At 38.6% G+C, this 144,179-nt stretch overlaps 2 pseudogenes; both read right to left on the bottom strand.

Moving 5' to 3' along the window:
* Nucleotides 1-40,735: 40,735 nt before the first annotated feature.
* Nucleotides 40,736-44,673, bottom strand: LOC149144583 (uncharacterized; annotated as a pseudogene).
* A 509-nt stretch (nucleotides 44,674-45,182) lies between these two features.
* Nucleotides 45,183-130,857, bottom strand: LOC149144582 (uncharacterized; annotated as a pseudogene).
* Nucleotides 130,858-144,179: the final 13,322 nt, after the last annotated feature.

Below are 144,179 nucleotides of genomic sequence, written 5' to 3'. Positions count from 1 at the left end.
AGGTGGAATCCATACTAGCATATATCTATGAGGTAAGGTAAGGGTATGGAATCCATACTAACATATATCTATGAGCTAAGTAATTTCTTCTTGTTAAAATGGACAAATTATTTTGATGAAATATCATACACATGATTAAGGAGGATTGATTATGTGTAATTAAATTTAAATGGATAGAGGTTCGTAACATGAATTTGCTTGATATTTAAATCAATTATTTTCTTTTTATTACAAATGAAGATACTAAGATTGGTATAATCAACACCATTAGGTGGTTTAGAATGTTGGGAATAACTGATTTTGATATATGGAGTCAAGTGTGAACTAGGTATCTATCCTTTAGTATTGTAACTCTCTTTTATGTGTTGGATTTAAGTAGAATTAAATTGATTTTCAAAATTTTGAAATGTAGAAAAAAATTATTATGATAAGTTGACGAAATATCTTTTCTATTGGCTTAAGACAAATTAGGTCTAGGAAATCCATAATAGTCTCCTTAATAATTTTATCAATTGCATATTGGTTGAATTCTATTAAACTAAATTAATTAGAGAAATTATGAGGATTGAACTCATGAACTACTCTAAACTATTGTTAGTTAGGTGATCGAGTCAAAATTCATATTGTTTATGAACTTGATGAATTGCTTTCTTGAAATTTGATTAACTTGTAAATTGTTAAGAGAATAACATGTTTAGAAGATAAACATGTTTTGTGGTGAGAAATTTGTTTTATTTGAACTTAAAGGAAAAGGGCATGTGATTAATGAAAAGCTTATTTGAGTTCTTGTTTTACAAGAATATGTGCTTGTGCATTTTTGAGGGAGAAATTGAAGAAGAGTGAGATCACATTTTGATGCATTGGAATTGTTGCATGATTTAGAAACCTAAGATGATTGTATTGTATGTGGAATGGAAGAGATTGTTGGATTTAGTAATTTGTGCTTGGATGTATAGTTGTATGAGTAGTTATTAGTCCTACAAAAGGTTGTAATCTTTTGAGAGGGTGGTAATTCTCTTAAAAAAAGGGGGGCTTAGCTTTAGGCTATAAATTCTCTTGTGATAGTTTAAATATGATTTAAATTCAACAAGATTCTTCATATTTTGACAAATGTATGGTTTTCATATCTTGTTTTTGCATATGTATTAATAGTAAGGAATAAGACCTGAAACCAAATGAATTGATTAATTACTGAATCGAAATCATGAGAGATTTTTATAGTTGGAAAAAAAATTGACTTACAACTATCAAGGTAGATTCAATACTATAGATATCGTATTTACATACTTATAAGAGTTGCTCTTGATTACAAGCTGCTTTCGAAAAGATATAATTAATTTGTTTTCAGAATGAAGATTTTCTAACAGAGTCATGCATAATTGATTCTCAAGTAAGAGATGTGAATAATAATGAAGATTATAGGAACTAAAGGAATGATCTATAATACAAAAGTGGGTCAATGAGGACTGTATGGAACCTTAGCTTGTTATTTTTAAAAAAATGGTGTCTTGAACCTCAAATAGTGATTTTTCCTAAAGAGTGAACATTTAATAAAAACTGTAGGTAGATCCTAAATATTTTAATTGTAGGGATTTATTATGAAATGAAAAGGGGGAAACTTGGATTGAGAAGACATAAATCAAGTGGGATGTAAGAATGGGTTATATATATGACATGTTTTATTACATAGTTACAATGGCAATTGTATGTGGATGATTTGATGATTCTTGTATGCAAACTTGAATGTGAGATGGGATGGACCATCATTGTTGTTTATACAACTAATATGGGAGTTGTTTGTGAGTTGGCTAGATCAATTTTTCTATAGAAACCTAAGATAATCACACAGGAAAAATTATTGAATTCTTAATGCATTAGATAGGGAAAAGTAAATCATGTGTAATGTGAGATCATTGTCATTTATATGAATATATGTTTTAAATGTTATATCATTGATTAGATGATTGTTTTTATATAGTATGCATTGTGGTGTATGTTGAAATCTATCTAGTATGGCAATACTATACATGGTACTTGATTAATAATGGAACATTTGTCTTCATGGAAACCTTGATTGGATTTTGTGTGTGTTTATATGTATATATATATAAGAAAACGTTGGGCCAAGTTTAATTCAAGAGGGGGAGTATGCAGTGTCCCACCTTGGCAAGGTTAATTGTGTTACACTTGGAGAGGGTCATTTTTATGAAATGATATAATATTATGCATGTCACACTTATGTATATGCTTGTATGCTATAGACCTAGTTTGGGTCACCTGGTTTCTATGTTCTTATGATAATATTTAAGGTTGTGTGTATAAGACTGATTTTGGTTAAGTACATATTATCAATGTTTTCTCTTTTGGTGTCCCACTTTTGAAATAGGTGTATGACATGGATGGTGATTCAGGATTGAGACACATAGATCCATGGGTGATCATGGTTATGTGAAACATATGGTTAATTATGATTTATGGATGATACATGATTTGTATGATTATATATGCTTGATCTTGTCAGGATATGTCAGGGGACTTGGTCATTGTCAACAAAGATGCTTGAGTTATAAATGACTACAAAAGTAATTTCTCCAAAACCAAAATTATTGTGGAAGTCATGCACTGTCCTTGGTAAAATTGAATAAGTTAGTTATGAAATTCAATTGATTCCTTTGATCTATGAAATTGTGATGAGTTCTGGTCTTGGAACAAGACCTTACCAACGAACCATCCGATGAGTATGAGCTCACAATCAATACCTTAAGTGAAGCACAAAGTTTCAAAGCAGAGTAGATGAGAAGCCATGGAAATTAGGGCGCGAAGTCCTAAATCGATGAAAGATAAAGACGTAGAGTCTTGGATCTATAATAAAAGGATTAGGGCACGGAGTCTTAAATCCATGAAAGATAAAGACATGGATTCTTGGATCTATAATAAAAGGTTTGGGATGCAGAGTCCTAAATATTTAAAATATCAAGGTGTGGAATCTTGGATCCTTGGAGTAGATCAGGGTGTGAAGTCCTCAATCTACTAAGGCATGATGATGCATGTAATAGCGATGCAAAATCCCTATTCTCCGAAAGAAAAATACCACTCATGGGCAACTCAGGGATAAATTTCCTTAATAAAATATCATTTTTGACAATTCTGAAGTGACTTCCTAAAAATAGAAAGTCATGTCTAACATCTCAAGTATGACTTTCCAAAAATAGTAAATCACCTTGCATAGATTGGTAATCAAGCGTAGTTGAAGGAAACTCACTTAAATTATCATTAATCAATCCTAATAGTTCAATCTCGACTTAATACTCAATATTATTAATATTATTACTATCTTTTATGAGACTATGATATTATTATTAAAAGGGAATTATAAGTCACCTTCATCTCCTCAATTAATTCACACCTCTCTCCTTGATGGTTCTCATGGCTCTATGTAACTCTCTCTCTTTTAATAATACATTACACTCTCTTTTATGCACTCATCAAAGAATGGCATATTTCTCTTACAGTCATTAAAGATATGTCATAAAATATTTCTCTTACACTCATTAAAGATATGTCATAAAATATTCCTCTTACGCTCTCTTTAATACATATGTTAAACTCTCCTTAACTAAGACATGCATATATCTCCTTAATGGCATGGGTTACACTCCTCTAAATAGAATACAAGGCATGAAAATTACTCATTTTTGACAAAAAAATGGTTGCTCCTCCTATATATGTGTCTCATGTCTTATGACTTGGAGGGGAGTGAGCATTGTGATGCCAAGAGTGGGAGAGACTTGAGAAATATTGTGAGAGGGAGAGATCTGGAGAGTAACCAAATGTTGTCGAAATGAATTTGAAATTCTTATTAAACTACTAAGTAGCTCTAGCTAGTGGAGTTGAACATGAGTGTTATTGTGAGGAAGTGAAATTTATCTTCCTTAGTTGCCTCATATATCTCTCTACTGTTGTATTTTAGGTACTTCTTGCGAGCTTTTATAGCTCGAGTGTTCCAGGGGGAGAAGTTCTTCCTAGATATGGTTGGGTGAAAAAATGGGCGGTTCACAATGACGTGGCAAGTAGATTGGACCTGTAGCATACTCTCATCTTTAGAGTTATATATATATGGATTGTCAGGTATATTCATAAACATTCTTGAAATTTTAGTTCATTATTAGTTTAAAGTGTTATAGAAATTTCAATTTATGGGAAATTGCTACTTGTGAATGTTTATGTTATGAGCTAACCAATAATGAATGGAAACTATAGTTGAGAATGTACATGCAAGGGATTAAAACAAGAATGTGTTGCCAAAGTTTTCAAGTTCAGTTTATAATGAATCTTTGTCCATAGTAGGTCATATCTATTATCCAAATTCAATATTCTATGTTTGATAGCATGGTTTTTGCTTACTCTGAATTGGGTTGTTAGCTGAAACTTAGATGTATATAAAATGTTGCACACTAAATGTTTGAAAAAATTCTACAATAGTTGTAGTTCATTTTATTTCCATTATCATTTTCATAATCACTACTACACATGAGGCGTGTTTAAGACAACGTTTGAGACAATTTTTGGGTAAATAGTCTTAAATTGAGACGAAAAAAACTTGTGTGTTGTCTTAAATATTGTCTTTAAGCGAGTGTCTTAAATTATTGTCTTAAAAAATTGTTTCTATAAAGGCAATATATAACACAAGCATTATTGTCTCTTAAGAGATAATTTCATTTTTGTCTCTCTAGAGACAATTGTTGGGATTAAAGACATATTGTCTTTATAGACACAATAAACCTTTGATCCTAGCTATGGTCTCTCTAAAGACAATAAAAAATATATTTAAAAATAATACAATATGACTTTTGTCTCTTTAGATACAATATAAAACAGTGAATCTAGAAAACTGTTTCATCATCAAAATAAATCAATATAAAAAGTATTAAAATTAAAATAAAATATCATTCATTAATGCATATTAGGGCACAGTGGAATCGAACCACCAACCTCCTGCTTATAAGGAATGTTCTCTTCCATTGAGCTATCACCATTTAAAGAATTATGTGAGGAGTTATGGAAATCCTTGAAATTGCATACATAGGCATTGATTTTGAAAAAAATGCTCGATATGTACATAATCTTTATAAAATATATAATCATGCATCCCCTATTTTTAAATTAATAAAAAATAACTCAATGGAGTTAGTTCAATGTCACACCTCTGTAGCATGACCCACATAAAAAGCTAATAATACACAATAATCTACAAACAAATTAATCTAATCCTACAAAGAAAAGTAACTAGAATTAGCACAAATTGTTAATATCTTGCCACAATTGTTAACTTTCACATTTCTTTCTGCATCAGAATTTGTTAATAAAGAAATACATAAAAAGATCCCAAAAATGCTTCACATGGTTTCATTGACACCATTACCACTTTATCTCTTTTAGCCCATTTTAACTCATTCAAGTCTGTGTGAAAATCTCATTTAGCAAGTTGAATAACTCCTTTAGCCCGACCTATGCTCCTCCCTGCCATGTCTGTATGAAAACCTCGATTATGCGTATCTTTCAACCAATTTTAATATAACTAGTAATTGCATTAGATGTTGTAAAGGAAACATCGTAAGGCATAAATTCGAGAAGAATCATGACATATAGAAGATCACTTAATATAAAAATTAATGAACAAAATGCCATTCAAAGCTAAAAGATAAAGAGAAATCACTTACATTGCCAAATTTACAGATTCCATAATATTTCCAACATAGATTGTCTTACAATCTTCAAAGATGCTCTTTCAAGTTCCAATAGAAAATATTTGATCAAGAAGATGCTCTTTTCAATATTGAACTATCTCACTTGATCAAAAGCTTACGATCTTTTACCACTTGCTCTTAAGGTAATTGGATTTGCCTTTGCTTGTCCTTGTTGAGGAGGTAAATCCTCTCTGCAGACAGAGACGATCCCTACTAGCCCAGACCGGGTCTAGCAACAATCACACAATGCTACCACGCAAGTTCCTAATTGCAAATAAAAAGTAGATGGTGAGAACCTACTTGGATTCCAACGCTAGTGTTCGTCGAAGAGATATCGCCCTCGTTCCTTTGCCTTGGCCGGTCACGATCCCCACGATCTCCGTGATTGGACACCTGCACATGCAAAGAACAACACGAAAACAAGCATAAAATCTAGTAGATGCAATTATATATCAGTCAGAAAAGATATAAATCAACATCAAACATAAGACAATGAGAGTGGAACCATAATGATAGTCATCTATTATTAATAAATAACAAAGAAGAATACAACCATTGTTCTGACGTCAAATCCTCCTTTGGCTGGGTAGTCAGCTACACAAGTCTTGCAAAGCTTGTTGGGATGAGGAACAAGCCTCTCTCTCTTTGGGTGACAAGAATCTCCTTACTTAGATTTGGCCTTATGGGTGCAAAGAAGGCTCTTGCAGCTTCAAACTCTTGAACTCCTGGAACTACTGACTATTGTGACTATAACTAGCTTGCTCAAGGCATAGAGACAAGCTTTTATAGATAGAGAGGGAAGAGATAAGATCAACCACATTATTCATGGGATTGGCTTTATCACTTGGAAACTTCCATGAAAGGTGGCAAACCACTTTCCCTTCTATGGAGATTCGAAGCCAAACCATCCTAGCTCAACATAGATTCAGTTGGTGAATGGGTTGAAGAGAACCTTCGGGAGTTTGGTGGTTGAAAACTTTACTCAATTTGGTTGGCGCGAGTGCGACTCTGAGACAGAGCGCCAATGGCGCGCCCTTTTTAGAGGATTTCCCTCATTGGCGCGGGCAGTGAACTGTGGACCCGCGCTAATGCAAAAAGAGCTATTTTCATGAGTATTTTGCAGGAGATGTCTTCAGGGCATATGAAACTCATACTTAGAGGAATATGATGCAAGTGGTTTCAGGTCATGTCACTTCTCACAGGTCCCGGAATGAGTCCTCCAGTGTGCGGGTGAGGGGTAACAGGGACGGTGACAAACGGTGACAAATTGTTGTGTAACAGATGCCCCCTAAAGCATGAGGCCCGAGAGAGAGAGGGGTGAAATGCTTTACAAGAACATGCGTGACTGAAAACACGGCTGCTGGAGAACCTGCGTAAAGAAGTACAACTGATATCTCAAGTACATGATGTATGTGGTATGGGCGCAGCCATCCATAATAGAGTACATAAGAATCTAGATCCAAGGCATGGACACAGCCATCCAGAGAGGATCGAAAAGTAGACTCAGGCATGGTCGCAGCCATCCAGTGAATGAGTCATGTAATAATCATAATAAGCCACAAATCGCAGCCTGGATTCCAATAGACAAAATCCAGGGTCTTGCGCTCCATCTCGACCCGAACATAGTACAAGTTCAAGCATGTGAATGCATGAGTTGAAGTCGAACATGCATGAAAATCGTCTGATTACCAGTCAATGATGAAAACTGTTAACAGACGCGATAGGTACCACCAATAATGACAATGGCCCTCAAGGTACTATAGGTACAATCTACGGTGTGTGAATCAATGAGCTGGCGTCAAACACCCGTAGAATCATTCGATCGGAGGCCAATGATGAAAACCTCTCGTCGAACACGAAGAACTTGCCATTGAGTTATGCAGGCTCCAAGGCACCGAAGGGAGTCTCTAGATCAGCTTCCTGGATAATGAGCTGAAGTCGACAGGAAGTGATCTTGATCAAAGGTGGGCCATGGTGTTTCCCACATCATTGACACGAGACAGAGGAAAGATGTTGTGGTGATGCAAAATTATGTGAGGTATCAGAGGAGGTTGTATTGCTGCAGAGGTCAACTTCTCTTGAACATATCGGCGGCACGACAGTGGATTTGGCAGTATTTGACATCAAATGAGCAGAGGTCATGGTGACAAGGTAGTGAGCAGATGAGAGGTCAAGTAGGATAACCCAAACCCACGGAGGCTAGTGTAAAACAAGATGAGATGTCCCCACCCCGACACGAATGCAGACTAGTGCCATGTTCAAGAGCGACATACTGCCGACACGACGACAATTATGGATCCATTTTCCCCACCATTTCTGGCGAGTACCCCAGTTATTTTTAGCAAGCTTGACGGGGATAGCATATGCTTGTGAGCGTCATTATGACGGAATCCGATGTCATTAAGTTTTAACGAGCCTGACAAAGGAAGAACTCGGCGTCTTTTCCTATTTAGAGAGTCTGAAAAGACAGCAAAAAAGAAAACTCCAGGGGGGTCCTTTTTCGTAAAGTTGTGTCTCCCGAGCCCGAAAAAGTATAAAACAATGCTCGAAAGAACCGCCCAACCATTACGATCGAGGAGTACTTTTCATTTATAGTGACATCGATCCGAAAAAGTAGAAAAGCGATCAACATCACGTCGTTTCGTAACCATTCACGAACCGGAAACGACAAGGGTCCGACGATCTTTTCGTTTTTACACGGTCGGAAAAGGGTTTAAAGACGACTGCCTCTTATTTACTTTTAACGAGTCAAGAGGGGTAACTCGGCGATCTTTTCATTTTTAACGAGTCAGAAAAGAGCTGAAAGATGACTCCATAGTGACTTTTTCGTGTATTTACCGAGTCCGAAAAAGTATAAAATACAACTCGTTTCACCATCGAAGTTGCAAAAAGGACCTGTCATAGCACCAGAAGCAAGCGTAAAATCCATTTTCGACCAAAAGTATATTAAAATATTCAAAAAACAACTTTTTAAACCCTATTACAAGTCAAAAAGTCTATAAATATGGTGAAAATGTAAAAAATAAAATTACTTTTACTTTTTACCTCTTGCATAGTAGTGGTGGTCCATTTGGGGAGTAAACTTCGAGCAGTGATTACCGCCAATCCGTGCAACCATTTGAGGTTCCGCCAGTTCCAGGTAAGAGGCGCTTCCCTTAGCTCCATTTTCATACTTTTTTAATGCATTTTGTTCCCTGATTGAGCCTCCGCAAGGAGGATTTTAAAATTTAGGGTTGCGCCCCATTGGCGCGGGTATACGGCACGGGTCCGCGCCAATGGGGTGATTTACCCAAAGGTGCCGCTCTATTGAACAGTTGCGCCAACCGCGCGACCTAACTTTTTACTTGAATTTTTTCATCATTTTTGAAATTTGTCCGGTGTGTAAGCCTACCAGGGTTTCATTAATGATTTATTCATCCTTGTGGGTGCAGGAAACAAGCAAAAATGGTGGTGGAATGGAAAGAACGGGAGCATGATGCTGTAGATGCCTTGGCCATAGCGGATGAGGGATGCATGAATGCTTTGAGAGACTGTGGTCTCAAGAAGTTCTTCCTCACCTCTTATCTGCGAGCTCAACCGGAGCTATTACAGTTCATAGTGGATGCTTGGGATGTTGATGACCAAGTATTTCGATTACGGGATCAGACCTTAGAGCTGGATGTATCTGATGTGTACTTCATTACTGGGCTGTCATGGAGAGGGGCGAGCCCCATTTTGACCGGAAGCAGGCCTTCCGGAGAGAAAATAGGTGAAGTGAAGGCTCGAGTGTGTCCAGAGGCACAATTTGGGAAAAACAGCGCCAAGGTGGATATCGCCACCATCCATGATTTGGTTCTTAAGGTGATACTGTTCACCATCACACGTGCAGCTGGGGTACAGGCGCCCCATGAGGCAAGCAAGAATCATCTGTTACTGGCGACAGAATGTCTCAGCCCCACCATTTTTGACTGGGCTACAGCGGTGACTACAAATATCAAAAGGCAGCTTACAAAGTGTAAGCGCGGGGGAGTGAAACAGTTCGGGTATGGCTCGATTGTGGTGTCGTTCTTCTTGGAACGATTACCCTTATTCCAGTACCAGGGAGCTGTAGTAGCGGATCCATTACCACGAGAGCCTAGGATGGCTCGCTGGGCAGCATTGATGCCCAGAGGAGGAGGGGGCCAATAGATGTCTTGGTGGCCCGAGTTCTTCATATGGCTTCGCCGCCAGCTGATCGTGGTAGAGGACTGGCCATACTCGGGAACCAACTTCATGGGGGATCCAGACCTCCCACTGCCAGAGGGAGAGGAATGGGAAGAGGAGTTAGGTATGATCTTCTCTTTTTGATGTTTCTATGTATTTTTTTTTTTTTTTTGTCAATACATGCATGTTCTGATGACAGTTGTATATATATGCAGATGTGGGCCCAGAGCGACCAGCCGGCTTGTCTCCTATAGCGCGGAGGGATCAACCTGCAGCTGACCCTCAGGCAAGGGGTGTCGTGGGGGAAGAGCTGGTGGAGAATCTTGAGGGACTTACCCAAGGGATTCCAGGCTACGCTAGATTGGCAGACGTGCCATTTGCATACCAGAGGCACACAGTGGGGGTGCCGACCCGCATCCATCGTCTGTTGAGACGCTTGGTGCACGCGGTGGCGTGCTATCATGAGCACCACCACGAATAAACTCCTAGGCTTCTTTCATGCATATTTTTAAAGGGACATGTTGTCCGAGGATGTATCAGGATGAACATGTATTATTTTTGGGTTTTGTAACGCACGCGGTGCAAACATTATGACACACACATATATATATATACATATGCCTATGGTTTATTGTTGTGCTTTTATGTGCTTGCTTGTATGATGTTTTGATTATAAATTACGCAAATGTCTATATAATACATGATTAGCCAATGCATCAGATAATGTGTTTAATCGTCGTGGAATAGGTTGATATGTTATAAAGTCAAAATTCCTTTCTAACAATTTAACACGTAAGTATAACCTTAAAATGTGACGGTCTCTGACGGAATATCGCCCATTCAGTTGATGGACGACAAGCTGAGAGTCTAGGTTAACAAGCAATGTACGAATACCGAGATTAATTGCCTCGGCTAATAATTCAATAACAGCGCTATATTCAGCAACATTGTTTGTAGTACAGCCTAAACAGACACCTTGAAGGTCTATCAACTCACCGTGAGGATCGTAGATCACCCACGCCGCAGAGGACAAATTACGAGTGCTGCGGCAGGCACCATCAGCGAAACCAATGTAAGGTGCACCCGACATCTGCACAAGAAGCAAAAAGACACAATAAGGGGCAATCACACTTTCACACCAAACCGAAAACATGAAAACTCACACACACACACACGCATGTACAAATCGAAGCGCATGAATCATGCATAGTACTTTTTCAAGTACAGCCCATTGCGGGGCTTATCAAGAGGATTACCTTCGTAGTCAATTAGCTCGTACGCCCCTTTTTGCAATACTCTCTTTACAATGTAAGGGCCTAGCCACATGGGCTCGAGTTTGCCTGCCCCCAGCTTGTCATTGGCTTGGTCGTATAGCAGGACAAGGTCTCCCTCAACAAAGGAACGAGGATGAATGGTATGGTCAAAATGAGTTTTGACTCTCTTCTTTTGAGCTTCGATAGCTAGAGAGGCTAAACGACGGGTCTCGTCTAACCGTTCTAGATAAAGAAGCCGTTCCTCTACCGGAGTGGTGTTGGGAAGCAACTCGACGGCTATTTTCAACGAAGGAATTTCACATTCTATAGGAAGGGTAGCCTCCAGTCCATAAACTAGTTGAAATGGAGTGAAACCGGTGGCGTCCTTCACAGAGGTTCGGTAGGCCCACAAGGCGGGAAACAACATCAGATGCCAATTAGAGTCGCCAAATTGTTGTGGAGGTAAAAGGAATATCGTCCTCTTCAGGCTCCCAGATGGGGTTCCAATGAATTTCGTAACCTTCGTCGTCCGGAGCGCGAGAGTTGATCGGTTGGATACTCGGGATAACAGGAAGAGTATCGCTTACAACCGGTACCTCAGGAGCAACAGAAGAGGGAGACCCTTGATCACTTGGAACGAGAGTCGACGGTTCAACCAGGATGACAAACTTCAAACAAAACCTAAGGGAATCTAACGATAAAGGACCCTACTCAAACTAATGCACACAAGATCTAACCAGGTAATGTTTATCGCGGCCAAATAAATTTTAAGACGCAAGGACACAACTTGACCTTTTCATGTTTTAAGAGTCGAGAAAAGGACAAAAAGGTGACTCTAGTCGCCTTCGAATGTTTTGTGAGCCCGAAGTGACAAACTGCTCAAGTGAGCCTTTTCTTTTAAGGAGTCTGAAAAGGATCAAAAGTGACTACTCTGGAGAACTAGGCAAAAAGGGTTTACCAAACAAATCCGTAAAACTGCATATACACCTTGGCAGTCATATGAAAACCAAGGACTTTCCATACGGCAGTCAATCTTCCTGAATGCTGTGTTCGGTGCGTTATGGATTGTAAGGCGGCAGACACGGCTTCCTGTGGATAAAGGATGATAACCTAGTGGGGTCTCCCCTATATACGCGACGGTACGTGGGAGCTCAAGTCCGTGCTAGACCACTATCGAGTCACAAAAGGAGGAATCACCCAACCGTAGTGTGAAACAACAGTGACTAGGTTTAACGACGCTGGAGCACGTCTCTAGCCTAGACCTCTTATTAGTGAGCGTTATGTTCCAATGCGTTTTTAAGTTCATTCAGTTCATTTTATGGTTGATCTTTAGTTAAGTTTCAATTTCCAGGTCCTACCATATGTAATCTCTCACAATTCCCTAAATGCAAACTATATGCCAAAGAATATCATTTCGTTCGATGAATACTAACTACGAGAGAGTTAAGGATTTTTCAAACAAAATGACCAAAAACAAGCAAGAACCACTCTAATGCAGCTAATGACAAATAAACGAAACTTTTCTTTGTTTTAAATCACTTAATCAATGAAAAGCTTCTAATTTCAATTAACTAATGCAACGCAAAAGAGATTATTCGTTTTTCTTTTCAATGGCAAAGTGCACTAAAGAAATTTTGAGAGACAGTAACACCGAGCAAAAGATCAATTTCACTCAATGAGAACACAATCGAATCCCCAAAACACCAAAACAGTCCTTCAAACCAAGAAGAAAGCACAAAGACCTCTATGAGCTGTGTGATCTAAGCCCAAACAAAGCCAAGTGAAACCCAAGCGAAAAAGAAGAAAATCACTTGAATAACAAGAAAAAACTTTGACAACTACTGAGCAAATGCAAAAGGATAATCACAATGTTGACCAGATGATCAAAGAACACAAAACACCTACGAGAGGCTCGACGCACAAAGCCACTAGATGCCCTAGGGCTAAAATGTGAAATTGATAGAAAAAGGCAGACACTCGAATGATGAAGGTCTAAAACCAGTCAAACCAGGATCAAACACACTCCAGTAATTGAAAAAGACACAGCAAGATACAAATCCAAGCTCAGAGGGCTTAAGGACAAGCGAACTGAAAAGTTGACAGGCCTGGCGCGACTGTCAGGCTGCAACTCGCGCTTTTATAGGATTGACGCGGGTTGTCTTTGAGCAACTTGCACCAATAGCGCGACTGTAAGGCTAAAAAGTGCGCTAATCAAGTTTGCTAAATCAAAAACAAAAGCAAGCAACCCAGGGCTTGAGAACAGTATCTAGGCAAACCAGGAAGCAAGAAACAGCAAGAAGTCCAACCCAGAAAGCTATCTAAGCAATCAAAGTAAGAAAAACCAAAGAGACAAGACAAACTCCAAGTTGTTTAGTCCGTAAACCAAACCGGAGATTGACTGAAGTGGCGTTGATCTACTTCGCTAATGCAAAGCAATAGTGTTTCGAAGGCTAGCTGGCCGTACTTCAGGCTCCGTCTAAAGTTTACAAATCAAACAACAAGATCTCCCTAGCGGAGTCGCCAAATTGTTGAGGAGGTAAATCCTCTCTGCGGACAGAGACGATCCCTACTAGCCCAGACCGGGTCTAGCAACAATCACACAATGCTACCACGCAAGTTCCTAATTGCAAATAAAAAGTAGATGGTGAGAACCTACTTGGATTCCAACGCTAGTGTTCGTCGAAGAGATATCGCCCTCGTTCCTTTGCCTTGGCCGGTCACAATCCCCACAATCTCCATGATTGGACACCTACACATGCAAAGAAAAACATGAAAACAAGCATAAAATCTAGTAGATGCAAATATATATCAGTCAGAAAAGATATAACTCAACATCAAACATAAGACAATGAGAGTGGAACCATAATGATAGTCATCTATTATTAATAAATAACAAAGAAGAATACAACCATTGTTCTGACGTCAAATCCTCCTTTGGCTGGGTAGTCAGCTACACAAGTCTTGCAAAGCTTGTTGGGATGAGGAACAAGCCTCTCTCTCTTTGGGTGACAAGAATCTCCTTACTTAGATTTGGCCTTATGGGTGCAAAGAAGGCTCTTGCAGCTTTAAACTCTTGAACTCCTGGAACTACTGACTATTGTGACTATAACTAGCTTGCTCAAGGCATAGAGACAAGCTTTTATAGATAGAGAGGGAAGAGATAAGATCAACCAAATTATTCATGGGATTGGCTTTATCACTTGGAAACTTCCATGAAAGGTGGCAAACCACTTTCCCTTCTATCGAGATTCGAAGCCAAACCATGCTAGCTCAACATAGATTCAGTTGGTGAATGGGTTGAAGAGAACCGTCGGGAGTTTGGTGGTTGAAAACTTTACTCAATTCGGTTGGCGCGAGTGCGACTCTGAGACAGAGCGCCAATGGCGCGCCCTTTTTAGAGGATTTCCCTCATTGGCGCGGGCAGTGAACTGTGGACCCGCGCTAATGCAAAAAGAGCTGTTTTCATGAGCATTTTGCAGGAGATGTCTTCAGGGCATATGAAACTCATACTTAGAGGAATATGATGCAAGTGGTTTCAGGTCATGTCACTTCTCACAGGTCCCGGAATGAGTCCTCCAGTGTGCAGGTGAGGGGTAACAGGGACGGTGACAAACGGTGACAAATTGTTGTGTAACAGTCCTTGCATGGCTTCTTTTGGGTATTTGGACTAGTTTGTGACATAAGAGGTTTATTCAAAGCTTTTTTCCAAAATGAAAAATTCAAAATTTACCATTGGATTAACTAGTTTAAAGCAGAGTTACAAAATAGATATATCAATAAAGCTAGTCACTGACAGAACAACTTTACACCGTTTGATAGTCTTAAACTTGTTACTTCTCTAGATATATCTGGAAGCTTCTCTAGACTATGGAAGGCTTACATATTAAGATTTTATATAAAGGAGAGGTTACAAAAACCATCGGGTAGTTATTTTAAACCTGTAAGACTAAAGGACATTGAGGAGCCCAACAAATTCAACTGTGGAATGCTGTCAGGAATACTACTTAATTTAGTACAACAAACTAAACAAAGTTTAATAAGAGATGTTAACTTTCCCAAGCCATAAGGGAGATCTTTTAAGATTTCACAGCTGGATAAGTCCAATAACCTTAAAGATGAAAGTTTCTCCATCATGTTAGGAAGTGCTTCTAGACTTGTACACCTGCCCAGATGGCATTCTTGCAATTATGTAAGATTTTCCAGACTGCTAGGAAGTGAAATTAGACTTTCATAAGAGCCCAAATGTTCGGAAAAATGTCCAAACAAATTCAATATACTCTTATATGGATTCATTCATTGAAGGACCATCCCTCTTGACATTAGTTTTGCATTAGCCTGTAACGGGATGTCATTACCTTAGTTTTATATGTATTTGTCTCATATTTGTTGTTGTAAATGTCTTTGAAAATTTGATTTAGTCCATCAATTCTTATAAACACTATTGATTCATTTAAAAACGATTTTATTCTTAAACAACAAGAATTTCATGCCATTGCTGACAACTCGACTACTACTTCTGTTAAGAGGATTGAGAACCATTTCCATTGTTAAGAACATAAAGAGTTTCTTGCAACTTAAATTATTGATCCACAAAGATTCATGTTCTTGTTTCTTACCTACGGTAATAAGCAAAGAAGAACGAACACCTGTAAGGGTGAAAAAGTATAAAGTGTTGGATAGTTGGCATTGTATGGATGGCTAATGGCCTAGTGAAGGCATCTACAGGTGTGTTCACATTGATTTCAATAGTCACACTGGGAAGACGTGTTGGGAAGTTGTCATTGCCTAACTATTGGCAGAAGAAATGCCTAACTATTGGCAGGATTTTTGGCATTGATATCAACCATACTAACTTGGATGCTTGTTGTAGTAGATGTTGGTAGTGATGGCTCAGAAGGATTCCAATGATATCTGCAAGATTTAAGTAGAAAATCACCATAGAAGAAGGCTTAGTGGAAAATCCAGAAAATGATGATTATAGTGATGGAGCAGAAGGAAGCCCATTGTAGGTGCAGGCTTCATGCAGAGGATCACCTTGGTGGTTGTGATTCTAGCTGTCCAGAGAGTCAAGGAGCAGAATAATGTCAGAGAAGTTGGAGCCATCATAGAGTTATAAGATGGGCACAAAGACTACATCAAACCCTCTCCATTATAAATTTCTTTGGAAGAGCTTTCCAAAGATATGTGGAAGTCAAGAAATGGATTCCTGGTTCAAAATTTATGGCCTGCTAAAGTTCAAGGATTGAAGCCTTGGGAAGGAATGTCAGAGGTCCAATTTATCGGAGATCACATATCTAAGGTCAACATATCAAGCATATAAGTGATCGGAGGATATTAGAATATTGACAATTGGAGGAGATTGACACATTGGTGTATCAACGCATCACATTATCGGTGATTGTAACCTCAAAGATCACCCATATCAGTGATCGCATATCAGAGGTTAGACATACCAATGCATCACATTACCAGCGATCGCAAAGATGAAGGTCCAATACATCAGAGTAGGTAGTGTCGGAGCTTGGAGGAGATTGGAACATCAACGATCAAAACATCAGAACTTCTTTAGAGGTGAACCTTTACAATGTTGCGATATCGATAAGCGACGATAGTGTTAAAAGAGCCGAGGAATGCCAAAGAAAATTTAAAAAAGGATTTCAGTGTAAAACCAAAGGGGTGTGATGAGCCCCATAAATGGCTAATTATATGGGCTCATTTGGCCTCCTAACTTAGCTTAATCCACCATTCTCATTAGTTTATTGCATGTTTTTAATTATATTTATGCTAATAGAGTGAATTGGGCTAGTCATTATGCCAAGAAGTCTAATGTGTGTTTTATGCAGACTTTTGGTCAATTTTGAGACAAAATCAAAGGTTTAATGAGCATTTGGCAGCTAATATTCGAGGAAACAAGGGAGAGGATTTGTAGGAGGGTGTTCCCCTCATTTACGACTCCCTACTTCGAATCCTCCTTCAGAAGGCTCGAGGCACAAGCAACCACATCAATGCATTAAAGGGGCAGCTGAGCAAGTGAAGAGGAACTGCTGTCGATCTCAAGTCTTGGGAGCCAAGCCTCATTGATTTTAGGAGAGATGTTGGGGGCTCCAGCGGTATAAATAGAGAGGCTTAGGACCTCATTTGGTTGTTGGATGTTAGTCAAATTTTCACACTTTTGTTGCAGCTCTTGCTTAGCTCATTTCGAGCTTACTTTTGTGAACAATTTTATGTAATGTGACTATTATTTTGATAATGGAGATGAAATATTTTATGAGCCAGCACTGAGTTCTTTCAGAGGGCTGAAGCTCTTTGGTTAAGGCCCAACCCAAGCTGCCCAACACCTCTTGTTTTGTATTTATATGTTTTGTTTCAGTTCATGAATTAGTTGTTGTTAGATAGATTTCTTCCTTGGTTAGAATAGGTTGTTTTTGGTGATTTACATAGCTGTTTCCATTTCAGTTTGCTGAAGTAGGTTAAATAGTGATAGGAGAAAGATACAAAAAGGCCATCAACAAAGCCTTTACCTCCTCTCCTCCCTTTGGGACCATGAGCTAAGGTCAAGACACTCTGGCTGCCATAAAAACACAGTTTTGCTTCCTCCATGCAATTTCTAGTGTTACAATTTGATTTAGAGGTTAATGCTTTGCTTCAGATCCATTTTTCCATACTCATTTTTGTTTCTACAATAAATCTCTTTCCATGCTTTCCTTTCCATATAACACTGTTCAACATTTTATTTTCCTAGATCAGAATTTAGGTTAACATGAGATATAGTTCTGTTTTTTTGTGCAACTAGTTCTTTTCTCGCTCAGTTTCAGGATTTGATTTGCAGCTCTCTTGCAGTACATCTCTGCTCATAATAAGTCAATAAAGCAGCCATCACCATCTCTTTTGCTACATGTTTCACAGGTCATTCACAGCTCTTCGCAAATCTGCCCTAATTTTCTACACTTTTCTCATAAACTTTCCTCTCGACTCTTAAACAAATCCAACCATCATTTTCTTTCCTAATCCTCCTTGATGAACCTCAGACACCTTAACACATCCCTCTGGTCTTCAGCTACCCTTTCCCACCATTTTTTTCACCTTTAAAACCTCTAAAAGACCCTCGACACCCTCTTGTAGATCCCCTGCAACCGCCTGTAGAATTTCCTGTAAGTGACTTTTTGAAGTCCGATTGTAGGGAAAGCATCTAGAAGGTTGCGAGAGGCCTCTTAGGACCCCTCCACGCCTTCCTACACCTCTACAAATCCCAAAGTCGCCTTCCATCGCCACCTAATCGCTGCCACATCCACAAACAAATAAATTACATGCACAACAATTTCACATAAAATACATAAAAATCTAAAAAAGACGATTTTTCCTCATTTCCCTCTAGAAATTGCTTGAATAGGTGTATTTTAATTCCTCAGTAGGTAATGACATTCATTTCATAGGTTTTCATCTCTCCTTTTGCAAAAGTAGGGTTAGTTGGTAAATTAGGGTTTGCTAGGTTTTGCTTTACATTCCAGTCTTCTTTCTCTTTCTGCAAGTAGAATAGCCTCTATAGAGTAAGCTTTCCTTTCTTTCATCACATTTAAAGCTTATTCTAGAATTCATAGAAGTTGGCTTGAGCTCCTAGTGATCTTGCGCTAGCTGACCAAGTGACAGCCCACAGTAAGAACTAGTAATTGTGCATACAACACCGTCGCTTTCAAGTTTGTTACAAACAACCAGGTTGATAAAAGTAAAGTAGGAAGCCCCAAGAGTTGCAGCATTATTGATGCAATACTGGTGCTCACCACTGTTTGGCACTGTTGCCGGGGAAGCGTTAGAGTATTTTGTGATTACTGCTTTTCTTCTATTTTTTACTGCAACATTCTACTAAGTAGTTCATTTTAGCAAAAGTAGAGTAGTTGTTTCTTTCAATTTTTGCATTTCCTTGCTTTCATTTCAATTCTGCAATTTCCATTTCAGCAAAAGTAGATTAGCCCTTTCAATTCTGCAATTTCCATTTCAGCAAAAGTAGATTAGCCCTTTCAATTCTGCAATTTCCATTTCAGCAAAAGTAGATTAGTCCTTTAAATTCTACAATTTCCATTCCAGATTAGTCATTTCCTCGCTTTCATTTCAATTCTGCAATTTCTTTTCAGCAAGTTCATTTCAGTAGTTGCAATTTGTTTGTTCAATCAATTTCAGTTTTGTAGGTACAAGCAGACAAACAAAAATCACCCAAAAAAGAGATTTCCTTTCATGCCTCGTAGGAATAGAGATAATTCAGGAAAATTCTTACCCAACACTCCCACCACATCACAAAGCCACCCTTCTCTCTTCTTTGGTGGCAATGATCCAGAGGAACCTTTAGGTGAACAACCTAAGATATTTGAAGAACCTATAGGAGAAGAAGGGGAAGAAAACATCCCTCCTGAGACAATGGCTGAAAACATAAATGCTAGGGGGAATGGAGAAAGAGTAGAGGGTACCTTTCCCATCCGAGAGACCAATGGGGACACTAAAATGAAGAAAATAAGCCCTTCATCCCTACCTCACTTCCATGGATTGACTACAGAAGATCCTGACACCTTCCTGTTTGAGTTTGTTGTTATCTGTTGAACCTATGACTATGCAGAAGATGAGCAGAAGTTGAAATTGTTTCCTTCTACCCTCAAGGATGCAACATTACGCTGGTTCATGGGGTTACCTGGCAACAACATCACAACTTGGGCTCAGATGCAACAAGCCTTTAATAAATAATATCGAGACTGTTGTAGGTCAAAAGATACCAAGGAAGAAATCTTCTGAATGACCATGGGAAGTGATAAATCCTTGGCAGATTATGAAGAAAGGTTCCAGCTTAGTTATAAAAGGGCCAGGTGCACAATTGACCCTGAATTTCTGAAGTTGGTCATGTTCAAAGGAATTTCGGAAGACCTTCCAGACACCCTCCATTTACTGGCTGGGGGAGACATCTATCAACTATCTTATGAAGACATAAAGACTATTTTTAGAAACCATTCTAGGGCAGCCAGAAAGAGAGGTAGGGGGAGTCAACCCATAGCCAGTACCTCCTCATCCAGTTCATCCCTTAAAGGTGAACTTGGAAACATGCTGGAAGACTTCAAGAGTGAGATGCTGCAGACTCTTGCCATGCAAATGGATACCTTGCATATCAAAAGGAAACAAGAGGAAGCGGAGAGGGCTTTTGCCATTTTTTGTCCTAGGTGCACCAGAAGGCATCTTAGGAACGAATGTCCATTGAACTCTATAGAGGTTTGTTCAGTCTGTGAAGAAGATCATTCTACAGATAAGTGCCCTTCCTTGCCCAGACTTAAAGCTGTATACCAAGGGGCCGAAGGAGCCAATGAACCACTCTATTTCATGAACCAAAGGACACCGCATGGACCTAGACCATACCAGCAGGGAATGCAAGGGACATCTCACACATACTACAACCTCAATCAAGCCACTTCCATACCTTCTTGGGCTCCCCCTGCTCATCCTTCCTGGTCCACACCTCCTCCTTGGTCCCATCCATCTCAATATCATGCCCAACTAGTTGCTCATTCATTCCACTCCTATACTCAACCACAATCTCAGTGGAATGCATCCCATCAGGGGTGGAGGCCCCAATACAACTCTCCTCCTACTCTTTTGCCTCCACCACCTGCTCAACCGTAACCATTGCCTCCTGCTCCACTAAGGCAACCCCAAATGTCTGCTCAACCGAACTCGAACCTGAACAACAGATAGGCTCAGCAAGTATACAGTGGGGAACCATCATGCCCAACCTATGTTGTGGAGATTTAGGAGATTAACCTACGATCTGGGAAGGTCCTCCCAGATAGCCAGCCTCCCCCTCAGGAGGTTGAGGAAGATAAAGAGGAAAGTGAACCAAAAGCAAATCCACCCTTTCCTGAGAGACTATTCGGGACAACACAGCCCACCCCAGAAGAAACTGAACTTCTGGGAGAATTGAAACAATTATGTGTAAAGATACCACTTCTCCAAGCCATAAAGGATGTGCTTATATACAACAAGATGATCAAAGAGAAGTTCTTCAGGCATCCGGGCAGGCGCAAGAGAGATGCCCCAACCATCAATGTCATAGGACAACTATCTGACCTAATGTTGGGGCAGGTAATTTGTCCGAAATATTTAGACCCTGGAAGCCCAGTAGTTGATGTCCACATCAATGGCACCATGATCCCACATACCTTGATTAATCTGGGAGCTTCCATTAATGTGATGACAAAGGACACCATGCTCAAGTTCAAAGTCCAGGGCTCCCTAAGAAAGACCACAACAGTACTGCAATTAGTAGACTGCTCCACCGTGACCCGTGAAGGGATTGTGGAATATGTGATGGTCTCCATTGATTCTTGGGAGTACCCTGCTGACTTCCTAGTTCTCCAGCCGAATGCAAAGCTCACTGGGTATCCTCTCATCCTGGGAAGACCCTGGTTGGCTACTGCAGATGCCTACATTAGCTGTCGAGCTGGGAACATGACAATCAAGAACGAGCATATGTCAAAGCAGCTAATCCTATACCCTCCTACCCAACCCTTGCTAGAACATGATATACCTCTCTGGTTGGAGGAGGAGGATGAGGATGAAGTCTATTCTGCACCACTGTGTGCAGTAGAAACTGTTATGAGGGGGCAACTGCAAAATGAGGATGATATCATTGAAAATCTAATTCAGAATCCACCCCCAGTATTTTTCCATTAGAAGATCTAGTGAAAGACACCCAAGATAATCCCTTAACTGATCTCTGTGTGGCTGATCCAACCTCTCTCTGCATTAAGAATATAGAGTTCGACCCAGAAAGAACCTTGAAAATCAACTCATCCCTATCCACTTCCCAGGAAAAGGAACTGTGTAGCTTACTGAGAAAACATTTAGATGCCTTCGCCTGGAGCTATAAGGAGATGAAGGGAGTGCACCCTTCAGTTTGTACTCATCACATTTACATTAAGGAAGATTGCAAACTAGTCAGGCAACCTCAAAGGAGGATGAATCCAGCCCTTAAAGACATTGTCAAGGAAGAATTGCAAAAGTTACTGGATGCAGGATTCATCTACCCCATCTCCGACAATGAATGGGTCTCTCCTTTGGTGCTAGTGCCAAAAAAAATGGTAAGTGGAGAATCAATGTCGATTATCGGGAATTGAACAAGGCCACCAAAAAGGACCATTTTCCTTCGCCTTTCATAGATCAAGTGTTAGATGGTATGGCAGGAAAAAAGTTTTTTTCCTTCCTCGATGGGTTCAGCGGATACAATTAGATCCAAATCAGCCCGGAAGACCAAGATAATACCACTTTCACTTGTCCTTGGGGTACCTTTGCATATCGGGTCCTTCCTTTTGGTTTGTGCAATGCTCCCGCCACTTTCTAGAGAGTAGTATTGAGTATATTTTCTGAACTAGTTCATGATGTAGTGGAAATATATATGGATGATTTTACTCCTTATGGTTCTAACTTCTAGGAAGCTTTATCTAACCTAGGAAAAGTTTTGGAGAAGTGTATTGAAATGAACCTGTCCCTCAGTCCAGAAAAATGTGAATTCTTGATGACTGAAGGGATCGTGCCAGGTCATGCGATATCTCAAGAAGGATTGCAAGTGGACCCCAACAAAATTGCCATCCTCCAAAGGGTCCCACCTCCTCAAAAGGTGAGAGATGTCTGAAGTTTCCTAGGTTTAGCGGGATATTACAGAAGATTCATTAAAGATTTCAGTAAGTTAGCCTCTCCATTGTTTGGTCTTTTGGGAAAAGATGTCGAGTTTATATGGACTGACAACTGTCAAGAAGCCCTAGACACCTTGAAAAGTAAACTTGTGACTACCGCAATTTTGAGAGGCCCAAACTGAGCCCTACCTTTCCACATTCACACAGATGCCTCGAACAAAGCAATAGGAGCAACCTTAGGGCAAGTTGATGAAAAGTTATCTTATGACATATACTTTATAAGTAAAAAATTTGTCAAAGGCAGAGTTAAACTACACGGTAACCGAGAAAGAACTCCTAGCTGTAGTACATTCCTTAAATAAATTCAGACATTACATCACAAGCTATCAAACCTTTGTACACATCGATCATGCTGCAATTAGGTATTTAATGAACAAACCATATGTAAATGCTCGCATTATTAGGTGGTTGCTTTTATTGCAGCAGTCTGATTTAACCATTGTTGATAAGCCTGGTAAAGAGAATGTTCTTGCTGACTTCTTGTCTAGAGTAAATTTGCCTGCATGTGAGGAAGGAATGGTGGATGATCAAATGCCAGATGAACATATATTTGCTATCTCAGTACTCTCCCCATGGTTTTTTGATATAGCAAATTACTTGGTTTCATCACAATTCCCACCACACCCGTTCTCCAAAGAGAAGAGCAAGATCGTGAGAAAAAGTGCCCCTTTCACCTAGATTGGGGGAAATCTCTTCAAAATTGGCCCAGATCAGATTTTGAGAAGATGTGTCAGGGAGGAGGAAGTTTTTGACATTCTCTTAACCTGTCATGATGGGCCTTGTGGAGGCCATTTTGCAGCAAAGAGGACTGCCTTCAAAATTCTGCAAGTAGGTTACTATTGGCCCACTCTTCATCAAGATGTGAAGAGATATATCAGCTAATGTGATCGGTGCCAAAGGATGGGGAAACCTACTCGAAAGGATGATATTCCCATGCAACCTCAAGTGACTTTTGAGCCATTTGAGAAGTGGGGCATGGACTTTTTGGTTCCTATCAACCCTCCTTCAAAACAGAAAAAATACATCATTGTGTGCACCGATTATCTGACAAAATGGCCAGAGACAAAGGCAATCAAGGCAGCAATAGAAGAAAAAGTAGTTGAGTTTTTAAGAGAGAACATATTCTATAAGTTCGGGTATCCAAGAGAACTGGTTACAGATCAAGGCAGTTAGTTCACTTCCAATTTGATTGAAGACCTACTCACACATCATAAAATCAAGCACAGGACTTCCACCCCTTACCATCCACAAGCCAATGGGTAGGTGGAAGTCACTAACAGAGCTTTGGAAGGAATTTTGACCAAGGTAGTGAGCAGTAGTAGAAAAGATTGGGCAGATAGATTGGTTGAGGCCACCTGGGCCTACAACACCACATGGAAGACCACCACTGGGTTCACACCCTATGAACTGGTCTATGGGAAGAAAGCTTTGTTGTGAATAGAATTTGAATACAATACACTAAGGATGGCAGCTCAGCTGGACCTAGACCTCAACCATGCACAAAGGGAAAGGTTACTCCAACTCAATGGATTGGATGAACAAAGATTGCAGGCCCTTCTCCACACAGAGGTAGTCCAGCTTCAAAGGAAGATATGGCACGACAAAAATATCAAGGAGAAGCAATTCCAAGAAGGAGATTGGGCACTGCTCTATGACTCAATGTATAAATGTTTCAAAGGCAAGCTGAGGACAAGAGGGCTAGGACCCTACACTATAGAAAAATGCAATGATAATGGTTCAGTTCTGATCAGGATCATTGATGAGGAAGCCATCCCCATGCTTGTCAATGGGCATAGGTTGAAAATTTACAAGAAGCCCCTCTCCAAGCGAGAGTTCATTGAAGATATGAATAAGACAGTGTTGGTAGTGGAGCAAGTCTCAACCTCCACTCCACCCACTCACTAAAAAAAAATAAAAAAAAATAATAAGGACTTAAGTGAAAACCTCTATGAGGCACTTGAGTCCCATCATTGGGTTGAAAACCTCTTTTGAGGCGGCCCAGTGATGAAAAAAACAAAAGAGAGAGAGAGAGAATAAGATCCCTGGGTGAAAACCTCCCTTGGAGGCGCCCAGGGTAGGCAAGTAGGGTGAAAACCTCCTGGAGGCGCCCTAGTTGTCTTTAAAAAAAAAACAGAGAAAAAAGGAAGAGGAAATTGACTTTTAAAATGCATTGCAGGTTACAGATGGACCATAGGAAGTGAGGGGACATGCCACAAATCCTATTACACATCCTCTATAATCTTCTCCATCATTTCTGATTTTTTTTCTCCACCTCTCTGTGTTTTTTTCTGAAGACTGTGCATCCTACAGGAGGCCCTGTGTGTTCTACAGGAGGCTCCTGTAAAAATCACAGAGGGCTCGAAATGGAGTTTAACAACAATTTGAGGAGCTGTGGATTTTCATAGAGAGCATGTAGGCCATCCTACAACTATTCACCATCCTAACCATCCACCCCACACCTGCACCACCTCATTTCCATTGATTTCCTTCCTCCTGCAACAAAAACACAGAAACCAGTTTTAAAAAAATATAAGGAAATAAAAATAACAACACCTCCTCAACTCACCTGCAGCTTACCAAATACCTCTCCATTGCCATCAGTATCTTTAGTAGCATCCTCACATCTCCCAGCACAAGAATTAGCTAAAATTTTTAGAGGGAGAAGCAGCTACAAGAGCTCATGTAGGATTTCCTGTAGTAGCTAATCCCCTTAAAATCAAGCTCCAACAACAAAATAGGTGCAACCACAGGAATGCGGGGGATGTCAGAAGCAAGATTCAGTTAAAGGGCACCTGTACAAAGCAACCAAGCACATATCAAGAAGCAAAAAGCATATAGTAGAAGGGATACATGCATGCAACACTGAAATCTGAGCATGCAACAACAACAAAACCTAGCAGCACCATAGCATGAGCATTTGACCTGCAGGTAAGTGTCTAACCCTCTCCTCTATTGCATCTATATAATTCGAAAACTGCATGAACAAATGAAATGGTTGGGATTAAACTAGAAAGGTGGCCAGTTAACTGACCACCCTCATCCAGTTCAACTGTGCTCATCCGGAGAGCCCACCACACCTGTGTGTAGTCAACTCACGGAAAATCCAAAAAGACAGGTAGTGGCAGATGTTTAAACTCCAAAGAAAATGATGGGAAATGATTGTGGGTAGAAGGCATGAAGACTCATGATGACACAGCAGTGGGGATCAATGGTGCGAATAATGGCAACGTACCCTTTTTGCCACCTCACATCATCGCCGGAAATATCTCCAGTAAGCATAAGTACTCTCTCTCGAACTTATTCACCACCTTTGTTTCCATTTTATCATCGTCCCCACGACTGCAGCAAGCTCCATACCACCTCCATAGCCTCGAAACCATCGCTCTCTGTCATTTTCAGAACTCCTCCTCTTATCAGGTTCTACAGGAGAATTATCGGGTTCTACAGGAGTAGTAACAGGTTCTACAGGAGAACCTCCAGCCATTTCTACAGGAGGGCCAGTAAGCAGTTTTACAGGAGAAAACACAGGATTTTCGCTCAAATTCGGGCCTGAAGAGGTAGGCTCTGTACAAACCCACCTTGGATATTCATATATACAAGGAGTGATGCAATTTTAGGGAAGAATTAAGCCTGAAAAAGAAGAGGGATTGCATTAAAAAAGTCTGCCTGTTTCTTAAAGAAAAACACAGTTTTTTTCTCTGTTTCCTGTTTTTGCAAAAAATTGTTGTCTCCTTCTCCACCTGAGGTATTCCAAAAGATTATAAACATAATGATAGGGGGATTCATGAGGAAGGAACCCCTAAATTCAGTCAGGCTCCATGAACATCCCGAGGTAGTAGCCATTTTTACCAGAGCCAATTGGATGCCATTTTTCGAAAAACTTCGAGGGTATGATGAAGAAGTGACTCAGGAGTTTGCCCTTTCCTTGGTACCCCACTCAAAGACTCATGCCACTGTTACTTTCAGAGGTCTCACCATGGAAATCACCCCAGAGTTTATCAGTATGGTTACCAGTCTTCCACTTGGACTACCCTGGAGCAAAGAAGAAAAGCCATTGGGTCAAGTTGCCAAGAAAACCCTCTTCCAACCAAATGAGCATCCTATAGAGGACAAAAATGGCATCAGAAGAACAAGCATACCTTACCCTTGGGATGAGGTCAATTACCAAATTATCATGTACATTTCCTGTGAAGGGAGGTATAGAAAAGTTTATGGTTACCATGTAAGACTTCTGCATGAACTGAGATATGGCATGGATATTCCCACACCCCAAAAACTCAACATTCCCTATTTTCTCCTACAGTCCCTTATAGACTCCAGCACTAAAATGAAGGCAGGAGGTCCATATCAATTGGCTCACCATGGACTAATTAAACTGCTGGTGGAAGAAGACCTCCACACCTTCACAATCCCCATAGCCTGGGATATCTTCAGAAATATGACAGGAGAAGATGATATAAAAGCCCTCACATATGACCTCAGTCCTTCTAAAAGTGAGGGGGAAGAAAAAAAAGGGGCAGATGAGGAGGAAACCAAAACAAAATATGAGAAGGAAGAACCTAAAACAGAGGAGAAAAATACCAAAGAAGAGAAGAAGGAACCTAAAACAGAGGAGAAAAAGACCAAAGAAGAGAAGAAGGAACCTAGGACAGAAGAGAAAAAGACTAAAATAGAAAAGAAAAAGACTAAAATAGAGAAGAAACAGAATAAAGCAGAGAAGGCAGAAACTAAACAAGATGAGAAGGAAACCAAAACAGAGCTAGAAGAAACAAAGCTAGCAGAGGAAGAAAAGACAAAAGAAGAGGACAAAGGGGAAAAGAAGATAGAACTATCTCCTGAGACACTAGAAAGGGAAGCAACAACTGTTCTTGCTGCCCTCAGCACCCCAGTTAAACCCAAACAAAAGAGGAAAAGGCAACCATCAATGTATTTCAGGGCTTGAAAAAGTAGAAGAATAAAAATAGGGAAGCCACAACCATCCTCAAAAGAGCCTATCATAATTGAAGATTCCCCTACTGACAAAAGGGAAGAATATCCATCCAAAACCCCCATTACTTATGAAAGAGGAAGTCTTAGATCTTCCACTTGGAAGGAAAGAATAAAACTACAGGACTCAAAAACAGTCCTACAGGAGGCACAGACTGCTCTACAGGAGACCCTAACAAAGCTACAGGAGACTGAGAAACTTGAGAAAAGAGCAGAAGAGTAGACCAAGGGGAAGGATGAAACAACAGAGACACAAGAACCTAACCCCCAACCTAGTTTAGGCTCTTATTACAACCTTCTTGAAGGGGGAAAATTATTCCACAGAAATTTGCAGTCCCACTTTTCTTTGAACTGGAAAAAGAAAGGGTAAGGAGCCATAGATGGATGCAGATCACCAAGTCCAAAGTGGTGGAGGACATTGGCCACATGGAGAGCAAGCTTAGAGAAATGGGTCAGGAGTTGAGCACTGTAAGACATACAGAAGAAATCAAAAGATCTCACTTGGAAGCAGAAAATGAAATGTTAAGGAAACAGTTGCAAGAGAAGGATACACAATTGGCATGCATGGCCAGCTGGTCTATGGAGGCACTACAGTATAGGCAACTAGCAAAATCATATGGAGTATACCTTAAAGACCAGTGGCTACAGTCTCAGATCAAGACCTTGGCACAGAGAGGCACCATGCCTTTTCAGGATTATAAACAGTTTACAAACCTATGTGACCAAAGTTCAACAGAAGACAAGGCAAAGATAGCAAAGTTTTATTTTCATAACTTGGCCCTCACTAATATGAACCTATGGGACCCCAATGCTAGGCTAGGGGACTTGCAACTGATGGCCATGGCATCATGGATGAATCATGAGGAGAAACAGGGCAACAGAAATCAAAACGTTGATGGCAAAAGAGAAAAATGAATCCTTAATGATCTGAGCTGAGTCAGCAGACCCCATGGCTCTCATCAGTGTCCACCAGCTACTTGCAAATAATCCTCAAAGTGCCCCAAAGTATATTTATGAGCAGGCCTAGGCCATTGCACATTTTGAAGACATGGAAATATTACTTGGGGAAGACTGTATTCATGCTTGTATGAGGAGGTGGAACACTCTCCCACATGGTTTGCAAATCAGGGAGTATCACTCCCCAACAAGGATGAAAGAAGCATTAAGGAGAGTGACATTGTACAAGCGCTCTATGCAGAGTTTGAAGGCCAATTGGATTGGCCTCAAATTGAGTCCTCCACTGCTGCTAGGCCTACTGGAAGGTGTAAAAGAGGAAGAAGAACAACAACAGTGGGAAGAGGTGGACAGAAAGACAAGATTACATGATAAGGAAGAGGATCTCATAGCAGAAGCATGGAATTTCAGGGAGACCATCAGGGCCACCAAAGATGAGGAGATAGGCTAGTTGCTCAGAGGATGAGCAACACATTCAGTAGGGGGGTGTTGATGAGCCCCATAAATGGGTAATTATATGGGCTCATTTGGCCTCCTAACTTATCTTAATCCACCATTCTCATTAGTTTATTGCATTTTTTTGATTATATTTATGCTAATAGAGTGAATTGGGTTAGTCATTATGCCAAGAAGTCTAATGTGTGCTTTATGCAGATTTTTGGTCAATTTTGACACAAAATCAAAGGTTTAATGAGCATTTGGCAGCCAATATTCAAGGAAAACAAGGGAGAGGATTTGTAGGAGGGTGTCCCCCTCATTTATGACTCCCTAATTCGAATCCTCCTTCAGAAGGTTCGGAGCACCAGCAACCACATCAATGCATCAAAGCGGCAACCGAGCAAGTGAAGAGGAACTGTTGTCTATCTCAAGTCTTGGGAGCCAAACCTCCTTGATTTTAGGAGAGATGTTTGGGGCTCCAGCTGTATAAATAGAGAGGCTTAGGGCCTCATTAGGTTGTTGGATGTTAGTCAAATTTTCACACTTTTGTTGCAGCTCTTGCTCAGCTCATTTGAAGCTACTTTTGTGAAATTTTTTATGTAATGTGACTATTATTTTGATAATGGAGATGAAATATTTTCTGAGCCAGCACTGAGTTCTTTCAGAGGGCTGAAGCTCTTGGGTTCGAGCCCAACACAAGCTGCCCAACACCTCTTGTTTTTTATTGATATGTTTTGTTTCAATTCATGAATTAGTTGTTGTTAAATAGATTTCTTCCTTGGTTAGAATAGGTTGCTTTTGGTGATTTACATAGCTATTTCCATTTCAGTTTGCTGAAGTAGGTTAAATAGTGATAGGAGAAAGATACAAAAAGGCCATCAACAGAGCCTTGACCTCCTCTCCTCCCTTTGGGACCATGCGCCGAGGTCAAGACACTTTGGTCACCATAAAAACACAGTTTTGCTTCCTCCATGCAATTTCTAGTGTTACAATTTGATTTAGAGGTTAATGCTTTGCTTTAGATCCATTTTGCCATACTCATTTCCATTTCTGTAATAAATATCTTTCCATGCTTTCCTTTCCATATAACACTGTTCAGCTTTTTATTTTCCTAGATCAGAATTTAGGTTAACATGAGATATAGTTCTGTTTTTTGGTGCAGCTAGTTCTTTTCTCGCTCAGTTTCAGGATTTGATTTGCAGCTCTCTTGCAGTACATATCTGCTCATAATAAGTCAATAAAGCATCCATCACCATCTCTTTTGCTACATGTTTCACAGGTCATTCACAGCTCTTCGCAAATCTGCCCTAATTTTTGCACTTTTCTCATAAACTTTCCTCTCGACTCTTGAACAAATCCAACCATCATTTTCTTTCCTAATCCTCCTTGATGAACCTCAGACACCTTAACACATCCCTCTAGTCTTCAGCTACCCTTTCCCACCATATTTTTTTCACCTTTAAAACCTCTAAAATAGCCCTCGGCACCCTCCTGTAGATCCTCCTGTAGATCTTCTTGTAAATCCCCTGCAGCCTCCTGTAGAATTTCCTGTAAGTGACTTTTTGAAGTGCGATTACAGGGAAAGCCTCCAGAAGGTTTCCAGAGGCCTCTTAGGACCCCTCCACACCTTCCTACACCTCTGCAAATTCCAAAGTCACCCTCCATTGCCATCTAATCGCTGCCACATCCACAAACGAATAAATTACATGCGCAACAATTTCACATAAAATACATAAAAATCCAAAAAAGACAATTTTTGCTCATTTCCTTCTAGAAATAGCTTGAATAGGTGTAGTTTACTTCCTTAGTAGGTAAGCATTAATTTCATAGGTTTTCATCTCTCCTTCTGCAAAAGTAGGGTTAGTTGGTAAATTAGGGTTTGCTAGGTTTTGCTTTACATTCTAGTCTTCTTTCTCTTTCTGCAAGTAGAATAGCCTTTGTAGAGTAAGCTTTCCTTTCTTTCATGACATTTAAAGCTTCTTCTGAAATTCAAAGAAGTTGGCTTGAGCTCTTAGTGATCTTGCGCTAGCTGACTAAGTGACAGCCTGCAGTAAGAACTAGTACTTGTGCATACAACACAGTTGCTTCCAAGTTTGTTACGAACTACCGGGTTGATAAAAGTAAAGTAGGAAGCCCCAGTAGTTGCAGCATTATTGCTGCAATACTGGTGCTCACCAGTGTGCAGACCCATTTTCTCTTTCCTCTAGCAGGACACGTGGTCGCATCTTGGAGGTCAGAATTTCAGACATATCGATGATCGGAGGATATCATAACATCGACAATCGAAGGATATCAAAACTTTCTAAGTGAGAACCTTTGAAAAGTTGCGATATGGGTTAAAACATCGATAGCTTTAAAACCCGCTGGGAATGCCAAAAGAGAATTAACAAATGATTCATTGCAAAACCAAATGTGGGTGAGTCCTTTTCTCTCTCCTCTAGCAGGACACATGGCAACACATGATTGGCTTCGATAAGGTACAATGGCAGTTGACATCATCATGATGTGGCGGTATGATAGGACAGGTAGCATGTTATTTTGGCGTTTTGAGGGGGTCTAATGGGCCATATCTAGGTGACACATGTCACCACTCAAGAGTCGAGACATGGCAGTGATGACATCATATCGAAAGTCTGCGATAAGAGGATTGAGGATGTCGACACTTTATAACAGTTGGAAATTGAAAAAGGCCAATAAGGGGGCTTCCGATGTGTTAGCGCATGGTCAAGAGGAAACTAATAGAAACAAGGGTGTAGAGAAATAACAAAGGAAAAAAGGCCCCCGACATAATGCTAAATAACTTAGCGCCTTAAGGATAAGCCTCTAGTCACCGCACTCGATCCTATGGTGAAAGATGTGATAAGGAGCTAAATACAAAAAGGGCCAAGGACATTAGAACCCACTGTTTTTGTAATGTCTTTTAAGAATAAAGTTCCGATAAGGCAGAGCTCCGATATAGCAACAAAGAGCAGTATTAAAGGCATATGGGTCAATATTTGAAGAGTAAATGAGGCAGGGGAGTTGGTTGGTGGAATAAATGGTGACTGTCAAATATCTCTGAGATAAGGTAATAAGGAAAATGCTCCATAAAGAAGCCATGTCGAAGTACTGTGAAACCATGAATAAGCATGGAGAGCCTCAGTGATGGAAGAGTTGCTAACAGAGAGTACTATGCCTGGTTGGAGTGTGCAGGTGGACTGAGAATTCATTCTCAGTATGGAGAAACATTCAAAGTGACCATTCTCATGGTTAATGCATAGGCAGAGACCAAGACAGACACAACAACAACATGGAAGATCCATGCTAAGGTACAGTGCACATTATGAACACAGGACAGTGTGGCAACATCGTTTGGGTGGACAACATAGGAACAAAACCCATGAGCGCATATGAACAATGGGGGGGGGGGGAACATAGTTTCCAGTGAGAGCAAAGTGGAAAAATCTTTGTGTGTGTAATGTTTTGTGAGGCTAAGTGAGCTAGTTATGCAGAAAAAGGATGAGAGTGCAAATGCAGAGGTAGAGACCCCGAGATTTGCGCTTTGTAAGTAAAGGACAGTAGTTTCCTGTGTTATGTGTGTAAGGTAGAAGAGATGCACTGTTGTGTGAAAGGTTGAAATGCCTGTGTGCTGTGAGAAAGGCCAAAGGTTCCTTTGTTGTGTGAGTAAGGCCGAAGGTGCCTTTACAGAGAAAGAAGGCTGAGAGTTGGGTCTGTGTTGTGGAAGAGCAAAAGGGGCGAGAGCTACATGTCGATGAAGAGAAGAGAACAAAGAGATGCATGGATAGTGATGAGTGACTGCTATTGAGTAGATCAGTGGGCTATTGAAGAGTGCTGCAGAGTAAGCAGAGTGAACAAAGAACAAAGCTGAGATCAGGTAGAATGGATGCCATTTACAGAGAACATAATGTTCCTATTTGAATGTGGGTTGGTGCTTGCATACATGAAGTTGGTGCTTCCATTCTCTAGTGGGTGTTTGAGAAATCTTGGGGGTTGGTGCCTCCTATAAGTTAGTTCTTGCATAAATATAAGGAGTTGTAAGTTGGTTCTTGCAGCAAATCCATGAGGTAGGTTCCTCACATGGTGCTTCTGGTAAGCTAGACATGTGTCTACAACAAGAGGGAGTTGGTGCTAGCAAACAATCAAAGGGAATTAGTGCTTCCTGTGAGTGGGTGCTCACAAAAAATATTGATGTAATAGAGTAGGAGCTCTTATTTAACATCAATAAAAACAACAAGCTTGGTGGTTTTTTCCCTAAAGAGTTTCCATGTGAAAAACGTTGTGTCTCATGTGTATGATGCTCATGTTGTGTATGCTTGCTTGTTGATTTCATGTTGCTTCCATATTACATATTGCTGTTGAGTATATGGATGATTTCCAAGTTTAAATAAGAAAAGTAAATTGGCATAAAGAAGTTAAAATTAGCCTTAATACCGATTCACCCCCCTCTTAGTATTATCATTTGTTTGCAACAATTGGTATCAGAGCCACGTTCCTTCAGGAATAACTTAACTGTTAGAAGGTAGATAAAAAGGGAAATAGTGGCTAATCTAGCTTGGCTAATAGCAGAAGGAGTTCCATTTTTAAATGGATTAGACCATGAGCTCGACTATGAAGTCTAGGTGTTCATAATGATGGAATATTTAATAGCCTTGGATATTGATATGTGGCACTCCATGTTGAATGGAGAAAAGAATGAACAAGATGAAAAATCCAAGGAGGTCATCATGAAAGGGAAGTGTAAGCTAGATACTGATAAAGTGAGGCATTGTGAGTCAACAATGAAAGTTCTACACAGACTACAATGTCTGCATGGTGGAGATAGCCATGTGGCTCTAAGAATAGGCTGGGGAGCCTAGCTTCCCTAGCAACGAACCAGAACTTGGAGAAGTTTCTGCTCATCACACTCCTATTGATGATGAAGATGTCTCAAAGGAGAGACCATGTTGCTCAAAAGGTACACTATTTATTTGTGATAAATGTAAATAAATAGGTCATTCATTATCTAGATGTTCATGTGATTCACTTGAAGATAGATAGAGGCATGCATCTAGTAGATTTAATGAAGATATACCCATTTTAGTAGCAATAGAAAATAAGGGATCCTTTGAAGAAGAAGAGAGTGTATCCCATGGAGAGAATAGGAGTATCACTAAAAGTGATGAAGAAGGTATAACCCTTAGACCTGTGGAAGACTCCATGGACACAAAGATAGTCTTTGATCTTTGTGATAACTTAGATAACACCTCTGATAGTGAGGAGAAAGATCTAGATGAAAGGATATTTTTTAGAAAGAAGTTGATCTCTGATCGAAAGGATATCAGAGGAGAAACTAAAAATTTATGATCTTGAGAATGAAAGGTTGAGAATAACATTAGTCGATCTACATTCTCAACAATAAGAGGCTAGTAGACTGAATGGGATGTTAACCAGTTAGTTGAGTGAAAAGGAAGCTTGTTGTGTTAGACTACAAAATGAGGTAGTCTCATTAAGACATGACTTAGAAAAGTCAGATAAAGAGTCGTCTCATTATCAGAAGCTTGAGGGGAGAAAGAAAGTCTTAGATGAGATGCTTCGCAAGAAAATATCCCCTCATCAAGACTGGTTTGGGTTTCAAGCCTAAAACCTAGCTCCAATAAGGCAAAGGCTGAAGGGTCAACTTCCCATGTAAAGGGAGTACAAGGTTCCAACAAAAAAAATAAAAATAAAGGTTGTTGGAAAGTAACAACAACATGTAAAGCAATAGAAACAAGAGAAGAAAAGGCAGTAGTAGAAGAATAAGATGCAACAACAACCAAAGAAGCAAAAGAGAGCTAGGCAGCTAAAAGAAAAAGTGAAAGGCAGTAATGCAAATTGTCATCGAAGCACATGAAGAGCCAACAAAGGTCCTTTCCTACTCAAGGACAAAGCCATAAAGAAAAGGTAACCTCTGTCATCAAAATCCTTTTCATGGATATTGTTTTTCTTGCAATAATTTTGGAAATAAAGCCATCGACTGTAGATGACAAGCAAGGAAACAAAATGTGCTGGGTAGAAGAAACCTAAGAATGAACAAAAATTCTAGAAGAAGGCATGCTAGCCATTTATAAGAGTTTTGACAAAAACATTGTCAAAAAGAGTAACATCTATGCCCCATTCTTAATCCATGTTAAATACTACAATTGTGGCAATATCGGGCACAAGAGAGATGGCTACAAAAATGAGAAGAAATGGAATGTTTCTCAGCATATGCAACAACTCAGGTTTTGAAGACAAGCACAAACAATGGAGTCAAAAAATACAGACTTGTCTTTAGTGCTCTGTGTCAAAAGAGAAAGTTGAAAATAGGAGGAAGAAATAAGGAAAATGATCCTCTTACCCATGTGATGGATCTCTCTGTAAGGCAGAAAGGCATCAAAAGAATTTGGGTGAAGAAAGAGGAGGTAAAAGAGAAGGTTCCTCTACCCATGTGCAGTCGAGAAGAAGCCCAAATAGGGGCAAAGAAGAAGTTGGAGAGCAATGCTTCTGTCAGGACTCGACCATTGAAGGTTTGGAGGAAGAAGGAGGATGATCTGCTCAAGGGGAGTAGATCCTCTATTTCTCTTCAGTGAAGGAAGAGAATGGCCTCAAGGGAGGCCGAATAAGTCAGATGCAGGAAGCCAAAAAGAATGAATAGAAAGGTGCATCTGATTGATGAAGGTATGGATGTTTTTTCTTGCTAATTACAAGAATGAATTGGTTTATTTTACATATATCAACATTGAAAAGGAGGAGTGTAACAAAAATGAGGAATACACAACAATATCTCATGTTGTGGGAAGAAGATGGGTTGTAGTGGAAGTGTGGAATGATAGGAAGCTCACGGTCAAGTAGGGTCCACAGGATCAATCCCCACGAAAAGACAAGAAAGTTGTTGCAAGAGATCAAGGAGCGTTGGTTGAGGGGGAGATGACTTGATAAGCAATAGCAGGCAACAATGGGTAGCCTCAGAAAGGGAGATTACTGAGCAGATGAAAGGTTTGCATCTTTGGTGAAATACCCTTATTTCAAATAATTTGTAAGTTTGATTATGCATAGTAGTCTTGTGTTCATGAAACACAATTGGTGCAAGATTTTTCATGTCCCTTAACCCTCAATTGGTATTTCTATGTCAATTGGTTGTGTTGGGCTCATTTTGAGTAACCTTGTGTGCAAATGGACATTAATTTTTGAGAAAAGAAATATTAGAGTTTGTTTGGTACATTGTTCCATTTGCATCATTTTGTTTGATGCAATTGATACTAGATGTGAAGCAGTCCCCATTGTAAAGATATGATCTCAAGGGGAGAAGTGGAGACGTTGAAATAAAGTAAGAACAATATCGGAAGCAGCAACAACAGTGAAGTCTAAGAAGAAATGGATCATCATTAATTGGTATTTGTAGGAGCAACAATAGCATGGGCAATTTAATGGGTATCAATCTTTTTGATACAAAAGATGAATTACTGGAGAGAGTTCTCAAGAAGCAGCCATAAGGTGTCAAAAACTGAAGGAAAAAGAAGAGGCAATATATGTTCAAGGGGAGCATATCAAATATGCCCAATTTTTGGAGCAGCAACAGTGATAGTCTCGGAAGAGATGTCTGTGAGGCAGAATGAACATCTTAGTAGCTAGAATCTGGTCTACACAACCGATGATTGCATGGGGAGAGAAAGACAACTTGTAGCACCTTTCCATTGATGTTAAAGGGGGAGAAAATCATGGTGAAGTTATGGTGGCCTGTGTAGAAGAAAGAAGGCCATTGGTGTCTCTTGAAATGAGATGTGTGGAAGCAGCATGATGTTTAGCCATCAGATGAAAAGAAGGATAGAGTGTTGCCATCAATGCCAAAGGGGGAGATTGCTAGACAATTGGCATTGTCTGGATGGCTAGTGGCCTATTGAAGGGATATGAAAACGTGTTGGAATTGATGTCAACAGTCATGCTGGGAAGATGTGTTGGGCAGTTAACATTTCCTAACTGTTGGCAGGAACAATGCCTAACTGTTGGCAGGAGTGTTGGCATTGATTTCAACCAAACTAGCTTGGATGCTTAATGCAACAGATGTTGGAAGTGATGGCTCAGGAGGATTCCTATGATAGCTACAAGATTTAAGTAGAGAATAATCATAACAACAGGCTTAGTGGAAAATCCATAAAATGATGATTACAGTGATGGACCAAGAGGAATTCCATGGTAGCTGCAGGCTTCATGCAAAGGATCCCCTTGGTGGTTGTGATTCCAGCTATCCAGGGAGTCAAGGAGTAGAATAATGTCAGAGAGTTTGAAGCCATATTATAGGTAGTATATGGGCACAAAGACTACATCAAACCCTCTCCATCTGAAAGTTCTTTGGAAGATATTTCCAACAATGTGCGAAAGTCTAGAAATGGATTCCTGGTTCAAAAGTTATGGTCTGCTGAAGTTCAAGGATTGAAGCCTTAGGAAGGAATACCGAAGATCGCATATTTGAGGTCATCATATCAGGAATATCGACAATCGGAGGATATTGGAACATTGACAATCAGAGAAGATCAACACAATGGTGTATTGGCGCATTGCATTATCGGCGATCACATATCAAAGGCTGGGCATACTAGCACATCGCATTATCGGCGGTCACAATGTCAGAGGTCCAATACATTGGAGCAAGCAACATGGGAGGCCAGAGGAGATTGGAACATTGACAATTACAACATCAAAAATTCTTCAGTGGTGAACCTTTAAAATGTTGCGATATCGATAAGCGTCGATAGCATTAAAAGCGCCGAGGAATGCTAAATAAAAATTAACAAAGGATTTCAGTGTAAAACCAAAGGTGTGTAGACCCTTTTTCTCTCTCCTATAGCAGGACACGTGGTCGCATATTAGAGGTCAGCATATCAAGAATATCGACAATCGAAGGAGATCAGAACATCGACAATTAGAGGATATCAAAACTTTCCAAGTGAGAACCTTTTAAAAGTTGCAATATGGGTTAAAATGTCGATAACGTTAGAACCCGCCGGGAATGCCAAAACATAATTAATAAATATTTCATTGCAAAACCAAAGGTGGGTGAGTCCTTTTCTCTCTCCTCTAGCAGGACACGTGACATCATCTAATTGGCTCTGATAAGGTATAGTGGCAGCTGATGTCAACATAATGTGGCAGTACGTCAAAACACGTGACAAGTTGTTTTGGCATTTTGAGGGGGCCTAATGGGCCATATCTGGGTGACATGTGTCACCACTCAGGAGTCCACATGTGGCAGTGATGACATCATTTAGAAGTTGATGATCATAGGATTGAAGATGTCGACACTTTATAACAGTTGGCAATTGAAAAAGGCCGATAAGGGGGCTTCCTATGTGTTAGCACATGGTCAAGATGAAACTAATAGAAACAAGGGCACATAGCAATAACAAAGGAATAAAGGTCCTCGACAGAATGCTAAAGGACTTAGCGCCTTAAGGCTAAGCCTCTAGTCACCACACCTGGTCCTATGGTGAAATATGCGATAAGGATCTAAACACAAAAAAGGCCAAGGACATCGGAACTCGTTTTTTTTGTAATGTCTTTTAAGAATAAAGTTCCGATAAGGAAGAGCTCCGATATAGCAGCAAAGAGGAGAATTAAAGGCGTATGGGTCAGCAACTGAATATTAAATGAGGTAGAGTAGTTGGTCGCTGGAATAAATGGAGAATGTCAAAGATCTCTGAGACAAAGAAACAAGGACAATGGTCCATTAAGAAGCCATGCCGAAGTACTGTGAAACCATGAATAAGCATGGAGAGCCTCAGTGATGGGAGAGTTGTGCACAGAGAGGATTGTGCCTAGTTGGAGTCTGCAGGTGGACAAATTCATTCTTAGTATGGAGAAACAGTCAAAGTGCCCATTCTCATGGTTAAGGCAGAGGCAAAGACCAAGAAAGACACAACAACAACATGGAAGAGCCATGCCAAGGTACAATGCATAGTATGGACACATGATAATGTGGAAGTATCTATTGGGGGGACAACAGAGGAACAAAATCCAAGAGCTCAAATGAGCAATGGGGGGGAAGCAACATAGTTTCCAGTGAGAACTAAGTGGAAAAAGATCTGTGTGTACACTACTATGAGAGGGTAAGTGAGCCAGTTATCCAGAAAAAGGCTGAGAGTGCCTATGCAGAGGCAGAGACACCGAGAGTTGCGCTTTGTAAGTAAAGGCCGATAGTTGCATGTGCTGTCTGTGTAAGGCGGAAGAGTTGCACTGATGTGTGAAAGGTGAAGTTGCCTATGTCCTATGTGAAAGGTTGAAATGCTTGTGTTCTGTGAGAAAGGCCAAAGGTGCCTGCGCTGTGTGAGTAAGGCCGAAGGTTCCTTTACAGAGAAAGAAGGTCGAGAGCTACATTTGTGCTATGGAAGAGCAAAAGGGGTGAGAGATGCATGTTGATGAAGAGAAAAGAACAGAGAGTTGCATGGATGGTGATGAGTGATTGTTTTTGAGTAGATTAGTGGGCTACTACAGAGTGTTGTAGAGTGAGAAGAGTGAGAAAAGAACAAAGTTGAGATCAGGAAGAATGGCTGCCATTTATAGAGAACATATAGTTCCTATTTGATGTGGGTTGGTGCCTACATACAGTAAGTTGGTGCTTCCATTCTCTAGTGGGTGCTTGAAAAAGCTTGGGGGTTGGTGCCTCCTACAAGTTAATGCTTGCATAAATCCATGGAGATGCAAGTTGGTTCTTGCAAAAAATCTGCGATGTCGGTGCCTCACATGGTGCTTCTGGTAAGCTAGACACATGTCTACAATAAGAGGGAGTTGGTGCTTCCTACTAGTTAGTGCTATTAAACATTCAAAGGGAGTTGGCGCTTCCCATGAGTGGGTGCTCATGAAACAGATTGATGTAATAGAGTAGGTGCTCTTATTTTACATCAGTGACAACAACAAGCTTCGTGGTTTTTTCCCGAAAGGGTTTCCATGTGAAAAATCTTGTGTCTCATGTGTATGATGCTCATGGTGTGTATGCTTGCTTGTTGATTTCATGTTGCTTCCATATTACGTATTGATGTTGAGTATATGGATGATTTCCAAGTTTAAATAAGAAAAGTAAATTGACGTAAAGAAGTTAAAATTAGCCTTAATACTGATTCACCCCCCTCTCAATATTATCATTTGTTTCCAACATAAACGGATGGATCTGAATCTTTTTTCCCTAACAGAAGCTTCTAATTTTATAATTATAAAACAAATTTTATTTGGACATACTTTATTACACTGTTGACAACTAATTTAAAAGGGAAAAAATATTTACATACTTCTTTGGTACTGAAAAGAAAGACTACTTAAAAACTATTTAAATACTTATTTGGTACTGAAAAGGAAGACTACTTAGTTATCATGTTTTTTTGACTCAATTTCAATAAATAAAACAAGTGTTTGAAGGCACTTTATTTCTTCTTAGTAGATAGTGAAAGGATAGGCACAAACATAATCAAGAATCAAGGTTAACTCTCTGTTCGACTGGGTCAATTACCTTTAAGAGCTTGACCACATGTACCATTGTGGGGTGCTTCCTTGGATCTCCCGATGTGCACAATTCTACTAAATGTAGCACTTGCAGCATTTGAGACTTCCTGGGCCCACGAGAGATGAAGAGATATAGGGTCTCTTCTACTTGGTCCATCTTGATCATATGCCTCACCCAACCCATGATATTTCCACCTTCCCCTTCTTTGAATTCCATACCTGTAGGCTCCTTACCAGTTAACAATTCCAACAAAATCACTCCATAGCTATAAACATCACCCCTAGTTGTTGCCTTATAGCTTTTCCGATATTCAGGAGGAATATAACTGAAGGGTCCTACAAGATTTGTGCTTACATGACTGTCATATGCACTTATGAGATGGGAACAACCAAAATCAACAACCTTGGGTTCAAATGACCCATCTAAAAGGATATTTCTCAATTTCATATCCCTGTGAATAATGTGGGGAACAAAATCATGCTGCAAAAATGCCAGACCTTGTGCAGAACCCATGGCAATATTGAAACACTTTTTCCAGTCAAGGACCTCAATAACATCTACACAATTATGGAGCCAAAGATCAAGACTGCCATTCTCCACATACTTGTAAATTAGAAACTTGCCCCCGCCCCCCGCCCCGCCCCCCAAAAAATGCAGTAACCAAGTAAAGATACCAGATTCCTATGCTTCACCTTTCCAATAGTTTCCATCTCCGCTAGGAACTCACGGTTACCTTGTCCAAGCCCATGGCTTAGCCTTTTGACAACTACAATCCTGCCTTCTGGAAGAACAACTTTATAGATAGTGCCAAACCCGCCAACTCCAATGATATTGGTTTTGTTGAGGTTATGATTTGTTGTTAGAATATCAGTTGGGCTAAGGTGCAATAGAGGCCTTTCAAACATCCCCACATTGATACTAAAAGGCTTCTTCATATTTTTCGAGAATTGATAGTCATTGGGTTCAAGAGGAGCTATGAGGATAATTTTTTCTATATTTTTCACCAATGCCTCCTATCTCAACATACTCCACCTAATAACGACCAAGATCAATAAAAACAATGAAAATGTACCCCCTATTGCTATGCCCCATACAACACCTTTTCTCAAGAAACACACAATACTAGTTGGTCGTCCACATAGTCCCAGTTTGGCAAGGAATGACAAATTAAAATTCTCACAACCGTCGGGAATCTCTCACACTAATGCATTTTCTGAGAAGTTTATGAATTCAAGGGCAAATATTTTACACAAGTTTGGAGGAATTATACCTTCAAGAATATTGGAGGACAGGTCAAAGACTCCAAGTAGATCAGTGAGGCTAGGTTAGCCATCTCTGCAGGAATGCTTCCAGTAAGACTATTATTATGAACGACAAAAAACACTAGTGAAGATAGATTTCCTATAACATCTGGAATGGTCCCTGTAAATATGTTATTGCTCAAATCCAAAAACAATAAAGGATTGCCCAGATTTGGAAAAGATGATGGTAAGATACTGGCGGTGAGATTGTTGTTGCACAAATATAAATGAGTGAGCCTTTTTGGATTTCCAAGAGCTGCAGGAAGGGTGCTCGTCAGTTTATTGTTTGTTAAATTAAGCTTCACAAGGCCTGAAATCATTCCTAACCCCATAGGAATACTACCAGAAAACCGGTTATGTGACAAAATCATACCTTGAAGGTTTTGGAGTATCTCAAAATCAGGTAAAATGGGCCCACTAACAAAATTGAAGGACAAATCCAGCAAACTCAGATTTGCTAGCCAAGAAAGTTGTCAAGGAACATGACTAGTACGTAGGTTTCCCTGTAAATTTAATTCAACTATCACACTACAATTCCCAATCTACTCAGGAATTTTACCAGTCAAATAGTTCCATGAAAGGTCCAATAGTCCATGGTGCTATGTAAACTCAGAATCAGGTAATGGGAATATTTCCTTGTATCCCACACAAATTTCACTTGGAATGGAACCAAAAAGCTTGTTATGAGAAAGGACAAGGTTATCCAACATTTCTAGCTGCCCAATATTTCTTGGAATTGTGCTAGACAAATCATTACTTCCTAAATCAACAGCCACAAGATTGACAGAGTCAAAACGTTTAGGAGGATTTTTTCCTCTGAGCCTGTTGCCATGAAGTGATAAATTTGTTAAATTCTTCATTTTCCAACCTCTTCAGGAATAAATCCTTGTAAATAATTATTATCAAGGTGCAACCTCTAGAGGTTGTTGGCAGTAGACATGGACGGAGACAACCCACCCACAAGGAAGTTATTGCTGAGTGATATTCCAAGCAAATTCTGTGAACTCCAAAGATCATATGGTAATTTTCCAGAGAAGTTATTGTGTGCCATGTCTAAGGTGACCAAAGGGAGACTTGAAAGATAGCTAGGGATTCCACTATACAAATTGTTCATATCCAATAACAAGTTTGTCAAATTCATGCACTCTCGGAAAGTGTCCTCTATGCTACCTGTAAACTGATTTACTGACAAAGAGAGAGATTCTAGGCTCTTGGCATGGAAAAGCTATGATGTTATTGATCCATAAAGCTTGTTAGCATCAATTCCAAATGTTATGAGAAATGAACAATTTCCCAGTTCTTGAGGTAAGTGACCTACAAATTGGTTTTTGGATAACCTTATAGGAGTTTCTCTTCTCCATCCACCAAGCCAGGGTGGAAGGGGTCCTGTCAGAAGATTTGCCTGAACAATAAAAATCTGAATTGACTCCAGATTTCGGAAATCCTCAGGGTGTAGCCCATTCAGCGCATTGAATGACAAATCTAGTACCTGCAATTCCTACAATTTGAAATTGTGCTTGGAATCCACCCATTAGTCCATTAATCGTAGTCATTATATACAGAAGGTTGTGCAAACTGCCAATGTTGTCTGGTAATGATCCTTCAAGGTTATTCTCTGAGAGGTCAAGTTTCGTCAGAGATTTAAGGTTTCCAATTTCTAAGGGAATGTGCCCACTGAACTTACAACCCATAAAATATAATATATTAAGCTTAATAAGTTTTCCAATTTTAGTTGGTATTTCATCACTGAATGAGTTTGATCCTATCCATAGACAGACCAAATTTGCCATGCCCCCACTTTCCTTTGGCAACAATTTGGATAGTGCATTATAACTGAGATCCAAAGTGACTAAATTAGTAAGATGGCCGAATTCAGTAGGGAAAACTCCAGAGAAGGAATTTTCACTGGCATCCAGATATAACAATTTTGACAAATTCCCCATCTGGGGGGGAATGCTACCATAAAATATATTGGAATTGAGATCAAGATACTTCAAAATCTTAATATTTCCAAGCTTGGTATGAAGGCTACTGGAATTCTTGCCGGCTGAGTTTTTTTAATCCTTAGCCCCACAGGGGTAGGCAAGTTGGTAATCACAATGCAGTGAAGTTCGTTAGAAAGGTGGGCTCGGTACTGAAGGTCACGAGTTCAAATCCCTCAGACTAGCCTAGAGCTGTGGAGAGGGGCGGGCGCATTTTCCCAGGGGTTATAGTGGTAGTGGTCAGAATTGACCCCGTGTAACGTGAGTTGCGAGGCTGCTCCAGTTGCCGTTTCCTCTGTAATAAAAAAAAAGGCTATCGGAGAATGAATTAAAATTTAAAATAGCTGACAAGATTAGCAATCTCAAAGGGCAGCACACCATATAGATCATTGCTGCTTAAGTCTAGATATTCTAGTTTTGGAAGACCCCAGAGCTGTGAAGGTGGTTTCCCTATCAGTGCAATATTTCTCAAATTCAGTCTTTGTAAAAAATTTGGGTTTCCTATGGTAGGGGATATGGTCCCCTACATAGCTATGAAGGATAAATACATGGAGAAAACCCTTCCATGTATACACTGTATATCTGTCCATGCAAAAGGAGAGAATATGTTTACAACCATTCAGTGTGGACAATTTCGTTTGTGAAGCATTTAAAGAAAAAACTTCCTAAAGAGGTTGGAAAAATGAAGAATTTAACAAATCAAAACCTTCGTGTTAAGCCATCAAGAAACCATAATTTTCCATCAAGAAGTAGTCATTTTATTACTTATTGAACGTGCCCATTATGCACTCTAAATATTAGTTTTCTATTAATTATTAATCCGATGGTCTAAAAATATTCAATCGTCTAACATTTCATCCGATGGTGCAGAATTGTACACAGTGGGAGTAGGGGGCGTTGTTCTCAAAGGAGAACGCCTTACGACGTAAAAATGAAAATAGTGAAAAGTCCCGTAGATGATCTTAGATCAAAATTAATTTAATTAAATGCTTTAGACAAAATATTAATTTCGTCTTAATTAATTTTCTTGAACAACCCCCTATGTAGTAGCATATAAATCTTACATATTTGTGTCTCCTGCTACTACTACTGTTACAATTGGAACTACTAAGTACGTGGTGAGGATGATCATGTGCCTGGAGATTTTTCAGCCTTGGGCCTAACTTTTACTGGAAGTCCTTGTTTGGGAACAGGGATGGGGCCATATTGAATTCTACTCTTGGTGCCCACAACGTCCCACCTGCATGAAGTCAAAAAAAAAAGTCTTGATAAATCACCATTAACGATAAACAAACAAGAAATCCACCACCATGGCTCCGCCTGACAATATTTTCTTATATGCTTCTCCTTACAGTCAAGTATTTTCATGAGTATATATTCATCTGTTGATAACCTTGTACTTCTAGGAAAATTTCCATTATATTTGTGAAAGGCCTCCCAAATCTAGGCAAATATTTACAAAATATAATGCCTAAAATATTGTCAACATATTCCTTGCTACTTTAGCCACCTTTATATCCATGATGTAGCGAGGTATGTGTGCAGTGAACTGATGGGGATGGGTGCAACAAAAAGTTAGAAGTTTTATGCATGTTTGTTAGCCGAAGCTCATATCTATTCTGCATCTTGAAAGCTTCAGGATTGAAATGATCTAGAAATCTGATTTCATAGCTTTTATGTTTTTCAATAGATTTAGGGAATCAAATACTAGTAGAAATGGTACCTATACTTGGTTGTGGGATTGTGGATCAGGATAAGCATGTCTAACTTTGCGAGTTCATTCCTAGGGCATGAATGGAATCCACTGCCAAGGGGAAAAAATGTGTTCATTTTTGGAGGTATCTGCAGTAACAAAGACGTAACCTTAATACATTTGAATTAAATAATATATATCCATAGATCTTGAAAAGAAGACAGTGAAAATCACAAATTTTCATTAATGTCCATTGCAAACCCTGGACAGTTAAAAATAAATAAAAAATCATTAATGTCCACTGTAAACCCTGGTGTATATATATATATATATATATATATATATATATATATATATATATATATATATATATATAGATATAATCCTCTTTAAAATCCAAACAGTTTGGAATCATCACGTTCACTAACCTCAAATATTGAAGGATTGAATGTATGAGGATTTGGAAAGAATTATGGATTATGATGAATGTTTATGAAAAGTAGATTAAAATCCAAACATTTTGGAATCATCACATTCACTAACCTCAAATATGGAAGGATCGAATGTATGAGGATTTGGAAAGAATTATGGATTATGATGAATGTTTCTGAAAAGTAGCATGACCTTCTAGCCCTTGGGAATGAGGTAGTCTGCACAATATATGTTATATTGGTATAAAGGAATTTTAAACTTGCAAGTGTAATGATTTTTTTTGGATAAGGACCATTTTTATCTTGTTGTAGATTTTAAAACATTTTGGAAATTTCATGGACATGAGTGAAGTCAAACCATTGACTTCGCTTATTTCTATAGATTTTTCTATATATTCCAAAATCTGAAATCTAATTACACACAAGTTTTAGGTAACAAAACCCACTCTAAGAAGCTCAACAACTTTCCTCACATTCAATTATAACTCTATACTCAACAAAATTCGAGCCTACGTACACTAGATCTATACTAGGTTAGACTCCAGAGCATGAGTGATGCAGGAGCATTTGACACTCTTCATTAAAGAAGGAATCCAAAGCGGAGCAAGGAGGACGTGGACCATCGGAGCTAAACAGGGGACATTTCTGCTAAAATAGAGCTAGTTTGATGGAAGTGATAAGTCTCTAGAAGACTTGATTAATGTAATGTAATCTACCATATGTATATGAATAGAGAGATTTAGGGATTGTTGAGGAAATCAAGGAGAGGATTGATTGGATCCTTTCAGTGATCCGATCCAATATTCCTGTAACAATGAACCTGCGTGTTCTATATATAGAGATATAGAGGAGAGAGACAGACAGTAATAGATAGAGAGTTGTAAGCCGAGTGAGAAAAATGTAATCGATTGGGAGCTTGTTCTAAGGCTAAAATGCCTTAGCATGTAATTGTTCTGTATAATATAAAAGTGTGTTCAGTGTTGAATTTGTGCGTCTGTGTAGTGTGTTGTGTTGAGTTTGTGCGTCTGTGTGTTATTTCATAGATAATCCGAATATTCTGTGTTGTAGGTTTGATCGACCATCGATCACTGTAAGGATCGATGGCGATCCAATGATATCGAATTAACTATTGTGTCGCGTGTTTAAACGAATGTGGCAGATCCGTGTTTTTAACGCAGAAATCCATCGAAGGAGAGCGAGATTAGGTTAAGAGGATTAGACGATAATGCACAGGATCCGTTGGATCTGGAAGATCAATGGTCCAGATCTAATCGTGATAAGCGATCGCACTTTATCGCATTAGCGGAAACCATTGGAATGATATCGGAATCGGCCTTGATACATAGCGGTAGCGATCACGTGATCAAACGTCAACCGTCAGATCGAGTCCAGATCGACGGTCAAGATTTGATCAACGATCGCATGTTGGCAAAGTAAATGACAACGACAAAGTTAAGAGGTGCGCCGACGTTGCAATACGCTGATTACTAATGGGCCGATCCACCGATGACCGATAGCGATGAAGCCGAGTGTCGATTGGAGATCGGAGATAATGAAAATTAGAGGAGCGCTGTGGAATGGCTGGAATGAGCGGAATCGACGATTATAGAGTGGGTGTATATGTATTTGAAGTCTGAACTTATGTGTTCGGGCAAGATTTTCCTGTGTTTCTCGTGTTATTCCGATATGTTATGGTCCCAGGTTTTGAGGCTTAATCGAAAGATAAAACACTTCTGATAGTTAAGTGGGCCATAACCCACAGGCCTCAGGATCGAAATTTGTAAATGAAAGGGATTTTTCCTTACCCCAAGTTCTCCTTTCATCATTTGGTATCAGAGTAGGGAAAGGGAAGAAGATTTCCTGCGAGAAGGAGGAAGAGTTTGCAAGCAGAAGGAGAATAGTTACAGTTGTTGAAGTATGGTGAGTTTATGGTCTTTATTGTCATGCAGATAGCGGTAGCTGAAGGTGAGAAGATTGCAGCAACCTAGAGCAAGGAGTGCTCAATTGGTTCCAGAGGAGAGAACCAGAAGGATGCCGAAAGACTAAGCTCAGAGGAGAAAGCTTGGTGAGGTATCATGTAACACAGGAAGACTGTAACTGCAGAGGTTGGTTGCAGCTCATAGAAGATCATGAAGGCAGTTCCACTGAGAAGTGGGTAGAATTGCTAAGGACAAAGAGAATCATATTACCAGGAGGTCATAAATTTTTGTGCCTCGGGAGTCTAATGCAGGAGCATCCGACACTCTTCATTAAATAAGGAATCCAAAGCGGAGCAAGGAGGACGTGGACCATCGGAGCTAAATAGGGGACATTTCTGTTAAAATAGAGCTAGTTTGATGGAAGCGATAAGTCTCTAGAAGACTTGATTAATGTAATGTAATATGCCATATGTATACAAATAGAGAGATTTAGGGGTTGTTGAGGAAATCAAGGAGAAGATTGATCAGATCCTTTTAATGATCTGATCCAATATTCCTATAATGATGAACCTGTGTGTTCTATATATATATCGTGAGACAGAGAGGAGAGAGACAGACAGTAATAGATAGAGAGTTGTAAGCCGAGTGAGCAAAATGTAATCGATTGGGAGCTTGAAATGCCTTAGCATGTAATTGTTCTATATAATATAAAAGTGTGTTCAATGTTGAATTTGTGCGTCTGTGTAGTGTGTTGTTTTGAGTTTTTGCATCTGTGTGTTGCTTCATAGATAGTCCGAATATTCTGTGTTGTAGGTTTGATCGACCATCGATCACTGTAAGGATCGATGGTGATCCAATGATATCGAATTAACTGTTTTGTCGCGTGTTTAAATGTATGTGGCAGATCCTTGCTTTTAATGCATAAATCCATCGAAGGCGAGAGAGATCAGGTTAAGAGGATTAGATGATAATGCACAGGATCCGTTGGATCTGGAAGATCAACGGTCCATATCCAATCGCGATGAGCGATCGCACTTTATCGCATCGCGGCGGAAACCATTGGAACAATATAGGAATCAGCCTTGATACATATCGGTAGCAATCATGTGATCAAATTTCAACCGTTAGATCGAGTCTAGATGGATGGTCAAGATTTGATTGGTGATTGCATGTTGGCAAAGTCAAATGACAGTGACAGAGTTAAGAGGTGTGCCGACGTTGCAATATGCCAATTACCGATGGGCCGGTCCACCGATGAACGATAGCGATGAAGCTGAGCGCCGATCAAAGATCGGAGATAATGAAAATCGGAGGAGCGTTGTGGAATGGCTGGAATGAGCGAACCCGACAATTATAAAGCGAGTGTATATGTATTTGAAGTCCGGCCTTATGTGTTCGGGCACGATGTTCCTATGTTTCCCGTGTTATTCCGATATGTTATGGTCCTGGGTTTTGAGGCTTAAGAGAAAGATAAAACGCTTCCGATTGTTAAGTGGGCCATAACCCACAGGCCTCAAGATCAAAATTTGTAAATGAAAGGGATTTTTCCTTACCCCAAGATCTCTTTTCAATAATGAGCATAGACAGAAGGTCATTGTTTCTCCTAAACAAAGGAATATGTAAAAGGAATATAGACCCTACTACATATAATTTAAAGTTGTATGAGAAGGTTAAGTAACCATATTAAACATTGAAACTCAACTATCCGACATGGTATCACATTCACACAATTAGAGGCTAATATAAAAATTATAAGAAAAAATTATGCAACTCTGGAATACTAGCCCAAAAGCATAACAATTAGAAAGTTGGTATCAGATATATAATAGAATGCAAGGTTTTATAACTAGCTTAATTTGCAATATAAGATTTCATGGTAAAGGATAAACTAGATGGTAATGTGCTTTATGCATTTTTCATGTTTTATATCACACATTTGATTCAACATTGATTGCTCCATAACAAAACATACGAGTGGGAGTTTAAGATCCCATATAGGAGCAAGAAATTATGTTCTCATTCAAAAACAACACTAAGTGGTATCAGGTACAATGGAATCTTCCTGCATATTCTGCTTTGTATAATTGTTTCTAACACCGTACAACTAATTACCTTCAAATCTAGAACTATATGCATGCCACAATTGAGATTTTTTTGACTGTAGATGGTCTTTGTCAACCAGACCAGACTGCAATGGGGCCTCATTTCACTAGTGGGGTCGAAATCCACCACGGTTAAGGCACTAATTGGTAGGCATTAAGGTGTAAATACAACATGAATATCTAAGACAAACTATATCTGTGGGATTTACAACCAAAATTATTTTCTTACAATGGTTCACAAATTGGAGCACTCGATGTCCTGCTTTATCTCTCCATTATACATGAAGTGAATGTTTTATGTTGGGAGAATTCAAAGGTCAATAAATGATAGGAGAATTATAAGAAGCATGTATAAAGATAATATTAAAAATGAAACATTAAAAGGCGGATTATGAATGTACAAGATGCTACAACATGAAATGCTCGATAAATTACATACAAACATAACTACGTGAGATTATTGATTAATGACCTTAAAGGTGAATTATGAATGTACAATATGCTACAACATGAAATGCTTGGTAAATTATGTGCATATAGATGTCATGCTTTGTTTTGGCCTAACAAATATCTTTAAGTTCCCTATCCTTTACTGAAACAAATCCTATAAACAGTTCTTAATAGCACATGAACACAACAGAGGATTTAACAATACATATTGGGAGCAATATACCCATAGGATCCAACCACATTTGTTGAAGATTTGGTGTAATTGTTAGAGGAATTGACAAGATTGGAAAGGCTTAAATATGCAAGGTCATGCTTGAAATGACAACCCAACGATATATTGTTAGCTTTGATGTCATAGTGAATGATCGCTGGGATGAAGTGGTGATGTAGATACTCAATCCCTTGTGCTTCTCCCAAAATGATGTTGTATCTGTGTTCTTAGTCCAGGGATCCTCTCATCTTGTGCAGCAAACAACCCAAGCTTCCGTTGGGCATGTAATTATACATGAGAATCTTGGTTGTGTTGTTGGAATAAAAACCAAGAAGTCTCACAAGGTTTTTATGCCTGATAGAGCCTAGTGTCTTCACTTCTGCACCAAATGAGTGTTTGATCTGTTGTCCTTCCTTATTTGAAGGCTGAAGCTTCTTGACTGTAAAGACATCTCTGTTAGAAATTTCATCCCTATAAATAACACTTGAACAACCTTTTCCTATGATATTGCTGTCAACCAGATAATCAACAACATCTTCTAAAGAGAAATTTGAGTTTCTGGAACAGTGTCATCTGCCATGGCCACCCATTTCTGAATCTTCAAACTCTTGTTGAGGCATTTTCTTAGCTTTTATCAACACACATATCTCCAGAAAGAAAATCATTCCTATAACACTAAACAAAATGCCTATGATTATCTTAACATTAAAAAATCTAGAATGCCCTTTAGGGGACTTAGCCCCTAGTTATTCAAAACAATTATCAGTCCATGAAGTACAAAGACCTGCATTTCCATATAAACTACTTGTAGGAAATTCTCTGATAGATGAAGAAATTATTGTATGAAACATTCAAAGACACTTGATTTTGGTTGTTGGAAAAGAATACTCAAATTCCTAACGAGCATACTGTGAGATATATCCAAGGCTACCCATTTTGTGAGTCTAGAAAAATTCAATGGAATGGTCCCCAAGAGATAATTCCAACTGAGATTCATTGCAATGTCTAACCCTTCTATGTTTCTGTTGTAGCAGCTACAACCACCCTCAAAATTTTTTCCTTAGCTTCGTTTTGGAGCCTCCCTACTAACCTTCATAGCAGCATGTCTTGCTTCGTCAGGTACACAATCTCTAGTCATTTTCTTGCAGAAAGACATCATGTCGATCAAACCTTGATGCATTCCCCTCACTGGTTGTTCATCCGGACTTGTTCCAGCAGCAGGCTGAGAAGCTCCTTCAAGAATTTGCACAAATCTGGAGGGAAACCAACCTTCCCTCCAGAAATTGTGCAATCCTGATTGGCAGCCAGTTGGGCCACATAATTGTGCAATTTTGCTGAGAAAGCTTCACCCAAAAAATTGTGCAATCCTTCCTAGCTGGGCTGCTCATCCCACAATTTGCGCAAATATGGGCAGTAGTCAACTGCTCTGCCCAGAAATTGCATAAATCTTCTGAGCAGCCATCCTAGCTCCCAGCCAGAAATGAATATTTTCTACCAGCAATTGAGCAGCCTCTTCCATGTGCAACTGAGTTGACCGGTTCCCTTCGGGACTGAGGAAAACAAACTTGCATGTATGGACTGCTTCTCCCAAGGCAACATGCAAAGGAATCCCTTGTTTCAGGGTTCTATTTTTGGCAATTAGAGGTTACATGCAAGGATCATTTCAGAAACCTCCCACCAAGTGTCGCTTTCCCTAGATTTGTGGCATGCGCATCACAACCTCAATTTTATAAAAAATCACCGACCAAACGCTGCAAAGATCATTCCTCAAATCAACCTTGTAGCTCTGACATCCCACATCGCATCTAGGAGCTGTCAACACTTTCAACTTAGTTGTTTTGGGGTAAGCTTGCTTTCCATGTCTTGTGTTGCATTTCTGGTGCTTTTTGTGTTTCGCTTCGTATGAACGATTTCTGCTTGATTTCAGTGAGCTCTTGCTATCGTTTTGATACATAATAGCTTGTACAAGAACCATTTCAGTTTTCATTAACATCTCACTGCTGTCACATGCATGAAACTATTTTTCATGAACGATTGCCGATTCGGTGACTCGCCTCACTCTCATGCATGTTACTCTGTTTTTTGAATCTGTCATTCAACGTTTGCATGCACGATCATTCACTTATGATTATACTTAGCATCACCATGCATTCACATTCACTTTCACTTTCAATTGTCAGTGGGCGAGTCTAGGCAGCCTTGGCCTGGACTCTGCCTCATCAAGGCAACATTGCGCAATCCTGAGAGGGAAGGCTTTGTCTTCCTCTCAGGAAATGCTCATTTCTTCCCAACAACTGTCCTTCAGTCTTGCATTGCGCAATTCTGAGGGATAGTGACTGTTGGCCCAGAAAATTGTGCAATGCAGTCACTGAGCCTGCAATCATTGCCAGCTGAGATTGCGCAATCCCAACAGTCATCAGCCAGACTGGACTATGCATTGTACAGTTCCAACAATTATTCAACCTCCCGGCAGTCCATACTGTGCCTTGCGTAGTCTTGGCAGTCAATCTCCCGACCTCCCAACAGAGATTGCGCAACCTTCATGATCAGTCACACAGGTATGTTGCAAGTCAGTTCTCAAGTTAATTTTGGTTTTTGACTGACAGATTTCTTTCCATGAGTGTTGGCTTGTCTCCAGGTATCATAAGTGTTCATCTACCTCTCAGCAGCACAGGTAAAATGGTGTCTAGGAGAGCAGAGTCAAAGACACCATTCATAGCACACTTGGGGATGCAGTTGATCAAGTGTCTATGAGCTTGCTTACTCACGAAGATATAAAGTTCTTCATAGAAAAGGACATCAAGATATGATGGAAACAACATCAAAATGAGCAGCATCATGAACATCAGCTGAAGGCAGCATACCGGATGCAACGAATGCAAGGGGAAGGTTGTTGACAACATGGAGGCCGAACAAAGTTGCAAGCTCAAGCAGATCCACTCATGATGAAAGAAACTTTGGAGACTCAAGCTATGAGGTGACGACGCGATCGTGCGAAGACAGAGAATGGAAAAAATAAGGAGTTGCATGTGCTGAAGCAACAACTCAAGGAAGAACATGAGCTGCACAAACAAGCGAATGAGTTGCAACAGGAACATGAATAACAGGGGGCGCAACATACACTCATGGATGAAACTGTGCCCATACAAGTTATATATCCATCCCAACAGCTGGCATGGAGCAGACATGGTGAGAAATGTTGTTGATCGCATGCAATGGATTCAACAACATGCATGTCCTCTTGTGCACACATGCGATCCAATCCATTCAACACACTCACCAAGGCGAAGACAAGAAGAAACCCTGACTGGAGCTGAGCATGTAGTTGACAGTTGATGCGCATGACCACCAACACACACTGGAAGATCAACACGGACACTAAGCACCTGTGTGTTGCCAGTTCCGTTGCACCAAGAAGACCATGCACGTGCTAGCAGATGATTTGGATGAAGGAGCTACACCAATGCATTTGGATGCAACGGAGGAAAGAGTTTTCTTCAGCAAGATGTCACCATGGGGTGCATGCACACCATCATGGATGACCAAGCTTGGCATCATCTCACCACCTTCACCATCACAAGCATGTCAAAGGATTGGTCTCACCACAACAGACCGAGTGTCAGTGATTTCTTGCATGGCTTGCTCAAGCCATTTTGTCTCACATGAGCACATGTGCATTTTAATGTGACATCGTGTCAAGTGGAATTTCAAGTGTCAATAGTTGGATGTAACAGTCATAGATCAGATGAAGAGTCATGAGGGTAGATGAACTGTCGCAAGGGGGGATGTCAAGGGTCACCCCACCCTTTGCTATAAATAGAACCTCATAACTCATTGTAAAGGCTTTTGGTCAGTCAAGTTTCGATAGGAGTATCTTAGAGAAAGCTTGGAAAGTATTGTAATGAGCCTTGGCTTCTCCACTGTGCAAAGCTAGTACATCTCTTTGGAGGAGAAGACGGTTGTGGTTGTAACGTTCCACTATTGGAATTAGGTATTGTATGCCTAGAACTTACACTTCTTAATATAACAGAGCCAACACGTTTCATGCATACATTGTACTGTATTCTATGCTACCTGGTTTACTCTAAATGATATATTTGTTTGCTTACGCATGCATGTATGGACTATTATGTATAAGTATGTATGAATCTTTCTGAAATGTGCTGTTGGTTTAACCATCACTTTGGATTGCTCGCTAACTTTCTCTCCAGCTTGTGATGCATCTTCGCTCATGTGTTCCCTTCCAAGCCGAGTACTATTACAGGTTTCCAAGGGGCACACTCATTTCAACCCCCATGTTTTAGAACCTCTTGTGCACCTTCCTTGGCTCACTACAACTGTCATACCCTTTCTACCAACAGATTTATATTACTTTCCTCTATGCGAAATCGCGGTCAAGGCATTACCGTACGACCCACTGCTAGGACTCCTACACCAAATGATTTGAGGTCTAATTGGGACTTCTTACCCGGGAGATCTCCTGACATGTTGGCAGGTCTAACACCATCAACAACTTCCAATCTCAGAAAAGAATGCCACCAGTAAATTTGTTGTTGCTCAAATATAGAACTGTAATTTAATTCACAAAAAAATCTCTCTTGGTATCACTCCAGACAAATCATTTCCATTCACTGCCAGTTTTTCCAGTGAAATGAGATTTCTCAATCTAGAGGGTATGGAACCCACAAACATATTCACTCATAAATCCAATACATGAATATTTTTCATAGAAATAAGCATCCTTGGTAGATTACCTGTAAGTATGTTTCCATGGAGATCCAACATCTAAAGTGCAGTGCATCTTCCTATCTCTAGAAAAAGGGTTCCTGTAAATTGATTATCTGCAATTTCAAGTATTTTTTCTAGTATCCCAACCTCCTTTAGGGTTCCCCACTAAGATTATTGCCACCCATCCGAAGCCTAATCAAAGCTTTGAAACTATCAATATTTGGAGAAATATATCCAGTGATATCTTTTGACAGAACAATTAACCTTGTGGCGTTTTGCAATTGGAATATGCTTGAAGAAATACTTCGAGTTAGTCTATCGTCAGTAAGATCTAAAGCCTAAAGTGCTTTGCAGTTACCTATCTTGGTAGGAATTATTCCTTTCGATCTATTCTTCCAAGTAAACAAAAACATCAGATTCTTCAGTTGTCCTATTGTATCAGATATTTCTCTAGATATCTGGTTTCTATCAAGTTGGAGGTGAGAAAAACTATTAACAAGGGAAGAAGGTATTGAACTAGAAACATTATTAACACTGAGTTGAAGCTCAGCTAGATTATTCAAGTAGCCTATTGTGTTAGGAATGCTTCTAGAAAAAGTGTTCAGTGATAGGTCTATCACCTCCATGCTTTTGCAGTTTCCAAGCTCTGATGGTATACTTCCTACCAAATTTTTTTCCATAGAAGAATATTTTCCAACTTTTGCAGCCTACCAAGCTCCTTGGGTAGAAAACCCGATAGACTATTTCCATAGAGATATAGATATACAAGTTCAGAACAATTGCTCAACCTAGCTAGGATTGATCCTAATAACAAAGTTGTGTAAAGTGCAAGTGATTGCAGTTTTCTCAATGATCCAAAAGATGGAAGAATTGTTCCAGAAATCCTTGTTTCTGCAAGCTACAAAATAGTAAGATTCTTATAGTTTTCAAGTTCAGGAGGTAGTTCACCTTCAATGTTTGGATTCCCACCTCCATGAATAACTTTCAAGTTCGATAACTTGCCAAGATTTGGTGTTATCTTGCCACTCGGTTATCAAATATAAGTAAATCAAGCAGAATGGAGAGATTGCCAATATTTGGAGGGAGGTTTCCTTCAAGTTCATTGGGGTTGAGAATAAGGGTCTAGAGATTCTTGAGCTTACTAATCTTAGAGGGTATACTTCCTTTTAGTTTGTTTCCATAGAGATATAACAACACTGAGTTGTTGTAATCTCCAATCTCTCTTGGAAGTGTACCAGTGAGATTAGTTGTAGACATTACAAGTGATTGAATATATTTAAGAGTTACAAACTGTGGAGGAACTTTACCTAAGAGTTCTATGGAATCCATAAATATACCAATAGACAAATTTTGGGAAAAGCATGATATGCCACTCCATTTAAGGGGATTTTGGTCTCCAGGATTTAGGATTCCATGAACTTAGTGATGATCCTCTATTTCCATTCAATGTCTGCATCCATGAAAAGATTACTTGTCCTTCTAGATTCAGACCCATTGTTTTCCATTCTAAAAGTAGAATTACACAACTAGCCCAACAAACCTCCACTATGAATCTTGAAATTACCACATCTGTAGAAGCATAATAGATAGACCTGCAACTCCCATCCCAATTCTATCCAGGTCTTAAGACTGAAGATCTAGAGCAGTGATGAAAGTGATAACCCAATATTCATTTCCCAGTGTACCAAAGTCCTACAAAAGCACTGATGAATGCAATAACACACAGTATCTACTAGCCAATGCGTACATGTTTGAAATTAAAATGACCGATTAAGAGTTCATTTGTCAATGGATTTTTGACCATGTCTCCTGAATGTAAAGCCTTCATTTATGTCCCATACAAATGTGAGTGTATAGCCTACACAGTTTGTTCCCCTATTCTACAAATTATTCCAAGTTGTGGGATTTCTTATATTCAAGAATTTTACTAAGAGAGCCAGGGCATGTATGAAAACCTGTCATAAGTAGTCATACTTTGTCAAATTTTTGGGATCCAATGGATCCCATGGAACTCTCATTACCCAGATGAAAAAAACTTCACTACATGTTATCTTTAGCTCATGGATATGGGCTACTCGCTGCATACCCAATCCTTAACAAAAATATCTTGGGTTTAACTTGGAGAAATTGCCTTGGTTGTTTCATTCAAGAATTAATAAATAATGTACAATACATACATGCACAAGGTAAAGCTGGTGAAGTTGAAGCTACTAGAGAGGAAGGGGATGAGCTCACATCCAAAGACAGGGAATGACAGTATGCATTAGGATTAGAAATGTTTTTCATCAAAGTCGAATCTTGTTCCTCTGTAAAAATCATATATTAATAAAAAACACCCACTTACATCAAAATAATTTAGGGCTTGAATTTCTTAAATTTTCATTCTAAATTACTTCCTTGAAGGTAATGGAGCTTCAAGTTTTAAAGAGAGGGTATTGAGGGTAATGAAGCATCAAGGCTATTCCAAATATTGATAACATGCACATTTTTCAAGAGAAGGGTAAAGAGCGGCTATTTGAAAATAGCGATAGATTTGATAATTCATTTCCAAGGGAAAACTATGAGATTATACAAGTCAATAGGTTAGGATATGTTGGGGAAGAAATTATGGAAAAACATTTTTCAACCTGTATTCCCAACCTGTAGCAGCCTATGTTTGTTTCCAACCATATGATAGAATTCACATTCACTAGAGCTCATGAATGTGACAGTTCGAATTTTGATCATCATTGTGATAAATATGAGAATGACCTGAATGCCAAATTGTTGTGCGTCGGTGGAAGAAAAATGTGTGCCTTTAAATTTGCAAGTGATGAAACCCTTAGTCTATCATTGGAATAGGAGAAGCATAGACATTATTTATGAATTTTGAATACCCTCCAGTGTATGACACTGAAGGATAGGATGAATATGGTGATGATAGTGTTGTTGACATGTGTTTCAAAGAGAAAAATGCAAGGAATGAGGATTGCAATGCAGAAGAAGAGCAATATAGAAATGAATCACTCATTTTTAAGCCCAAGAATGATCAAATTACAAGTAAATGTTCTAAAGACACATATTATGAGCTACTAGTAGCCCTACAGAAGTGAAATATTCTTGGTCTACTTGAAGGTAACAAAGGAGAAATAATAATAGAGAATCCTAAAATTACAAACACAATTTCTATAAAGGAGAATGATGCACCTGAAAGCTAAGGATCCAAGGATAATGAATTAACAGGCATAGAAGGTCAAATACATTGTATGCATGTAAAAGTAGGCCTTGATGAGAAGTAAATCCAAAATTTGTGTTAGACTAATATTGAAGCTGATCATCATATGAATGAAAATAGAATTGCTTTCAGTGAAGCTGATGAAATTTTGGAGGTTAATGTTACACACTGTGATCGTTATACTGGGACTGATAATAAGCGGCAATAAATTATTGACATATGTAGAACTAGCTTGATGCAACCCGAGAGTATTCTTAACAAAGAAGGAATCCATATTCTACCAATTCTTTATGGATAAAAAATGGGCATGATGGAATTGTGGGTGTTCAAGAGCTCCACTATGAATATGATAAAAAATTTAAAGAAGTTAATGTTGCCTGCCCCACAAATTATAACATTGATGCTTCAAGTTAGGAAGAGAAACATGAGGCTTCCCAAATTTATACTTCAGGTTCTAATAATGAATTTATTGCTTTGAAGGAAAAATTATACCCAAACTTTGGATTGAGCCATGTTGTTCGCTCCATGGTAACAAATCTATCCTCCCCCTTCCCATTGGAAACAAGAGCTCCAATAACATATCTCCATGCTGTATAATGGGAAAGAAAGGTGATGCGGAGAGAGAGGAGCAACCAACAAACAAATAGACAAATGATGATTTCCCCAATGGCTTCAAAATTAATAACATTGAGGGAAAATTCTGTGAATTAAGAATTGAAGAAAATTTGACAAAGACATTTATGAAGACCCTTGTTATGCTATGGATGATGAGAGTCATGGTGATCCCTTATCCTGGATGAAACATAAGATGCACATGGAGCTGATTGTTTCATAAGTAAGCAGTCCATTGACCAAGAGGTTATAAATATTGGTGACTTGAAATATGTTTTTTCAGAATCAGAAACATATAGAGATAGTTGTTTGTTATTTGAAATTTGAGCATAAAAGTACTGCTGCAATGAAAATAGATATTGGACTTGGTAATTTCAACAACATATATCAAGAACAAAAGTGGTTGTTATGGTAGGAGAACACCCAGAAAGAAAAAGCAACAAGGATGAGGAACAAGCTTGCAATTCCGAAGATCTTGGTGATTATTTCAAGACCAAAAAGGAAAATGGTTATGTTGAAATCAATGACAGGTTTGATAATAACATCTCTGGTTTCTTGGAATATGAATATGGACCATTTTTAAACATCCAAATAGATGTGCCTTATCTGTTTCCCCTAAGATTCAAAATGCTGTAAAGATCAAAATGGGACAACCCTTTCAAGCAGAAATGAAATGAAAATGAGGCAACCCATGCCACAAGGGTGATGAAGGTACACAACAAAGATGTGTCTCTGAATTCTTTGAGAGGATAAATGTTTCATTATTCAATTATGTGGTGATGCCCAACTCATAATTCTCTAGTAGAACCAAAATTGAAATGACAAGGGGAATGAGCATCAAGGGCTAAAGCAAACCCCTTAGTTGTTAAAGACATTGAAAAGTTTTTGCAGACTGTTAGAATACTTTTTCTGCCCTATGCAGCACAACTGTTAGGACAACTAGTTGTTGAAGGATTTTCTACCATCCTAAGAAAACATGCCATCAATAAAAATGAAGGAAGTGTAAACAGGGTTCCTATTTGCACAGTCTCAAGAATAACTATCAAGGTTAGTGAGTCTACTCCAAAGAAAAGAGGAACATACTATACATCAATGTGTGTTCATATAAATGAACCAAACATGAAGAAAGATAGATACTATTGTACACATAATCCTTGTTTAGTTAGAAAAATATGCAATATTTTGTGTGAAGATTTAGGCCTTCTTTTCTTTGATTCATCAAAATAAAGCAGCGACAAGTATACCTATAATGCAAAATCCTTACTATCAGAAGGGTATGTAAGGCTTGTTAGAAAAAAGATATGTCGCAGCTAAGGTAAATACAAAATTGAAAATAATTTAAAACAATGTTATAGCCTACAAGCATGCAAAATTTAACATTTCCCTATTTTGTATAATAATCTAACACAAGAAAATGATACTTCTTCCTTGAGTGCTGGAGGGGGGTACACTGGATCACAAATTTCACTTTAGAAATATTGTGTTAAGGATGAAATTCTAAGATTCTCAAGCGCTCCCAAAAAGAACACTTGTCTCCAAGTTGGAGGAAAATGTTACCCACAATCTTGAGTGGTAAATTTGAGTGGTCCTAAAACTACTTCTTGAAGACAATGATTTTGTTGCTATTTGTGGAGCCAGATTTTGATTTGAATCATGTTGAAAGTGTGATATTGAACCAGGTGCATGACATAATAAAGTCATAAATGAGAAGTTACAAATAACAAAGGGAGCTTGTGTCTCCCATTATCTAGATGGAAAATGAATAAGAAGGTTGCATGCCATATGCCAAAGTACTACGGTGATTAGGGTATGTTGGATGAAAAATGACCATAAGTTTTCAAGATTGTTTTTAAGAAAATATATGGTTTCAAAAACTTTACTCCAATTTTATCACATGTCTTTGGTTGAATTTGTGCATTCAGCACAAATTGAATCAATTGTTTCAATGACAATGGTATAAGGTAATGTCAAACCATGCCATGATCGGATCTTAGAATAGTACACCTCTCCTCAATCCATGAAAATATTCATATATAGTCAAAATTATGAGGCCTTCCATTATCAGTCAATAATGGGTAGATAATATCCTTTTCCAAGGACTCACATGATGGCTTTTGGTGTATTTGCATAACAAATACTTGCAATTATGTGCAGTCAATGAATGCAAGAATGCATAATTCATAGAGGATACCAATGATGAACCTCGAACTTGGTAATAATCAGATCCTTAAACATGGACACCATGATTACCCCTTTATAGTACCCAATGAAATGGTAGGTAATAGGGTCAAACCTAGACAAATTTGAACTTTTCCTTGAGGTTCAACAACTTTCAACTTCAAGGTTCAATTTCAATGAACCCCATGACTTTGGTCCAACATAAGTGGTCATACAAAGATTTGGATTCACATCAAGCTAGCTTTAGCATTTTATAATACTAAATAATATGCTTAATTTCTTCCATGGAACCACAAATAAATTAAGTAAGTGTGGGGACACAAATATGGGATAAACAACTAAGTCCAAACCAATAAACTAAAGATCATGTAAACAAGTTTTTATTTTATTTTAATGGGGGGCTCTAGAAAACCTTAAGTTTGTAGTGCCAAGTCAAGAGTATAGATTTAAGGCTATAGGCTTTATGAGATTGACATCAATCTACAAAGTGCCCATCAACCATTCATAAGCATTAGAAAGCTTATATTTCTAGAAGGGATTGGAATGATTCCACTTCTAATCCTTCCATCAAAATAATTTTATCCACATTGCTTGCTTGAATCGGCCTTTAAGTTCTTTCGAAGACACCTCTATCCTATTCTCTCTTTTGCAAGGAGTATATAAATCCTTGACTATCTTAATCCTCGTTTTGACTGGATGAGTGGTGAGAACTAAAGGATGCTTGCAAAAAAATTCAACATTTCCTCCAAGCATCAATGACTACCAAAGTGTGTGCTCATTGAAATAGAACCATGTAATGAATTAATCACCCTCCCAACTTATGTTTGCCTTGAAAACTCAATATTTATAAATGTTCTGCACTACAAATGATTCCATTGTCCAAACTTCAATTTATGTTGATGCAAGTATCTCTTACAAAAAACTAAGGCCTCTCTGAAACCTTTTGCTATATGGTGTTATTGCGATTACACAATTTCATAGGAGGATCTTCTCAACCACTTTGGTCTTTGTATATATGATAATATATTTAGCACAAAGAGCTAAAATATTGCTCTTAACTCCACCTTTCTTCCCTCTATGAGTTTTAGGATCGATAATTCCTAGAATGATCTCTCTTGAGGAGGAACACCTATTACAAACAACTCTATGAACACACTTCCCCCATTGAGATTCACCCATAAGAACGATGGGAATATTTTTATAAGAATTTTATAAGCAATTTTTAGTTGGGTTGGGGGGGGGGGGGGAATTAACAACAATGTATGTGTGATCGCTAGCACTATGGTGCAAGCTTGGTCAAACTTCTAGTGGCATTTTCTTTCTCAATCACTTGAATTTGTTTTTTCTAGCTCTTTACAATATCTATTACCAAAGCACAATGATGCAAGCTTGAAAGAGTAAATATAACACCCAAAAAATTGAAAAATTTCCTTGGTTTTATCAAAGCCTACCACAAGTTCTCCAACCACTGAATAGTTCACATGGGCTTTTCCAATACGCAATTATTTTTAACCCGTTAAATGTTGGACCCAAAAGCTCACAAAAGAGATCCAAACTTTCTAGCATGTTTTGGAATAATTCCTAATTCTCCATAATTGTGAGAAACAAGTACTCTATAACGTAGCCATTAACAAGTTCGCCAATATTTTGCTTAGCAAAGTGATTCCTCTAATTTCACTTTGGTCAACTGCCCATGCTAAAGGGTAGCCAAAGGCTTTGGTCATGGAGAGTCAAGACATACAAAGTCAAAGCAAGTAAGAAACCTTGTCTAATTGATCTTTTTTATGTAAGACAAGTAAACACATCTAGAAATGGTCTTAAAAGCATTGAGAGGATAAGAAGCCATAGCCTATCACAAGGGGTTAGCTCAACTAGTTGTTGGGCATTTGGCTAGTTTCATGACTAAAGTGCCTTGTTTGAATCCCCTTGGGTGAGGCACACTAGTAGACTAGCCAACAATTTTTCCAGGGATGCCATTCAAGAATGTGGAGAAGCATCACTTGGGTTTCTCCATAACATTTTCCTTCGATAAAAAAAGCCAAACCCAAACCCTATAGCATGAAGCATTGCAAAGAAAAAACACCAAAATTTATAGCATAATGAATTAGGAGGATAAAAGGCCAAAAACTATAGCATAAAACATTAAGTAGATTGAACAACAATGCAAAGATGTTGTCAAGGTGTTATTGCTTGTAAAATTACAAAAAAAATAAGCCTTTAAATTCTAGTTATTGCTTTCCATCAAACATTAGAGAGTGCAAACAATGCATTTGATCTTGTAGTTTTTTTCACTATGTGCATTCAATAAAAAACAATATAAAAAGAAGGTTACCGGGCCTCTAGAGGTGACATGCAAGAAGAAGGGCCAAATTTCACATGAAGCTTGAAAATGAATGAGGACAATATATCATCCTCATAACTCTTCTCCTCTAAACCATTGGAACATAAATTTAGTGGAGGAGATAAAGAACTTTCATGCATAAAAAGCAACAGAGGGGATGAACCTGTTGTCAGAGACTGCTCTTCCTGCATCATACTCATTCACGTCATCAAAAAAGAGAGACAAAATAAATGATATTACTTCAGATTTAAAGAATGATATTAATATGACATCACACGAAACGTGGCAGGGGAATTACGTTGTTGTAACCATTTTTAAAATATTAGAAGTATGAAATGCAATTACATTAAATCAAATGTTTAATGTACAAAACCTTAAAGTTAATAACATAACTCAGAAACTGAGTATGCCAGATCCTAGTTTAACATCCGCAAGAAATAGTCATGGCCATCACCAATTGGCCACAAATTCCAAATCCTCATAAACCTGTAGAAGAAAAGTAGTGTATGAGAATTTCATATCTAGAAAAAGAAAAATAAATTAAATTAAATATGATGTTACAAAAGTAGTGTATGAGAATTTCATATATAGAAAAAGAAAAGAAAATTAAATATTATGTTACAAATTTTTTGGCTATGGTTTGGAAGTCAACTTTTAAGTAAAATATTCCAGTTAGACCCTTTACATAATATTTATACCTGATAAATAAAATTTGAAATGATAAAAAAATTGACAATAAAAACTTACCTTTGTTGGCAGTCGTGGCCTTGAAAGCCTATTAATAACATAGGAATATATGAAAAATCAGTGAATGTTGTCAAATTTGTAAAATTATATATATATATATATATATATATATATATATATATATATATATATATATAAAATTATAATTATAATTATAATTATAATTATAATTATAATTATAATTAGTGTAAAAAATTATGAGAAAATATCCTGATAACTTTAATGTCTATATGATTTGGGAAGAGGCAAATTTTTAAACACTTCTGATGACAATTTGATTTGGGAAGAGGCAAATTTTTAAACACTTCTGATGACAATTTTTTCTTTTGAAAAGAAATATACTTGTGTTCAAAACATATAATGCATATGTGTCTGCCTACACCACCATCCAATATCTTCTTGTACAAAAATGTTGTTGCTGGTAGCTTAATTTTACCATGGATTTTTTTAGTTAATACATATAATATAGAAATAAGACATATAATACATATAGTATACACAAGAGGCTTTCCTCCTCGATGTACTCCATTTGTTTCACTTAATTGATTTACCATTTCAGATTTTCAAATTTATACACTAAATAAAGCAAAGTAACATATTCATTAACAGTCATAAACTCGATTTACAAAGTGATAATCGAGAGGCCACCATGCACTGAGATTTAATTATAATGACCAGAAGTAAAACTAGGACAAGAATAACACCATTTTGTAGACAACATAATGAAATGTTAAATGCAATTCATTGTACGGTCATTCTCAGGGAACTCTGAGAAAAGATTAGTATTGTTATTCTATGCACTAATCTTATAATGAAAATTTCTTATCACTACCACATAAGTACTTATTCACTCCTCATGAAGTAATAACATAATATATTTGGCCCTAGTTTCTCTTATTATCTGCTAAGATCTTTCAACCATATTTTTGAATTTATGAGAAAAGATTTAACTTGTAGGTTGCACTCAGAACATTATGCCGTGGCATGTAATAATGTATTTTTTTTGGTATAAATATATCATGACTGCAACTTATTATGTGTTTTCCATTCCAGCAATGCATTGTGCATAAATGTAAATTGTAAGTGAAAGTAAAACTGTAATTAATACCTACAGAATTTACCCTTAACACATCAGATATATGATCTCTACTAAATCAACAATAAAATAAAAATGGCTTCAACAATCAACTTCTGAAATATTATCACAAGTATCTTTGATTTGAGATGGAACAGAGGATATGTAATCCACTCAAGATTAACGTAGAAGACTATTTTGTCATAAGGGTAAGATTAATCAGTTTTTTCAATACTGACATCTCAAATCAAATTCCCAACCCAAAATGTAGGGAAAATATATGGAGTACTACCAGTTCCGACCCTAACATTTATGAATCACTCTTGAACTAGAAAATAAGGACAAACCTGCAAAATAAGTCAATACTATTACCTGGATCGAGACAGTGCCACATACATACACATGTTGATTTATTATTCATCTTGTTCTTGTATCGCAAGCATCGTTAGATACTATTGGGAAATGAAAAATTTGTCCCAATGAACCCTAGGTGTGAACACTATTGGCGTGCTCTTATTTAAAAATGTAGATATACTCCAGATAAAGAAGGTAACATGGGTACTGCAATTAGTATGTAAATTCCAGTGAATTGGTATATATCATTCAATGCCCGTCCTTCAGGTTCCTTAGGACATTTCCAATTCAGTCCAATTTACATACCATTCAGATATTGAACATAAGAGAGATATGACAACAACTAACTATGCTAGACAAGTGCGTATTCATACAACAACTAAACATTATATGTGGGTGTCATCATTTAGCAATTGATTAAGAGAGAGGATTCCTTGAACAGTGAGAAAAGTAGGCCCCCAACAACCAACGCTATATGGCATTTTGATGAGACTGGGAAGGAAAACACTCCAGCTCAACTTGAATCAAATCTAACTTTGAAGGAAGGATCTAGGTCTCCAGGTTCCCTAGAACTAGGCTTTCCTTTCACTATCCATAGTTAGACTGTTCTACTCATTTTCGAGCAAGTTATATCCCTTAGCACATGCCAGTTCTTTTACAAGTGATATATTGTAGCAGGGATACCTTATACGTATCCTCTTATGATACACTGCTACAATAGTCCTTCTAATTTATAACATTAGACACAACAGGTCATTGTTATTAGATGAAGGTATGTCATGTTTTCTCCACACTTTATAGTTCATGCAAACTCAAAATTCAGTGGACACTAGAGACCATGAAGATAGTGCAAAAAACACTCTCTTAAGCTATGTTCCTATACAAAAGAAAACTTAGGATTTTGTGCAGTCAATCATGGTGAGTGGAATGAAAAGAAATCCATCTATTACAGGTGGATGAATTTAGAGTCCTAGGTTGTATATGCGAGGAAGATATGGACAAACACAATAGTCAAATCATTAGGAACCCACTGTAAGTAGGAAGGTCTTTCAATTTGCATGAGATTTTTTTTTAAAGAAAACCCATGTTACTGCAATTACCAGAAATGACATCCTGTTATAGCCAATGCATACACATAAATCAATGATGTACAACCTTGGAACCCATTAAATATCTTCCATTATCAGAGTGTTGGTCACAACATGACCCTGACCTTAAGGTGTTTGTTTGGCATGCGTGTAAGGTCCCTATTTCTCCTCCCATACTTTTCCAGTAGGTAGATGCAACCCCCAAGCTTAGGACCAAAACCAAGGATTCCAGAGACTTAGCTAGTCTACACCCTATATGACCCTTTAGGTCTTTCCTGGGGTTCCAAAGGCAGTCTTCTCCACCCAACTGTCATTGAGGGATTCCCGAGTCAATATTCCTTCGCCCCCAAAGGTTTTCAGGAATTATCTCCACCCTTCAGGGACTCCAGAGAGTTAATTTAGTATATCCACTGTGTATTGGGAATCCATAGGACACACTAGTGCTTATTCAAGACAAATTTAAAGTAGGGCAGTTGATTGGCCTCCACCCAAGAGGGAATCCAAAGAAAAACTCTTCACCCCTATTCAAAAAATCATAGGTTCCATGGTTTCATTAATGTTTTGTTTACTGTGCAAGGAGCTACTCTTATTTTTGGCTTAGTGGAGTTAATTTCCTTTTTAGAGAATATATTCATCATCCATGACTACTATCCTTTTTGCCTAGGAAATTTAATACCAACCTAGCAAACAAATTAGGGCTTACTTCCTTAAACATACTATAACGCCATTTGTTCTATAGACAAAGAATTTAACGGAGTTCCTCATTTAGTTAAGAAAGAACAATATCAATTTGGTGGGTATAAGTCTGGATAGAGCAATCCATTGCTATCATTTTTACAACTGATAGAGAAATCCATTGCTATGCTACACACAACTTTCATAGTGCAGACAATATCATTATCAAATCAGTGCAGAAAATATCCAATCAGCAAGTTAGATTAACATATGACCTTTGCGCTGCATCCTGCAGACTCATCCTAACTTGTGCACTTTCTTACCTTCTTTCATTCCTCCTTCCCTGAAATATACTTGGGACAACCCCCCCGTTCCTCACCATAATCTCTCAGTCCCCACTCCACCCAACGTGGGTAATTCACATTATCCCCCGACACGAGGGGAGGCTCCTCAGTTTTTTTTTCCTTACTGGCCCAAGATATTTTCCAATTCATCATATACTACTCAGTTAATGTTTAGTTTCAGATTATTTAAGGTTGTTGGCCTTGTCACCCCCGAGAGTCTCGCTAGCTAATCATCTTGTGCTATTTGATTATTTTCTCTTTGCATGTCACTTGGTCCATGACAACCACAAGGCCTCCAAGTAATAATCCCTCTTAAACATTGGAATATGTGTCCCATGACCCAGTTCTTTCTCTTTTTTTTTTTTTTCAAATACTTACATTATTTAAAATCCATGAAGGGAATAACCGGGGGGTTGTCACATTTAAACCTTGGTCCAATGTCCGAGACAACAATAAAGCACAACCTAGAAGTCTAGGACCACATACCAAGTTACTTGGAGGACATTTTCATGATGGTTTGAAGATGATGGAATGATACATATGATTTTTCTCCAAGTCACTAAAAATGCACTGTGTATGACAACAAGATAAGAGGTTCAATAGAAAGGGAAAAGGGGGCCATGCATAGCCTAAGGCAACACCAGGGCAACTGTCTCTTGACAGAGGTAATATAACGAATCTTGAAAATATAATATTTGATAATTATTCAACGCCTAAAAACTTAAATTCATCCATATAATGGTTGGGTGGATTTATTGATCCATATAAAGGTTTTTGTTCCATGGTAGCTTTCTTATCCATGTTAAAAAACTTGGAATTCATATTGATTGAGATATGAGGCAGTGAAAAAAGAGTGACAAAAAGGGACATTACAATTGAAAGAGTGTTACCTAACCTATGGAGAGGTAGCTCACCTTTAAGTCGAAGGGAATCTGGTTGGGATTCAGTGGAGTGCATTCTTTATATCTCAATCAAGAAGGTGAAAGTTGAAATTCTTGAGAAAAAAGTAAATTTTCATCACTTTATTAAAGAAGTTTATCTATATCTAGGCAGCGCTAGCCACTTTTGGAAAGCCACACTTAGTGATACTTTATGCATAATTTTTGATGGATTGAATCCATCACGAAGAAGATAAGATTAAAATCAACATCCACTTAGACACTATAAGTAGTAAAATCAACAAACAAAACATTTTCTAAATAATTATAGGAGACAGTATGGATACATCATATTGCATATGTCAGTAACATTAGAAAATAAAAGTATTATTTGAGATCAACATTAATGTTTCTCAATCAATCCTAAGTGAGACCAAAAGTAAATGGTGGAATCAAAGTTCAGATAGAAGCTATTAAAATCTGTGTCTTGATCTATGTCTTGTGACTTCTTGAAATGGAAAGTATAATTTCTTTTTGGGTTAATTAAAAGAGGACATTACATAGGGTTTGATTATACCATATGTTACACCTCTTCAAATATATTGGTTGAATAGTTTTACTTTCGTTGCAGTAGTTTGTGTGGCCTAAGTGCCTTTATTTTGATATTATTCACTTAAATTGCATCCATCTCTTCTTTCATTCTTCACAGTCATGCTTCTCTATGAAGTGGAATATTCTCATACCATTTAACTTAAGCTTTATCATGTCCTTGGTTTCTTGCATGCATATCAAGGAAAGTAGTCTGACCAAAGGAGTAATTAGCACTGACTATAGACTGATTACTCAATTGTTTCCTAGGTTTTCCTAGAGCAAATCAGGAAGATAACAGGGCCACAAAGCATTACCCTGTGTGGTATCATGGGAAATTTGGATACCAGAAATGTAATATTATTTCAGAATTTGTCCTTTTCCCTTTTGGAAGTTTTCCAAAAAATTAAATATGTTTATGAAGATACAAAACCACCTCCAAAACTAAAGAAATTTCCGGACCTTGAGCCTCAAAAATTGACAAATCCAAAAGCTAGGTTTTTATCTATGGAACAAGACGGGGTAAACTTGGCCCATGGTGCCAGTGGGATGTTACATATGCCTGATCAACGATACTTATAATTCAAGATTATATTAGGAATACATAGAAACAATTGGGTTGAATTTCATGTTCGTTTAAATATATTAAATAGTAAAGAATACAAGAAAAAGCACTCTCCAAACTACAAGTTTTTGGATATTCAAAACTGGTTGTTGACTGTGTAGAAAAATCTTTAAGGCTTCAAAACATCACTTTAAAACCTCTACTGGACTAGGTATTAGTTGTTATTCTAGTTGAAGAAATTTAGTTTTATCATATAAAGAGAGTTTTCAATCAATACGTAGATAGGTTGTCAAAACAAGCATTGATTGATCAAATGGTTTTGCTGAATTTGAACAACATAGGGTGGGGAAACCCCCATCTCCCCAACCCATGAGTTGTAATACCATATATATATATATATCTATATATATATATATATATATATATATATATATATATATATATATATATATATATATATATATATATATTCATGGGTTTCACTGAAGTTCTGGTGTTTCTTCAAATGAAAATGACAGTTTCTTTTTGGGTTGACAATTACCTAATATGAAGTGTTAGGTAAATTATGATGTTTAAGGTTCAAATCCTTCAATAAACCTGTATCTGCAGCAGGGGCATACCGTAAACACCTGGAAGTATAATATAATAACCTAATATAGAGATGCATCTTCAAATAGTTTCTTGGCATAGGAATAATATATTTCCTCCTTTCTGAAAAAACATTCTATCATGTAAACACATTTAGCACTACTTACAAGTACATTATTATTGGTTGATATCCAATAATAAATTGAATGTGATTTTTTCACAACATTACCAAATTTCCAAAAACTAACCATGAAAATGTATGCATAATAGTAATGGATGTTCACACTACAAATAAAATTTTCTCTACTGGTGGCTACACTAGATTCTTTACAATATATAGTATCAAATCCATCAAATGAGAAAATTGAATATATTTTTACACAACATTATTGGAAAATAGTCTAAAACCCAACTATGAACATGCATTCATAATAGTAATTGTTGTTCGCAATGCAAATAAAATTTACTCTACCGATGGCTATACTACATCCATACACAGACATACATAAGGGAATGGAAAGGGCTAGGCAACATCTACCCACCCATCCACAAAACCGAACTAGAGAAAACCAATTCAATATGCCTGGTTGGTAAAGGGAGGGAAAAACCAAAGGATTCTTCTACTGATTGATCTCAATCACGCATGATAGGATGATAATCAAGAGAAATGGAAGGGTTTCCGAGGTTCCAACCATTCCTGCTGAGGAAAAATCCATTTTGGGAAAAAAAATCCCAATGGTTGAAGCCAAGCGCTATAATACCATGTTAATTTGAAAACCATGGTAAGCAGATTAAACACCTATCACAGGGATAACAAACTACTCCCTATGCTTTTCAATTACGTAGGTAATATTAGGCAATTCCAGATTGGATTGGATAGTTTTCCCCGACGTGTTTAATAGTGTCAGCATATAAAGGGATACATGAAAGCAAGTCAACATCATATAATTTTTTTTGATATCAAGTATAAAAACCCTGACTCAATTGGTATAATTTCCGACATAGATTCACCAGTAGAGATGGAAAAAATAATATTTACCCTAACCTCTACAATGTTGGATAAACGATAATATATAAATAAAGTATACCCTTCAATAGTATAAAACCTGACTATGAACATGTATGCATAAAAGTAAAGGATGTTTGCACTGCATAAAAAATTTACTTGACCGGTGGTTATACCACATTATTTCCAATATTCAGTATAAAAAGCTTGACCCATTAGGTATAAATTCCAACATAGACTCACCAATAGACATTAAAGAAATAACAATCATTACCCTACCCTTTTCAATGTTGGATAAATGATAATATGCAAATAAATTGTACCCTTAAACTTTAACCCCAATTTCTTCCAAGTTACAAACGGAACCTATTAAGCGACAGAGGAATAGGCACACAAGGCATACCTATAACATGTAGATAAAAATGAAATTTAGGTTGATATGATTATGTATTTAAAATCAAGGTGCCATATGATTATAAGTAATAGAATATGGATGTCAATATGAGAAAGATCATATCAATTGAGCCATGAAAGCGATTGATGAAACTGCAACTTTGTTTCAAGTGCCTCGTCGAAGCGAAGCCACATAAAGAATAACGATGGAGGATGAGGAAGAATAGTGAAAATCCAATGCTTGGCCAAAGAAGAGCCACATAAAAAAAATGGAGGAGGAGGAAGAAGAGGGCACATCCATATCCTCCACATGTTTCCAGAAATCATCCCTGAGCCAGTCTAAGATGGTGAAGATCCCCATCCGCCTAGTGTTGTTGCTAGTGCCCTGCCGAAGTGGAGCCATAGAATAGTGGTGGAGGAGGAAGATGAAGGAAAATATAGTGTTGGCTGAAGCAGAGGCACAGGACAATGGTGGAGGAGGATCAGGAAGAAGAGGGTAAATCCATATCCTCTATCTCTTTCAAGAAATTAGCCTTGAGGCAATCCACATCCGCCTGGTGTTATACAAAATTGTCGCCATTGCCCTAGTTGGTGCCACAACCTCCACATATTGTTGTCACCCTCTACAAAGTTTCCTAAGATATACACCAGTGGTAGGAATAGCCACACATGTGAAAATTTTAACACAACTGCAAGAGAGTTCATCTAAGTGAAGCATGCATAATTTAAAAAATATCAAAATTTAATACAAAAAATAAATAGTTAAGACAAAATAAAAATTAAATGACAAAAAATGTCTTAAAAACTTCAAAAACCTTCTTTGTGTAGTAGTGCTTGAGACATTCATTATACATGCACTAATACTCAACAGTCATTCATCTCCAAAGGATCTCGTTGAACTAATGTGACAACTCCTTAATGATTTCTTTATCCCACTTCTATAATCCGTTGCTATGTTTCATCATGATTTGTTGGTTTGGTGTTGTGGAAAAGATAATAGATCCTTTTCAATAGAATGTTCAACATAATTGTGGACCCACCCTCACCCATGATTGAGAATGATGAGTCATGAAGATAGGGCCAGTTTTGAGACTCTCCTTTGAAGGATTTAGCTCTGGCCATATGTCATTTATTGGGCTTCACTCATCAACTTTGACATTCTATTTTCCAGTCATGGGGTTTAAGCACATAACCATTGAAGGTAGTCGGTAAAGTTTCTTTAGTGAGTTGTCACATCAATAGCCTAGAAAATAGTTTTTTGGGGCTCTGCATAGTGAGTCTAGCTAGGAAAATAACTTTTCAAGGCTTTTCATGGTGAGTCCACATCAAAGGTTCCTCTAGTGTGGAGAAGGTAAGGCCATGGATCTTTGTCAAATATCCAATAAATCAAGAGACTCCAAAAACTCCATCCTTGCGCAAATCTTGGTTGAAAAAATGTGGGACCAACAATGCCTATTTCTATAAACCCTCCTTACCCAACAATAAGATGCCCAACAACAACCTAAACTATGTTTTTTTTAGCATTTTTGTGCATCGATTCATATTTACTTTCATGGCAGGTCTTCAAAGTTCATTGTGGAAAGAGCTACAGATTACAATGGATCAACTACTTGAGAATTGATATCAAGTGAGGTAGTTTTCGTCCAAATGAATAAAATATTATCATTCATTTGCATACCATTGTTATAAATAGGTTGGTGGTAGTTTAATCATTTTTTTAGTTCTTGGTGGTGCATTAAAGGATTGACATTAATATATATTTTAATGGATTAAATATGTGCAAATGGGCATACATAACATTCCATCCACCTAGAAGAATAGATAATGATATTTAAAATTACTATAACTCTTCGATAAAGAAAGAGATTGTTAAGGGTGAGATAATATCAAAGAATGTTTACCCCCACCCATCAGAGGTAAATTGTAGGAGAAGCCTCGATCTGGATTAGATTATGCATATGATACTACTAGTACTAGTGCCTTCAAAAGGATAAATTTAACTAATTAAGAATGGTGAATTAGGTTGTTTTCAATAACTGGTAGCCGATCCAAGGGCCAATGGACAGATTATGGGCAAGTGTGAGGTGCACCAATCTAGAAAAGGTATCTATGATACAACTACTAAGTTATGAACTGTTGTATCTAAAGTAAGACCCCTGATAAGATCGTTGAATTGTGCCTGGAATTCCTACAAATTGTGATTGATTCTTTCAATGGTGCGTGATTTCCTACAACAACGTTGATTTTATGCATGCAAACCCTACATTGAAATGTGTTGGATTGATATGCATTGGAATGTGAGCTATTAAAAATGAACACTATTATAAAAGAGTTGTGGCATATATATTACTTTGTTTGTAACCCCTACTAATCTTGAGCATTGTTTAAGTTCTAAATAGGCTTGCAATTCATGTGTGTGGATGGTTGGATGGCTATTTAAATGTTGCAGTGAGTCCTTTTTAATGGTCGTGGACCATGTTGTTTGGTGCTTTCAATTCTCTCTTTGTTGGAACTATGTTTTTGTGTGTTGAATGAATTGAATACTATGAAGTGTTGGGTTGTGTTTGATATTGGATTGAATGTTTCCTGCCTGGTATCATTGCAATTGGTTTAAGGACTAAACACTGCCTAACATTGAGAGGCAACATGCAGGCCTCAAGCCCGTGTGCCCTTGACCCCTATAGATCCCATGGCGCGTTTGAACTATGTATACGTTGTGTTGAATTTTCTGGAGGATTGAATGCTGCATTGAGTTGGAGACTCTTCATCTGGACATTGGTGAAAGCTGGTCTGTTTGAATGCTACACCTATAATCTGTGTTGGCGTCTAGCTAGTTCATTGGTTCATCATTGTGTGTTTTTTGGTATCATAAGTTTATTGCAATGGTGCACTGCCTATGGAAGCAACATTGAACATGGTAAACCGACTGGTAAAAGGAAAGGTAATGTGTAGCACATGGGATGAACATATGAGGGTAGCATGCAAACATGTAGAGAGGCACCCATTAAAATGAGTTGAATCGGCTAGAGTGGACATGGAGGGATAACACATGAGTCATGTGAGCACAAATGAACAAAGATGAATATTACAGCGGGTTGGGCCGAACTATCATTTCACAGAAGTATGTAATGCGGAACATTAGCCCATTCAAAATGGAAAGATGCAACCTTCTTCAATTTGGAATGATTGCTTATAAATGCGACAGGAGAGTTGGCTAAGGCAACAAGAATTTGACCAAGTACCATTTGGATTATAAGTGCTAACATGAGATGAAGAGTTGGTGAAGGAGTTGGAGGGGCAATGCATAAGTTTATATGGGTTTGGATAGTGTGCAATCACCCAATGTCTAGCATGATTGGGTGGGTCATTACACAAGTCATGACACAATTTTCTTACATGACAAAGTGTAGGGAGATAAGTTCTTATTAGTTAGAGGAAAAGATAAGCATGAAAACAAAAGACAAATAAATACACAAGATTATGCTTGAATAAAAAATTTATATTCATTAATTATTTTCTCATACACATCCATCACGCTAGGACTCTTCTCTCTTATTTCTTGACATTATAATGGCCCAACCACAAATATATAAACACCAAACTTTTTAAATATGGAATCATGCAAACTTTAACTTTCCTTTCCTCATGCAAACTTAGACTTCACGCTTTAACTAAACTTTTCTAACTTTCGTTTCACTTAGCATTTTTTCGTTTTCTTGACTCAAGTTTTCTAAACAAAGCATTAACCTTCTAAATCTTGTTCACTTGACTTCTAATATTATACTTGAATTGCTTTCCTTAACTTAACTCTACTCTTCATGCATTTCATGCATACGAGAGTAATGACTATTTCTAATAATCCCCCTTAATTACGACCATATGACTCAATCTTAACTTAATCGTGACTCAAATATGAATGCTACACTTGCAATTAAAAATTGACTCAAAAAATGTTTTCCGATGAAATTTTTTCTTTTTTAATTCTATACCCTTGGAACTACTTCATTTTTAGTTGCGATTTCTTGATGTAAGCTCCATATTTCTTCACTTATTGCTACTGTAATTTTTCTTTGAATTATTTTATATTTGTTCTAAAAAACAATTTAGGCTTTAAGAGTCTATTTTCTATAGCTTCTTCTTGAAATATTCGTTCACTCATGGACTACTACCACAACTCTTCATCTTCAAACTATGAACTTTTCCATGCTTCTTCCACTTCATATTACTGATCTTCTTTCTGCCATATTTCTTGATAGTATAATTTGATCTCTTCTTGACTCCATTGTTGAAAGTTTGTTTCAATGCTTTCTTCTTTGTCTTCAGAAACTTCCATGCCCTTTCATACATATTTTTCTTCATATTCTCTTTAAGCTAAAATTGTAACGGGATTGTTGTCCCGTCTACTTGCACACTCAAAATAAATGTTAAAAACATCTTCATTATGCTCTGCAATGAGAGCTTTCTCTGCTTCTTGTTTCTTCTTTTCCTCTTCAACTGCATTGAGGCTATCTTCCACTATTACGCTGTTAGTGTATATTATCATAAAAAACTCATGAATAACTTTATCCTCTTCTTAATCATCAATTGTTGTTAGATCACGCACTGCTTCATGAGAAATTCTAACTATTGTTTCATAATTTGTTGCTACAATGGTAGCTTCAACCTTTATTTCTTCATCAAGCATGGAACTTTCCATATTTACACAATCAGTCCTTGTTTAAAAAAAGAGACCACAAATTTCATCAATATAATTTTCATCCACTATTTGGTGAAATATCTAAGCATGCATGTGCTCATTAACAATTTCAACTTCACCAAATTCATCATTTGTTGTTGGATTCATGAGAGATGCACTTTCATTTCTACAAGCCATTACTTCACATGAAAAAATGTCTTTGTCATTCTCAAACTTAAATGCCTCAAACTCTGATTCAAAGAGTTCATCATCGACTACAATCATACCAACTAGATCACACATGTTATTGACTTCATTATTTGAAGCTTCACCATCATCAACAAGGTCTATTGTTGGATTCACTAATTTACAACTCACTTTGCAGTCACCATCCACATGTGTCTCGTCACAGTGGTATTCACCATCATCTTCACCATCCATGTTACAGTGGGGTTCTTGAGCATCTATATGCTCTTGCTCTACTTCACACGTAGAGGCTTCAACTTCTCACTATGCAATATTTTCTGTGTCTTATTCATCCATATGAATGTTTGCATGATGGGTTTCACTTTTATAGTCTTTATGACCATCATCCACATTTGAGTGAGATTCTACAAGCTTTGTTTTCCTCCTAAATTCTTGCTCATTTACTCTCAGACCTGCAGTTGAATTTCTATTGATTCTTCAACAACTTGTAATGTAATTTACTGCTTTAATGTAATTCACTTTCATTTATACCAAATTCTACTTCCAGGGTCTTCCATGCTTCCTAGGAACATGTAGCTTTTGCTACCTTGCACAAGGACTTATCATCCAATGCATGTTGTATAAGATCCAATACTAAGGCATCACATACTTCATCATATGGGTTGTTAGACCGATACTCATTCAACTCTTTACATCAAAGAAATTTTTTCAATTTGACAGTTTCCAAAAATTAATTTTTTACCAGTAAATTTTGGAAGTGTTACTAGATATATCATAATCCCTTCATCCTCGAATTGTTCTACTTCATCTACTTGTCTTTTAGATGCCCCGACTGTGGCAAGAACCTCTATGAGCTCTTTGAAATACTTTGTCTCTTCCTTTCGATTTCTTTTCTCGGTTTGCTTCAGTCTTTCTTTGTGACCCATGACCGTCGTCTTTATTTTGTCTTTTGTCTTGTTTCCTTATTATGTCAATCTTCTAGAAATGAACATCACATACACTTGATTATATTTAAAACTAAACATTTTAACCTTCACTTTAACAGTGGCTCCCAACAACTACTAGCAACTTTGCTAAGCTCTTCTACGAAGATTCTTATGGAGGCTCACGGATACAACTTATGGTGGAGAATCCTCCTTTGGTTAGTGGCAGTGGATTTGTAGGCTCCTAACCCTGATCTTTTAGTAGTTGAGTTTACAAACCCTCAATGAGCTCTAGTTTCCTCTTATGGATGAATGGATGTGAACTTTGATTTGTAGGCTACTCACAATAGCCAAGGCTCTTAGTGGAAGTCATTCATGACCTTCTTAACTTATTTGGTTCCTTGAAAACTTGATAAAACTTGCTTTGATACCACTTGTTATTTAGAGGTAGAGATAAACATGCAAACACAAGAAAAATAAGTACACAAGCTTCTGCTTGAATGAAGAAGTTCTATTCATTAATTATTCTCTCATATAAATCCACCGAGTTTCTGCTATTCTCTCTTTGTACTTCACATTACAATGACCTAACCATGAGTATACAAGCACTAAACTTTCTAAATATGGAATCATACAAACTCTAACTTTTTTTCCTCATGCAAACTATGAATTGACGCTTTAACGAAACTTTTCTAACTTCACTTTAACATAAATCGACATTTTTCTTTTCCTTATATTTTCTTGACAAGGCATTGAATTTTTAACTCTGACTCACTTGACTTCTAATATTAGACTTTACTTTCTTTCTTTCACTTAACTTAACTCTTCATACATTGCATGCATACGAGAGTACTTATTATTTCTATCAAGTGAAACAATTTTGATCTATGACAAAGTTGCAATTGATGGTAGTAAATCAAATAGGAAATTTGGGGATAGGTTTGTATGAATTGTGTGCTCTTATAATATTTAAATTTCTATATGAGACTAGAGTTCACTTGGTTGTAACACATTTGAATATTTGAAAACTGTTAGGCCAGTTGCGTTGTTGATTCTATAAGATTACTTTCATTCATATCATTTTCATATTGGTTATGTTAAGGCATAATTGTATGGAATGATTATCTACATGCTTCAATAAGTGATAAACTTGTGAATTTTAATAATCCTGAAATATAAAAAGTGAGGTGTAGTATGGAATCACATAGTTTCAGATTGATAAATTCGATGAGATGAAATGAGTCATGATGCACCACAAACCTATAGTGATGGGTCATCTGGGTGCGCTAAGTCAACCTTCGATGTGGGTGATTATAGGGGCATGACAATGGATTTTAAGGTTAAATTAAAGTTTATGCTAGAGGAACTCCTTCAACCTCCTTCATAATTTATTTATATATATCTCTATTATGGGAGGAAGATAAATCACATAGTTGTTATTCCCTAGTTTGAAATGATATTAATTACTAATATTACTTTGTTTCTTAATAATGCATTCATGGTTTTCTAATTACTAGATGAAAATATTTACCAAAATCTTAATACCTAATAATAAATTAATATAAAAAAATACTAAACTGCATTTTGTATACACACACACACACAATCAATATTAGTAGAAATTTTTTTTTTTACTTATCAATGGAGCAACATCCCCTTTTTTTAGAGCAAAGAGGGGTCTTCGACATGGTTGTCCTCTATTGCCCCTTCTTTTTCTCCTATTGTTGAAGGTTTAAGAAAAATGTTGACAGAGGCCAAAAGAAGACGGGATTTCAAAGGTTTAAGTGTTGCTCCAACAATGTTTATCACTCATTTATTATTTTTTGATGACATTTTAATATTTTCAATGGGGATTATAAAGACATTCAACGTCTACATGATATCTTGACACTCTTCAGCAGTGTAATTGGAATGGTGGTAAATGATATGAAATCCACTCTCACGGTTCATAATTTGACAGTCCAGGAAATCACAAATTTGAGAAACTTGTTCCCTTATGAGGTAAGGACTTTTGAAGCAGGGATAAAATATTTGGGCTTCCAGTTAAAACCAAATAGATATAGGATTAAAGACTGGTCTTGGCTTGTGGAAAAACTAGGGAAGAGACTTGCTAGTTGGAGTCATAGGTGGTTATCTCGAGCTGGAAGGCTTGTCCAGGAAAAATCAGTGATTGAAGCTATCCCAATCTACTGGATGGTGCTACCATGGATTTCAAGAGTTATTTTAGAAAAAGCTCAGAGACTATGTTTTAAATTTCTCTAGGAAGGGAATCAAGATAATTTTTTTTGTCATGGGTCAAATGGTCGAGAATAACGAATCCCAAACTGCTTGGTGGGTGGGGACTCAAAAATATTTTTCTTTTCTTAAAATAACTGGCTGTGAAATCAAGATGGAGGTTGCTATCCACGTCCAAATTATGGGCTGAGGTAGTATATCAAAAGTACATTAGGCCCCTTTCTTTGGAAAATTGGATTCGAACGACTATCAAGCCAAGAGGAAATATCTCAGTGGTTTGGAGATCTGTCCTAAATTCATTTGATTTAATCTCTACTGGGCTGGCATGGATGATTGGGAACGTAGAAATGATGAGGCTGGGATGTGATCCATGGCCATGCAATGGTGCTGATAATATTCTACCTCAAAATCTGGTAATCTTTCTGTAGGATGTTGGCATCATAAACTTGAATCAAATTGAAAATCCTGAGACTACATCAATCTGGTCACAAGGATGGTATTCAACGGTGGACCTAAATCTCCCCCATGATTTCTGGGATAGTTGGGGGAATTATCTGGAAGTGCTGAAAAGGGCCCATATTAGGCTTACTGACCAGGATGGCAAGTTGGTATGGGCTTTCTCTCCATATGGTGTTTACACTCCAAAATCATGATACATTCACTTGATGTCACAGACCCAAATGGAGGAGGAGGTATGGTGGTGGAGGGCTATCTGGAAGGAAAAATGCCCACCAAAGGAAAAATTGATAACTTGGTGCATTATGTCTAAAAAGGTCCTGACGTGGGATATTATGCAAAGAAGATATGCAGTAGGCCCAGGATGATGTGCTTTATGCAAGGGAGCAAGTGAAATAATAAATCACCTTTTTACATCATGCCCCTTTACCAACGGACTTGGAAAGAATGCAAAGCGATGTTGGGTTTCCAGAGCAGGTGGGGGGAAGAAGTATATGCCGAATCCTAACATTCCCGGGTTCATAATAGAGAGAATAGAATTTTCCAAGCTCTCCCTCTAATAATCAATTAGGGGATCTGGATCACCTGGAACAAGGAAATATTTTGAGGTCTGAAATCTAACCTAAGAAAAATATCAGTGGCAAGTGTGGCTATCCTTAGTCATTACCCACAATCCAAAGAAGCTCCTCCTCCAAGAATCATAAGAGAAGAGCTCTTAGACAAATAAATTTTATAGGGCTACTTCGAAGGGGAAGTCAAGGAAAACAAAAACTTCGTAGGAGGAGGTTTTGTTCTTTACATATTTGAGCATCATTCTTATAAGGTCAAAATGGGTATAGGCAACAGATCAAACAATTGGTCAGAATTGTTAGCATGCAGATATTTAGTGGATTTTGCTATTTATAAAGGGCGTGAAAAAATTCAGATCTTTGGGGATTTCTTGCTGGTGATCAACTGGGTCAATGGGTCACAACGAAGCATAAATATTTTTCTGAGGACTATTACAGATGAGATTTCTATAGAAAATCCCCGTCGATTCAAACTGCTTATGTAATATGCTAAAACAAAATACTTGAATCTACTTTACTCATCAACTAAAACAATTAATCGATCAAGAAATCATGAAGCACACAAGAGAAAGAATTCAATCAATACATTACACAATGATTGCTTACGGAAAGCCACAACTAAAAACCCATGCTATCAGTATATTGCATTAGTCAGAAAATATGAGAAGATTACAATGATTTTCTCAATCCTCAGAAACCTCTACACTATCTCTATCTGTCTCGCAGCTTCTTAGACAAGCCTTGGCCAATACTTAACCAATTTTTAGTTTTCCCAAGTCCCTATTTCCTTGCACTCTTTCCTTGGGAATTATCCCCTATTAATTAGGGAAATTCCTCAATTGGAATTATGCAATCCATCATAGGCCTTCCTCTAAATTCATGCACCACCTGTACAATTTGGATGATTATACAACTGATAATACACTTCCCTTGAACTCCAATCTCAACTGGGTAACTCTTAGATCACACATTCATGAGTTATTTATGATTGAATTATCAGTTAACTGGTTGAACACATGAAGAAAAACCCCACTGTTAGACATCCTACTAGTTCCTCCATTAGTTGAAACTAGTTTAACTGACTTTAACTCAGTTAAATTGAATTAATTAATTACAACTCAAAATAAACTCAACCAGGGCTCCTATAAAGTAAAATCCACTCTACATGACTCAAGTTAGACCCTCAACTTGAATTAATTGAACCAACTAAGTCAAATTAACTTAGTTAACTCGTACAAGTTGTCTTGTGATGTGGAATTACAAATTTCTCCTAATTTAATTCAAGGGAAAATTAAATCAAGATTTTTTTTGCTGCATTTTCAAAACTCCCTCTCAACAAGAAAGGGATTATCATATACCCCAATCCCGCCTCTATGGAACTTGAATTTTCCTTTTGATAGTGCCTTAGTAAAGATGTCTGCATCCTGTTCCTCTGTAGGAATGTACTCTAGAAACATGATTCTCCTTTGCACACAATATCTGAGATGGTGATACTAGATGTTGGTATGCTTGGACCGATCATGAAAAAATGGATTCACAGAGAGTTTGATACAACTATGATTGTCATAGTAAATCATTATAGGATCTATCTATTGACCAAATAACCTAACAACAATCTTCCTCATCTAGATAGCTTCACAAGTTGCTTGACTAGCAACCATGTACTATGCTTCTGCTGAACGGAGAGCAACTGATCTCTGCTTCCTGATGTGCTCTTCCTATCTGATGGACTCCTTGCCCAATCTGCATCTGTGAAGCCTTGAAGCTTCACTCCCTCTGTCCATATGTACCAAATACCAAACTGAGTGGTACTTCTGAGGTATCTCAACACATTTTTAGTTTCCTTCCAATATAGTTTGGTTGTCTTAACCATTTCTTGACTAAGTTGGTTAACTGCAAAACACATGTATGGTTGTGTGTTCACCAAGTACATATGTGAACCCATTAGATGCCTGTAAATGGTAGCCTTTACCACTTCACCTGAAGTAGCATCTTCCTTCCTCCAATTCCTTGGTAAAGGAGTCTCCATGGGTTTGTTGCTGTCCATGTGGAACTTCTTCATTATCTCGTTGGCATACTTGCCCTGAGAAACAAACTATTCCCCATCTCCTTTCCATACCGATGAAATAATTCATGAGCCCCAGGCCCTTCATCTTGAATTGTCTTGCAAGATCCTCTTTGCAATATTTGACCAACTTCTCATCACCTAATACAATTAAAGCATTGAAATATAATAATATAATAAATAATTTACCTTCAACCACAATATAGTAAAGGTTTGCATCTACTTCACTTTTGGTGAAGCCCAACCCGGTGAAATAGCTGTCGATCCTGGTGTACCAAGCATAGGGTGCTTGTTTCAATCCATACAATGCTCTCTTGAGTCTGCACACATGTGAATCTATATTGAAGGTCTCAAATCCTTCCGATTTCTCTATGTACACCTCTTCCTCAATCACTCCATTGAGGAAGGTTGTATTCACATCCATCTGATGTATCTTCCATCCCATATACGCTGAAAGTGATAGAATAGATCATATTGAAGAGTACCTTTCTACTAGAGAAAATGTCTCCTTGTAATCAATTTCCTCCACCTGAGAGAACCCCTTGGCCACAAATCTGACCTTGTGTTTCTCGACACTCCCGTCTGCTACTTGCTTCACCTTGTAGATCCACCTGGAACCTACCACTTCCTTATCCGATGGCCTTGGAACAACTTCTCAAGCACTTTTCCTGATAATGGAACCATATTCCTTTACCATGGGATCAACCCACATTGGTTGTTGCACTACTTCCTCGAATGAGGATGGCTCAATCTCTACACTCTCGCTCATTAGAGACATGTAGCCGGTGTAACTATCTGGTGACCTCCTCTTCCTGCATTGTGATGTGGGTTCTCCAACATTCTCTCTAGCATCATGTATCAATATTTCATCTTCTTTGGTGCACTTCCTTCAATCTATGGATGTCTCTTCATGAGTGAGTGCTTCCACTCTCTGCTCCTCTACTTGTGTATGCTCCACATCATCTTGAGGTTCTTCCTTTGGAGCTAAAATATCCTCATCTGCATGTAACTGAATATCCCTCTGAAGGGAACATCTCATGGCCTTCTTTTCATCAAGATTCACATCTCTACAAACAATCTTGATCCTTTGAGATGGAAGGTACACCCAATAGTTGTGAGGTGTATCAGTGTACCCCACAAATATGCCCAACTCAGCTGCCAACTCTAGATTTTTCATTGCATCCTTGGTAACATGACAGTAAATTGATGAACCAAAGATCATGAAGTGTCACACATCTGCCTTCTTCACTGGAAAATTTTCTTCTAGTGTACTTATCCCAAAAATTCGATGAGGGCTCCTGTTCTGCACATATATAACTATGTTGCATGCTTCAACCCACAAATGCAAATATATGCCCTGATCATGTAACATTGCCTATGCAACTCCCACAATACTTATGTTCTTCCTTTTAACCACCTCATTCTATTGTGGTTTATGGGTTTCTATTAACTCCTGTCGAATTCCTTCTGATGCACAAAAGTTCTTGAACTCATTCGACACATATTCTCCACCATTATTTCTCCTGAGAGCCTTCACTTTCCTACTAGTGTCTTTCTCAACAATTGTTTTAAATTCTCAAAATTTTGAGAATGTTTGGTCTTTCTTCTGCATGAATAATATCCAACAATGCATGATAAATCATATACAAATATCATATAATACCTGTTCTTGGTCACGGCGGTTGTCGAGAATGGTCCAAACACATATGAGTGAACTCTTTCAAGGATCACTTGCACTCGATTATCCTTATCATGAAAGGCAGCTTTGGTGTACTTCCCTAGCGTACACCCTTTTCATGTATCTCGCTACTCTAGTGCACCCTTGGGAAGTCCTGTAGAAATTTGTTGCATGATCTTCAAGGATCCATGGTGCTAATGGCCCAATATTCTATGCCATAATTCACTGATGTCTCAGCTTTTCAATTTCTCTGATTTTGTGCTCAAAGCAGCACAATATTCTACATCCAATTTGTAGAGGTTCATCACCCAAACTCCGATTCATTTCACCCTTCTTGTGGCTATGTGATGAAGGAAAGTATTTCCTTTTCTAAATATCACATTGTAGCCACGGTTTTCCAACATAGAAACTGAAACTAAATTATTCTTTAGACCCGGAACATACATGACATCTTTTAATGTGAGAGGAGAACTAGACTCCCTCTGAAAAATAGCAATACCGATGTCGGTTGTGCACCTTCCATCATCTCCCATCTCAATGTGTATATGGAGGTCTTTCTCCTCCAAGTCACTGAAAAATTCTCTGTTTCTGATAATATGGAATGAGGCTCCACTATCTAGATACCATAGACTATCCATCACCAATGTTACCATGTATGCAATGAGGGTGAAATCTAACTCGAATTGTGAATGCAGATCTCCACTTGCCACTCATCTTGAGGGATTCTTGCTGGCCTTCTTTAGCGGACACTTTGTGGCATAGTGTCCCAGCTCACGGAAATGAAAACATTTAATCTTTGACAAGTCCTTCTTCTTGTCACCTTGACTGGATCCCCTTTGGATTGGGATTTCTTCCCTTTCTCTTTCTTTGCCTTTCCAACCAAGGCACAATTCTCCTCATCATCATGTTTGGATGAGGTTCCATCTTTGGTGTTCTACCTTATTTCTTCCTGCAACAAGTCGAACCACAACCATGCCCACTTTTGTAGATGCTCCCTCCCATTTACAAAATCCTGGTAGCTGTGCTAACTCTTGGGAAGGCCTAGAAGTGTTAGGCTGACCAGATCATCTTCAAAAACTATAATACCAACGCTCCCATGCTCATCCTGACATTAGGTGAACCTGATCAAGTAATGTGGCATTATGTATCCCTTCTCCATTTTGATCTTCCGAAGGTTGTCCTTTAATGCCAGCTTCTTGTTGTCAGTGTTATTCTAAAACAAGTCTATCAAGGCTTTCCACATTACATATGGTGTATCCTTCTCATGGAGATTCGAGACAATATGATATCGAACTCATTTTAGTATGATCCTCCTCACATTTGCAACACATTTCTTCCACTTTGCCGGATCTTAAGCATCTATTATTGGAGGCTTAGGAATATCATCTATGAATTCCTTCATCCCGTTGCCTCCCAACACTGCCTCCATCCTATTCTTCCAAGAAATATAATTCGATATATCCTTAAGGGCATACTCAAGTCTCAATCCATAGAAAGACATCCCACTGGCTCTGGAGAATGATCCTGCAAATTCAATTTCACGTGCAAAGACAAACACATATTCTTCTCTTCTAGTGTGATTTCACCTCTGATACGATAAATAAATTCCTTATAGATTCAAGGCTTTTGTTTTAGCATATTACATAAGCAGTTTGAATCTACAAGGAATTTCTACAATTTCTACACTGTGTCTAAATTTCACTCATTTCTCTTGGAGATACATTTTCAGGGAGAGGAACAGAGATGCATACCAATTTTCTAAGGAAGGCCTTGTTTTGGACATGGGTCTATGGCATGTGACAAAGATACATGGACTTGATCATTTTGCTTATTATCACAGGCCCTTTGATGATATTCCACAGTTCATCCATGATCCAGTATAGTCCTGGGCACCGAGAACTTTATGATATTTATATTTTGTTTCTTATATATATAACAGTTTTTGGACTTCTTCTATGGTGGCGACAACAATTTCCTTGTTTCAGTTTTGGGCACAAATCAACTTTTTGTATATGGAAATGGAATATTTGTGAGCAGTGGCATGCTTTTCTGTATAAAGTTCAACTTAGTATGGAAACAATGTGTGAAACAGTTAAAGTTGTTTTTAGTTTTTTTGCCATGGTTTTTGTATGGTGATTCATGATGGCACAACTATGGTTGAGTACATATTTATAGCTTTTGTTGTAGCATGATATAACTCTATAAGTCTCTTCTTGAACATTGAAACAAATGGCAACAATACACAATGATATAAGTATATATGTAGAATGTAATTTTGTTTTTATTATATTAATGGAATTATGCTTTTTTTATTGGAAAAAAAGAGAAGAAAGTTTTCTTACAATAAGAAAAAATTTAAATACTAAAATATTTTCTAAGAAACAATTAAATTATTGTTATTTATCTTTTGATATATTTGTTCAATAGTGAAAATAAAATTGAGATGTGAGTATAAGACATATGCAAGAATCAAATTTCTAACTTTTCATTTAAAAGGAAAAAATGAAGGTCTAAAATGCATATATTGATGAATTTGTATTTTTTTTTTTTTGGATTTCCTTTATGTATAGTTTTGATATATATATATATTTTGATGAATTTGTATTTTTTTTTTTTGGATTTCCTTTATGTATAGTTTTGATATATATATATATATATATATATATATATATATATATAAAACAATTGAAGGTTAGGCCAACCATTTTTTAAATTTTCTTATTATTATTATATTTTTAATATTGTAATTGTTTTAAAGTCAAATTATCTTTAATTTATTACTTTTATGTAAAAAAAAAATTGTTCAAATTTTTTGTGATCCTCAAAGTCACCCGGGGATCCTACCCGACCTTGGCCACATCAGCGCTAAGCTGACTGGGTTTATCATGTCTCCTCCCCCTAGCAAGGGCACAACAACCTTTGTGAGGTTTGATCCAAGGTCACCTTGCTGACGAGGCCCATCCTCAACTAGTTGTGCGAGTGGGACTTGACTACTTTTATATAATTTTTAATATAATTTTAAAATTAATATATATATTAAATTAAATACTCAAAAATTAGTTAAAAATATTCCAATTTTTCAAAATGTTATATTTTAATTTTATAATTAATTAAAAAATAATATAATTAGCATATTCTAATTTTATATTTAATTAAAAATGATTAATGAAAAAGGAAAAATATAATATAAAAGAAATAAATTGATATGATTAAATTTCATGTGGTTTGAATATTTATTTTCAAAAATAAAAAATATAAGTATCCCCTATCCACTCATGTAATCTCTGTGCAAACTTCCTGAATGCAACGACACACAAGTTATCTCTAATAATATCAGTAGATATTGAAGGGACAATGGAGGAATTGATGTCTATGAAATCTTGCGAGGAAAAGTTGTTGCGTTCTTCCGAGTCGTCTACCCCCACAAAATGAAGAGCCCAAAAAAAATTGTCTTTATTTAAGATAACGTGAATGGTAAGTGAAATAGTAGTCTTGGTATAGGCGCCAGACAATAGTAGCCTGCAAGCTGGTGGACTTAGGACACACTGTTAGAGTCAATTTTGCAGGTGTTAGATAATATTGTCATAAATTGATATGATTTTGTCTTAATTTCTAACTGTCTTAGATGGGTTTCCTCTTAATTGCCATTGTATTAAGTGACCATTGTCTTAAATATAAAGTTTTGTCTTAAAACATTTGTCTCAGATTGTTTTTGTTTTAAATATAATGTTTTTTCTTAAAATATTTTTGTCTTAAACTGTTTTTGTCTTAAATATAAAGTTTCGTCTCAAAATATTTTTGTCTCAAATTGTTTTTGTCTTAAATATAAAGTTTTGTCTTAAAATATTATTGTCCAAACTATTTTTGTCTTAAATTTTATATTTAAGACAATTCAAATGATATTAAATTTTAATGTAAAATAACTAAAATAAAAAGTGACTTTTTAAGACAAAATATTTCTTTGTCTTAATTTTTTTTTCTTAAAAGTGTCATTCATGTAGTAGTGAGTGTTGTTGCAAACTAATTGACAGAAGGTCTTAATGGCTGAAGCATTCAGGCTTCCATGAGTTTGATGAAAATACCATATTAGCATAAATTTGAGTTTTCTTTCTCCATGTACAGTTGTAGATGAAGTTTGCATACTTAGTGTTTGACAAAATTTTTAAATGAGATAGTAGGAATCCATTTTTTTGTTGTTTAAAAGAATCACATCACTGGGCATTTTTATTGCAATTCAACTCAATATCACGGGGTATTCGTACCCTATGGACTTGTAACCCTCGAATTGATTTCAAAAAAAACACTTTTCAGAACCCAAATTGTATATATGGGAGATTTTTCAGATTGTTGTTGTCAATTATGTGCGCCTATTGTTGAGTTTTTGATGAAATACTAAGATTATTTAGTCCATGTTTTAATATTCCAACTTTTGAAGTTTCAATCTCTGAATTTTATGAGTTAAATGGGTTGAAGAAGAATCTCAAATTCATTGCTGCCAAGTATTTCACAAAATGCCTCAATGGCTATAAATTACATGCTTACAAAGTGTTTGAAAAAATGCCTCAATGCTTGTAGATTGCATGCTTGCAAAGTGTTTGCCAAAAGGCCTCAATGGCTATAGATTGCATGTTTGCAAAGTGTTTGTCAAAAGACCTCAATGACTATAGTTTTTATGCACATAAATCATTAGATTAAATGTCTTAATGACTGTAACTTTTATGTACTAAAAATTTCAATAGATATAGCTTCCTACATCTGCAAATTTTTGTATGAATGTGAAAATGAATTTAATAATGTTGTTGAAGTGTAAATAGAGAAAATTTCAATAGGAAAATTGTTTCTTTTATCATTTAAAGCTATCATGAAAAAAAGAGGGAGTTGTTGTTGGAAACAATTTTATAGTGACTAATTCTGTAGGATTTAAGTGAGCATAATAAGTTTGGTCGAGTTGCATATATTCATGGGTGTAATCTTATGCTTCAATGATTGTAGAAAACAACTATTTGTGCCCAATTTATGCAGGACCATTGTTTTAATTGGTACTTTTTTGAAGAATAATATGCTTCTGAATGGGTAACAGTAGTTTCTCTTGCTGCAACATTCATTATACAATTCTCATGATTGAAGCATTGCCTTAATAATTGGGATTGAGAATTTTTAATTGATGAATTTGGAAATGTTGTTGGGTCAATATATTTTGTGATTTCATTTCATAAACATATCACATTTATTAGATTTACTGATGAAGAGAGGCATATCCTTCCCTCAGTTACCTTGCTATAGGTAGGTTAATACTCATACACTTATATGTGATTTTTGTAATAAAAGCATGCTAATTTTGTGGTTATGATATCAAGAGTCAATAAGTGGAACTTATTTAGCATAATCTAGGAAATCAAATAGGTTGATCGAGCTTGATGTTTGCACATGGAATTATGGTGGAATTTATTTCCAGTTTTACGGAGAGCTCATGTATAAGTATGAAAAAAACACATGCTATCATCTCTTAAACTTGAGAGGAAATGTGTTTTGGAATTGGTTTTAGGGGAAACTTATCCTTGACTTGTTATGTTATATTCTTATATTGAAATAAATGCAGGAAAACAATTGCATGATAACTAAGTTAGTCATATTATTTATAGAACCAAAAATAAAAATAAAAATTAAGTATGAGTGTTCAATGCGACCTCTATTTGTCTATATTATTAATAGTTGGTAAGGTGGGACTTACAACCAAAGCCATTATTTTATAAAATTAATCATGTTGTACAAATATTGCACCATCGCTATGTGAGTGAAACCCTAGTTCCATACATCATGAAATAAATGGTATATAGGAAACATAATCATGGATGATGGCTCCCCTAATTATAACAATATAAGGAGCTAAATTAAAGAATTAGAACATGTTAACTCATTGGGGTACTCTATCTCTTATATCTTCTATTAATTTCCTGTCATTTCTTCTATCTACCACCTATGAAATTTGAATGTAGAAGTTCCAATTTTGGAACCTATTTTTTCTCATAGTTTGGATGTTACTCCAAAATTGGTATAGGTTAGTATGAAAACAAAATTTTATTTCATACTTTGAGTTTTCTATAGAGACTTTTATATTGAATGTTTCGCTTCATAAGAGTTTTTTTGAATAGTTTAAAATTGTTTACAAAATGCTTTCTATGTATCCCTAAATAGTTGTTATTCAAGAATAGGTTTTAATCAATCCAAGTTTTTTCATTGAGGGTTAAAACCCAAAAAAAGAGTTTAAATTTTGTCTTCCAAGTTATGTCTCTAATTTTATTTTGTAATTAAGTTATTAATTTTGAAATTTTAAATTAACACATATAATTAAGTTACTAAGACTAAACAAATTGGCATTATTTTACTTTAATGTATTATAACAATATTCCTTTGTAACCATACCACTCTACACAATAATAAATAAAAATAACATTCAAAATAGTTATCGAAAAACGTAAAATGGTTTTGAAAAAAAGATCACTAGCAAAATTAATTTATAAAGTATTGCGGAATAGTTTATAATGATTTTTAAAATTAATAAGCATTTACATGGAAGAGAAAATAACAACTCAAGAAATATACATTCAACTAAAAAAATATAAGTTGAAGTGCAACCCATAGTTGATAACACCATGCTATCTGATTTGTAATGTACATAGATTTCCTAAATGTCTACATTGAAGGGCAAAAATCCAGACATTCATACTGTAATGCATCCAACTTATATCAAGGAAACAAAGATTAATCTTCTAATATGTATGTAAGAAATATTTTAACGTCAGACATAACTATTGAGAAATGTAGACTACATAGGAATATTTTACCAGTAGAGACAATGAGTAGAGTACTTAGCGATGGCAACAAGGCCATCAGCACTTTTGGAGTTTCTGTCACATACCTTCATTCTATCATTTTTTTGGTCACGATTCACAATATTAAATACTCACACATATTCTTGCTTGAGCGGAAGCACTTCCACTCTTGAAATTCAATAGCTCTTTCAAAAAGGCATTTAATTTCGTCTCTGCGGAAGGAGCTGTCCCAACAACCGATTGTCCTTAGGATAAACATGGTAATTCCACTTCCATTATTTCAAGAGCAGAAGTTCTCTTAAGCAACGTATCCAATATAGGTATTTCCCCTTTATCAAATTGGTATATGCATACCTTCACTTTCTGAAGATTACCAAGTAGATCGATTACACATGGTAGAATTGGTTCTTTTACTAGCTTCTGCATTTACATACCATGTACAAGTTAAAACTGGTCTGCTCGTTAATAACAAACACATTATCAATACACATAATTATGGTCAGATATTATATCCATTATACAATTGCAACACAATATTCCATCGCAATACAATAATTCAGGGATACATATATTATACCATGGCAACTCAATAATTCATCATAATATAATAACTTTAGTTACCAAGCTGAAATTCGATAAGCTAAAATTTTTAAAGATATATTTAGAAAACATGTAAAATCCAAGAAAATCAGCCATACCTTTTAAAATTACCACCCTGTTAACACATTGTCGCAAATTCAATTTTTCTATTTCTTGGTTTCCCTTAAAAACAATGATAAAATTGGAAAATAATAAACTTTCCTATTTCACTCTGATTTTCTATTTTCTTTACTTTTTCGTTCACCCATTCGTTCCTTCTGGGTGAGCACCATCCATTACGATATATTTTTGTGTAAGTACGCCACTTACATCATCTAGTATTAAATGAACAAAATGTCTTTCTGGGTAAACCACTAGGAATCAATAAACCAGTTATCTTGAAAACAGAATCAAATTTCAACAAATAATTGTTAAAAATAGCAAAACTAAATTATTACTACAAACTGAGCAGCTCTCAGGTGAGAGCTTCACCTGGAGACTGCCTGTGGCAGAACGCTCTGTACCATCACATTCACATAATCTATTACATATACTTGCACAATATCGGGTGGTTTGAACCACTCCCTAACAAATAGGATCTCAATCCTATTCTAAAGCAATAAACACTCAAACATAGGAAAGCTAACTTTCTCCATTAATGCTAACACTCCCCCTTAATGGAGAAAGGGTTCACTAAAAAACTCAAATGACATACGACGCCTGCTGGTCTCAGTCTCAGCTAGGCTTACAATGGTAAAAGACAAAGCTTTCATTTTTGTCTTCTTGTAGCAGAGCCCATACTTGTTCATTTGTGGATGAAACTTCATCTTTACTTTCTTTGCCGTAAGAAAATGATGGAGCTTCGCCTCATTTTTACGTTTTCTCCCCCTCTGAAGGAACACATGAACTCTTATCCTCTTCTTCGAGTATATACTGACATTCTTTGCATTTGATGTTGCAGGTTCTTAGGATTCTTCAATTGCTTCTTCTTGTCTCTCAATATCTTCACAAAAAACAATGTTGTATTTATAAAGAGGACCACATTTGCTTTTGTCTTCCTGCTCCTTCAGGAGAGCTTTCATTTCTCCATCTCTCCCTACTCCATCCCTCTCTGCTGACATAGTTATGCCTTCATCCTCTTCACTCAATTTCATTGCTGCAAGCATGTTCTGCATTTGATCTGTATGTGAAGATAGGCCTTCCTTCTCACCAAACAGTAATTCATCAATAAGATGTTTTTCAATCATCAAATTGATCCACTCATCATGAGGTATATAAGTCTCATCAAACTTGATTTCTGTATCAGGAAAAATTTCAGGTTCTACAATAATGGATGTGTTTTCATCATCACAAGTTTCAGTTACAGACACACATTCATCACCCATCATTGCATCTTCAATTTCACAATCAAATATGGGATCATTTTCAAGAGCAATATCTTCAGCATAATTGCCCTCATTCAAACAGTATTTCATTTTTAAAACATCCCATAAGAATTTTTCACTAAGAATCTCTCCATATTCATATATTATGTTGAGTATAATGTTATCATCTAATGCAGATGTTATAAGACTTAATGTTGACGCATCTCCACTATCATTAATAACATCTTCAACATAATCCAGTAAATTTACCTTCCATAATACTGTTTTCATTTCATTTTCCCATATTTCATAATTCATATCTGAAAAAGACGGTAAATCTGGCATTAGCCATTTAGTAATCTCACCAAATTTCAAATCTGCATCTTAATCAACTACTAGTCCATCAGCATCAACCTGAAACACATCACTAAATTTAGCAAAACAATATTTTGCATTTCTCCTTAGTTTTCTACGAGACTCTTTCAATTTACTTTGAAGACCCATTTTCTCCCCTATCAATTTTTGATTTGGAAATCGATCCACCGCGCTCACGGCTACGCACTTCAGTCTGCTCTAGCAGCCACACCAAAGCACCACAACGAAAGCACCACAGTCGAATGTCACACCGATGCTCTCAGTTCTCTCCACCAACGTGATCCCAGTATCGTCCAGGTAGTGGAGGACACAGCTCAATGTCCCCCTCAGCTTCCTGTGCTTATCAAAACACATACGCTCACCGACACAGCCAATTCGGCGTCCAACTAACTAAATCGGCCTCCAGTTCAGCCATTTCCAAGAAACACACCACGATATTGATTGATCCGTGCCAATCAACTCCCAGAGAAAAACGAGACCATTGTAACAACATCGAAAATCGAGATCCGTTCAAACAGCCAATTCGGCCTCCACTACTGCGCCTCCTCACCAACAACACTCTTTAACAACAACGCCCTTAATAGCGCTCTTTGCCACAGGTCTTCTTCCACTGTTGCAGCAAATCGGCCTCAACAAGAGCTGCAACACACCTCACGCAATAGTTGCAACTCGCAGATCAGTGCTCCTGATGCTTCACGCAACAGCTACAACACGCAGATCGCAACATGGCTTTCCTCCACACAGTGAGAGATTTCCTCACACTGCTAGCAGCATCCCATGGCTCTTACCAACCCCACACAGATCACTTCATAGGCAGTTCCTCAACAACAGATGGTGTCCTCCTACAGCAGGGCCGCCTGATCTCCTCCTCCTCGATGGCAAATGAGATCGTGGATGGGGTTGCACCATGGCCTCCTTATGCAGAGGCAGCCAGCACACGGGCTCGAGTAAGACCACGGCCTCCAGATCACTTCTCGTCAGGTAGCCACGACCTCCACGTCTAGATGGCACCCCTCTCTCAGCCTCCACTTCCTCGTGGCGCGGATCTTGCAGCAGTGTTCCATTTCTTCTCCTAGGATTTGCTATCAATAGTGTTCTCCCTCCAAGAAACGCACATGATCCACGCTTCAAGGGCACCAAAACTTCCAAAAGCAGCAATTCCGACGATGTTTGCACTCTATCTTTCTCGAAATGGTACAAATTTTCTGAAAATTTTGCACGGTTCCACACCAAAAACAACGCCACCAGCGCCAGTTTACGGGGGTTCTAGGAACAAACGATTTCCACGTGCTCTATGGGCCTTGCCACATTGATGCCACACTTCAACAGTTGCCCAGTTAAAAAAAGATTCACAGAAGCGTCCAAGACAGCTCCACGCTCATAGCTCCCACAGCGTCAATTCCTCAACAGCGTCCACAACTACTTCCTCAACATCAGATCCTCACACAGATCGGATCACTTTTTTTTCTCAAACCGCCACGACTTCCTTGACAGCTTCGGCCTCTTCACACAAATGTTTATGATCTGCTTCACGATCTGCTCAATTATGCAACAGATCTTGCTCTTCTCGTGTCTCCTCTTCACACAAGCAACCACCAATTTGCATCGATTCGCAGCACACAGCGCAGATCTCAACACCACGGGCTTCTCACTAATAGCAGCGACAACCTATTTAGATCTGCCTCTTCTTCACCACCGGCGCGCAATCCACTGAGCTAGTCCACAACTTACAACACCAGGCTCTACAACACCGTGGCTCGGCTTCCCTTCTTTGACGTTCTTTGCTTATGAGCAGCAGATCTGATCCTTTCGACGTCCCCACTAGGCATGCCACGAACTACAACAGAAAATGTAGCAGATCAACACACAGTGCTTTCACGACACTCGTCCTCCGATGCGTGCAATAGCCACATGACACACTCCTTCTCTAGCGTTCACATGGCACACAGGCTCACAGCCAACACGCAGGACAAAAATCTCCTCCACGCGCGGTCAAACAACCTCTCCTCCAAGCTACAACAGATCATAGATCTCAGATCCTCCGATCCTGTGAGGATGGGCACCACGACGCACCACCTGCACCTAACCACAACCTGCACCGAGATCCACAACGTCCTCTACGCTCACCAACTCAGCCTTTGAAAGCATAAACAAATCTCAGCCTTTATGGCTCTCAACCCTCACTGATCTCTACTCCAAACCATCAGCTCTGATACCATGTTAAAAATAGCAAGACTGAATTATTACTGCAAACTGAGCAACTCTCAGGTGAGAGCTTCACCTGAAGACTCCCTGTGGCAGAACGCTCAGTACCATCACATTCACATAATCTATTACATATATTTGCACAATATCAGGTGGTTTGAACCACTAGGATCTCAATCCTATTCTAAAACAATAAACACTCAAACATAGGAAACCTAACTTTCTCCATTAATGCTAACAATAAAACAGTTATGTCCGTTTAAGTAAACCATTAATATTTGAGTAATATTTCATTAATTAACTATTTATCTTTAAAACTAAATCGAATTTCAACTAATAATACAATGTTGGTATCAAACTAGTGATTTTTTGTATTTTTTTTGAGGGGTTCAGGCTAATTTGATAACTACAATAATATGATAATCACTAGTTAAAATATGCTTATTTCAAAATAAGGTTTTTGAAATTTAATATCCAATAATTTTAAATAGTGAGATTTAATATTCATAATATATATAGATCAAAAGTGTGACATAAAATGAATCATGGTTTTTTGGGCCTTTGATATTGATAAAACATGATATTGACTCATGGTATTAATAAAAATCCTATTTGCAGATTAAAAATATTCATAGTTAAATGAGATAAATATTAAAAATATTATTACATGATTTTTAAATGTATATATTGAACTAATATATTAATTATTTTGATAACAATAATAATTGTTTAAAATAATGTTATAATTTAGTTAATTTTTATGTTTTTTAAGATTAAGAAAATGAGAGGTACTAGCTTATTGGGCATAGAATACACCGTGATTGGTTGTAATGCTAAGTCACTCTCTAATGTGAAAGTCACCGATTCCAAACTCTGTAGGCAAAAATCTAGTGGTAGTGGTATTAAAAAGGCTGGTGTGGTGGACCGAGTGCGATCCACTAGTGATTTTGACAACTTAGATGCCCATGTGTAGCTCTTTGTTTCTCAAGCCAAAGGTCAAGCCTATAACTATCATTTCAAACAACTTAGACAAACAAACCAACAAAAAAAGAAAGTGAGCTACACCATGAAGTGTTTAATTTATATGGCTCTACTAGTGATAAGTAACAATTACAGTGATAAACATCCCTATTGAATGTTGGTGGATTATTATTTCTTTCAATCTAAATTTTTATATTAAGATCTTGACATAATGTAGTGGTCCTCTCTACATTAATATATGGAATTTTAAATATTGACTACCTTGCATCTCTAATCCATGTTTAAAGAAACTGAGATGCACCATGAAATAAGTGTTTTGTTTTGATCTTTATTATGGATTAATACCTCTCATCCTTTACGAATCATTTAATTTATATGGCACTACTAGTAATAAGTAACAATTACAGTGATAGATATTCCTATTGAACATTGGTGGATTATATTTTCATACATTAATATATGGAATTTTAAATATTAATTATTTTGCATTTATAAATCCAAGTTTACTTTTTCACATTTGCCTAACACAATTATGAAATTATCACACAAATTATCAAATAACAAATAACATTGTGTAAATCCATATTTACCTTTTGAAATTTACCTAATAAAATTAAATTACTATACAAATTACTAATATAACAAAGGTTATAACAAATGGTATCACATAAATTCACTTTTCAAATTCACCTAATACAATACACCATGCAAATGATCAAATCCCCCAATAAAATGTTATGAATAATCACCTAGAAAATTAATATAAATTCAAAAATCATATCCCAAGCGATATAGATAGAGCCATACAAAACAATACTCGGTTTTTTCCCATAGCTAGATTTGTCCGTAAACACTGCACAAGACACTACGTTGCCTTCAGAGCAGAAGCAAAAAGAGCGTACCATTGAAACATGCATCGCACATAGTAAAACTGCAAGTGAAATAATATGGTTTTGGCCTTATAAAACATGTTGCTCACTCGTAGTCGTGCAAGTCCAGGATTCAGCAGATTATCAAGAAAACAACGAGATTTTTGGCTTTCCGACCAGTCATTGACGTCGAGCTTCTTCAATTTTTTGAAATCCCCCACTATCTCAACAACTCTCTCTACTGAAACTTGTAATATCCCCGCATAATCCAAATCTAACAACAATTCAGTAGCATTGCTCCCACCGTGCATTTTAATTTTAGAGACTAAATATGAAAGTTCGTGAAACAACACCTCATTAACCCCATCTCCATAGTTCTATGCTTCGAACAGTTCAGCGTTAAAACCTCCACCTCCATAGTTCTATGCTTCGAACAGTTCAGCGTTAAAACCTCCACCTCAGTGTAGAGATAAATGTGACATACCATGTCTAAATAAATGTGTAAGGCTGGTAGCGAAGATAACATGCTTCCTCAGGCATACGAAACAAGATTGGTAGCTGGGGAAATCATTCCTTCAGATGTTATGTTCCGGGCATTAAAGAATCGCAATTAATCTCTTATTTTTTAAAGGTGCTATAAAGTTTAAACTATAGTTACCAAATTCGTCCGTACGGTCGAAAAAAATACGTTAATTCGCCAATTCGATTCGATACGGTGATTAACCTTCACTTTCATCCCTTAGCTTAAATGTGTTTCGCTCCCAACATGACTCTCTTTCGTCCCTGAACTTGAATGTGTTTCGGCCCCAAAAAGAATAAGTGATGTGCTTGGTTACACTGAACAGTGGCAATATAAGCAAAGTAAGGTATAAGGTAAACAGAGCTGGAAATTTGATATATACCAATCTATATAGTTGACTAAATAATATAAATTTTTTTCAAATTACAGATTTCTAAACATTGTTTAAATATATTTTATAAATTTAAAAAATGGTGTTGTATGTATGTAAATTGAAAAGTATTGATTTTTTTTTTAAATAAAACTGACCGTTATCTCCATAATTTAGGAACGAACTTTTCAATCGTTGAATTGGTGGAAATAGGTTATTGAACTTACTTTTCAATTGTTAAATTTTAATTCCAGCTTTGCTTTGTTTCGAACCTGCGCAACCAGGGTGGAAATAATAATAATAGAGGAAGGGCAAAATAAGTTTAAAACTAGCCAACTTTGGTGGAAAAATGAAATAATATAGAGAAAAGTAAAGCTAATACCTTTATATATTTTGTAATAAGAATTAGCAAGTTCATATTTCTTATTGGAAAAAAAATAAAAAGAAAAGATGATTTTTATAAAAGAAAAGATGATTTTATAAAAAAAACCAGGTAATTTCTATCTTAGCAAATTGGTAATTCTTATTGGAAAAAAAAACTATAATTTTTATAAAAAAAAATAAAAAAACAGTAATTTCTATATTAGAAAATTTCATAAAATGACAATTGCAATAAAAAAAGGATAATTCCTACTGTACAAAAAATTATAAAATAGAAAATTGGAAATTATAAAATAGCAAATTAGTCGCAAATCAATAACTCTGATATAAAACATAAAAACAATAACTTCTATTTTGGAAAAAAAATAACATATAAATTTTTATATTTTCATTAAAATTTTGAATATAAAATTTTTTTATTTAAATTTATAAAAAAAATAAAAAAAATAATATATTTAAATATTTGTAAGATATATGGTGTCGAATTTTTTCCCTATTGAATTTTATAGAGTCAATTTTTTTCAATATCCTATCGAATAGTCAATTTTTTTCAGTGTCGTATAGAATTCGAATCCGAATATGGTTTAAACCAAGTTCATGTAATTTATGCTATACAGCTGATGACATAATAATGATGCTGTGAATGGTTAAATATGTTGCAGGTATTCCAAAGGAGCATAGGATGATGAGATATATTTCCTCCATGCCGGCCCTCTCTTCTGGGCACCTTCCATGGCTAATTGGGAGTGAAGAAGATCAGCGGTCTCGCTTCCAGTTCTGGCTTCGAAGTGTGGGCCGATTTAGGCAAGTTGAATGGATTCTCTGCAATTCTTTCAATGAACTTGAAGGTCCGATAATTAGCACATTCCCGACAGAAGCAGGGATTTGTCCAGTGGGTCCTTTGATCCCTGCACCTTCACCTATGGATCAGATCATGCACTCAAGAGGGAAAAATCGAAGCCCGTGAGCTTGTGGGCAGAAAAGCACGAATGCTTAGAGTGGCTAGATCAGCAATCTCTGGAATCTGTGATATATGTATCATTTGGCAGCAACGTCCGTTTCAGCGAAAGGCAGGTGGAGGAGCTTGCACTCGCCCTCGAGGCGACTCAGAGGCCGTTTCTGTGGGTTGTGCGTAGGTATGGGAGTTTTTGAAGAAACGAACTATGAGAGAGAAAGCAGGATAAAGAGTTGTCCGTGAACTTGGTGTCTGTGAAGGAGCAAGCAATGACATGGTTGAATCCAGAGAAATGGGACAGGAGATGCGTAGAGAGACGAAAGCATTGAAAAAAGGGCAGGCAAGATTTCCCTTACAGGGGCATAGGCATCGGAATCACAGGAATCACCATGATAATTAAAAAGAGTCAGGTGTTGGACATTCCTACAGGCTGCGTATCTCATACATTGCCATACGCTTTGACGAGTAAATTGCAGATAGTCATAAGGGGTAATGTTGTTGAACAAATGAAAAGCCTCAATATCTGGCGAATGCAACAGCAGAAGCTTGGAGATTATTTTCTCCACCCTTGCAACAGAGAGTGGATCTGGATTCGGAACAGGGTTAATATTGGGCACACTAAGAATAAGAGTGAGCTTGCCAATTGGGAATTTAGGTGTAAAAAATGGGCCGGATTATTTGTAAATTTATTCCCAACACCAAAATTAAATTTTTTAAAAAAGTATTTAATAGTTTTTATTACTCTATTATCGGAATTTTGGAAAAAAGAGAGTTATTTTTCTTTTTTTATAAAGGTAATTTTTCCCAAAAATATCTAATTATTTTCTAGATAAAATTTTACAAAAATTTTCGTTATTTTCTAGATAAATTTGTGATTTCCTTTTTACCACTCTTTTAAAGCAATGGGTCTGGAAGAGTAGAAAGTATCTACGCAGTAGAGGATTGCAATTTACAAATCTTAAGAAAGGTAAAATGAATGGAGGAGGCTTGAAGAAAGCAGAAATGGAAAATATTCCAGCAGGATAGAAGGAAAGATTGGAGTCGTTTATAATTTATTGAATTGAGACTTCTGTGATCCATATCAAATTTTTGAAAAATTCTTCGACGAAAATCACATGAAAATTTTTTTGTCGACGTGTTTCGAACCAACTAATGTGATTCTTCGTCAGAGCAAGTTTATAATGTATTTGATTTTCTCTATAATGTATTTGATTTTCTCAGGAAGAGAGAAAAATTGATATATGATCTTACCAAATCCTCACAAAGAACGAGCAGCGTGCATGATTAGACGGCTGGGGCGGATGGCTTTCTCTCCCCCCACCCGAGTTCGAACCCTGCGGGGAGGTCTTCCTTTGGGCGATATGTGACGGCTTGGCCGTATCTGTCGGCTTCTGCCGTATTCTGACTGGCTTGGGTCATATTGTAATCATGAGGGCTTCGGCCATATATGGATTTTCTCTCTGAAAAAAAAAAAATCCTCACAAAGAACGAGCATATCACTCGCACATGTTGAAGGCGAGGGCCATCCAGCTTGATGTCTATTATGATAACACATGATATTTATTATTCAACATTATATTGATGGCACATGTCCATCATATAGCCATCCATTCCACTGCCACGACTACTATTGATCATTATCCCAATGTGCCATACGAAATGATACAATATACGATGCAAATTGTTGACAAGCACAATACGGTACACCTATTAGTACGACGTTAATTGGAACTCAATTTTGGAATTTGAAGACTTATTCAACCATATTCAAATTCGAAGGTATAACTTGCCCTTTCTATTAAATAGTAGGGTGTTCCAATAAATATTCGGAGAATTACTTAAATCTACAGAAGTCTTAACCGCTTTCCAAGTATCTAGAGAGTCTAAAGCTTAAATGTTAACACCAAAACAGCGGTCAAGCATGCAACTAGATGGATTTAAAAGTAGAGCACCATTTTATGATAAAAAAAATAGCCATCGAAATAAATCCAAAATTCAATTTTAAAGCATATCCAGATTTCTCTCCACTGTCACCTTGCCATCAACTAAAAATCTGAAATGTATTGAACTTGTAACAGTGACCAAACCTTGCTTTGAGAGTCCATTCGCTACCGAGTTTCTCTCCCTGTAGACATGTGAAAGGGTGATATGCTAAAAAGAGCACAAAATGAGCTTTATGCGATCCATCCATCCAACCAAGAAGGGAGTTGAGAAGGAGGACTGCCCAACCACAACATCAATGGTGGAGCTTGAGTCCCCATGCACAAAAAACTTTAGCAACTGTAAGCGTTTGGAAAAAACCAACAAACCCCATAGTGCTAATAACTGAGCCTTGGAGTTCGAACCCAAACCCCCATACTAGAAAAGGAGAAAATGTATGAGAGGATTAATCATCAACCATGCCCTGCATTCGCACCTACCATCCTGAGCCACGTCATCAAAGAAGCCTGCTGGAAAGACCACTTGCAATGGAGGACACAATGTTCTGGAAATTTTATCAGCCCAAGTGGATTTCCCCCCTATCGACAACAAAGATAATGTATTAGAGCAAATTATGGAGATATTGGGTGGTCTATCTTCAAATATCATAAGGTTTCTTGCTCACCAAATCTCCCATGTAGTATACAAAGGAAGAGATTTATATCTCGCTCTCTTGTTAAACCACCTCCTGAAGGAAGACTCCATAGTATCGAAGGAATCCACTTGATGAATTTGAACATTCTTCAATATACTAGCCCAAACCTCAACAGACATGGGGCAATGGATAAACATATGTGTAACGCTTTCTTGTTCCATATGGCAGAAAACACACCACCCCGGCCTGAGATATCCCCATTTGCAGAGGTTGTCCTAGGTAAGGATTTTAATTTTTCTAGACCAACCAACAAAATATGGTCACCTTTAAAGGAACATGCCACCTCCAAGCTCCTATACTAGCACATGTTAGTTAAATGGTTGACATTATTCAAAATATATTGGTAAATATTCGAAACCACCACTGAACCCTTTTTCATAACCCCATGCCACACCAGTATATCACACGGATCCTTCTTCATGAAGCCAACTAACTGAAACCCTTGTATGAGGCGATGCTAGGTTGTTGCAAGACCACTTGATAATCCAATCTCTTTTTCACTCTTCCACACCGGGTATGGAAGATCCGACTATCATCACTCAATAACTTGATCCAGAAAGCAAATACCTCTTGTATGAAGAGCATCAATAAGGTCAAGGTTGGAATTAAGAGATGGACCAACACCCATAATGGAGTCCAAACCAATCAAAATTTTATCATCCCTACCAAAGGACCAGAGCATCTTACCAAGCAACAATTTTCTAACCTTAGAAAAACTCATCTAGATGTAGGAGCATTTTTTAACCCCAATCATACCCCTTCTGTACCAATCAAAGAAGGCACTGCCTTTTAGATACTTCTCTGCAATAATATCTTTCCAAATACTCATACCAAATATAGCCCGCCATAGTGATTTTGTTAGTAGTTCCCAGCTAAACTTATTCAAATATGGGATACCCCATCCTCCAGCATCTTTCCCCTTAGATATGGCTTCAAAATTAACCAGGTGGAATTTCTTGTGCCCCTTATTCCCAGACCAAAGAAAGTGTGCCATGATGGCTTTGATTCTGCTAATAACTAATGAGGGAAGCCAAAAGAGATGCATCTAGTAAACATACAACTGTTGTAAAATAGATCAGATCGAGATGTATCGATCTCCTAGTGATAGCCAACAGCGTGTCTAGAGAGAAAGGCGCTTTTGAAACTTTTCCACTTTCCATCCCTAGTCTGAGATCCTATAGCTATTAGGCTTCAATCAAAAGCCCAGAGAAGACAAACCACCCTCATTTTATTTGGCATCAAGGTGGTTTTCCGTCTTAGTTTTTAGTGGTTTCATCCCTCTGTGGTTTTATTTCTCCTCATTTTTTGATTTCATTTGTGTTGTATCAACCCTGTGGTGTATTGGGGATTTTATTCCTCGCTATTAGATCTTAATTTTCTAGGGTGGTGCACATTTTTATTCATACTTGCTCTTGAGAAATTTCCTCTCGAGGTTTGATATTGCAGGTCATTTACTCTCAGGCATTTGACATTCCATTTTGGCGGTGATCCTGGGTCCAATATTCCCTTTTTCCATTTTGGGTAGGTTGGAATTATACGTTAGACTATTAATATTGGATCACAGCTAAATTCAGTACATTATTTCTTCTTGTTTTGCGTGTATTTATGCACATCTTGGTGGCTTGTCAATCTATGTGATAATGCCTATATCAGGCATTGACTTAATTGAGTCAGAGGCACCCATACAAGCCACGTTGGATGCTGAGGCAGAGTATGCTCAACTTACTCTAGTGGATGGTATCCATCCAGGTAGCACTGACTCTTTGGCGCCACATCAATTGCATTCACAGGACACGAGGCCACACCTCCCGTTGCCCCCTACAAGGAGTAAACAGAGGCAAAACAAGAAGGCAATAAAATCAAATTCTAAGACCAAGTTGCTTCGTTTCGACCATGACGTCCTCTGGGATAGAGTGGTGAGCCTTCATAAACGTACTCTAGCGGGGCGCTAGATGTTCATCGATATGTCTAAAACCGATATGCAAGACTGAGTTATGCATCATTGGTCTCCCATTTTGAAATACTCCCCCAAGGTCTGTTTATTGATGAATTTCTCGTTTGGTATATATTTTCTCCATTAGGATGACGCGAATCACATCCTTAAGGCTCCTTGGGTGTGTGGTCATAGTTTTTTACAACTTCACAGGTGGTATATTGGCTTTAATCCTCTTTCTGAGACCTCGCATACCTGATATGTGTGGGTCAAGCTACCAAGTCTTCCAATGAAATTATGGACGCGCAAGGCTTTTGATGATATTGGGAACTTTATCGAGTGTTTTGTTTATATGGACGCTAACATTGTGGGGCCTAGGGACAAACATATTGCTTGCATGTTGGTTGAGGTTAATTTTTCAGGAGGCCTTCCAAAAAACATTAATCTGGAGTGGGTTCCCATTAAAATTAGGCAACTGGTGGAATTTTGGGGTATCCCTTTCCATCGTCTAGTTGGTTTACGAACTTCATTCTGAGATGAGCCTTCCTCCACAATCCCATCACAAGCATCCAGGTATTTCTCATTCTCTATATTTTGTATTGGATGTGGGATCTCTGGATAATATTCCTTCTTCATCCACCTTGCCTCCCAAATCTCTAGAGGATTTTGATGCCAATGTGGAAGTGGTTTCTCTTGACCTTGTGACTCCCTCGGTACATCAACCCCCCAATTTGTCGAACTCTTGTGTTCCATTTTTGGATCCTATATCTACTGACGAGATATTGATCTTTGAGCCTCCTTCGATTCCCAACCTCTACAAATCCTTATGTCCCCATGCTCACGTTCTGCCTAACGTTCCCCTAGTTCCTCAGATTTGGGGAGCCTCTCTCCCTCGTGCCCCACAGTATGAGGTTGACCCCATGGTGGATGTATCTGGGTTGAGGCGACAAATCATGTTTGATTGATTCATATCTACATAATTCTGTGGATAATGACATTGACTTTTTAATGAAAATTCTAGCCATGGATCTCACTCAATGATGCCCATCTGTCTCACACCATCAGTGCTGGATCTTCCTTGAATATCATGGTCAAAAGAAAAGGGGGTAAAGGTAGTAGACATTTTTGTTGGAAACCTTCCACTAAGTCTTTGAATGTTTCTTTGGATGGCGCCTTCTAGCACATCACTATTATATTTGTTGAAGACTCTCAGACCCTTAGAGCTTTTGTGCCCACTTTTGGGGTGTCACAATGAAAAAATTATCTCTCAACTTGAGAGGGTTGGGGATTCCTCTAAAAAAGTATCCCTCAAGCATCTGATTGACTCTGTTAAGCCTTTCATTATGTTCATCCAGGAATCTATGGCCTCAAAGGAGTGGGCTAAAGAGTATTTTTCTATCTATTTGTCCGAGTTGGTTTCTTGTTGCTATTAATTCTTGTGGTCTTTCTGGAGGCCTAGTAGCACTTTGGAATCCGCATTGGGTGAATGTAAAAGCGTTCAAGTGTTTTGCAGGAATTTTACTTACTGGTTTCATCAAGGGTATTCCATCTCGATTACACTTCTTAAACCTTTATGCTCCTTTCGGATACAGAAGGGGCTTTTGGGACATAATGGAAGAGAGTGGAATTATGAAGATTGGGTCTATGTTCATTGCTGATGATTTTAATGCTATGGTTACTAGTGATGAAATTTGAATACCTCGCAATAGATCTGACCCACTTGGCTCTTTTCTTAAACATGTGTTTGAGGAAAACCACATGTTGGAAGTGTAGCTTGATCCATAGTCCCTACTTGGAATAAGGGTAGATCAAGCTCGGAGCATATCCGTAAAAGGCTTGATAAATTTCTAGTGAACGAGAAAATTTTGGAGTTGTTGGGTAACATTAGATCTTGGGTGGTGCAGACCAAGATTTATGAGCATCTTGCAGTGGCGAGGGAAGGCCATTCAGAGGGGTATTCCTTTCAAATTCAACAAGATGTGGCTATATTAGGAATCTTTTATTTCTCTTGTGCGGGGAATTTGGTCCTTGGGGGATTATCAGGGTATTACATCTGCCATGGATTTATTAACGAAGAAATTAAACATTCTTAAGAGGGAAGTTCGTAAATGGGAACAATTGTAGAAGGCCAAAATGAAAAAGGATCTAGATCAGATTGTTGCAGAAATGGAACTCTTAGTTCATCTTATGGATCTTATCTCTCCATCTTCCTCGCAATTGAATAGAATGCAGAATCTGGGAAGGGAAAAAAGACACATCATTAATTTTCAGGAGGCTTCCTGGTGTCTCAAATCCATGCCATTTAGATACAGGAAAGAGTATGCAATACGAAATGCTTCCATCATTTCGCTAACCAAAGGAAGAACAAAAAATTCTATATGGGAAATGGAAAGGATTGGGGGGAGGGGGGTGAGCTTTCTCCACTTTTGATATTTAGAAGGAGGTTGTTAAATATTTTGAACATTTATATTCAATCTGTAATGGTGTGGACTCTGCCAATCTATTGTGGGGTATTGAAAAGTTTCCTTGTATGTTCTCGGAGGAGTCCAATGTTGATTCTAATAGACATGTCATGTTCAATAAAATCTAAATTGTTCTCAAATATTTTGTGAAAGAGAAGAGTCCAGACCTAGATGGCTGGAAAGTGGAGATCTTCCTTCATTTATTTGATCTAATGGATCAGGATCTTCTCAATATGGTTGAATAATCTCGATTATGTGGTTGGGTTTTGGGTGCAATAAATTCCACCTTCATTGCACTCATCCCCAAGTCTTCTCATCTTGTTTCCTTCTCTGATTTCCAGTTGATTTTTATTTGTAATATTACCTATAATTTGATCTCTAAAGCCATTGTAGGAAGGATTAAGGATGTACTGTCAACCTACATCTTGCCAAAATAATGCAGCTTCTTATGAGGTTGTCAGATTCATGATGCAATGGCCACAACACAAGAATGTCTCCACTCTATTCATTCTAAGAAGAAAGAGGCTATTATTTTGAAACAAGGCATATGATTGTGTTGACTGGACATATTTGTACCTGATCTTCTTCAAAATTGGGTTTTCTATTGATAATATTGCTTGGATAATGGCATGTGTGTCTACAACAAATTTTATAGTATTAATTAATGGCTATATATTGAACTTTTTCCCGGCTTGTAGGGGACTACGTGAAGGATGTTCCTTGTCTCCTTTATTATTCATATTGGTTATGGATGGACTTAGTCTAAAGCTTAAGGAGGCACACTTGCAAGGCATAATCTAGGGGTTTTAGGTATCTTGATTTGTCGCAGTTACACACCTTTTTTTTGTTGGTGATGCATTAATTGTTGGACATGTATCATGGGAGAAATGGAAGGCCTTTTATCACATTCTAGTTAGATTTGGAGTTGGCTCGAGTCTGAACATGAATGGCAACAAATTTGTGTTGTTACATTCCTCTGTCAATTAGGAGGTTATCCATCACATTTCTAGGTTGTTCAATGTTGAGGTCTCTCATAGATATATGCGAATGTCGATAACTTTTGTGCAAATACTATGTCTTTACATAGATATATGTGAATGTCCATAACTTTTGTGCCAACACTATCTTTGTATAGACATATTTTCACCCATGCGTGTATAAATGTTTAATGTTTTTTTGTTTTTCAACACTCTTTGCATAGATATATTTTCACCCATGCTTGTATAAATGTTTAATGTTTTTATGCTTTTCAATAATCTTTACATAGATATATTTTCACCCATGCTTGTATTTTTTGGAGTTTGGAAATATGGCTTCCATCCTCAATCCCTCTCCATGAAGCCATCTATCCAATCCAGGCCCTTTTATGATGCTGGACCATTTTTTTCATTATTCTCTCTAACTCCCTGTTGGTGACTTCCATCCGACCATTGGCTTGAGGATGATAGGGAGTGGATAGTCTATGCCTGATTTGATTTTTCCTAATTAAGTCCTCAATCAAATTGGAAGTGAATTGGGTTCCCTGATCACTTACTATTTCTCTAGGGACTCCATACCTTGCCCCCAGAGGGTCAAGCAAGAAATTCCTTGTGAATATTTTCTCAATTAGAAATTCTTCCACTGCTTTCTCATTTCCTTCCTTTAGCACCTTGACCTCAGTCCATTTATCCTCAATCCCTCTCCATGAAATTTGAACTCGCGACTTGGTGGATACTAAAAGCTATACAAACCAATTGATCTACACCTCATGGGTATGCTTGTATAAATGTTTATTTGTTAATTAACAAATGTTACTTCTCCACATTAGTGTTTTTCTTATGATGTTAGTATCCCCTTTCATGTTGTGCTAAATTGTTATCCTCCATGCATGTTGGACTTCTATGTTATCATCCCCTTCAAATTTATGAAGTGTTTACTTTGTTTTTAGTGAAACGAGTTAAATAACATGGTATGAGTCGATGGAATACCATGAGTATTGTTGATTTGTGTAGGTTGGGAGGTACTTCCAGAACTCTAGGGCACGGGGTTTGGGAGAAAATTGACTACAAGGGTTTCATGGGAAAAATACCCAAGCAGTGGTGTTTTGGACTCAAGAAGGGGTTTAAAATCTAAAAATAAAATTATTATTATTTTCTAAGGTCAAGAGGACTAAAACCCTAGGTCTAGAGGGTTCCTTAGAGACTAAAGGAGAAGTTATTTAAAGAGGCCTTAGGATACAAACTAAGCATCAATATGAGTATCATATTGGTCATAGAGGCTAGAGAAAATGTAGCCCTAGTAGGAGGTCGAGCTAGGAGGCCAAGAATGGTTGCAAAGGAGGTCATGATCACCATAAATATGCAAACAAAAGAGGGTCGTAGACTTCTGAAGGAGCCGAATTAGCTAGAAGAGGAAGACACCTTTTGGTTATTTGTCTTACCCACATCATGTAAGAGACCACAAGTAGTTAGGAATAATGTGATAAGCCCATGGTAATGTATGTATGGTGTTGAGAGAACCATGGTAATGACCCATGGTATTGTATGTATGAAGCCTATATAGAGGCTAGAGACTCCCCACTGAGGAGGTCAAGGATTATTGTATTGACAAGCATATGGCTTGGTTCTAGTGAATATGTATACCCATCACCAGGGCACACATTACACTAGGTTAAAGATGCCCTTTATGTAAATCGCAGGTTAATAAGAATAAGGGAGTAGGAAAATCCTTAGCATGATAACATTGTAACATTAGCCATGCCAATGCAGGCTATCATCAATGTAAACATCATATTGTAGCAAGAAGTCCTCTTCTAAATATTTATGTAATCAAATCAAGCCTCTTATGGGTTATTCCAATGCCTTTTATATTTTTCATTGTCCATCAGTTAATTATGTAACAATAACAATACAATCATGTATTTTCCTTGTGCATAGCAACACCATTTCAACTAGAAATGAAACATACATTCATTATCATGTAAAGAATACATAAGAGTACTTATCTTGTGAGCTTTCAGGGAAACTGAGTCAGGGACTATGACTCTCCACCCAACCATAGATAGCTATAGCCAGTCCTCACTTGTAGCTATCACCCCTGAGCCAGATTCCAGAGACTGAGATGGCTTGCTCAAGGGATTGTGTACTGACTTCTAGTTGAAATAGGGACTCCAGAGGCTCTCCCACCTCCACACACCAACCAAATAGTCGTCCAAAATTCCACATGGAATCGAGAGGCATGCTCCCTCCACCCTTTAGTTGCTCAACAACTAATACTATGCGTAATCCAAAGGCTTCACCTATACCTTGAAACATAGTGGTTCCACCCACTAAGGTAATCCATAACTCATTGTCAAACTAGAAAAACAACCATCAAAATCTTAATGTTCACATCTACTAGTGTTCCACTAAGAAATGAGTGTTCACCAAAAATGGAAAATTAACTCTACATTTTTAGGTGGTAATATGTATGAAAATATGATGTTTAAGTTAAAAAAATGGAAGTCTAAAAATTGATGAATAGCATGGTGTTAATTTGGCGACTAAGAGACAAATTCCAATCATGGGACTAGATTCCTTTTTTTTGAGAGGACCAATTTTTACTTTTGAAGCACTTGATTTGGACAAGGGAAAGTGTCTTTTAGAATTGAAGCCCACATGTGCACAAAAGGATGGGTCGATCGAAAAGATAAATTGGACACCCATGGATGGTTATAAATTCAAGTCAGGGGAATCTCATTTGGACATCATCACGATAATTCATCTTTCTTTGGTTTGGCTTGCACAAGTCTGAGGTGGTTCGCGGAAGTTTTCTTGCATAGGTCCAAAACTGCAGGGTCCAAAGCTCACACGTGAGATCTACGGTTTTGATTTCCAGCCTCAGGGATGACATATGCATTCTTCGGTCGCAACTGTAGGCACGTAGGCTCATGAGTGTGGTTGGATGGTTTCAGCTGCATGTATGTACACTGTTTACATTCAGTTGGAAACTAGGGTTTGAATTTTCAGCTGACCATAGTTGAATGTAGAATTTGACAGTTTACCATAGATAGTGACAATTGACTGTAGGTTTATGAATCAAGATTTTGAATATTAGCATTGTTGGGTTCATCTCTTGGATGTTGATTAGTTGATTTTGCTGGATAGTTTTGTGGTTAAAGATATGGATCATTAGACTGCCTCTTTGCTGAACATTTTATGACAATCTAATAAGAAGAAGAATTTGAAAGGGTTTTCCCCATAGTGGGTTTTGCCTTGGTCTCTAACCAATCTTGGTGTCTCTACGTGTGAATGCTTTTCTTCTATTGTTTCTTTATGTTCCACGACATTGATGATGATATTGTTCTTTCTATATAATTTCATATGTTTTCGAATAATGTGGTAAAACTGAATAATGTTATGATGTTGTGGGGTGAATCTAATATGTAAATGAAGAAATGCAATTGTCTAAAGATAAGAATAATATAGCCCTAAGAAAATTAACATGGTATCAGAGGTGGGCTGAAGAAAATTCATTAAGATCATCCCCATGAAGACACCATCGAAGGAAGAGAAGATGGAGGAGACCTAAAAGAATACCAGGGTATGAAGGAAGCCTTAGGGAATATGGTTATAAGGGTTTGATGGATATTATGAGGTTAGGGTTTGGAATAAACCATGGATTATGACATATATTTGATATATGCAATCTAGAAACCCTAACATGATCAATGTGAAGATGTTTTATCACTTGTGACAAGTTTGATGTAGCGCTAGATGGGATAATCTCAATTAGGCCTAGTTGCTAATGAAGTTGGTTGAAATATAATGAAGGCAACAATTTTATATGGACAATGGACAATAATGACCCTTGAAGGCCGGTTCAAGACGGAGATGCTCACCTCTCATTGAAGACAAGCATTTTTTTGATTTATGTTAATTATTTATGTCTTTACTTTTGTTTAGATTTATTGATTTGATCATTGATTATACTTCCTGCATGTATATTTGAGTATTTATATAATTCTAACCTCCTGATGAGATGTGATAAGTGGATCCTTCTTGAGGATCATCCGAGGTGCAAGAAAAGATAGCTAGTGCAGGAATAGAAGAGGTACAATTTCCCATTACAAGTAAGTGATACAAAGTGCAAAGGCATATGAATGTTATAGGTTATGTATAGTATATTGTTTGAGTTGCAATATTGGATGGAAAGGTAAGCCCTAAGGCATGATGGGAATATAACCTTCATGAATGACTCATATATTCATTTGAAAGCTTGATTTATGGTACATGTGATATATTGGTGCACTTGATATTTGACAAGTATCTTACATTTTAGACATGGTGGATTTCTTGATTTTATGAAGCAAGCAAGATACATTGTTTTTTATGTATGGTGACTTGATACTATAGTTAAATGCTTGTAATAAGCATGGTAACCTTGATGATGAAAGTGTAACAATAAGATGGATACTCAGGATCTTCTTGTTGACCTTGTTTAGTTTTCGATAAGCTTAGAAAGTATGAATGGATGACTTTCCTTGATATGATAAAGAAGTGATGTAGATCCTTGAAGTATGATGATACACTTGTTAGTTGCCCTAATTATTTGACACTAACCCTTGATGAAAGTTTGATTTCATGTTCATATGAGATGATGAAGTAGTTGATGTTGATATGTTATGAGTTATGACTATGATGTATATATGTCTAAGAATCTGATATGGTTTGATGATTTAATAGTTATGATGATGCATGACAATATTATGATAGACAGGTTGATGTTTTGTATGATGATGATTGAAGTGGCTTCCGATTTAGATGGAGAAACTTTTCATGAGATTTTTAACACCTATTATTATTTGAAAAGAAGGCACTTTACTATTGAAGGAAGGATTATAGACATGAATAAGCATATGATGTTGTGTAAAAAGGTTTTGGCGAGTTCTTATTTTAGCAGAGAAGGTTTCTCCTAGTCTAAGCCCCAACCGTTGGGAGAAAGGCTGAAGAGTGTGGTTATAAGCCTCCCAACTGAATGGAAGAAGGCCTATGGATGCGATTGAGCCTGTAGGACACAAAATATAAATCCTTATGCATTAAGAGCACACCGGGAGTATGACAGTTGTACAGATATGGAGTAGACAATAGAAAATTCTATGAATAGGGAAGTTTGAATGTGTGACTTACTATATAGAATGTGGATGTGTTGACTAAACGTGTGTTTGCAAGGGAATGGAATATGCATGTCAGCATGCTATTTTGATTTGATCATTGAAGTTATATATGATAGTATTTGATAACAGGTGCAAGGGTTTAACAAGATTTGGCTTATTGGTTTAATACAGATGAGCAACATTGGAATTATGACATGATGTTTGACAAATCATATATATGTTTTGGTTTATGGATTGATTGGAGTCATAGTGATAACATGTTAGGATTTTAATCATATTTGGTTCTTGATAATGGTAATTTGCCTTGATGTGGAATAGTAATGCTATGTAGACATAATTGATTTTGTATTGGCATCATTGGCATTTGGCACATTGGTTGAAGTGTAAACAATTATGATTAAGTATGCAATAATATCACAATGAATGGATAGAACTTATATGACTTATTCTTGGTGTATGCATTCACATCTAGGGACATAAATAATGATCATAAGGATGACTTTATTAAGTCTAGCTTGATATTATAAATAACAACTGTTGACATGTCAAATAGATAAAGTTTGTAACTGGTACTTGGATGTGAGCTCTACTTGGGGACTTGAATTGAAAATCTTAACAGCGATACTAGCAAGAACTTTCATAACTTTGATGGTTGTTCTGATTTGACATTCAAGGTTTGATAAGTAGACTTGGTTGATTTGATTGCCTAATATTGATTCGTTTAAGGCTGAGCATATTTGCAGAAAGCATTGTATGAAGCAAGCCCCCTGAGTCTGACATGTCTGCATTGATAGTTACCTAGTGAAACAGTAAATATTTGTCGATCTGAACTTCAAGGTATCCAAGGCATGCCTTTGACTTTGATTTTATATGTTGATGATCTATTCTTGATAGGTAACGAGTCTCTGATGATCATAGGAAGAGGAAGTTGGCATCTGAAGTTTGAAATGAAGAACTTTGTATGATGAAGTTTGGAAAAGGAAAATATATCATGAACGTATTGAAGAAATTTTGGAAAGTGGGAATGCAAAACCTTGGACACCCCAATGGAAATAAATTTCAAGAAGTTATGTAGATTTATTACGGAACTTGACTTGGAAACTGACAATTGATTGAAGCATTGATGTCCACTATGAAAACCCATCTAGATATATGTATTGCAAAGAAAAAATTAAGTCAATTCATGATTGAGCCGCTTCATACAAATTGGGTTGCTACCAAGCACCCTTCGAGATATTTTCATGGGATGATCAATTTTTGGTCTGAGATATTCTTCCTATGATATATGACTGCATGGATGTACTGATGTTGTTTGGGATCATTATTGATGAGATGAGCACATCTGGGTGTTGCTTTAGTATGAGATATGTCATGATATTTTGGATGAGAAGTTTGTAGCTTTAAGCACGGCCGATGTTGAGTACATTATTATTAGCATAGCTAGTTGTTGGGAAGTTTAGTCGAGGAAGCTCTCTAAAGGGTTGTTTGAGCATGTTCTGGATGTGACTGTAATACATTGTGATAATAAAGAGTGGGATCTGATTGGCAGAGAATCTCGTATATAGTTGGGACTGAGATATCTTCATATATTGAGACAGTGTTGTTGTATGAGACAAGCTTAGGTTTGTGTGAAAATTTAATCTATTGCAGCAACTGAAAATTATTCTTCTAACTGTAAGTTTAATTATGCAGTTTCTTTGCTATGGCAAACAATGAATAAAATCACAGCTACAATTTTCACCATAAAAATACTGCGGAAAAATAAATAATGGAAACTGAGAAATTCTAGCACACACAAGAATTTTGACATTGTTATTTTTGGACAATTGTGCCTGGAAAAAACCAATGTGGGAAAGAACGGTGCAACAAATGAGGGTTTTATTATTACTTTTCAGCAACAATTTTGAGTACAATAGTTAGATTCTCTACTGGCAATCTAATATGAGGAAAATACTCGAAAAATTATTGTGAGAATTTTCTCTCACCCCACAGCTAATTCTTTCCACCAAAATTACCTCCTTAGCCACATGTTGAACCTTCTGTGTTGCCCTTCGTGTAATGCTTGCACAAAACCTCTGGGGATTTCAACCTTCCTCTCAATGCCTCTTCCCGGGATGGAATACCTCCACCTCGAATGCTGCTAACCTCCTCTACTTCTTGCTACTCACCATCTGGCCCTATCTTCTTTGTTGAATCTCTACCACTGAGTATCTGCACTAGTGTATTCTCCATTACCACATCGATCTCTTATAATCCACTATTGGAGCACTAATGACCAATATTAAAACTTAATAAACGGATGGAATCATCTTTGGATCGATCCATGTGAGTTTCTAGAGAATTGTCACCTTGACTTAATTAATTCTAATTAATTAGCCATATTCCCTAAGTTCAGACTGAGGAAATATGAAAAAAGTCTAATAATCTAATTAAGCCATCTCTAGGTGGAATTTCCAGAAACTATTTCTAGGTTTTTGAGATCTCATGTATTCTAGCCTCTCCATCAAATTTTGTGGCTAGAATAGATGTGATACTACAAAAAATAACACTCCCTCTTAGGGAGGAATGTGTTCTAGTGCTGCACACCCTACCCCAACACCCTGTCTTTGTATCATCTCTTGTCACGTTGCTGGTGTCTCGCCACTTCTAACCACCAAATACTGCGCAACTCAAATATATGTTGCATCCGTGTTGTCATTGACCCTGTTGAACTGTTGACAACACTGTGTTTGCACTGCAACCCCCTCTCATATGTCGCTGCTGCAACTGCAACATTCACGACTGAAAATTTGTCCCTGCTATTGAAATGGGTTTTCCACCATACCCATCCGTTCTCTGAAATAGATGAACTTAGCTCTCCCTAGAGCTTTTGTGAGTATGTTTGTAACTATCTCTTTGGTGGGAACATACTGTAGCTGTACGGCCCCACTCTGTACACAATCTATGATGAAAAGACACCAAATATCTATGTGTTTCGACCTATCATGAAACACTGGATTCTCAAAGATCTTAATGCAACTCTGGTTATCATAGTAGACTCTGGTCACCTCCATCCTCTTCTTGAACAAGCTTAGTAGCAGCTTTCAAAGCCACATAGCTTCGCATGTAGCTGTGCTTGCTGCCATGTACTTTGCTTTTGTAGAGATCAGTGCTATTGACTTCTTATTCCTGCTGCACCATGAAACCATCCTTGATCCAATGTTGAAGCTATACCTGGAGGTACTTTTCGTGTCTATTGAATTACTTGCCTAATCTGCATATGTGAACCCACATAGTTTGACATCATCTCCTCAAGTATATCTCAACTCATACTCGCCTGTGTCACACACATACCTTAGAATATGCCTCGCTGTTGCCTAATGTACCCTCTTTGGATCTACCATGAACTGACTAAGGGTATTGACTACGAAGCAAATATCTGGCCTAGTGTTGATCAGATACATGAGAGACCCAATAAGTTTTCTATACAAGGTGGTCTCGGCATCCTTATCATCTGATGCATCGATCTTCTTCTAGTTGGTGATCATGGGCGTAGACATGGGTCTACAATCTTTCATTTTGAACCTCTTTAGAATATATGTAGTTTATCTTCTTTATCCAAGGAAGATCTCTCCATCCTGCTGCCACACTTCCAATCCTACGAAATAATGCATCAACCCCAAATCCTTCATGTCAAACTTTGTTGCCAGGTTCCTCTTGCAGTCTTCTATGAGCCCTGATGATCCTCTCAAAGAGAGATCATCCACATACAAAACTAGGATGAGAGGCTCACCCTTTACCATCATATATTAAAGGTTGGGATCTGCATCACTCTTGACAAATCCCATCTGCTGCAAGTAGTTGTCAATCCAACCATACCATGCCCTGGGAGCCTGCTCAAGTTCGTCTAGAGATTTATTCAGTCTGCACACATGAGTGCACCTCTCACGAGTCTCAAAGCCCTCTAGTTGTTCTGTGTACACCTCTTCCTCTATCACGCCATTCAAGAATATTTTTTGACGTCCATCTGGTGAATCTGCCATCCCCTCTGAGCTGATAGGTATATAACTGACTAGATAGTGGTGTATCTAGCAACCGAGAGGAAGGTCTCCTCATAATCTGTCATTTATTTTTGCACATAGCCCTTTTCCATGAACCTAGCCTTGTACTTTTCCACACTACCATCTGCAACATACTTGATCTTCTAGATCCATCTAAAACCTACAATTGACTTGTCTTAAGGACTTGGCACCACCTCCCAAACATCATTCGTCATGATAAATCTATATTCTTCTACCATGGCATCTACCCATACTTGATACTGTGTGGCCTCCTGAAAGTTGGAAGGTTTTTCAACCTAAGCCACCAATGCTTGGTACTTGTCAGGTTGTCTGCATTGTCTATTGTTCATCCTAGGAGTTCCAATAAAATCCTCTACATCTCTCAATGTCTGACAAACCTCTCTGTTGGCTCGACCACTAGTGGTGGGAGGTTCCACCAGCTCCTCCTCATCTTTCCTCTGCTGAGAACTCCCCGGATCTCTTGCACCTGAGGAAATACTGGTACTATTCACTGTACTTGATCCCTGTGAATGTCCTCCTGTCGGTACCATTGGCTACCCCTGTGGTTGCCCCTCCTGCTGGACCAAATGAGATTCTACTGATTGATTCTGATCATCTGCAGGCATCTCATGAGATCTCCTAAAATCTAGGTCCTCCATGAACTTCATGTCTCGTCTCACCATAATCTTCCTACTGCTAGGAATGTAGATCCTATGTGCCTGCTAGGTTTCACTATATCCAATGAGAAACCTCTTCTCTATAGTTTGATATAATTTGATATGCTTTTCATCTGGAACATGGAAATAAGAAACGTTGCTAAATATCCTGAAGTGACTAACTTATGGATTCTTCCCTGTGAAGACTTCTTCTCGCATTCTCTTCGCCAATGCTCTATGAGGAGTCCTGTTATGAATTTACATTGTCGTGTTACATACCTCTACCCATAAAAGTCTGGGCAAATCATGGTGATAAAACATAGCTTTTGTATCCCCTAACTATGGTTCTGTTGTTTCGCTCCGCTACCCCATTTTGTTGTGGATTATATGGAGTTGTCCATCCTCTTCTAATGCCTTCCTTCACGCAAAAATATGTGAAGTATTTATCAATATATCATCCACCATTATATGAGTGAAGCACCTTGATCTTCGTCCTTTTCACATTCTCCATGAGAGCCTTACACTCTCTGAAATGATCAAAGACCTCATCTTTGGTCTTCAAAAAGTAGATCCAGGTTTTCCTGGAATGGTCATCAATAAAAGTGACAATATTCGACGCCACTGAGAGATCTAATGGTCATCGGCCCACAAATATCTGAATGTATAAGTCCTAACATGCCATCTTCTTTGTTATCACTTCTTGGGAATGCTGCCTTAGCATACTTCCCAAAGTACGCATCCTCTGCACACATCATCATGTTCCATGCCAAGTTCTGGAAGCCCTTTTACTGTTTCTCTGAGCATCTTGAGCACTCCATGGTGTAGATGTCCCATTCTCCTATGCCATAACCCATTCAAATCCTTCCAACTTTTATTGCCACTGCCATTGCCTATTAGTGCCATTGGAGAGTCAAGCTGCAACCTGTACAATTTGTTGCTTCAAACTCCAGTATGTCTTACCTTCTTCTTGCTTGACTGTTTGACATATAATTTCTTCCCTACAAAGTGGATACCATACCCCTTATCTTGTAATTGGGATACTGAAATTAGGTTCATACCCAATCCTGGCACATGCAATACATCTGTAGCATTGGTGCTTTCTCCTGACTCCCTCTGAAAATCTATGGTACCTCTCTGTATTGGAGTACATTTTGTTCTGTTTCCATAGTAATCTAGAAGTCCATCTGCTCTCCCTTGTAGCTAGAGAAATATTCTCTAACCCCTGTCATATGAGCTGATGCTGCACTATCTATAGACCAGACACCTGTGAAGTTAATCCTAACAAGAAAGAAAATTCGTCCTCCAACTTGGAAGACAAATTTGAAGCCTCTTGAATGTCAATTTTGTCCATGATCATGCTAAAGAGTTTACAATATGCTATTCCTCTTTCCACCCAAGGTTGATTCTACAATTTCAAACTGTTGCAAAACCCTCTGCATCCCAACCAAGGAGTCTGCTCAGCAAAAATCTAAGTTGCAACTGCTCCCTCTGATTGCTAGAATCATTCTCTTGGGCAATTCAATTTTTCTGCAATCATGCAATTGATAATTGAATTCCTGTCCCAACAACTCGGCTTGCCTGTTAAGGAGCTGCACTGCTTTATAAAATTTCATCCTGCTGCTTCCTCTGAGCAACAAAATTCTCTCTTCCACTTCTGAGCTTCCTGGTTGATCATGTATGCTCTGATAGCATGTCAAAATTTCATCTATTATAGAAATTGGAAATTATTCTTCTAACTGTAAATTTAATTATGCAGTTCATTTTCTATGGAAAACAATGAAAAAAATCACAACTACGTTTTTCACCCTAAAAATACTATAGAAAATAAAATACTGGAAACTGAGAAATTCTAGTGCACACAAGAATTTCGACATAGTTATTTTTGGACAATTGTCCCTGGAAAAACCCAATGCGAGAAAAACCAGTGTAGTAGATGAGGGTTTTATTATTATTCTTCAACAACAATTATGAGTACAATGATTTAGATGCTCTACTGGCAATCTAATATGAGGAAAATACTAGAAAAATTATTGTGAGAATTTTCTCTCACCCCACAGTTAATTTCTGCCACCAAAATTACCTCCCTAGCCACACGTTGAACCTTCTGCGTCACCCTTTATGCAGTGCTTGCGCAAAAAATTTGGGGATTTTAGCCTTCCTCTCACTGCCTTTTCCTAGGACTAGAATCCTTCCACCTGGAATGCTGCTAACCTCCTCTACCACCTGCTACTCACCCTCTGGCTCTATCTTCTATTTTCAATCTATGCCACTAAGAAAATCAAACTTCCTAGGCAACTGAGTATCTGCGCTGGTGTATTCTCCATCACCACATCGATCTCCTATTATAATCCATAGTTGGAGCACCAATGACCAAGATTAAAACTTAATCAATGGCTAGGATCATATTTGGTTCGATTCGTGTGAGTTTCTAGAGAATTCTCATCTTGACTTAATTAATTATGATCAATTAGCCATATTCCCTAAGTTTAGACTTAAAAAATATTTTAAAAAAGGCTAATAATATAATTAAGCCATCTCTATGTGGAATTTCCAAAAACAATTTCTGAGTTTTGGAGATCTCATGTATTCTAGCCTTTCTACAAATTTCGTGGCTAAAACACATCCGATGCTACAAAAACTAATAGGTTGTTGTCTCCATGAGAGGGAGGATGAATAAGGTATCCTTTGGAGATGTATTGTTTCTTGCATAATATTTGATTTAATGTTATGCATGAACAGGAAGACAGAGGATTGTTGCTATTAAGGCATTATGATTGAACTCTTCAATGAGTTGTTTAAGTCAGTTCCAGATATGAGCACAATGATATTTTTATGATTTACAGAGAGTAGGATTGATCGAGAACAGTGAGCAAGCTCTTCCCCCCTGTTTAAGCTTCCAGGGTAAGGAATTGAGACGTAGGGCTCTTGAGGCTGAGGGATCTCTGGACAATAGGGAATCACCCCTATCGGTTACCCATAGGGTGGAAGATGTTGCTACCATATCTTGGTCTATGTAGAGTATACCCCAGTTGGCATCATACCCACAAGCCGGGCTTGTTGGCATTATCGCTCCCAATCTGGCCAACAGGTTGAGAGAGAGATTGGGGGTGTATGATCCTTACCTTTGGTAAGTCAGGTATCTCACTCAAGTTGATTATGATGTAGGTGTTCTAACACTAGACTCTTAAGGATCATTGTTGGGAAGATCAACAGGAAATAGGATGGTTGTGATCCTTACCTCATATAGCAAGTGGTATCTCGCCTATTGCTCGATATAAGGTGGTAACCAAATGATCCCCTATATGAGATGACTTGGGGTGAGAGTGTCCCATAGGACCTTCCTCATTTTCATTGGATTTTGGGTTGAGATGTGCTTCCCAATGTAATTACAGGTTGATCAGGGCACCTTGATGATAAACTCTTTGATTTTTCCCGGGTTGTACCATTGAGCTCCCTGTTGGGATATGATTTTGGGTGGTAGTAGTGGCCCCCCAATGAATAGAGGTGGTATCTTGGACTCCCCTTTGATGTTAAATTCTTCTTCTTTTAGATTTGAGAGTGTTCAACTTATGAGTAGAGATGAGAAAAAACGACATTTGAGACACATGATGTAGTTGAAATTGCTCCCTAGCTAAGACGAAGTGTTAATTTGGAAACTCAGAGACAAAATACCATCATAGGACTAAATTCATCTTTTCAAGAGGACCAATTTTGACTTTTGAAGCCTTGATTTGGACTACGGAAAGTGTATTTTAGAAATTAAGCCCACATGTGCACAAATGGATAGGTTAACTGAAAAGAGAAATTGGTCACTCATGGATGGCTATAAATACAAGTCGAGTGAACCTCATTTGGACATCATCATGATCATTATTATTTCTTTGGTTCGGCTCGCACAGGTCTGGGGTGGTTCGTGGAAGTTTTCTCGCACAACTGTGCAAAGCTCGCATGTGAGATCTAGGGTTTTGGTTTCCAGCCGCATGGATGACACAAACATTTTTTGGTTGCAACAACAAGCACGCAAGCTCATGAGTGCGGTTGGAGGGTTTCAGTTGCATGCATGTACACTTTATGCGTGTAGTTGGAAAGTAGGGTTTGATTTTTCAGTTGACCGCAGACAGTGACCGTTGTCTGCAGACTTCTGAATCATGGTTTTGATGATTAGCATTGTTGGGTTCATCTCTTGGATGTTGATTAGTTGATTTTGATGGATAGTTATGTGGTCAAAGATATCGATCATTGTACTATCTCTTTACTAAACATTCTATGACAATCTAATAAGAAGAAGAATTTGAAAGGGTTTCCCCCATAGTGGATTTTGCCCTGGTCTCCGACCAATCTTGGTGTCTCCATGTGTGAATGTTTTTTTTCTATTGTTCCTTTATGTTCTATTGGATTGATGATGATATTGTTCTTTCTATATAATTATATATGTTGTTGAATAATGTGGTAAAACTAAATAATGTTATGATGTTGTGGGATGAATTTAATATGTAAATGAAGATTTGCAATTATCTAAAGAAAGGAATGATATAGCCCTAAGAAAAATTAACACATGGTAATGATACCCTAACTTTGAAAAGAATAGCTCAAAAAGATTTCTCTAGGTGCACTTGTTGGTGAAAATACAGTTTTGAAAATGAGCACTAAACGTTTTCCCTTGTTACCCATGCTATGAAATCTTCAGGTCTACGAAATAGGTGAGTTTTTTAATATTTTCCCTATGTGCCAACTATCGTAGCACTGAAGAGTTAATTGTTAGATGGATACTTCGTAAAAATTGTGCCCTACCTAGTGAATAGTGGTGAAAATGATTGTTGTAGCACCCTTAATGCTCAAATAATCTCTGCAAATAAGATTTAGTCATGCCCTAGCATAGGTAGGTTGGTGATGTTGTGCCCTATATTTTGCTCCAATATGCTTTAGGTCTTATTATGCAAATGTAGAGAACCATGGTGGGAAACCTACTCCAAAATTAGCCAAAATCACACAAAAAAATAAGTGCAATTGTGGGATGAAAATGGCATTTTTGGCCTTTCCTAAGTGAAGGGTTAATGTCAGACCTGACCAAGTCTAACCAAATTCACTGATACTGTTGCATCTTGTCAAACTATGTTTGTTTGGTCAAGTCCAGCTAGGTGATTGGGCTTTAGTATGACTTGATCATTTTTGGAGTACAGTTCAGTTCAACCCATCGATTCTGGGTTGACATGGTTGGACACTATTACTGTGCTTCTAAGATAATGGGAGACTTTTTTATTCTAGGAGTGTTCCACCTTTTTACTGATTTTGCTAATGTTGTGGGTAAGAGATCCAGTCACCTAAGTTTTGATTGATGATTTGTTTCCTCTAATTTCATTTTGCTCTACATTCTATATCATCTCATCTCCATGTTTGTAAGTGAAATATTTTGGTGACATGCTTTTTTAGTATATTTATGCCTCCAGGGCATTTCTTACAATTGCCAAGTTTTCCATCCATTTGTCTTGGTATTTTTCAATCTATCCTTCAGGAATTGATGATTCTAGCTGCAATATGGGGGAATGTTTTCTCCTTCATAGCTTCTATGTTAGCTTCTTATAAGATACGAATGTGATGCTTTTACTTTGCAGGAGGTAATGTAGGCTTGTCACTACTCAGGGGTGCTTTTTTCTTTCTCATTTAAGGAATCGACCATCCTAGCTGCAATAGGGATGGGAAGTTTGCCACTACATAGCTTCTATATTAGGTTCTCACAAGATACAAATATGATGCTTCTGCTCCGTAGATTCCATTGTAAGATTGTCACTTAGATAAGTTAGTAAATATAACATTGATAATAAATTGAAGTGAACAGATATTCTTTCAATAACATAGGAAGTTAAATTGATATTAAAGAGTGATTTTTATGTGTATCTCTTTTAGAAAGGAGGAACTTGAGTGGTAACTAGAAAAATATGCTATATAACATTTCTATCTTGCTGCATACAGTGACCCTCACAGATTGGGCTTTCTTATAGGTTTTTTGTGGTCAATTAGGTAAAACCAAGTACATACAAGGTCATGATTATATGCCAGGTAGGTTCTTAGTTTTGAAACTAGAAGCAAGGCCATTTTAACAAGTGTAAGCATGAGAACCACATCAATTCTAAGTGTTGTAGGAGTTATGCCTACCTTCTGCACAACTCATACAATTTGTGTTTTGGGCTAGTGCATGCATTTCTAAGGTAGAATATTTTGAAGTCTAAAATTCATGAGACAAATTAAATTGATCTTAAATCCGTAATACACCTCATGTTTCCAATGAATAGAAAACCAAAGACATTCTTCCACATTGGATTTCTTACAGTAAAGCATGCTGCAGATTTTTGGTCATGTTTATTTATATAAAATTTTCCTTTGAATATTTAATGAAATTGTGTATTACAGGAAACCTATGCAATTAGGAATTTTATGTGTGCATTAATACCCTAAATCTTGGTTAAACATGTAGGTAACCCAAAATATATGTTGCAGATATCATACAACAGTTTAGGATTGAAACAACATTTAGTCCAACCAAGGGCATTTTTCTAAGATTCTATTCAATTTATATCAATGATTTTCATCAATGGCATGGTAAAGGAAATGCACCAATCTAAGTACCATGGACTTCATGCTATATAAAGATATGTCATATAATGTATTTATGATTTTTCCTTCCCTAGCAAATTACATGTTTATTTGGGGTAGCATCGGATGTGATCTAAACATGAAAATTGGTGGAGAGGCTAAAGTACATGAGATCTCAAATACCCAAAAATGGTTTGGGAAGTTTCTAACAAGTTTGAGAGATATTAAAATAATTAATATTTTCAAAGGAGTACCTAAGTCTAAACTTAGGAAAAATAAAATATTAATGGGTATTAATATAAAACTGGGTTAGAATGGTCCAAAATTCATGGATCAAGCCAAATCTAATCTTAGCCATTGATTATAGATTTAATCTCGGCCGTTGATGGACCAGTGAGAAAAGTATAAGAGGAGGCTTGAGGGTCAGTTGGAGAACACACCGAGTTGATCAGTCATTCTATTCTCTAGAGCGGGGTTTGCTAAGAAAGATAGAATCAGTGACCTAAGTTGCAGCTGAGGGGTACTGAATACATAGCAGAGAGGCAGAGTCATTACCAGAAGGAGTAGTGCAGAGTCGGGAGAGGTTGACGCAGAGCCATCCAGAGGCCACGGAGGTTGATGCAGGGCTAGCTAGAGGCCATGCAGAGGGAACCACGAGCTACCCAGAGCTAGAGAGGCCAGCATGTGAGACACAGAGGGCCTAGGGGTTGACGCAGAGGCTCTAGAAGTTGATGAAGAGGCCAGAGAGGCTGACGCAGGGCCTAGAGGCGGCGCTGGAGGATTTCATGGGATAGACTGGGAGTTGGAGAGCTAGATAGGGTGACACAGAGCAACAGAAGCTACATTGTTGCTGTGGGATCATTCATCCAGTGATTTAGCCAAAATATCTATCTCTCACTGAGAGGTACTGCTGTCGAGTGCATTCTCTATTGGGTGAGCCATATCTGGAACCCAGGTTGTATTATGAAAACTACATAATAATAAAACCCTATGAATACCTGAACCGATTTTCCTGATTTGGGTTTTTCTGGGGACATTGGTCCAAAAATAACGGTGTCACTTGTGTGCCTGTTTTCTTTTAGTTGATGATCTGTAGATGTTGATACTGTACTTGTGTTTATTTTCAGTACTTACATGGTAAATAACTTGTTAAGTATTTAAACAAGAAGGAAGAAATAAACCAGATAGTACAAGAAGAATTTCTAATGGGCTAAACTTAGAAATTCCAACATGGTGTCAGAGGGTGGCTGCGGATCACAAGATAATTGAAGGCATCAGATGAGAAGAGTAGTAGCAGTAGAAACAATTGTCCCGAGTGACAGAAGTTGTTCCTAGCAGAAAGTAGTAAGGAAGGGGTGATATAGAGGGCCCACGTCATCAGTTCGAGCTAGGAGGAGGATCAGCGCAGAGGTAGAGAGGAGTAGACCTATCCTACACAGTTCCTGGTCATATTTATCATTCTGGAAGGATCGACGCTGTGGCCAGGAGGTGTAGATTTTGTCAGTGTTGGGATTGCACAGAGCCTTGAGGCTCAGACCTTCAGATTGCTGGGGCATAGGAGGCTATGGGTAATTTGTGGAGTGAAGATGGTGGGGTACTGTGGTTAGAACAGTACCTAACAGGCCAAGACCAAGGAGGAGGGAGTTGTTGCCGAGGATTTCCAGCCAAGGAATCTGGATCAGTGGTACAGTTTCCCAAACGATCAGAGTGGGGCATCTTGACATTGGCAGAGGGGTTTCTAGAAGGGAAATCGAGACTCATAGGGAGTCAAACTAAGAACTTCCAGATGGAAAGTTCAGAGACTCAGCAGGAGTCGATCAGAGGACTTCCAAGAGGGAAGTAGAGAGACTCGGAAGAGTTGAAAGAGGAGCAACGAAATGGCAGTGAATGGGATGAGAGGTAAGGATAGACTGGACGGAGCTTCCAACTTCGTAGTCTCAAAGGTCACGATATTATCTATTCTAGACAGATATCACATCAAGGACTTTGCCTTGAAAACGATAGTTATCCCAATTGACCCAACTGAAAATGAGAAGTACGAAGAAGCAATGGCCAGGGCGAAGTGCATCATCCTTGATGGGGTCAAGGATCTTATGGTACCACATATTGTTGAGAAGAATATGACAAATGAGATATGGGAGGCCTTGAAGAAGTTGTATCAACATACTTCAGTGTAGAGGAAGATGTTTCTTGAACATTAGCTGTGGTCATAACAGATGAAGAGGGGAGAGAAGATAGATATCTTCCTCGGGCAATTGACAGAGATCCAGGACTAGATGACTTCCATAGGGGACACACTGGATGAGGAGATGTTGGTGAGGACCGCACTAAATGCAGTCTCAGAGGATTGGGAGTTATTTGTCCAGAGCTTACTGGTGTTGTAGTGACTACAACCACCCTCCAAAATTTTTGCCTGCATCAATTTTGGAGCCTCTCTTGAAGAGTTTCACTTGATGATCACACGCACTCGGATTCACTCTGTGAGCTCGTGTGAGTCTTTACATTCACCTTACTTGTTTATTGCACTCAGGTCTCTACATGTTGATGTCTAAGTCATGTTTGCGACTGTTTTATGGTTATCCTCAAAGGCTTTGCTTCGTATGTGTTTGATGTGTTCACCATGAAAGCATATGTTGCACTCACACACAGAGTCACATTCACTGTCGTGTAAGCGTCATCTCGATCATGAATGATCAATCATGAGTGTCATGCTTGTCGCTTGCATCATCGGTCAGTCATGTTTAACATATGTATCTGGATGGTTTGGTCATTTCGTCGTCAATTCATGCGAGTGTGTGTCCGTATGATCATCTATGCAGTTCCCTCTGGGAATTGCGTAGTTCTCGCTGCCAGTCTCCCAGGCAGTTCCCCAGAAAAATTGCACAATCCATACCTACTGACCCCTCATGCAGCCTGACCCATTCCTCTGGAAAAGTGCGCAAATTTAGATTTCTAGCCCCGACTAACTGTTCATTTTGGAAAATTCACCGAGCATTCCTACCTTGCCTTCCAGCAGCCAAAACTGTTCCTCCCAAAATTTGCGGAATTTTTCCTCGCAACCGAGCTAGACCTTGTATCTAGTCACTGTCGACTCAGATCGCCTGTCTCCATCTCTTAGTGAATCTTGTGTAGTTTTCATTAGCATTTTCCCAGAGCCATCATCCCGAATCACATCCCTACTGCCTCTCCCGGTCACTTGCATTCGAATGATCATGTGTCATGGTAGACTAATAGGTTTTGGATTTGATGTCGTCTCGTCATGAGTGACTACAGGTACAAGTACACCAACAAACATGTCAAGGCGACAAACGGGATGAACGAAGGGAACACATGTAGATGGACAGGTTCACCAACAGAAAAACGAGTGAAGCATGCAAAGCGGAAAAGCGCGACGAACATGCACCTTCATGAACAAGTTATCTTGTCAATCCTTCCAACATGAAAGCAAGGAACAACATGCTAAAGCCTCATCAAGCGAACCAAGGACCATCAAAGACTTCACACACTTCTCCATGTGGAGGTGAAGCTATGGTACACCATGAAGACATCCATCACTTAGTAGCTCTCTAGCTCGACATGCACTCCAACAACAACACAAATGTACCAACAATGTCATGTCAAGTCATGTCGAGTCAAGTTGCCCACATCTCTACTATCGGCTTGTTTTCAATCAATGCGATGTAACTTGGAAGCCCAAGAGACCCACTTGTTGAACATCAAGTCATGTAAGTTAGAAAGTCGTGGAAGTCGAACTGTGTTGGCTTAGTGGGGCCTGACCCGGGTTCGGAAGTGATTGAGCCAAGCAAATCCTGGTACTATTGGCCCTTTCGGCAACAGTCCGCAGAGCGCGGATTGAGGTCTCACTCGAAGTAGTATGGGAGGGTGCTAGAACCAAGTTTCCGCACCCTGGGGATGTTTGATATGAGGCGATTGGTACGCGGTCCAACCTTCGCCCTTGCTGCACTACGCGCACCTGTGGGCACCCGGATCCTTGTGCTATTGTCTTCGTGCAGTTCTAGCTGCAGCGTAACCCGTGTTATTTACCCAAGTCTTCCTTAATTAGGCTCTGTTAACTTGTTTACTTATATTATTTTCATATATAAGCATTCATACGAGTATTCATCAAGTGCGCACAGTAAATAACTAGAATAAAAGTAATGTATAACATCAACATAAAGGTTCAAAAATAGATGCACAAAATAACCTTCTCTTTATTATCTTTCAATCCCAAGTATAGACCCGACTCCGCACTGTGTACTTAGCTGCAGGGGTTCACGCACTCAGCTGTGGACTCTACTAGGCCGCTGCGCACTCAGCTGCAGAACCTCTTCTTACCCCTACGACTTAGTACACTTCAGTTTCCACTCTATGCTCTAACCATGCCTTCGCATCTCTCTCTATTCTATTCTAAGTTTAGCTCTACACTTAGAGCCTTGCTCTATTTATGCAATCCCATGGTTCGCGGACCATGGGTAGGCCGACACATCTTTACATTAAATTACAATTCTTAGGGCAGACAACCCTATGACTCGATTATACAATTCGCGCTTTGTGCTCGCACTTTGTGGAGTTCTACACCAAAATTGACCAAAACATGGGCTTTGAGCCCCAAAACCTGCTGTGGGGGATTCCATGCCCAACAAGCCCCCAACACAATCATCGTGACTCATCCTGAGTCACTCTGTTGGTGCGGAGATCTTGGCATGGTGCCCCTCCAACTGTGCCTGTGTTTCATGAAGGTCCACAGCGCACTATTCTGCCATCTGCCAGATCTGCTCTACTCTTTCTGTCGAATGCTCACTGTCAGGGGTAGATCCCTATCTGAAGGCATGCATCACCTTCATTTGTGTAATATTTCCTTCAATATCAGTAGTGATGTGGAAGGCCTCATGAATCCATGGCTGGACACACACTTTAAGTATTGCCTCTTTCTATCGTGCGACATCCACCTGTTCCTTCAATGCCTTTGCTTGTTGTAGCTTTGCCAACTGCTGGGTCAAGAGAACTATTTGTTCCATTCTGCGCACACTATCATACTACAATTGGAGCTCCCACGCTTTTGTTTCCAGGTGTTGTATGGTGGGGTCCTCCTGTAAGGAAGTGAGGACTGCGAGGGATTCTTCCAACATCATAGTATAGTCCTGCACTGCCTGTCCTATTTCCTCTAGCCCCTTTTGGGTAGCACCAATGCATTGTTCCATAACTTTCGAGGGTGTGGATGACTATGCCTGTAATTGCAGTTCGGCAATATGAAGGTTGAGGTCCAACTGTATCCTCGTTGCTTCCTCCTTTGCCTCGTAGAATCCACTAGCCAATATGTGAATTCACACTCCAACTAGTAGGTCTGTCATAATTTCTGACTCTGGAGCATGACGACATGCTTCCTTTACTATCTGCTCCAGCTGTTGATTCTGTGCCAGCACTTCATCGCGTTGTAGACTAAGCTGCTCAATGTTGATTCGCTATTTGCTGAGCATTTGTACAGTGCATCCTTCCCTAGCGTGGAGTTATGCTGTCGCTCCATCCTGTAGCTGGTATAATATATCCTGCAGAAGGGCAGCCAAGTTTAGGCCAAGTCCCTTGATCCGGCCCACCGCGGATCTGTCCTCCGTGCTGTCCGCTGTCATTGCTCCTTCTGGCAGCACAACGGTATTAGCCATTTTGGCCCACAACAACTGCTACGTTGCCGATGTACCTACAACACCGTAGGCGGATATTGTTCCCTCCTGTGGGGGACACACTTGAAGTTCCTGAAGTTGCACCTTGAGGGCCCCCAACACAATCTGCTGCTCCGTCATTACTTCCTGGAGTGCTTCCCTGGTGACCTCGCAAACTATGTCATCGATGTCATATAGGTCACCCTCTGTGAGTGTAATGGGTTCATTGTCCAGCTTGGAAGCCTTGGTCTTCTTCCGTGGGCCTGCTCGTTCCATATCGCATAACTGTTTCAGTTGTGTAGATCCCGTGCTTGGTTTTGCGCCTTCCACTGTGTCTGTTCCTTATCCCGCGGTCAAGTCCGGTTCTCCTTCTTCCCGCGACGTGGTGGCCCCTATTTCTTGTGTTGTTGCTAGTTGTTCGTCACCCTTAGTCTGCTCTGTGGCGGCCTTTGCTGCCTTGCGGAAAGCCCTTACCTCCTCGGCCAACTGCTCGTTGCGCTTCTATTGATCCAACAGCTTGGTGGCATCCTTCTATTTTTGTACCGCTATCTTATCGCATGCCGCCAGATCCGGGGCGTGCCACTCAGGTGGCCACGAGTCGAGCACAATGAAAATGGCATCATCAATTGTGATGAACGTTTGGTCTAGTTCTGCGCCGGATATTTGCGCGCCTTAATATGCACATTGTGCATATCCACCTTGAAGTCTGCAAAGCTCCGCAGACTGTTGTACACTGTGGGGGATAGGTGCAGCCTTCTGTTAATCCATATCTGGACGCTCGCCTCCATGAGCACCCATAAGATCTTCGTCCAACGGATCCGTGTGGCATCCTTTGTAGCTTAGAGCGATGCATATTTTGTGGCCTCTAGAAAGTCCTGTTCAAGAGGAGGGAACTAACTATCCTCAGGCAGTTCCTCTGACACCAGTATGATGGACAAGAGAAACCATGCGTAGTGGAAGGTCTTGCCCTTCTCCTGAACTTCCTTGCAGTTGGTGAGGAATTATTCACAGAGGAAGGCTACCCAGTTGAATTGGACCCCCTCCACGCATTTTTCGCCCAGCGTGACGACTGTCGCTAGTACCTCGTTGCCGCGACATTTTCGCATCACCTTCCCAGCCACTAGCTGGGTGGCTACGCACACCCCTTTGTCTGGAATGATACTAATTACATAGCTTCTCTGCTTATTTTCCAACTTGTATTTCTTCTTCATGGCCTCTGTGAGTGCCAAATCTCCGCTTTTGCCAACTATTTCCGCAGGGTCCCTTCCCTCACAGGGAAGTTGAAAAATCCTGTGAATAAGCTTCGTCATGATGAGAATGGTATCCTCCAGCCACAGGTACCCATCGTGTGCCAGGCAAAGCAGCTGCCTGATGACAAAGATTGTAATCGGTGTGTGGTGAAAATGCGAAATCCATAGTAGGTGGAGTAGCCCGGCCTTCTCCACATCGCGCAACCATTTCTGCGGTTGTAGTGTTGTGACGGACCCCTCCTTGCTCTGTTGCATGAGTTTGCTAGTCTCCAAATGTGGGAATTTTTCACTATTCGCGAGGTCCCAATCTTCAAATTTCATCGTGGACACGCGGCCCAGAACCGAACCTTCAAATAGAATTCCATCTGGAAGGAGTGGGGTTTGGAGTGTGCTCTTAGTGGCATCCAAATCCTTGGGTACTTTTGCTTTCCCTTTCCACGGAGGGACATACTTAGGCAGTTTTGCTGCAGTGCGCACCGACTGGATGTCTTCTTCCATTTCTTCATCCGCCTCTATCTCCTTTACAAATGATCCAAATGGATCCTAGAATACTCTGTAAGTCTTCAAAATCGCTTAAAAGATCAAAACTATCGCATAAGGAAAACCTATGGAAGAGTTGATTACACTATCGGGAGGCAAAAACACCAAGAAACAGTAGAAAACAGGCTTATTGGAGGCTTGAATAGTGAATGCACAGGAGCTGTTAGACCTGGCCGATCAACGGTCCAGATCTGATCAGCGAATCGCAATCGACAGTGGCGAAGGGAGGCTATCGGCAGAGACCCCATGACATATGCGACTGCGATGAGCGGGGTAAACGAGGACTGTCGATCAAGTGCACAGATCAATGACCCATGTTGGAGCGAGCTATATTCACATATATATATGCGATGCGATCGGCCAGACCCGATAACAAATATAAATGCTATGTGATATGATTTGAGATCCGTCAAACGACGGATTTCTATGTATTTAGTGTATTTCATTTATTAAACGAAATACAAAGGAAAGCACTGATGCAATGTCATGGACCCGAAAGGGCTTATTAACGCTGTTGAACATTATTTCAAGTCTGATAAAGCGGGATTTTCAATGTTTTTAACGTATTTTCAATATAAAGGGAAATCTCGATATGAGCGGGATTTCGAGTGGGCCAAGGGTGGTAAGTGGTTTGGGCTGGGTTCCGCCTGATTGCATACAATGTCTGCGACATGTCTTGGTTGAGGAGAGAGAAAATCACCCTCATCGGGCGGTTAACTCCCATATGAAAGAGCCGCCCGAAATGGATCTCAACCGTTGGATCTGGATCTCCCAGATCAACGGTGGAGATTTGATATCACTACAAAGGTGGACTCAATAGGATTCATAAAGCGAATTCATAATATTTCAAATCCGATGAACAACGTTTTGGGGGATTTTCCTTGTTTTTTCAACATTTCCCTGTGTTAACATAAAATGACCAATTTTGGGATTTTAACGGCCTGATGACCCATTTTGTTACAGTACAGGTGGCCACCATCCCTGGAAGCGTTTAGAAATGATTGCTAATGCTCAGAGGGGGATCTGAGCGGACAGAGGCTGGGAAGCCAGAGAGCCCAAGAAGGAGAATGAACAAACAATGCAGATTGGATTTAAAGCAACATACATAGAGCAAACAAAAAGGAAAGCAGTATTAAAGGCAGTGTTGAGACAGAGCAAAGGTAGAGATAGAGAGTGATTGAGAGAGTCTGTGTACTCAGAGAGGCTTGAGAGTCTCAAGCAAGACTCTTGTTGTTGTATCTGTTGTGTGTGTGAGACTCAAGTTGAGCTCATACTGTTGTAAAACTCTGTTCTGAAGACATAATAGAGAGGTCACCACTAAAGGCTGGACCAGGAGATGTAGCCCAGGAGTATTGGGTGAACTCCTTATTAAACTTGCTGTGTTTATATGTGTTTTTCTATTATGGTCTTTTACTGCTTCATTGTCTATGTATTTCGCAATCTTATTGATCCATTGCATAAAGTAACATAGGAAAATCCATGCACATGAGTCTGTAATACCTTAATAAATGTCTTATATCTCATTATCAAATCAATGAAAGCCTGGAGGTCCTCTTCCTCATCATCTGTCTCAAGATTAACAGTCTTTCCCTTGTCTTCCATAGAAAGTTTACCAAACCACTGATTTCGTGGGGACATGCGGATTGGTCCCGCTGCCTGTGGATCCGTCTTGGGCCTTCGCGTCCGGGGCGATTTTGGAATTTCTGGTGCATCCCCCACCTATAGTGTAGGGCTCTGCGCGACTTCCTTGGCTATCAACATCATTCTATTCAAGAGGTCCTGCGTCTCCTTCGGCAGTGTCTCAAACATTGAACTTGCTCTTAAAGCCTCCAAATTCATAAGGTCCATACCCACTTGATAGCGCAACAACTGAATTCTCAAAACGCCAAGGGTTGTTCGTTGGATAGACACCTGTGATTTATAGGCATTTTTGAATTAAAATTCGACCATTCCCCCCACCTTCGGCCCATTAATGCTAGATTGGCGGCAGATCGTCCCAAATCTAGTTCTGACTTCGTGTTTTAATTGCCCATCGCCTACTCCTCATTTCCTTAAATTGGACATATTGCCATGAACAATGACACCAACGGTCACCTCCCATCCTACTTGCATGGTAGCACAGTCCCCTATGCGCGGGCACGACCCTTGTGACATACTGATCCTGCGCATACCCTCCTAATCACGCAACTCACACATAGAGTCTTTTATAGTCTTGCGCTCTCTTTCAACTGCTTGGAGCACTGACACTGTGCTCCCTACGACTAGTCATGTGGTCGCACCAGCTATGCGAGACGTCAATTCACCTTCCAGCCTAGCCCGTGGGCACTTCTCAATTATCCTCGCGACAGTCAGCGCCATGCATTGTTTCCTCTGTGGTGCGCTCCTCTGGTCACTTTGTTTGGTAAGGTGCGGTCGCAGCCATGGTAGTAGAGTCACAAATCCTTAGCGGAAATCTTCTAATGCAAGAGTCTGGCTGTGACATGCTTGCGTGATTTCGTTTTCTAGGTTTTTGATCTCCGTGTTTGTTAACATTATTTTCTTCCTCAGTCGTACTCGGTCTTCTTCAAGTTTACGAAGGTTAAGGTTCCCTCGCCGAATGGTTTCCTGAATCCACATATGTTCACCCTCGCGTGGCTTCATAATTCCTTCGTCTTGGTCCTCGCGTACTGTCCCAACCATGGGAGCTATTGTGTGAGGATTCCTTTCCTCCAAAATTATGGTATCGACTCTGCTCTTCAGTTTCGGAATCATCTCCGCGCTTAGGTTTTTGCACATGGCCCTACAGGCCCATCGGACCGTTGGTACGCACAGGTCCCAATTAGTTCGTCTCGCCTGGTGAACCCTGTTCAGGATTTCGCATACCTTCTTGAATGCTTCTATGTGGAATGTTTGTGGTGCATGTCGCCTCTCCTGCTATGTCATGTTCTTATTTTCGATCCTGAATTTGGGGTGTGCTTATGTGGGCTGCACAGCACATGTTTGTACCCATCAAGACAGGTGGGCGCGCAAGTTGTTCCATCCTCGCTAATTGACTTTTGTTAGAATATGGGGGCTTCCAAATCGTAGGCGCATCATTCTTCTACATCCACGCCAATCCTCAAATTTACTTGATGTGTACCCCACCATCGTGTAGGTATTGCTCGCAGTGCCCACTTCAACGCATCGAATCGCTGTTGTTCGGGTACTGTTATAGACATTTTTGTGCCTTGCATCACTGAGCATGAAATGTCAATAATCAAGGGATCCAAAGTCCCTAAACATGTTGTTCCTACCCCTAGAGGAACAAGGCCAAGTAACCACAACAATCCAAATAAGTTCTCCACTGAAAATTACTCAAAAACAAGGCAATTCTGGATCATGTCAACTGCTACATTGGCTACCTGCACTGAATGTCAATTGCTACACTGGCTACCTGCGCTGAATGTCAACTCCAACACTAGCTACCTGCGCTGAACGAGTTTGGACATGTGGCAGACTCATTCCTCAAGGTGTCAGAGCCCAGGAAGCTTCCAAAGTGACACTTGCATCAAGGAATTCGACTGGTGATGAGTAAGAGGGTCTAGATCTCCAAGTGGAAGCAAGAACCTCCAAGTGGACTCAAGAACTGAAGAATAACTGAAGTGGGAGAGGACACATAGTCAGCTCCATGCCAAGCTCAAGCTGAATCATCCTTTCTCCAAAACTCCTATATATAGAGCTCTCTCATGAGGTCTAGGGGGGCTGGAATCTTGTGAATGTAAGGAAGTGCTGTTGGTTTGAGTATAGAACTATTGGGTGATTTGCTTTGAAGGAGGTGAAGAGGAGATTTCTTTTTGCTGGGAGGTGATGCTGGATTGGGCCTCTTATGGTTGTATCACTTCCTGAACTTTACTTCTTCCATTAATAAAGCATTTGAGGTTCTTCTATATGCATGTGTCTCAATGATGTGTTGTTATACTTGTGTATTTGATTTATTCTAATCCTTGAATCAATTATGAATGTATGCTTCTTGTAGTTTCCCTCTCTTGTTGTTTTGCAGGATCTTGGTGTAGCTGGGCCAGTGAAAGAGCAAGGAGCTGGGAGCAAGCAGCAAGGAGAGAAGATTGGATCAATCATTAGCGGAAGACATCAGTTAGTGGATCTCTTCCTCCTCTCTCTTACATCTCATAAAGAAGTAATCTCAAATAGCTTTGCTTTGATTGTTGCTGAGGTACTATCACCCTTAGAGTGGGATAGGGTCATTCTGTATTGGATACTTTTCCCAAAAACAAATTGGCGACTCCATTGGGGATCGTATCTTGTTGGTTGTTTGTGTTTTTGCTATTCATTTCATAAACACAGGGAGTACCGAATCGAACTGCATTTGGATCTTTCAAATGCAAAGTAGAGGGCAGCTACTCTAGCTCAGTTTCTGGGCATGTTTATGATTTGAAGAGCTGATCCACAAGGACTCTAATAAGCTCTTAGTGATAGCTTTTCATCCTCCTTGTCATCCCTTAGTGTGTACTTGACTGACAGCTTCTGATTTGGCCAAAAACTGTGAATTTTTGAGCAATCTGTGACCCGAAAACTAAGAGAAACGAAAGTTTCGTTCTTCAGTGCAGGCTGTGTGAAGGCTGTCTGCATTTCAGCGCAGTTCCCGAAGGGCTACCTGCGCTGAATGTCAAAACTGACAGTGTACTACCTGCGCTGAACCAGTCTTGCCTTGTGCTACTGGGGTTTCCTGCTGTTTCTTGCCCTGTTTTCATCCTTGTTTTTGTTGCCTGTTACTAGTCAATGTACCTATCTGAAACCAACTTTCCTTGCCACTATTCCGCCTCGGTTGTATAAAGAAACTATGTTTGTTCTTTGTGTATTTCCTATATCATTTGCAGTTTCCCATAACGAAAGTGAACTAGTCTTGCTGTGGCCTCTTAGATCTAGACCTGTGATAAGTGTCGTTTTGATCTTAAGAGTTAGTTTGTTTGCTGTTCATGGCTGATTGAGCTTTTGCTTTCGTCATATGGTTTGAATTTATATATTTCTAGTGTCAAAACAAGTAAATCTTAAGGTGTCTTTTGATTTTGGACAAGCTTGTTTGCTTTCACTTGAAATTGAATTCAAAGTTATACAACAACTTTCTTTTTGTATCGCACAAACATTAAGAAAGAGAAAAGAAATACCTGCATTGTGCATGTGCATTATGACAGTTTGCATGTTGATTTAGGAAAAAGTGCATTAGTGTGTGCTCTATGATCTGTGTGAAAAGATGTTGTCTTTCTTTTCCCTCAGTAGTTAAGATTTTCAAAGTTGAAAGATTGAAAAGCTTGCTTATCATCTTAGACTGCATTTAGGAGTGTTACTATACATCTCGTGGTGATCCATAAAGGCAAACTGCTAAACAAGATCAACCTTAAAATAAATTGAATTTACATAACAACGCATTGAAACATAACACAAACACATAGAGGTCTAAGCTAGAGACGTGTTCCGGCGTCGTTAAACGTGATATCTTAGCGTTGAGTGGTTGGGTGATTCCTCCACGGTGAAGCGATAAGTATCAATACGGACTTGTGCTCCCACGTACCGTCACGTATATATTGGGAGACCCCTATAGGAACAAAGCCTTTATCCATAGGAAACCGTGTCGGCCGCCCTACTGATCGCAATGCAGTGAACACAGCATTCACGAAGATCGACCACCCGTACCGTAAAACGTATTCTGTGGTTTTGCGAAAGGTTTGGCACACCCTCTGCCTAGATCTCCAGAGTAGTTTCTTTTGGCCTTTTTCAAACTCTATAACTGAAAAAGTCCATCCGAGCATTTGTCACTTCGGGCTCGTTAAAACATCGAAGGAGACTAGAGTCATCTTTAGCTTTTTCTCGACTCTTAAAAAGTGAAAAATCAAGTTGTGTCTAAAGCGTCGTTATAAAATTTATTTTAAACGGAACATAATCACCTGCTATTCCTGCGTTGATCTGTAGGTTGAGAACATGGAACGCCCCAACCAAGGAATTCCACATGATGGAAATCCTAGTCCTTTCTCCTCTTGGGGAGAAGTTGGTGCGCCCCACATGGCCACATTGTCGCTTCCAGGACTGACAATTGGCCTGCCAATTTGGCTATTCTCAACCAATGTAGTTCAGAACACCATGGTTCCTGAACAGTCGAGTCAACAGTTAGATCAGTCTAGAGCTGCCCACCAGCCTTCTACTTCCTATAACTCTTCCTCCAATCCTTCATCTTCGCAAGGTAGAGCCGGCAAAAGCCAAGCTCCCATGGAGAAGAAGGAGAAGAAGAAGAGAGAGAAGAAGAAGAAGGAGCCTAAGGCGACTGGGGGCAAGCAAAAGACATCTGACAAAAATCCACACACAGCACAGACCGGGCCTAAATCGCCATGTGTCATATGTAAAGGAGACCACTTCCATAGAGATTGTCCCTGTATTCCCCGGATACTAAGGGACTGGTCCCCTCGTTTGCACAATTCGGGAGCATCAACCTCTGATAGCCATGTTGAATGCTTACCGTCAACCAGCGAAAGTGAAGATTCAAGACAAAGAGGGGGATCAAGATCCCCCTGCAGACTGTGTGAAGGCGATCACGCCATCCACCGTTGTCCCTTCTTAGACGAAGCGAAGAGAGTTTTGGAAGATCGTCCGGTTTCACCGTTAAGACTTCCTCCTGGATACAAAAAACTCGTGCCAAGTCCTTCGTTGGTTGAAAATATAGCTGTCCCGCTCAAGTGGTCAGCTGAAGTGTCAGTCATTGAAAATGAACCTACTGAATCCAGACCGGACAAAAGTCCAAAGGTCGAAACGGCAGTTGACCCGGTTCCGCCTTCAGAGGTTTCATCTTCAAATGACACCGTCAGTGAAGATTCATCTTCAAATGACACCCTCACTGAAGAGAATAAGGATGACACCATCCAGATTCTTTTCATCAACACCGACTCTGATGAGCATCAGGGCAATGCGCCCATTCCTTTATCACAGGAAGGAACATCGTCAGGGTCATATCCGGCCGTATATTCGGTCCCACCACCAAGAAACCTGGTTGTATCCTTTGATTGGAACCAACTAGGCAGACCCCGGTTGCCAGCCAGTATACCATTCAGAATCATAGTCCAAATTTATAGAATGGTAATGGCTGGCACTATCATTGATGAAGAGGCATCTGTGAGTATCCTTTCCTCTATTGCTTGGAAAGCACTGGGTTCCCCGGCGCTTTTGCCTGAGATAAGAAATCTCTCGGGTTTTGATAAAGGAACCAGTCGACCATTAGGGATCCTCCCCAATGTGCCTGTTACATTGAAAGGGAAGACCGTTCAAATGAACGTGATGGTCATTCAAGGACCCTTGGATTATAACCTACTCCTTGGACGAGACTATATATATTGCATGGGAGCTATAGTCTCCTCACTCTTTAGAGTAATGTGTTTTCCACATGAAGGAAGAATGGTCAAGCTCGTAGACCAACTTTCATTTCCGGGATCACGCATCGCAAATAGCCACATGCCAACCCTCAATGGTCTATTCACCCAAGAAATGTCTCCACCCCAGTCCTCCTTCCCGATGAGTGCGAGTGATTCGGAAAGATAGGACTGGAACCCAGGGGGCATGCATCCTGGTCTGCTTCGGGCAGAGGAAACCTTGGGTATAGGGTAGAATTTCTGCGAAAGAATATGACTAGTCCGTACCCCGTCCGAAAGAAGGAAGAGGGGTTGTTCTAGAACAGGATTCTTTTGTCAAGGTTACTTGTTTGACAAAGGTCATTCATCATTGTCTACTTCGGTAGACAGTGCCGAGGAAATGTTTTCGTTTGACGGTGTTAACAAAACAATCTTTGGGTAACCAGAAAGAGGCAAGCCTCACCCTTTAAAACAAATGTTTTATCGGATAAGTAGGGGCAGCCTTGAAATTATACCTTACACCTGGGGGCATGCAACCTTTTGGAGTGCAAGCAAGGGACGACTATTTATTTTTTTAAATTTTTAGGTCCTCCCTTTAAACCTGTAGGTCTAACCCTTTAAACTCGTAGGATTAGCCGTTTCCAAACTTGCATAAAGAAAGGATATGAGGATCATAGCTTCGTGAGATAAAGATCCATAAAAAATAGCTATCTCACAAGAGACATTTCTTATCTTATGACTGGTATTATCGAGCAGTTTTACCGCGGAATTTATGCTCGTTAAAAAATAGAAAAGCGAGATTCGAGCAGTTTTAGTACATAGTTCATGCTCGTTAAAAAATAAACGTAAGGTTGAGCAGTCAAGCTCATTAAAAAATGAACATACCCCGGTAAATAACCATTGTGATCGTAAATTTATTAGCCATAAAAATCCTTGGTCGTGTTTGCACCTGCCACCTCCATTTCATTTGGCCGATCGTTCACCTCCATATGATTGTTTACCTATTTTGAGGAATAGCTGCGAAGAGTGATTTCACCTAGCCATCCTTGTGACACTGTCGTGATTGGAAAATTCCAACCTGTACCTGGAATCTGCTGCTATCCCTGTTTATCACTCGTTCCTCAAAAGACGAGTCTTCTTTGAGCTCTTTTCATCTGACTCGTAAAATATGAAAAGTTTGCCGAGTTTTGGCCTTCCAGCTCGTTAAAATGACCGGAAGAGCTATCCCTCCTCTAGATTTTAATCTTTTTGGACCTGAGGGATTATTACACAAAAAGGTCGAGCGCTTGTTTTATTCGGCTCGTTAAAATTATCGAAAACTCATCCCTTCTGTATTGTTTTATACTTTTTCGGACTTAAGGGATTAGATGACGAAAAAGGAATTTTGGAGTTGACTTTCTGTACCTTTTTAGACTCTCTAAAAATGAAAAGGACCGAGTTTTCCTTGTCGTTAGACTCGTTAAAATGATTAAATAGCGACAAACTTGTCTTTAGACGAGAACGAGTTTCCCTATCGCTAGGCTCGTTAAAACATAGCGATGGGCTTGCCCGAAGGGCAGGTTATAGAACAAGCATATGTTATCCTCCTCAAGCTTGACAAAAATAAAGAGGTACTGGTCAGAAATGACTGGGGAAAAATTGGGAGAACCTCAAAGCTTTAATGGTAGCAAGTGGCTCTTGAACATGACACTTTTCCTCCGTATCACATCGGGTTGGGTTGTTTCATTCACTGGTCTCATCACCATGGTCTTCGCCAAACCATCCACATTTGGGGTAATGCTACCGATCCATCGCATCAGTGTTGTTATATGTTCAAGAGATGTTGTTCAGAAAGAGTCAACCGTGTCCCATCCACTGCCATACATTATCCTTCATCCACCCATGATCGCCACCCTGAATCATATCTCACAGATTGTTTTCACCTCCACTAAAATCATTAGCTCCGTTCCGTGTCACTGATGTGGGATTCATTAAGGCCCTCCTTTGACGGATCGCTTCTTGTCGACTTCAGCCCATTATCCAAGAAGTTGATCTAGGGACAACCCCCTCAGTACTTTGAAGCTTGCATGCCTCAATGGCAAGTTTCTCATTTCCGGCGACAGGTATACATCAATGACCTTCGACCAGAATATTTTGCGTGGTGTTCGACACCAAGTCCTTTATTCACACCACGTGAATTGTACTGCAGTACCTTGAGGGTCATTATCATTATCGGTGATTCCTCTCGCGCTTGTTAATGGTTTACATCATTGACCGGTAATCAAGCGATGTCTTTCCATGTTCGACTTCAGCGCAATTCTCACATGGATCGACTTGTACTTAGAGTGAAGATCGAACGAGTTTGAAGACCCCGGATCTAGTTTCATCCATCCGGGCTGCGATATATATTCGGGAAATATAAAGACATTTGACATGTACATCATTGCAGCAGATGATCATCCTACTCAAAGGATGATAATTTTCACCAAAATTATCAGTCTACCATCAGACGATCGTCTGTTCTATGTACCAAAATGAATTTATAAAGCTGAGCATGGGAATGCCCGCCTCAGCTAGATCATGAAAGCAGTGTGAAAAATAATGTATTGTATTATATCTTATTACAGGTCACCTCTCAGCGATTGAATGAACTTCGGATCCTCCTGATAAAGCATTTCACCCGATAAACGACCTCATACTTTAGGGGGCAACTGTTATAGACATTTTTGTGCCTTGCATCACTGAGCATGAAATGTCAATAATCAAGGGATCCAAAGTCCCTAAACATGTTGTTCCTACCCCTAGAGGAACAAGGCCAAGTAACCACAGCAATCCAAATAAGTTCTCCAGTGAAAATTACTCAAAAACAAGGCAATTCTGGATCATGTCAACTGCTACACTGGCTACCTGCACTGAATGTCAACTGCTACACTGGCTACCTGCGCTGAATGTCAACTCCAACACTAGCTACCTGCGCTGAACGAGTTTGGACATGTGGCAGACTCATTCTTCAAGGTGTCAGAGCCCAGGAAGCTTCCAAAGTGACACTTGCATCAAGGAATTCGACTGGTGATGAGTAAGAGGGTCTAGATCTCCAAGTGGAAGCAAGAACCTCCAAGTGGACTCAAGAACTGAAGAATAACTGAAGTGGGAGAGGACACTAGTCAGCTCCATGCCAAGCTCAAGCTGACTCATCCTTTCTCCAAAACTCCTATATATAGAGCTCTCTCATGAGGTCTAGGGGGGCTGGAATCTTGTGAATGTAAGGAAGTGCTGTTGGTTTGAGTATAGAACTATTGGGTGATTTGCTTTGAAGGAGGTGAAGAGGAGATTTCTTTCTGCTGGGAGGTGATGCTGGATTGGGCCTCTTATGGTTGTATCACTTCCTGAACTTTACTTCTTCCATTAATAAAGCATTTGAGGTTCTTCTATATGCATGTGTCTCAATGATGTGTTGTTATACTTGTGTATTTGATTTATTCTAATCCTTGAATCAATTATGAATGTATGCTTCTTGTAGTTTCCCTCTCTTGTTGTTTTGCAGGATCTTGGTGTAGCTGGGCCAGTGAAAGAGCAAGGAGCTGGGAGCAAGCAGCAAGGAGAGAAGATTGGATCAATCATTAGCAGAAGACATCGGTTAGTGGATCTCTTCCTCCTCTCTCTTACATCTCATAAAGAAGTAATCTCAAATAGCTTTGCTTTGATTGTTGCTGAGGTACTATCACCCTTAGAGTGGGATAGGGTCATTCCGTATTGGATACTTTTCCCAACAACAGGTACCGCGCTTTTGAATTTTCTCAAGAATTTATCCACCGCTATCAATCCATCATATGTTGTCAGCTTTCTTGCCTCTGTTATCACACAATGTAGTGATCCAACAATCATGTTGCAGTTCAACATTGTCACTTTGTGCAATCGATTCTACCATCTCTCTACTTCTTCGTCTGAGTCTGAAGTGCAGGAACTTTCACGCTCCCACGAGATTCTCCCATCTGTAGTCGGATTCACCCAATCCTTCTCTCGCATAGTTATCTTGTAAATACAATCAAGATTATCATCACTTTCATCGTCACACACTAGCTCAGTGTAGCGCGCTCCTTTGGCTGGGTCTAGTGGGACTACTATGTGTAGTGACTTTTTCTCGAAGATCATTTTGCGCTTCTTCAAGTTGATGACTCTGTTCATATCGTTGGCCCAGTCTATTCCTAACAACGCAGGATAGGGATTGTTGTCATCGAAAATTTCTATTACTTCAAAATCCGCCTGTGCGCTCGCGCCTTCAATATAAACTGTTACCCCTTGTAACCTTCCCATGGGAAAAATATTCTGTTGGTTCACCATTTGTAATTGAATAGGGGACCATTGTAGTGCGGGCCTACCCATGCGTTCCCATGATTGATTTGGTAATACAGTCGCGTCTGAACACAGATCTAGGATTACCCGATCCATTTCATACTCACCA

This window comes from Pinus tabuliformis, chromosome X (genome assembly GCF_031772625.1).
Source record: "Pinus tabuliformis cultivar Carrire ecotype Pingquan chromosome X, CPIR1, whole genome shotgun sequence".
NCBI classification, from domain to species: Eukaryota; Viridiplantae; Streptophyta; class Pinopsida; order Pinales; family Pinaceae; genus Pinus; species Pinus tabuliformis.
This window is presented reverse-complemented; position numbering and strand designations above follow the sequence as displayed.